General features: G+C 42.6%; 1 protein-coding gene across 1 annotated transcript; it reads left to right on the top strand.

Moving 5' to 3' along the window:
• Nucleotides 1–15,595: 15,595 nt before the first annotated feature.
• LOC139373274 (alpha-1,6-mannosylglycoprotein 6-beta-N-acetylglucosaminyltransferase A-like) lies at nt 15,596–121,609 on the top strand. The gene is made up of 18 exons (XM_071113603.1): nt 15,596–15,745; nt 30,715–30,783; nt 30,906–31,175; nt 38,016–38,180; nt 62,348–62,424; nt 64,287–64,376; nt 66,258–66,329; nt 68,007–68,168; nt 69,549–69,718; nt 72,843–72,977; nt 77,571–77,704; nt 93,095–93,228; nt 110,397–110,546; nt 114,477–114,623; nt 115,120–115,236; nt 116,318–116,392; nt 117,514–117,671; nt 118,357–121,609. The coding sequence occupies exons 3-18, from the start codon at nt 30,935–30,937 to the stop codon at nt 118,553–118,555; spliced, it is 2,226 nt and encodes a 741-aa protein (XP_070969704.1). The 5' UTR covers nt 15,596–15,745; nt 30,715–30,783; nt 30,906–30,934; the 3' UTR covers nt 118,556–121,609.
• Nucleotides 121,610–121,896: the final 287 nt, after the last annotated feature.

The raw sequence follows: 121,896 nt of genomic DNA on the forward strand, positions 1-121,896 counted from the left end.
TCAGGTCAAAGTCAAGGAGCCTCCGGTGTCAATAAAAAAAGAACCAGCCATTTATCTATCGTCATTTAAGAGAAACGGAACAATGACAACTTGGCGATGGTCACAAATAGGCGTTTTTTTTTTCAACGGTTACAGATCCAGTTGCAGGGTGTTCATACGAATCTTTTTAAAGTGTGCTGCGGAGCTCTGCGAGATTTCTGTGATTTTCTATGATTTTCTGAAATAACACACACATACTAAACCCTCCGTAAATAACTCAGTTGTTAACGTAAAGACTTAAAACTCAGGATTCTGTAACAGCATACCCCAATGAGGATATGTGGTGATTTATAGCTTCCTGTGCCAACCGGAAGTGCCATAATTGGTGTCTCAGGGGCTGTTTCAAAGGGTTAAAAAAGTCTGATCTGTCCAAAACTTCATATATGTGATTAGGCAACCCCCATGAACTGTAAATCAGTCATTTTTCCCCAAAAAATTCAAAGGAAAAAAAAATCACACTAAAACACAACTTGAATGGAGGGACGTATTGGGGTGCGTAGAGACAGACAGTGGCTGCAATAGTTAGCTTTGTTGGAGCTAAAAAAGAACCGTCAGACCTAGAGTTCCGAAACTTTAGAAACCTGTTCTAGACCTCCGGTCGATGGTGCGTGGTGAGTTACGTGGCTCTAGACGGTTCTCGGACCGAGAAACAGCCTCGTACATTTGCAATACCTTCAATTCATTTTGACCATTACGAAAATGACGACGTTTAGAAAAGTCTCAGAGACGCAAGGCTAGGTGCATTGAAACCGGCTCGGCCCATAGAGACAGACCCCAACGTTTCTGTCCGATAGCTCGTTCAAGGACCCCGTAGCAAGGCATGGAAAAAAGTGGATTTTCAGCACCAATTAGGGTTTTTCTCGGACACCAAATGACCTATCGAGCCGAAACTTGGGATTCGGGGTCGCCTCACATAGGACTTCACATAATGTCCGAACTGGACCCGCAGCTAGAACGTGACTATGTGTTTTACCTTTTTATTATGTTTTAAACTAAAGGCGCTGTGAATTATGGGACTGCTCTGACATATGTGATAGTTGGCAACTAAATGAGTAGTAAAAAGTGGGTTTGGTGTCATAATGACATCTAATTGACTGATGGACACTGACTTGCTAGTTGACTTTTGTGCATTTGCAATATGTTTAAACGGAGAGGGACCATCACCAAAATGGCATTCTGAAATCAACACAAAAAATGGCATCACCATAGTCTCCAGACTGTGCTGAGTTCAACGAGCTATCCCGCTTGACCGTAGCTCGCTCGGTCTAAGCGCAACGACCATTAGAAAAGTAGGCCCAAAATGAAGCCTGCCCCACAATGTCATTTGATTTTGAGTGACAGTGAGAGAACCGTTAGGGTGAGAAGAAAAATTCCACCACATGAATGTTCCTAAGGTCCTCCCGATCTGTACAAGCCTAACCTTGACCGTGTGGCATTAACCCTTAAGAGTAAAACAGTGTTTTTTGATCTCACAGATTACAGTGTCATCTCTCCCCATAGGAATACATTGCCTGCACCCCTAATTTCAACCTGAAGTCTATATGGGTTATGAATGCCGTATGAACCTGTCTTCGGTACCAGTCCATCAGGCCACTATGAGGTCTACCTGTGTTGATTCTGAGCTTCCTGGACCAACCGGAAGTGGTTAAAATGCCCCTAAAAGTGTTTACCCATACCCTGCCTGCAGTTTGACAGACATAGTGCATTCAACCCTGTGTAAATCAGTCAGTTCTTAACGTAAGGACTTAAAACTCAGGATTCTGTAACAGCATACCCCAATGGGGATATGTGTTGATTTATAGCTTCCTGTGCCAACCGGAAGTGCCATAACTGGTGTCTCAGGGGCTGTTTCGAGGGGTTAAAAAAGTCTGATCTTTCCAAAACTTCATATGTGTGATTAGGCAACCCCCATGAACTGTAAATCAGTCATTTTTCCCAAAAAAAATCAAAGGAAAAAAAAATCACACTAAAACACACCTTGGATGGAGGGACGTATTGGGGTGCGTAGAGACAGACAGTGGCTGCAATAGTTAGCTTTGTTGGAGCTAAAAATGAACCGTCAGACCTAGAGTTCCGAAACTTTAGAAACCTGTTCTAGACCTCCGGTTGATGGTGCGTGGTGAGTTACGTGGCTCTAGACGGTTCTCGGACCGAGAAACAGCCTCGTACATTTGCAATACCTTCAATTCATTTTGACCATTACGAAAATGACGACGTTTAGAAAAGTCTCAGAGACGCAAGGCTAGGTGCATTGAAACCGGCTCGGCCCATAGAGACGGACCCCGACGTGCCTGTCCGATAGCTCGTTCAAGGACCCCGTAGCAAGGCATGGAAAAAAGTGGATTTTCAGCACCAATTAGGGTTTTTCTCGGACACCAAATGACCTATCGAGCCGAAACTCGGGATTCGGGGTCGCCTCACATAGGCCTTCACATAATGTCCGAACTGGACCCGCAGCTAGAACGTAACTATGTGTTTTACCTTTTTATTATGTTTTAAACCGAAGGCGCTGTGAATTATGGGACTGCTCTGACATATGTGATAGTTGGCTACTAAATGAGTAGGAAAAAGTGGGTTTGGTGTCAATTGATATCCATTTGGTGTCATAATGACATCTAATTGACTGATGGACACTGACTTGCTAGTTGACTTTTGTACATTTGCAATATGTTTAAACGGAGAGGGACCATCACCAAAATGGCATTCTGAAATCAACACAAAAAATGGCATCACCATAGTCTCCAGACTGTGCCGAGTTCAAGGAGACGCCCCGCTTGACCGTAGCTCGTTCTGAGTGCAGCAAACTTGAAAAAAAGAAGGCCCAAAATGAAGCCTGCACCACAATGTCATTTGATTTTGGGTGGCAGTGAGAGAACCGTTAGGGTGAGAAGCACAATTCCACCACATGAATGTTCCTAAGGTCCTCCCGATCTGAACAAGCCTAACCTTGACCGTGTGGCATTAACCCTTCACAGTAAAACAGGGTTTTTTGATCTCACAGATTACAGTGACATCTCTCCCCATAGGAATACATAGCCTGCACCACAAAATTCAACCTGAAGCCTATATGGGTTATGAATGCCGTATGAACCTGTCTTCGGTACCAGTCCATCAGGCCACTATGAGATCTACCTGTGTCGAATCTAAGCTTCCTGGAGCAACCGGAAGTGGTTAAAATGCCCCTAAAAGTGTTTACCCATACACTGCCTGCAGTTTGATAGACATCGTGCATTCAACCCTGTGTAGATCAGTCAATTCTTAACGTAAAGACTTAAAACTCGGGATTCTGTAAGTGGCTATGTAAATCAAGACATGTGTTTACTTATAGCTTCCTGTGCCAACCGGAAGTGCCTTTAATTGGGTCACACTCTCTGTTTCGAAGGGTTAAAAAAGTCACATCTCTCCAAAACTTCATATGTGTGACTAGGTAACCCTTCTGAACTGTAAATCAGTCATTAATCCCAACAGATGTCAAAGAAAAGCTCCCTCACACACACACAGGAAGGATGGAGTGATAAAGTGCGGTGCTTAAAGACACAGAGAGCAGGAAATGGCATTACCATAATCCCTAGGCCGTACCGAGTTCAGCGAGATATCCCGCTTGACCGTAGCTCGCTCGGTCTAGGCGCAGCGAGCATTAGAATAGTAGGCCCAAAATGAAGCCTGCACCACAATGTCATTTGATTTTGAGTGACAGTGAGAGAACCGTTAGGGTGAGAAGAAAAATTCCACCACATGAATGTTCCTAAGGTCCTCCCGATCTGTACAAGCCTAACCTTGACCGTGTGGCATTAACCCTTAAGAGTAAAACAGTGTTTTTTGATCTCACAGATTACAGTGTCATCTCTCCCCATAGGAATACATTGCCTGCACCCCTAATTTCAACCTGAAGTCTATATGGGTTATGAATGCCGTATGAACCTGTCTTCGGTACCAGTCCATCAGGCCACTATGAGGTCTACCTGTGTTGATTCTGAGCTTCCTGGACCAACCGGAAGTGGTTAAAATGCCCCTAAAAGTGTTTACCCATACCCTGCCTGCAGTTTGACAGACATAGTGCATTCAACCCTGTGTAAATCAGTCAGTTCTTAACGTAAGGACTTAAAACTCAGGATTCTGTAACAGCATACCCCAATGGGGATATGTGTTGATTTATAGCTTCCTGTGCCAACCGGAAGTGCCATAACTGGTGTCTCAGGGGCTGTTTCGAGGGGTTAAAAAAGTCTGATCTTTCCAAAACTTCATATGTGTGATTAGGCAACCCCCATGAACTGTAAATCAGTCATTTTTCCCAAAAAAAATCAAAGGAAAAAAAAATCACACTAAAACACACCTTGGATGGAGGGACGTATTGGGGTGCGTAGAGACAGACAGTGGCTGCAATAGTTAGCTTTGTTGGAGCTAAAAATGAACCGTCAGACCTAGAGTTCCGAAACTTTAGAAACCTGTTCTAGACCTCCGGTTGATGGTGCGTGGTGAGTTACGTGGCTCTAGACGGTTCTCGGACCGAGAAACAGCCTCGTACATTTGCAATACCTTCAATTCATTTTGACCATTACGAAAATGACGACGTTTAGAAAAGTCTCAGAGACGCAAGGCTAGGTGCATTGAAACCGGCTCGGCCCATAGAGACGGACCCCGACGTGCCTGTCCGATAGCTCGTTCAAGGACCCCGTAGCAAGGCATGGAAAAAAGTGGATTTTCAGCACCAATTAGGGTTTTTCTCGGACACCAAATGACCTATCGAGCCGAAACTCGGGATTCGGGGTCGCCTCACATAGGCCTTCACATAATGTCCGAACTGGACCCGCAGCTAGAACGTAACTATGTGTTTTACCTTTTTATTATGTTTTAAACCGAAGGCGCTGTGAATTATGGGACTGCTCTGACATATGTGATAGTTGGCTACTAAATGAGTAGGAAAAAGTGGGTTTGGTGTCAATTGATATCCATTTGGTGTCATAATGACATCTAATTGACTGATGGACACTGACTTGCTAGTTGACTTTTGTACATTTGCAATATGTTTAAACGGAGAGGGACCATCACCAAAATGGCATTCTGAAATCAACACAAAAAATGGCATCACCATAGTCTCCAGACTGTGCCGAGTTCAAGGAGACGCCCCGCTTGACCGTAGCTCGTTCTGAGTGCAGCAAACTTGAAAAAAAGAAGGCCCAAAATGAAGCCTGCACCACAATGTCATTTGATTTTGGGTGGCAGTGAGAGAACCGTTAGGGTGAGAAGCACAATTCCACCACATGAATGTTCCTAAGGTCCTCCCGATCTGAACAAGCCTAACCTTGACCGTGTGGCATTAACCCTTCACAGTAAAACAGGGTTTTTTGATCTCACAGATTACAGTGACATCTCTCCCCATAGGAATACATAGCCTGCACCACAAAATTCAACCTGAAGCCTATATGGGTTATGAATGCCGTATGAACCTGTCTTCGGTACTAGTCCATCAGGCCACTATGAGATCTACCTGTGTCGAATCTAAGCTTCCTGGAGCAACCGGAAGTGGTTAAAATGCCCCTAAAAGTGTTTACCCATACACTGCCTGCAGTTTGATAGACATCGTGCATTCAACCCTGTGTAGATCAGTCAATTCTTAACGTAAAGACTTAAAACTCGGGATTCTGTAAGTGGCTATGTAAATCAAGACATGTGTTTACTTATAGCTTCCTGTGCCAACCGGAAGTGCCTTTAATTGGGTCACACTCTCTGTTTCGAAGGGTTAAAAAAGTCACATCTCTCCAAAACTTCATATGTGTGACTAGGTAACCCTTCTGAACTGTAAATCAGTCATTAATCCCAACAGATGTCAAAGAAAAGCTCCCTCACACACACACAGGAAGGATGGAGTGATAAAGTGCGGTGCTTAAAGACACAGAGAGCAGGAAATGGCATTACCATAATCCCTAGGCCGTACCGAGTTCAGCGAGATATCCCGCTTGACCGTAGCTCGCTCGGTCTAGGCGCAGCGAGCATTAGAATAGTAGGCCCAAAATGAAGCCTGCACCACAATGTCATTTGCTTTTGGGTGACAGTGAGAGAACCGTTAGAGTGAGAAGAAAAATTGCACCACATGAATGTTCCTAAGGTCCTCCCGATCTGAACAAGCCTAACCTTGACCGTGTGGCATTAACCCTTAACAGTAAAACAGTGTTTTTTGATCTCACAGATTACAGTGTCATCTCTCCCCATAGGAATACATTGCCTGCACCCCTAATTTCAACCTGAGGCCTATGTGGGTTATGAATGCCGTATGAACCTGTCTTCGGTACCAGTCCATCAGGCCACTATGAGGTCTACCTGTGTTGATTCTAAGCTTCCTGGACCAACCGGAAGTGGTTAAAATGCCCCTAAAAGTGTTTACCCATACACTGCATGCAGTTTTATAGACATAGTGCATTCAACCCTGTGTAGATCAGTCAATTCTTAACGTAAGGACTTAAAACTCAGGATTCTGTAACAGCATACCCCAATGAGGATATGTGTTGATTTATAACTTCCTGTGCCAACCGGAAGTGCCATAATTGGTGTCTCAGGGGCTGTTTCGAAGGGTTAAAAAAGTCTGATCTTTCCAAAACTTCATATGTGTGATTAGGCAACCCCCATGAACTGTAAATCAGTCATTTTTCCCAAAAAAATTCAAAGGAAAAAAAAATCACACTAAAACACAACTTGGAAGGAGGGACGTATTGGGGTGCGTAGAGACAGACAGTGGCTCCAATAGTTAGCTTTGTTGGAGCTAAAAAAGAACCGTCGGACCTAGAGTTCCGAAACTTTAGAAACCTGTTCTAGACCTCCCGTAGATGGTGCGTGGTGAGTTACGTGGCTCTAGAAGGTTCTCGGACCGAGAAACAGCCTCGTACATTTGAAATAACTTCAATTCATTTTTGCATCACGAAAATGACGACATTTAGAAATGTCCCAGAGTCGCAAGACTAGGTGCATTGCAAACGTCTCGGCCCATATAGACAGACCCCAACGTTTCTGTCCAATAGCTCATTCAAGGACCCCGTAGCAAGTCATGGAAAATAGTGGATTTTCAGCACCAATTAGGGTTTTTCTCGGACACCAAATGACCTATCGAGCCGAAACTTGGGATTCGGGGTCGCCTCAGCTAGGCCAACACATAACATAAGAAATGGACCCGCAGCTAGAACGTAACTACGTGTTTTATGGTTTTTTTATGGTTTGAACCGAAGGGGTTGTGAATTTTGGGCCAGCTCTGAAGTATGTAATAGTTGGCTACTAAACGAGTTGGAAAAAGTGGGTTTGGTGTCAGTTTGTATCAGTTTGGTGGTCAGAATGATATCTAATTGACTGATGGACTCTTGTCCACTTGACTCTTGTACATTTGCAATATGATCCTATAGTGAAAAAACATCACCAAAAGCGACATTCTGAAATCAACCCAAACGAGCGATTGAGATGACCCAGAATCACTGCAAAGCCATCCCGAGTTCATCGGGCCAGTCAATTTCACATTCCTGCAAGATTTTTATAGCATGACAAATTCGTGATGGTACCTGCCCTTTAAAACATATTGCAAATGCACAGTGACTTTGAAAAAGTAAGAAACAAAAAAAAATACATCTAAAAAATTTTGAGCATGACAAATTCGTGATGGTACCTGCCCATTGAAACATATTGCAAATGCACAGTGACTTTGAAAAAGTAAGGAAACATAAACAAAAAAAATCCAAAATTTTTATTTTTGGGTGACCAGTTGCACGTGCATTTGCAATATGATTCTATAGTGAAAAAACATATTGCAAATGCACAGTGACTTTGAAAAAGTAAGGAAACATAAACAAAAAAAATCTAAAATTTTTTGGGGGGGATGACCAGTTGCATGTGCATTTGCAATATGATTCTATAGTGAAAAAACATATTGCAAATGCACAGTGACTTTGAAAAAGTAAGGAAACATAAACAAAAAAAATCTAAATTTTTTTGGGGGGGATGACCAGTTGCACGTGCATTTGCAATATGATTCTATAGTGAAAAAACATATTGCAAATGCACAGTGACTTTGAAAAAGTAAGGAAACATAAACAAAAAAAATCCAAAATTTTTATTTTTGGGTGACCAGTTGCACGTGCATTTGCAATATGATTCTATAGTGAAAAAACATATTGCAAATGCACAGTGACTTTGAAAAAGTAAGGAAACATAAACAAAAAAAATCTAAAATTTTTGGGGGGGGGTGACCAGTTGCATGTGCATTTGCAATATGATTCTATAGTGAAAAAACATATTGCAAATGCACAGTGACTTTGAAAAAGTAAGGAAACATAAACAAAAAAAATCTAAAAATGTTTTGGGGGGATGACCAGTTGCATGTGCATTTGCAATATGATTCTATAGTGAAAAAACATATTGCAAATGCACAGTGACTTTGAAAAAGTAAGGAAACATAAACAAAAAAAATCCAAAATTTTTATTTTTGGGTGACCAGTTGCACGTGCATTTGCAATATGATTCTATAGTGAAAAAACATATTGCAAATGCACAGTGACTTTGAAAAAGTAAGGAAACATAAACAAAAAAAATCTAAATTTTTTTTTGGGGGATGACCAGTTGCACGTGCATTTGCAATATGATTCTATAGTGAAAAAACATATTGCAAATGCACAGTGACTTTGAAAAAGTAAGGAAACATAAACAAAAAAAATCTAAAAAATTTTTTGGGGGATGACCAGTTGCATGTGCATTTGCAATATGATTCTATAGTGAAAAAACATATTGCAAATGCACAGTGACTTTGAAAAAGTAAGGAAACATAAACAAAAAAAATCCAAAATTTTTATTTTTGGGTGACCAGTTGCACGTGCATTTGCAATATGATTCTATAGTGAAAAAACATATTGCAAATGCACAGTGACTTTGAAAAAGTAAGGAAACATAAACAAAAAAAATCCAAATTTTTTTGGGGGGGTGACCAGTTGAACGTGCATTTGCAATATGATTCTATAGTGAAAAAACATATTGCAAATGCACAGTGACTTTGAAAAAGTAAGGAAACATAAACAAAAAAAATCCAAAATTTTTTTTGGGGGGTGACCAGTTGTACGTGCATTTGCAATATGATTCTATAGTGAAAAAACATATTGCAAATGCACAGTGACTTTTGAAAAAGTAAGGAAACATAAACAAAAAAAATCTATTTTTTTTGGGGGGGGATGACCAGTTGCACGTGCATTTGCAATATGATTCTATAGTGAAAAAACATATTGCAAATGCACAGTGACTTTGAAAAAGTAAGGAAACATAAACAAAAAAAATCTAAATTTTTTTTGGGGGGATGACCAGTTGCATGTGCATTTGCAATATGATTCTATAGTGAAAAAACATATTGCAAATGCACAGTGACTTTGAAAAAGTAAGGAAACATAAACAAAAAAAATCTAAACATTTTTTTTTGGGGTGACCAGTTGCACGTGCATTTGCAATATGATTCTATAGTGAAAAAACATCACCAAAAGCGACATTCTGAAATCAACCCAAACGAGCGATTGAGATGACCCAGAATCACTGCAAAGCCATCCCGAGTTCATCGGGCCAGTCAATTTCACATTCCTGCAGGATTTTTATAGCATGACAAATTCGTGATGGTACCTGCCCATTAAAACATATTGCAAATGCACAGTGACTTTGAAAAAGTAAGGAAACATAGAATCAAATTATTTTTTTTGGGGTTACCAGTTGCACATTTCAGATCACCAGTTGCACATTTCAGATCACCAGTTGCACATTTCAGATCACCAGTTGCACGGAGGAAAATCGTTACTTTTGACTTTGACTTTTGACTTCCTATGAAATCATATTCCAAATGGAGAAAACATATGCCTTATGCACTAGTAAAAAAAAAAAAAAATGATAATAAAGTATGACTAAAGTATGTTGATAAAGTTCTTATACATGTGTAATTGACATAAAAATTGAAAGAATTTTGAAAAACGGTCCAGAAAGCACTTTTTTAAGGATGTGTGAAGTTTTTTACCAAATTTTGACATTTTTGACTTTTGACTTTTGACTTCCTATGAAATCATATTGCAAATGGACAAAACATATGCCTTATGCGCATGTAATTAAAAAAAAAAAAATTTGATATCAAAATTGGACAAAAGTATATTCACACAGTTCTTACACATGTGTAATTGACAAAAAAAGCGAAAGAAATTCGAAAAAAGGCCCAGAAAGCACTTTTTTAAGGGGTAAAAAGTTTTTGAAAAAAATATCATTTTTTCAAAATTTTTCTTTTGGATGTTGACTTGGGTTGCATTTCCAATATGAAAAACCCAGGTGGAGCGCACTCGCCCCCTGTTGGATTTTTGAGGTGTTACAATTGGCAATTGCCATATGGCATTTGCCATATACTTTGCACGAATCAACGCCGCTTTGGGTGGTATTGGACATCGTGTACATGGTTTGTCCAATGCCAATATTTTGACATTCATTTTTGTACAATTCAGGGGGGTATTCCCTTACAGTATACATTTCTCCTTGGCATATAACATCATTTATGCAGCAGCATTCAATACATTCTTGGACTCACCTTGTCGTACAGTGCTCACTTGAACAGGAAGGTGGCATGGGCAAATTTTGTCATCAAACTTTGTGATCATAGTCTGGGATTCTCTGGATTTATTGTGCTTTCAAGACAACTGGGAACTCGGGGGGAAAAAAACAAGGTTGAATCATGACGTCAGTGATCTTCAGGCCGGAGCTCTAGTAAGAGGCCTGAGTTCCCGACTTGGAATTCCAAGTTAGATGACCGTTCAAAATGTATTTTCCCAGTCGGAGCTAGTTTTTTTCCAAGTTCCCAGTTGTCTTGAACTCTGAAGTTTGAGATTTCCCAGTTCCCGTGTTTCCAGTTGTTTTGTACGCGGCAGAAGTCATGCTGAATTGACAGCATGGCCAATGTTGAATGTTTATCATTTTAAGCTTGGAAAAGAGACCCTTAAACCCAGACTTGGACCACACACCCACTCCACTGAATAGCCAGCCGGCTAGTGATTGCTTTGCAACGCTTGCAGTTAGCCACTGATTTCTTCCAAACCACTCATTGACTTCCAACTTGTTGTGTAATGTTTATGTCCAATGGCCGATGAGCACCGATATGTTTTATCCATATTTTCTCTTCATAATTTATCTTCATATGACAAGGATTGAAAATTATTTGCCAGTAAATTGTCAACTTGATTCATGATGATGACTGCTAGCTTGCTGTTGACGTGATCAGTCTAATCAAAGCTATGGTAGATATCATGGGATTTGACATAATTTTATCTGTGGCCAATGACCTTGAGCCTTCTTGGGTGTGCACTTCTAATGTAACTCTATGATATGGTATGGTATGGCTCGTAGTGTCCCCATGAGTGACAGAACACTGAGCCAATCACGGCGCAACTAGAGAACATTACCAACCCATGCTCTCTGTATTTTCTGTTGGCTGCCCCACCACCACAGAAAGCACTGAGCTAGGCTGAAACACCTGCATTTTGGAGCTGGCTTACTCAAGAAAGCAAAAAAGAGACCATGTTTGTATGCCGCTTTATTAACTCAATAATATATATATACAGTGCCTTGCGAAAGTATTCGGCCCCCTTGAACTTTGCGACCTTTTGCCACATTTCAGGCTTCAAACATAAAGATATAAAACTGTATTTTTTTGTGAAGAATCAACAACAAGTGGGACACAATCATGAAGTGGAACGACATTTATTGGATATTTCAAACTTTTTTAACAAATCAAAAACTGAAAAATTGGGCGTGCAAAATTATTCAGCCCCCTTAAGTTAATACTTTGTAGCGCCACCTTTTGCTGTGATTACAGCTGTAAGTCGCTTGGGGTATGTCTCTATCAGTTTTGCACATCGAGAGACTGACATTTTTTCCCATTCCTCCTTGCAAAACAGCTCGAGCTCAGTGAGGTTGGATGGAGAGCATTTGTGAACAGCAGTTTTCAGTTCTTTCCACAGATTCTCGATTGGATTCAGGTCTGGACTTTGACTTGGCCATTCTAACACCTGGATATGTTTATTTTTGAACCATTCCATTGTAGATTTTGCTTTATGTTTTGGATCATTGTCTTGTTGGAAGACAAATCTCCGTCCCAGTCTCAGGTCTTTGGCAGACTCCATCAGGTTTTCTTCCAGAATGGTCCTGTATTTGGCTCCATCCATCTTCCCATCAATTTTAACCATCTTCCCTGTCCCTGCTGAAGAAAAGCAGGCCCAAACCATGATGCTGCCACCACCATGTTTGACAGTGGGGATGGTGTGTTCAGCTGTGTTGCTTTTACGCCAAACATAACGTTTTGCATTATTGCCAAAAAGTTCAATTTTGGTTTCATCTGACCAGAGCACCTTCTTCCACATGTTTGGTGTGTCTCCCAGGTGGCTTGTGGCAAACTTTAAACGACACTTTTTATGGATATCTTTAAGAAATGGCTTTCTTCTTGCCACTCTTCCATAAAGGCCAGATTTGTGCAATATACGACTGATTGTTGTCCTATGGACAGAGTCTCCCACCTCAGCTGTAGATCTCTGCAGTTCATCCAGAGTGATCATGGGCCTCTTGGCTGCACCTCTGATCAGTCTTCTCCTTGTATGAGCTGAAAGTTTAGAGGGACGGCCAGGTCTTGGTAGATTTGCAGTGGTCTGATACTCCTTCCATTTCAATATTATCGCTTGCACAGTGCTCCTTGGGATGTTTAAAGCTTGGGAAATCTTTTTGTATCCAAATCCGGCTTTAAACTTCTTCACAACAGTATCTCGGACCTGCCTGGTGTGTTCCTTGTTCTTCATGATGCTCTCTGCGCTTTTGACGGACCTCTGAGACTATCACAGTGCAGGTGCATTTATACGGAGACTTGATTACACACAGGTGGATTGTATTTATCATCATTAGTCATTTAGGTCAACATTGGATCATTCAGAGATCCTCACTGAACTTCTGGAGAGAGTTTGCTGCACTGAAAGTAAAGGGGCTGAATAATTTTGCACGCCCAATTTTTCAGTTTTTGATTTGTTAAAAAAGTTTGAAATATCCAATAAATGTCGTTCCACTTCATGATTGTGTCCCACTTGTTGTTGATTCTTCACAAAAAAATACAGTTTTATATTTTTATGTTTGAAGCCTGAAATGTGGCAAAAGGTTGCAAAGTTCAAGGGGGCCGAATACTTTCGCAAGGCACTGTATATATATATATATATATTTTTTTACATTGTTTACAAACTGATACGTGACACGTATTAATTGGCAAAATAACATGCAAAACATGTAAAACACCTGCCATAAATGATGAGTTGCCACTGACTGTAACCTCTGTCTGATTATGTGTCAGTTACAAGATGTGTTACAGGATGATTAGGGTTATCCAAAGTTGTAAATTACCATAATTCCCTGGATATAATACAGTATATTTAGGCTGATGAAAAGTAAAACGGTCACAATCATGTCTGTGTCCCAAATGGCACCCAATTCCCTGCATAGTGCACTACTTTTGATCAGGGCTCTGGTGAAAAATAATGCACAAATAGGGACCATGTCCACTGCACAAAAGAAAGATGATCATAGTAGGCCTATCGTTTGCTTTTCTGAATTGACTCAATTCCGTTACAATTACAATCACCTCTGATATAGTCAATCAACTTCCCAACTGGCACAGAATGACTAGATAATAAGATCATGATTAGAAGATTAATAGATTATATTTCTATGCTGAGGAGCAACATGATTTACTCAGATTTCACAGAGGGCGGGTACTTACCATGACAAATTATTATGAGCCCTCTGCATGAATTGTTCAGTGAATGTGTCTGAGGCTCTGAGCCATGAGTCATTATTGCATTGAGGGGGAATATGCAGCAGAGATGGTTAGTGGCCATAGATAGTATCATTAACATTCCAATGGGACCCAGTTTCCTACAGGTTAACTTGCTGGTAGCTACCAATTGATGCAGTAGGTGCTCTACTTTACACTTAGTTTGGATTAGATTGAACTTTGGTAACACTTTACTTAAAGCATTTAATGCATTGTGATGCAGTTATAATGCAATGTAAGACTTGTCATAAAGAGCATGTATGACTTCCTAATAATGTCTTATCATAATCATCTCCTAATGATCCTGACTAAATGCTGTCCATTTTGAGTAAGGTGCACAAGGCCTACTACACCCGCAGGTTTTATTTGGTGCCTCTTTGGATTTCAATGGAAAGTACAAGACATTCTCCTCTCAAATTTGAGAGGGGCCTCTTCATAGAAGTATGTCTTTGAATCGAGAGGGGCAAAGACATTAAGAAATCCTCTGATACAATAATTCTGAGCTTTGGGAGGGGGCTTATCTGTAATTTATACTTCCTTTGAAGATGGAGTGCTTTCATAATGTGGTCCACAGCCTAACAATTAGAATATCAATGTGATATGGATGGGTTGCCAATGTCTGGGCCTGAAGGACTGTGGTTATGCTCCCCACATTTAAAAAAACAAAAACATCATCAAAATCAAAAATATTAAGCAAATCTAAAATAATCTTGTAATAAACTAGTTTGAATATCAATGTGTCACTTGCTATGGATTAGATAAGAGAGTAGGCCAGGAATGTTGCTGTATTTTGGCGGGAAAACATCAAATTTGTGTTTATTAATACAATATAATATATTGAACTCTTTTCACTGTTAATATTCTTAAGTGGGCAGAGCCAATCATGAATGTTGTTGTTTGTGATAGACTGCTATAAAATCATAATCATTCAAGTCAATGCACTAATTTAAAGGCTGGACAAGTAATCTACAAACCTATAGCCTATTATCAACCAGGTGAAGGTAAAGGAGGATTGGTGTGCCATTTCACATCCTGTTATTAAAAAACCTTTCCCTCACATGTTCTAATTCATGTCCCCATAATATTGGCATAATAAACTGTTCTGTGGATACCCTCTAGTGGGCCTCCCAGATCAACAGTTTTGATTTCTTTACACTCTATCAGCTAAAATAGATGATCATTTCTGAATCAAGTGACGCACCCAATGTAGCACCCAGTGTGTGACATAAGTGTGAAGTGAACGACGGTGACCATAACGCTTACTTTCAGTATACAAAAAGCCAGCAGATGGCAGCAATCCCTAAGCTTGTCTTTTAGTCTTTTGTTCACCTTTTCAAGGGAGAATGGTGATTTTGTTGTCCTACGACACTACGCAGCCTTGGGCTGATGTGTAGATTCAGCTACTTATAATGAACATATCATGAAAGCAAGAAAACTATATAAATAATATATCGTTTCAGTTATCATTGAATTATTGACCACATAAATAGTTTATGCATATCGTTTTCCCCTATTTGTGTATGGTGTATGCGAAATATAAAATAAACAAGGTTCTAAATATGAATAAAATTGCACCGATGTAACATGTAATTCAATGTATGCTTATCATTTTATCATAAAGGTAAATATTGCTCTCTTTTTTTCCCCAGGAGATGTCAACATTCAGAGGATCCCTAAATAGCCTTTGCGTTAGGACAAGGTGCTGGAAGTGGCAGAGCGATAGAAAAGGCTCGAGCGGAAAATCATAGCAAGCTACAGTAACTGTCCATTCATACGGAATCCTGTAGCATTTGTTATCATATCAGTATAACACAAAACCTGAGTCCTGAAGTCAATTTGGGGCACTCTACTATCCGAAAGGTAAGCTGTAATATGATTTCCACAACATAGCATTTTCATTGCAGAGACGCTGTATTATCCCAATCGTACTACGAGCGACTTGTTACTGCGGTTAGAAGTGCTGCTCAATGACGGAAGGATGACCAAAAAGCCAGACTCATACCTAGCTAGCTATTTCAGTTTGTTTGCGTTTCATGTCATATCTCTCGTTAACAGCCATTACAGTAATGTTATTGTTAGTTCCCTGAGATAGCTAACGTTAGTTGGCTAGCCGAGAAACTACTGCATGTGACAGCTAATGCGAGCTAGTAAAGCATCGCATACCGCAGCGCTAATAATCAATCTGACCTGTCATAACAATACAATGGTTCGCTTGTCAGCGAGTCAACTAACCTGGTTGTTTAAAACCGTTGAAATGCAAACATACTGGCTTCCTTGCTAGCCCTAAAAACATAGTGTCTAGTTATGAGCAGAGCTACTTCCTTTCTTGCTAAAATGGTCTGTTGTCGATTATATCAGTGCTATGTCAGACGAGAGTAGCTAGCTAGCCATGTTATAGCCTACCTGTCATTGACAGTTATTGCAGCAACAATAACAAACCAGCCAGTGCAGTTTTTGTTGTCAACAATGTATTTTTGTTTCATGATGATACAGAATTATAGCTCTGGTTGCATCGATTTAATAATAATAATAGCTAACATTCTTTTGAATTTGATCCATGGCTTGATATGATAGAAGGAACACTACCGGCTATGTCGCTAGAATTGCTGTTTAAAATGTTTCTAGCTAGCTAGCTAGAGGTGTTAACCTTTTCTTCCCCAAATCGAATGAGTATGGATAATCTGTACGAATCTAAAATGCATGGCTCCGGTTGACACTGCATGGTATTGCCTAGTTTTAGGAGTTGTAGCTCCCACCTGCCATTAAAAAAAAAATCAATATCTCAATTTGTTATGTACAGCCTATATCTTTTGATGGTCTTTTGACTATCTATATTTGGATAATTTGCAGTCTTTTTATATTTTTTATACATAAAGCAATGTTACATTTTCACATTTGTAGTTATATTGTATTATCAATGAAAATATTTTGTGGACATGTTAAGATGTGAAGAGTCCTTTGTGGATAAGCATGAAAACACTTTCCCCACACTTTCCACTGTGAGAGCTAGCTCACTATGCGTTCCTAACTTCCTATAGTTCAGTGATTGGGTTGCTCAATACTGCCTTGACTGCAATCCTCTGAGTAGATTTGAAAGAGTGCTTCTCTTACAACCCAGGAGATTTATTCAAACACCCAGAAATCCCCTTGGAAACAGTCCAGTGTACTCTGTAATTACAAACGTAGTCCACATTCTCTACAGTATACTCTAAGGAATTTGGCTCAGCTACAGGTAAAGTTATGGTTGGTGCCATGAAAACAAACATAAAGCATTCAGCTTTTGATGTTTAGTATCTTCTCTTGGAGGTTGGCTCTTTCTTATCCCCTTGGTAATGAAGACTTTTGATTAAGATGGAGGACAGACTGGCAGGTTTAATTGAGGTGATATTGGGTTTCTGTTTCTGTTCACCTCCCTGCTTAGCTTATTATCCTGACTATCAAACGGCCATTGGGACTGCAGTTAGCAGAGGTGAGCCGCTGGCTTCCTTGCCTTTTTATAAAGAGCTCTGTCAAGTGCCTTCGCTGCAGCTCTTGGGGAGTATAAATCTGCTTGAAAGGAGCTTTGCTCCAGTGGCATGCTTTGCTGCTGGCAAGATAAATCGTTGGGACCCCATCATCGGGCAAGGCTGTAGGGGATGGAGGGATGGGACGGAGGTGGGATTGTTGATGGTTTCGCCCAGAGCTGCGGAACACTAAGTCTCTCTGATTAAAGGGGTCCTGCTCCTCACGGCCTGTACATAATACACACACCACTGCCCCCCCCCCCTTTGTGCCACCAACTCACTGTGGTCGCTGTGTTCGGCTCGAACTGACTTAGGCTAACACCGCAGTATAGCCTAATACAACCATCTTCTGTTTAAATGGTTTGGAAAATCCAAAGCTTCAGATTTTTTTAAAGCCTTGTTTTCCTTGAAAAATGTCACATCACTAGAGAATTCTGTATTGAGACGTAGGCTAATATTCGCTTCGAACGTGTTAGTATTTTTTAGAGGGATTGAAGATTGCCTCACCTTGGTGCTTGTTTTTGTATCAAAGAGATGAGCTGTTAATGATTCCTTTGAAGTGCAAGGTAGAGCTTGTAATTAAGCCTTTCATCACTTGATTATGCTGTAGATTGAATCATATGTATCTCACTTTGTCAAGGCATATGGAAAAGCTTGGGCTTTTACAAATACAGCAGTCAGTATTTTAACACTGGCTTGTATACTACACAACTTTCTATTAAAAGCAAATAGTTGCTTTGTTCAGCTTAGCCATGGAGGAACACAAATGGGAGCTTTTAACTTGGGACTGGATTTAATGCCTTCATTAGTACTGTTTATATCATATAAATAACCTAGTCATTCTACGTGGTCTTTGTTTATACAACATTGCAGATATCGCTCCGTCATTTCCTGGTTGCAAAAATTCTAATAGTGCCCCTAATTTCAGTGTATGTGACAAAACAAGCAACTATAGTGTAGAGCCCTCAAACTCAACTCTGGCCCTCCAAGCCAGTTCCACTGCTTTCTTCCATTGTTCGCCTCTAATCAGGGACTGATTTTGACCTGGCACACCAGGTTGGTGCAATTAATTATCAGGTAGAACAGAACCAGCAGGTTTTGGACCTCGTAGGGTAAAAATACCCCTAGTGTAGAGAGTCATTGTACCATCTAAACCGCTGTGAAATATCTCTTCCCATAACTACAAATATAGCATTTTCTGCTGTTTTGAAAGTAAAAGACTCAAAAACTAGACTTAGTAACGGGATGCATTGATATAGCGCACATATAACAGATCTACCGCTTCTTAGACTTGCTTTCAATGACAATTACAGATTTGTAACTCACATTTCTACGTGAATTTGGTTAGGTCACACAAAAAGTGATATATTGCAGCTTTAAGGAAGTCTACCTCCTGTGTTACAGGATGTGCTGCAGGACGGTTCAGTACTTTATAGGTTTTCATGACATTCTGCTCCAGTCAAATGATTAATGTCCTAGCATCCATACTGAGATCTAATGACACCCAGGATCAAGTGCTCTTCTGTTTCTGCTCTGGTCGATTTCAAACATAATCAGCAGACCAGGATATTAGCTGCTTTCTGAATCTCTGGGGATGAGGGGGGGGATGTATTGCTATGATTTAGTTAAATGGTCACTTGTTGCTATGCTTGTCCTGATTTAGGTTATTCCTTACATGCAGACAAACAGTCGGCAGCTATTACAGATAATCTTTATATTTAATTTACCCATCTTTCCAACGGCTGTGTTGGTTAACTGATAGGCCTAACTTGTTGTAATCTGAAAGCCACAAGTCCACAAACGAAGGTTCCTCTGGGAAAAATAAAGTCAGTCTCTATTGTAACTATCATCTTAATACATAATGAATTCATGTTTCTGAGTATTGTTGTCTTCATCACTGTTGTTTTTGAGATGAGACACTTGTTTGGGAAAGCTTGACTGTGAAAGTGAGTGCTTTACTGTACCTACTAGTCCTGACTGTTTTACTGCTGCTTGACCTGAACGGGTTTGGGGTTAAGATGATCACTGTCTAATACAGTATCCCAATCAGTTTAACTGCTCGGCTCTCCATAGGCTTACAGGAGTGAGCAGCAGAGTCGGTTAAAAAAAACAGAGCCCGAGGGGTTGTCTGAAATGTGCCTGCCCTAGGAGAGCAGCCGAGAGGAAACCATGTTTGATTTACTGTGCGCTGCAGTGCAGTCAACTGCCTCTTTATTCAGAGGAGGTGAAGAGAACAGAAACGTTGGTCTGTACTCTGTTGGAACGCAACACACAGTAAGGGGTAAACAACCCACACAACTGTGTGTAGGGTTGAGGCGATGTCAACCTTTGTTCTATTGTGATTATGTGCCCATAAAACATTGTGATATACGATGCTATTGCCTCTAGTTTGAGGCAATAGCATCGTATATCAGAGTGTCTAGTTTGAGAAACACACACCTCACAAGTCCTCAACTGGCAGCTTCATTAAATAGTACCCGCAAACACCAGTCTCAACATCAACAGTGAAGAGGCGACTGCGATGCTGGCCTTCTAGGCAGAGTTGCAAAGAAAAAGCCATATCTCAGACGGGCCAATGAAAAGATAAGATGGGCAAAAGAACACACACTGGACCTCTGCCTAGAAGGCCAGCATCCCAGAGTTGCCTCTTCACTGTTAACATTGAGACTGGTAATTTGCAGGCACTATTTAATGACGCTGCCAGTTGAGGACTTGTGAGGCGTCTGTTTCTTAAACTAGACACTCTAATGTACTTGTCCTCTTGCTCAGTTGTTCACCGGGGCCTCCCACTCTTTCTATTCTGGTTAGAGCCAGTTTGTGCTGTTCTGTGAAGGAGATAGTACACAGCGTTGTACAATATGTTCAGTTTCTGGGCAATCTTTCGTATGGAATAGCCGTAATTTCTCAGAACAAGAATAGACTGACGAGTTTCAGAAGAAAGTTCTTTGTTTCTGGCCATTTAGAGCCTGTAATTGAACCCATTAATGCTGATGATCCAGATACTCAACTAGTCTAAAGAAGGCCAGTTTTATTGGTTCTTTAATCAGCACAACACTTTTCAGCTGTGCTAACATAATTGCAAAAGGGTTTTCTAATGATCAATTAGCCTTTTAAAATGATAAACTTGGATTAGCTAACAAAATGTGCCATTGGAACACAGGAGTGATGGTTGCTGATAATGGGCCTCCGTATGCCTATGTAGATATTCCATAAAAAAATAATCAGTTTCCAGCAACAATAGTCATTTACAACATTAACAATGTCTACACTGTATGTTGGATCAATTTGATGTTATTTTAATGGACAAAAAACAACAAGGACATTTCTAAGTGACCGCAAACTTTTGAAGAGTTGTGCGTGTGTTTTTGTTTGTTTGTTTGTTTCCCGGACTGTGGTGCTGTGTTGAGCCAGGCATGGGCAAGAGGCCGGTGGCTTCCCAGTGGCAGGATGGTGGTGCCCACTCCGCTGGCAGGCTGTGGCCAGCAGCCCTGCCTAACTGGTGAGGTGACCTTCACAGATTGGTCATGGTGCTGCGCCCGCCTGCGTCACGTGTGTGTGTGGTGCCAACCGCTTGAGAGCAGAGACTGCTGGGAAATGATAGCTCAGCCGATGAAGGGGAGGTCAGGTGGGAACTGGAGCTTATTCAGTGTGGTACAATGATAAGCCTAGCACTTCGCAGGTAGAAATGCAGACCTAATGACGAGAGCTGACAAATAGGCCTATGCCTTATTCTACATGACAGATACTCATGGCCGTTCTACACCAGTGCATTTCTATCTGAATGATCTGTAACTGCACTCTCCTCCTGAGGAAATGGTGATCTCTCTCACTCGCTCTTTCACTCAGCACCGCCGCTGTCATGTTAAGCTCAGCGTGGGTGTCTGGGAACAGCCTGTTTTGATTGTCTCACTGATCACGCTCAGTATTAAGTTACCCATCCCGTGCCTTAGTGTTGCTGTTTTGTCTACAAAGGACACAATGCCATTGCCTGGTTAAAACAGACTGAAGTTAAATAAGCAGTGGCTTTTCTGGTCGTAGGGTTGTTTGCTACAACACCTTGCTGAAACAAGAAGCTGAAAAGTTTCATAACTTTGTAAAAAGTTAACGTTACCGATGAAACAGACTCAACAGCACGTGTCATCTTTTTAAATAATAATAATTAATGACTGTCTATATCCATATTCGTCAATTACACTATTATACTAAAACTGTCACATCCCTAGGAAAACAGTGATAAGTTATATTTTGTCCAAAGAATAAACCGATTCAATTGATATAAAGACTAGAGCCTGACTGATGAATCGGTTCCACAGATTAAATTGTGATATTATGTACATAAAATACACATACAGTTGAAGTCGGAAGTTTACATACACCTTAGCCAAATACATTTTAAACTCAGTTTTTCACAATTCTTGACATTTAATTATAGTAAAAATTCCCTGTCAGTTAGGATCACCACTTTATTTTAAGAATGTGAAATGTCAGAATAATAGTAGAGTGATTTATTTCCGCTTTTATTTCTTTCATCACATTCCCAGTGGGTCAGACGTTTACATATACTCAACTAATTGTATTTGGTAACATTGCCTTTAAATTGTTTAACTTGGTTCAAATGTTTCGGGTAGCCTTCCACAAGCTTCCCACAATAAGTGGGGTGAATTTTGTCCCATTCCTCCTGACAGAGCTGGTGTAATTGAGTCAGGTTTGTAGGCCTTCTTGCTCGCACACTCTTTTTCAGTTCTGCCCACAAATTTTCTATAGGATTGAGGTCAGGGCTTTGTGATGGCCACTCCAATACCTTTACTTTGTTGTCCTCAAGCCATTTTGCCACAACTTTGGAAGTGTGCTTGGGTGTCATTGTCCATTTGGAAGACCCATTTGCGACCAAGCTGGAACTTCCTGAATGATTGATGTCTTGATGTTGCTTCAATATATCCACATAATTTTCCTCCCTCATGATGGCATCTATTTTGTGAAGTGCACCAGTCCCTCTTGCAGCAAAGCACCCCCACAACATGATGCTGCCACCCCGTGCTTCACGGTTGGTGTGATGTTCTACGGCCAAACAGTTCTATTTTTGTTTCATCAGACCAGAGGACATTTCTCCAAAAAGTAATTTTTTTTATCCCCATGTGCCGTGGCAAACCGTAGTCTGGCTTTTTTATGGCGGTTTTAGAGCCGTGGCTTCTCCCTTGCTGAGTGGCCTTTCAGGTAATGTCGAAATAGGACTTTTACTGTGACTGTAGATACTTTTGTACCTGTTTCCTCCAGCATCTTCACAAGGTCCTTTGCTGCTGTTCTGGGATTGATTTGCACTTTTTACACCTTCATCTCTAGGAGACAGAACGCGTCTCTTTCCTGAGCGGTATGACGGCTGTGTGGTCCCATGGTGTTTGTACAGATGAACGTGGTACCTTCATGCGTTTGGAAATTGTTCCCAAGGATGAACCAGGCTTGTGGAGGTCTATTTTTTTTTCTGAGGTCTTGGCTGATTTCTTTTGATTTTCCCATGATGTCAAGCAAAGAGTCACTGACTTTGAAGGTAGGCCTTGAAATACATCCACAGGTACACCTCCAATTGACTCAAATGATGTCAATAAGCCTATCAGAAGCTTCTAAAGCCGTGACATAATTTTCTGGAATTTTCCAAGCTGTTTAAAGGCACAGTCAACTTAGTATATGTAAATAATCTGTCTGTAAACAATTGTTGGAAAAATTACTTGTGTCATACACACAGTAGATGTCCTGACTGACTTCCCAAAACTAATGTGTTTACAAGAAATTTGTGGAGGGGTTGAAAAACAAGTTTTAATGACTCCGACCTAAGTGTATGTAAACTTCCGACTTCAACTGTACGTCTGCTCATTTGCAGTCATTTTTTTTTCTCCAGCATTTAGGCCTAGGTCACAACGTGAGAGATGGTAGTTATGATGGTTTGACAGTGAGTAGTTTTCCACAGCCAGCATATTTGAATAAGTAAATAATCTAAAGTACACTTCACCAAGCAAGCAGCCCTGTCCTCATCACATTCTTAACATTAGCTGGCTAGTTAGCCAGCATAGTAGTTAGCCAGCCAGCATGGTAGTTAGCCAGGTAGCCAGCAATGTATGCCAGCAAGGTAGCTAGCTGTCTGTGCCAATTATGTGCTAACACTGGACTGATGCCAAAGTGAACACTTGTCCTTGATACAAAAATAAGCCTGTTACTGTCTGGGTCTATTATGTTAGCTAGTGGGCTTATTTAGTTAGTTTTCTGCAATCTGTAAAAACAAGAGTTTGCACAGATCTGTCATTTAGGCCACGTGCCTGTATTTATGATGAGATAAGTAGCTAACGCTAGCTAGTAAGCATTTGCCTGCTTAAACGCTTTTAGTCATTAGCACATGCCATTTGCAGTTGAAATGTACAGCCAATACATGTTGTATTGAGAATCAGTGTAATGTACATATGGTTTCTGTAAGAACATATTGTTGTAAGGAACAGATAGCTTATGGTCAGTGGATATCCTGTAAACCAGTGGTTCCCAACCTATTTCAGTTATTGTACCACCAATTGCATTTTACTCTGCCCTGAGTACCTCTGAAGTATCCCCTCATGTGCATTTTACCAGTAGTCCTATGGTCTCATGAGTCTTCTCAAGTACCCCCTGTGGATAGGCCAAGTAACCCCAGGGGTCCTAGTACCCCTGGTTGGGAACCACTGCTGTAAACCACAGATAAAATGTACATTTTTATTTAGTTAATAAATCATAATTTAGAATATGTTTTAATCTTTTGGAGCACAATTTGTATAAAAAAATGTATTTTTCATTCCATTTCTAAAAATGATATATTGGCAGATTTATCAGTATAAATCGGTGACTTTTGCCTCCCTAAAATCGGTATCGGACCCAAAAATCCCATATAGGTAGATCTCTAATAAAGACCAGCAGAACTGCATTCTTGTGTAAAGAAATCTTCAGAATGACAATGCAAAATACAGTGTGTTAAAAGCCAATCCGAGGTGTTGTTGGGCAGACTATTGTGTGCCGTTCACACCAGTAAGGTATGGCCGTTTGTCTAGACCGGAGCTGGGAATTAATAACTGAATGGAGGCCCTGCTGAGTGTGAAGAAGTAGCCTATTAAGATGCACAGTCACACTCGTCTCCATGGCAGCATGGTCATCATCAGTTTCACGTATCCATTACCTCAGAATGCTGTCTGGACGCTTCAAGGGCTGTGTAAAGGGACATACCAGTGCCCACTTGAGGCTATAGTCCTACAGTTTAAAAGTGTTAGGGAATGTCATTCCTGTGTTTTTAGCTTTGGCTAAATGAAGAGTTTGCACCTGTAAATGTTGGATTGGACATTTTTTTTAAGTCACCTGATTCTGACTTATTTTTAGGTGGGAAATGCAGCCTAGGTTTTTAAAAATTCTGATCCATTATTGATTTAGCATATCTATTCACATCTCACTGCTTTTGTTCAGCTCCTGCAACATGAGGGGGAAAAGGCTCTTATTAAAGAACATTATTCCATTTCAGTAGGATGCTGTCTCTTTCAGACTCTGAGCAATGCGGTGGAATTAATCTAGAGATCCTCGGCCTGGTTTCCTGTATGGAATATTATATTTTCCAGCACTGCCTTAACCCTCTTGGGCATGGAGTTCACCAGAGCTTCACAGGTTGCCACTGGAGTCTTCTTCCACTCCTCCATGACGACATCACGGAGCTGGTGGATGTTAGAGACCTTGCACTCCTCCACCTTCCGTTTGAGGATGCCCCACAGATGCTCAATAGGGTTTAGGTCTTGAGACATGCTTGGCCAGTCCATCACCTTTACCCTCAGCAAGGCAGTGGTCGTCTTGGAGGTGTGTTTGGGGTCGTTATCATGTTGGAATACTGCCCTGCGGCCCAGTCTCCGAAGGGAGGGGATCATGCTCTGCTTCAGTATGTCACAGTACATGTTGGCATTCATGGTTCCCTCAATGAACTGTAGCTCCCCAGTGCTGGCAGCACTCATGCAGCCCCAGACCATGACACTCCCGCCACCATGCTTGACTGTAGGCAAGACACACTTGTCTTTGTACTCCTCACCTGGTTGCCGCCACACACACTTGAGACCATCTGAACCAAATAAGTTTATCTTGGTCTCATCAGACCACAGGACATGGTTCCAGTAATCCATTTCCTTAGTCTGCTTGTCTTCAGCGAACTGTTTGCGGGCTTTCTTGTGCATCATCTTTAGAAGAGGCTTCATTCTGGGACGACAGCCATGCATACCACTTTGATGCAGTGTACGGTGTATGGTCTGAGCACTGACAGGCTGACCCCCCACCCCTTCAATGTCTGCAGCAATGCTGGCAGCACTCATACGTCTATTTCCCAAAGACAACCTCTGGATATGACGCTGAGCACGTGCACTCAACTTCTTTGGTCGACCATGGTGAGGCCTGTTCTGAGTGGAACCTGTCCAGTTAAACCGCTGTATAGTCTTGGCCACCGTGCTGCAGCTCAGTTTCAGGGTCTTTGCAATCTTCTTGTACCCTATGCCATCATTATGTAGAGCAACAATTCTTTTTTTCAGATCCTCATAGAGTTCTTTGCCATGAGGTGCCATATTGAACTTCAAGTGACCAGTCAGTATGAGGGAGTGTGAGAGCGATGACACCAAATTTAACACACCTGCTCCCCATTCACACCTGAGACCTTGTATTTTCACTTAGGGGTGTACTCACTTTTGTTGCCAGCGGTTTAGACATTAATGGCTGTGTGTTGAGTTAGTTTTAGGGGACAGCAAATTTACACTGTTATACAAGCTGTACACTCACTACTTTACATTGTAGCAAAGTGTCATTTCTTCAGTGTTGTAACATTAAAATAGACTCAAATATTTACAAGAATGTGAGGGGTGTACTCACTTTTGTGATATACTGTACGCCTATCTATGTGAGCACACAGTATTTTGTGATCTGACAACTGTATAAGCCTAAAAATAATCACATCTGTTCGCAGCAGTTGGGATTCTCAGCCCTTCTAGAGATTAATTGAGTGTGTGTGGGTTCCAGCCATTAAAAAGACAATTCAGCAATTTGTATGTCACCCACTCCAACGGTTGTGGTGGTATTGTATTTAGTGAAACCGAAGCTGGCCGTCAGCACGCAGGGTTTCATAGGCGCTGTTGAGAGCCAGAAGGCACCCTGCCAGCCAAATGAAGGTCCTGAATTAGAAACCTGAGAAATCGGTCTGTATTCTGTAACGCTTCCCTTCTAAAGAACAAGGAGGCGTTGTGACAAAAGTCAACGAGCACTTTGGGGGTTTCTGTTAGAGTTTCAGGGTCTTATGCATTTAGGGCACAAGCACATCATAGAAAAACGTTTTGCAACAGAACACGAAAATGTCTTATTGGGCAAGTTCAGAAAGTAGCGACCGCTCCGTTTTGGGTCATCATGCCTATGATGAGCAAGAGCCAGTTCTATGTTGACACAGGGTCACGTTTGTAATGACCCCCAACCCTTCTCCTTTTCTCTCCTTGTGGCAACTCCTAACTCAGTCTCGCAGAACCCAGACCTGTGAGAGACAGTCAATGTTATCAGTGCAGCAGATTGCGGAGTGCTGAAGTAGGTTTGAGAATTTTAAAGCGCAGTGCAGAGATTTTGTTTTTCAAACCCGAAGGCTTAATTTATTTTGCACTGTATCACATTCGAGATGATCAAAGTGCAGCATAGGTGTTAGCAGAAGAAAAAGATTGACTTGGCTACATTTGAATTTAATTGAATAATTTAACTTTTTTCCCTTATTCCATCCTTCATGATTTGTTAAATGGTCTTGATAGTCTCAAAACAGGTGACAATGGCAACACGGACATAGAAGTTTTCAACAGAAAAAGCCCATATATTTGTTAGGGGTGGTATGCCTAAATATCCAAGGAACACTGGCACATAACGGTGTTGAGATTCTGTCAGAAGTATTGCGCAGACTGTGAAATTTCACTGCTGGAGGAAAGACTGCTCATGTATTGCAGCGCTGAACAATTTTCCCAGGGATAATTTGGAAGGGGAAGAGGGCCTTTTATTATCCTGCCTTTGTGTTGCATGTGACGGTGCCGTCAGTCAGTTCTCCACTGCCTCATCCCTGGGCCTGTATTCATAAAGCATCTCAGAAGTGCTGATTTAGTGTAGTTTTGCCTCTTTAATCACAATTAGTAAGAGATGCGTTGTGAATACCGGCCCTAAAGTTTATTTTCATTTTATAATATGTCTCGAGGAATTTATATCTTCAAATGTGCTTGCTAATGGAGAAAGACCTATTAGGAAAATGATCTCTAACTGCTTCTGAAATTCTTGAGGCCTATAACTATCTAATGCTCATCAAAGCGTTAAAATCTGATGCTTGTTAATTGACAAAGCTTTGTGGCAACTGATCTGAATAAAAAAATAAAAGCAATGTAAGTGTTCCATCATTTAGAATATCATCAAGCTTATTGGGTCTCTAAAGAAATTTGAAGCTGTTTCATGCATTATAAAGTCCACACTTATCATAGTGAGTGTGTTTGTCCCAACATTGAGGTTCAGAAACACATTATCATATATGTAGCTAGATTGATCTGTTGGAATATTTTTGGAACATGGTCGTGTCTGTCTCAGCTGGCAGCATCGCAGGGTGCAAGCAGTCATTACCGTGAGGTAATGTATCTCTGTGGCTGTGTGTGGCTACTCTGTGTTCACTTCCTATAGCTAGTAGGGGGGCTGCACATGCCTGCTGGTTTTGGTACCTTTTAACTAAACTTATTTCAGGAAGACGTGTTCGGTAGGGCATAACGTTGGGGAATGTTCTGATAGATTGAGGAATCATGTCAGCTCTATTCATGACATTTCTAGATCTGCAATGTTTAGCAGAGTGCATGTTGTGCTCTCCAGCAAATCAGTAACATCAATAGATCAAATGGCTTTCTGAGATAATGTTAATACACAGATCATGCAAAATGTTAGCTAGCGAGCCAGCCACCTAATGTCAGCTAGCTAGCTAACAGTAAGCTTTAACTTGCAATGAAAACAAATTAGAAACGTATTATATCTGAAACAACTGTAGCTTGACTCTTACCCATATACATGGATGACCACTTTACGGCAGACTACAACACCTTTCATTAAGTAAGACGACCTGTGTTGTTTCTGTTTTGTTTGTACAGCTTGCTTGGCCCGCTGTAAAGTTCATACTGACTGTGTGCAATGCCATAAGAATCATCAGATCTTTCTCCCTCTGTCACGATGCCATGGTTGCCCTTAGTTTGAAGATGTAATCCGGAGACAGGTGTTTTATACAACAGTCTTGTGTGTTCTCTTTTTGACTCCCTTTGCATTTGCAATCAAACACCAGAATTGTATTCATCTCCTTATCATACTTTGCTTCAACCAGACATTCCACTGATTTCAAATCTCGTTCAACTTCTTAAGTGACGACAACACTGTTGATCGCCGTTACACGGCAGACCAATCCGAACTCATCTCTCGGCATGTCCAGCCCATTCATTATCTCAGCCAATCATGGCTAGCATGAAGGTTCCTGTCTTTTTCTGTGGCTAAACCAACTAGGCTCATAATTTAACAACTTTATTTGTATTTACAGATGGAATACAAGTTATTTATTAAGGCAAATTAAAGCTCAAAGGTTCAAGAAGGCATTTCTGCCAAAAAACACATTTTGATAAAAAATACAAATAAATGTTCTAATGCCTCTCCTGTGAAGTCTTGACTTGCAACAAAAATCCACGTCACAATAAATTGACCGAATTATCACGATAACGAAGTTGAACGACAAATGTATAACATTTGGCCTATTGGCCTATTTATTGCCTTTACCTCCCTTATCCTACCTCATTTGCACATACTCTTTTTCTACTGTATTATTGACTGCATGTTTATTCCTAGTGTAACTCTGTGTTGTATGTGTCGAACTGCTTTGCTTTATCTTGGCCAGGTCGCAGTTGCAAATGAGAACTTGTTTTCAACTAGCCTACCTGGTTAAATAAAGGCGAAATAAATTTAAAAAATGTATGTGCATCAGTTACTTTTTTACATTACCCTTAATAAAACTACTACTACTTTGAATGTTGTAGCCATTCAATTATCCCATTTATAAAGTACCCTTATTCAATTTCAAACTTTCCATTTCTCTAGTGTAGATTACATGTAACTCCATATTAGCAGCCTTATTTCAAACTTTCCATTTCTGTAGTGTAGGCTTACTTATCATCGCTCTCTCTCTCTTCTCTCCTTTGCTCTCCCTCCATTTCTCTCTCCCTCAACACAGTGCTTTCATTGAAAGGCTTATGAAGGACTTTTTATGGTTAGCGAGACTTTTCGGGTACATTACGAAATAGCCTCACCTCTTGGCTGGAGATGATGGGCAAGAAGTATTGCCATTTCACCCAAGAGCGAAACATCCTGTTTTTCTCCATCCTTGAGTGGGCAGCATACTGTTTTTTCTAAACTGTATCACTGAAATATTTCCCAACTCCTCATACCTCCACTAAAGTTGACTTGCGGTATATTTGTGTCTCATGGATTTTTTTGGGGGGGGCCAGTAGTCCTAAGGGTAACCTGCCCACTCATACAGTTTCTTGTAGCAAAGCTATCAACATATTATTTTTGTGAAAATAATTACACAGTAGACCTTACATGTTTGAACATAGACAACATAAAATAACATTTAGCTTTCTTTAGGATGTTTAACATTGAAGTAGGCTTAACTCTGAAGAGAGACTGGGTTGGGTTATATTTCCCTGTGGAGACAATGTGATTATTCACCATTTTCACTTCGCTGACTGCATCTTTTTTTTGCATGAGAATCTTAGCAGCACGGATGTGTCAGCTTTGATACAGTTTGTTTGTCTCTCTCCGTATAGTTCTTGGCACACGTTTCAAGGCGCAGTTCTATCTCCGGCTGTTTAATCAAAACAAATTTAAATCAAAGTGGTCAAATTATAGCAGGTTGTTTGTAACGCATTGCGCAAGGAAAGGAGGTTGTCTATAGTTTGTGTGGTGTGCACTTGTGTTTTTGGATGCAGATGGCAGAGACAAAAAGGGTTATCCATGAGTTCATCTGACTCTGGGTAAGTAGAAAAAGGGCTTAGTTGCCAACATCTCGCACTATCCCTTTTAAAAGCTCATCTTGTCAGAAAGTGTGGCGCTATGCCACACTTATAGGGGAAACATTGGATGGCTATAGCTACAGTAGCTAACACCCGCCTTGGGAATGCCCATGTAAATACTACTCCTTTTTTGCTTCTGGAACTGCGGTGTGTGCCTCTAACAGCCTTTCTTATGTCTCCTCCTCTCTGGCAGAATGCAGCTTGGCCAGTCAACCCGGTGGGAGTGACCGATAAGGATGGGCCAAAGAAGTAGAGCCCACTGGTGAGGAGTGGTGGAGAGGCCAAACAGAACCATAGCAACTAAACTACGCCGAGCGCCACCATGCCCCGCCTCCCCTCCTAAACTCTCCTCCGACTCAGTCCCTTCCGCTCTCTCACACACAGATATAGTCGAGCTGCGGGTCGCACTCGCTATGGCCTCGGCCTACCTGTGGAAGCTGTCGTCCCAGAAGCTGGGCTTCTTCCTGGTGAGCTTTGGATTCATCTGGGGCATGATGCTGCTCCACTTCACTATCCAGCAGCGGGCCACGCACGAGAGCAGCACCATGCTGCGACAGCAGATCCTGGAGCTCAGCAAGCGCTACATCAAGGCCCTGGCCGAGGAGAACCAGAGCGTCATGGACGGGCCCTACGTGGGAACCATGACGGCTTATGGTGAATACCGAGCACTGCACAAGTAGTGTTCTCCGACCTTTGCGCTCTCTTCGAAATAGAATGTATCCACCTTGCAAAGCTGTGGTTGTGAGAACTCAGAATTTGTTAATGGTACACTGGGAATGTTCCATTCATTCACTTGGAATGTTTTATTGAATGGAATTCTGATTTGCCAGTTGGTAGTGCTGCAATATTTGATCAACCTCACTTAGAGAACACACTGTTATTGAATAAGGACAGACTGAATTGATTTACTATGTAGGCTAAGTAGAAGTGCCTTCAAAGTCAAAATAGCCAGCCCTATACATCCTCTGATATACAGATCATACAAAATGTATAATGTTGATTATTTATAAGTGTTTATATTGTATTGTGGTTGTAATGTAACCATAGACAACAGGGAAGACGAGAAGAAAAGAAACATTTACATTTAGTCTACAGCAGGGTGCTGCCTCATGTTGGAAAAAGGAAAGTAAAGTATTAGGGGGCTAGCCAGCCAGTAACTTGACTTGCGCTAACAGAAGTGAGTGTTATGCTGATGCAGCTGCTTTCCCGCCATAACCTATTAACGCCTCGCGAACAGCCATCAATAAGTTATTCATGCCGTTTAATATACCTGTTTGGGTCAATGAGAGGCTTCATTAGAAACATGAGATTGGAATTGATTACTCTGAATACATTCTAATGGACAGCGAAAAACAAGAAAATACTGTATAATGACCGGGTAACCAACCAACCGCCACTGGTCCTCTTCCAGGAAAGTAGCTCTCTGAAAAGGCCATGCCTAATATGATGTGTCTTTAAAACTCTCTTAGCCTGTAAAATTGAATTTATCTGGGTTTGTTAGGCAGGAAGCCTCCCGCCTATCAACCTCAGTTCTGCCACAGTCTGCTAATCGCCAGACCTCAAGAGTACTGACTGGCGAACACGGAGCATTTAGCTGCTCTTGTTCCCCTTAGGGTCTGTGTTAAAACATTGATGCAGAGTGTTGAAGCATCTGCCTTGGTGAAACCCTTGATCGTACATAGCCGGGATGCGTCCCATATGGCATCCTATTCCCTATTTAGTGCGCTACTCTGGGCCCTGTCAAAAGTATTGCACTAAATTAGGAATAGGATGCCATTTGTAATACAACCGAGAAGTCTGTTGTTCTAGCAGCCCAGTGCTCTCCGACCCGTGTTTAAATGACCTGGAGGAGGGTGTTGAAAGAAATCCTAAGCTTTATCCCAGACCTGTATAATGATATAATTGGCTCAATGTAATGGGCTAATTGCTTAATCATGTCATTAATTATCTCCAGAAAAGCATGAAATGAGTTGTTGCTGCAAACACTATTATTCGGGAGGCAATGAGACAAAAGATCTGTGATACGGTCTCATCTTATCAGAACAGATTCATAATATTCTGTCAGTAGCCTGAACTTTTAATTTAATTGAATAAACTTTATTAATGCATCAAATGAAGGAAACGTTTATATGATGTCTTGACCTAGGTCTAAAGAACCAGTCTGGAACCAGTTTAAAATGGACTGGATGAAACCAGTTTCCCTGTTTGAGACATGTTCAAATGAGAGAGAACGATTTTAATGTACTTCTTGAGACTTGAACACTGTTTACTCTCTGCCATAGAAATGTAATTATAAGATCTATCCTTTTTTATTCTTTTGATTAAATAAAAGTAGTAAGGAGAGAGATTTGCTTCATGCTACAGTATTTGTACTCCCTCTGCAGATCTAGGATTCATCTCTATATGACATTAATGCATTTAAAGGGAATTATGACTTCCTCTCTGCTCTCAGTAAATTACCCATAAAATCTGAGTGCACATTAATTAAATATTGTATCAAGACTGAATTGGTCTGGTGGTTTTATGTGGTGCATTGAACATTGTTTATTCGTTTGAGTAGATGGGAATTTGGACTGAAGAGAGAGAAGCGCTGAACTAAACCAAATTCCAGCTAACCTGTTTCCACACTTTCCTTTTATGAGAAGAGTTTGTTGGGTTTTCATCAAACCAGATATTTATAAACCTATCTTTCATAAAGCATGTTGATGAGCAAGTTAAGAATTAGAAGGAGCTTATTTTATAGGAATAGGTCATGCCTTTCATTAAAAAACAGAAAACAAATTATTTAGTCGACATTCATACCGTTTATGGACTATGACGTTATTGTATATCTGAATGCAGCTGCTACTCTATTGAAGGCGTTGGAGGCAGTTTATCATGGCACACTACGCTTTTATTACAGGCGATAGGTTCAGTACACATCTCTGCATTCTGTATCAAAAAGGCTCGTACATCGATGGATTTGACTCATTTTGTTTCTAAAGCCCTCATGCGTAAACTTCCACCATACCTTACTTCATTGTTAACTTACAGATGTACGAGATATCAGACCCGGTCTCAGGGAGGGCTAACTCTAGAGATCCCTTCCATCTCTACTGAGTTAGAACAACTAACTCCACTGAGTTAGAACAACTAACTCCACTGAGTTAGAACAACTAACTCCACTGAGTTAGAACAACTAACTCCACTGAGTTAGAACAACTAACTCCACTGAGTTAGAACAACTAACTCCACTGAGTTAGAACAACTAACTCAGTGGAGTTAGAACAACTATCTGCTTTTTTTGCACCTTGCTTGTGGAATGATATCCAAGGCTCTCTAAAATTGGATGAATTGGTACCTCTTGGGCAATTTCAGAAGGCTGATTGAGGACCTTTTTACTGAAGAATGTGTTTTATTTTCAATGATTGTTTAGCTTTTTGTGTATATCGATGTGTATACAGGGCTCATCTGTGAAAGAGACTTTGATCTCACCATGACTCCCTGTTAAAATAAATAAGAGAGAGAGCGAGGGAAGCCTTCTGTAACAGACTGGAATGAAGGTCGATTATGAGGAAGCTGCACTAACTGCATAGCTGAACGTAGCTTTGGGACACAACATCGGGAGTGTGTGTATTGGTTGGACTCCCTGAGTTTTGCATGGTGGCCATGAAAAAGCACCATAACACAGTGTAACTGGCTTCACCCCAAAAATAGCATATTTATAATCTCTAGGAACTCTCCTGAACAGACAAAAAAAAGTTCAGGCGTTTACTTGATAGGGAGGGACACATTTCACTCCATGTATGGTAAGTAGAGTTCCTAGAGATTCTAAAAACATTACATCACATGTGGTTACTTGGCAATGGTGATATAGTTATATGTAAGGTCACTATAATTACAAGATGCATGCATTTCTTACATCTGCCATCAGCTCACATCAGTGTTATGGGATTTGTGCATGTGGACTGTGATGTGATACTGTGTAATATCACTAGGCCGAGAGCGAGCACACAGCCTCATAGAAATATGGATTAGTCTCCCCGTCTGTCAGTCCGACTCCAAGTAAATAAATCTCTGGATTTGTACACCACATAATCAGAAAATGATGGGAAAGTAATTTAGTGCATTGTCTCCAATATAATGCATTTTCTTTGGAAGTATTGCTTTCATTTGAGTCTTTGTAATGTCAATGTTTTGCATAGTTTCAAAATACTGTACAGTATGTTTAAAACAATCATGTTTTATGGAGCTCCCATCATTCGAGTGGTTACATTTACCAAGCCCAATCTCTGTTTACCAAAAAAAGTGACAGGGTCAGGCTGTTGAAATTACAGATTGTGCCTTTAGGGGGGAAATAGGCCTATATATTTTTTTTTATCTTGATGTTGGCCTACTTTGTTAACTGAACCAAGTTTATTAAAGATCTGGGCTGGCTCCCCATTTTTACAACCTCACAAATTAGTCTGAATTTGAATATTATTTATTAACAGATAACGGCTCTCTTAGTTTGCTTGGTCTGCTATTGTCTGTTTTAGTCTACTCACTCAGTATGCAATTATTATTTTGTTGTGGGTCAGTCTCTTGAAAGATGGCACTTGGCTGACCGTGAGGGTCACTGAAATAATGAGCACCTTATTTCCTTAATAGTGCACTACATTTGACCAGAATCCTATCGGCCCTGGTCAAAAGCAGTGCACTATATAGGGAATAGGGAGCCATTTTAGGACACAGTCACAGTTTGTCTCCATGCTCATCACGTACCACGTATCGGCTCATGTAGACATTTGACATGAGTGAAGAACGTGACTCAACTAACACAGTTGGTATCTGTAAAGCGCTGTGACTGCAATGTAAGCTTTGCTCCCTCCCTATGGGTGCCTCTGCGGAGAATGAACGTGTCCGGCTTTCGCATGCATATTTCAGCTCTCATGTTTCATTTTGAAACGTATTGCTTTGTTTTGCTTTGGGAATGAAGACAGAGTCAAGTCATGAATTTTTTTAGCAGACAGGTGGTAACGATGAATGTGGAGTTGGGGACTATAAAACAACTATCACAACCGTATGTTGATTCAGTTCTGTAACAGTATCTGTTAATAAAAGTGGGTGTCTAGAAAGTGATCTGAACCAAAGAACTTGGATAAGTAACATACTGCTACCACCACTGTCTTCTTAAATCAACGTATCTATGTAATAGTAGTATTTTTACCACCGTTTTGGCCGAATACCCAATTCGGATTGGTTTGATGCTGTGAATTGTACTTTGCTTTTCTTACAGTAAGCCCATCTATCCCATGGATTTAGCAGGCCTGTTTTCACACCTACTGTATTACACTACTTGGCCACTTGAATGCAGGCTGTCCACACTCCGCCCTGAGCCACGCATTTATATTTCCCTTTGTTTTAAGCTGGCTTAATTATTTACAGCGTTCCGTGCCTGTCGGAAAGACTGAACATTTCATTTGTTAACGTAAACCTCATCGTGCTTTGGGCACTCCTTTGCAAACATGCCGAGGAATGTTTATTTCTGAGACTCAATTTGCTGCGACCTGTAAAACATTTAATTAGCTACACACACAGATCAGCCATGTGGGGAGATGGCCTACTCTACCTTGTCCAGGTTAGGTAGAGATGGATGGAATGGGCAGTGTGTTTGGACTGGGTGGCATTGTGTTTGGACTGGGTGGCAGTGTGTTTCTTTCTCTAGTGCTCGTTTCTCTGTCTGTGTTGATAGAGGTCAGGCCGGGCGGTTAATGCTCAGAGCAATGTGTTTTCCGAGGGCACAATCTAGTGTGTGTAATTATGTTCAGCCTGATGCCCTGGCAGTGGCAGCACCACTCTATTTCCGACAGTGCACTGCTTTTCACCAGAGTCATATGGGCCCTGGTCAAAAGTACTGCACTATATAGGGAATAGGGTGGCATTTGGGCCGTGGTCCAGCTTTCAGTTGATTTCTTCCTTGTCTGACGCAGCGACGCTCCCTCCCGGAATCTGCTTATCTCCGCCCTACCCAGCCATTCAGAGCAGACAAAACGCTGCAGCCTCCCTCTCTCCCTCACGCCTACTCTCCTCCCCTTCCACGCCGCGACGCGCGGCCAGAGAAATTGCACCGCAGTCGGCGCACTGACGTGTGACAGACTGGGTGCGATCGCTGTCTTCACAGCTCCACCGCCTCATGGAATGTTAATGAGGTTGACGACATTCCGGAATATTCTTGGGGCGGCGGGAGGAAAGGAAAACGTTTCAGGGGCAGAAGGGTCATGCCATATTTAATTTTCTCGGTAGCTACTAGTCAAAATTGATCAACTGTTTTGTGGCAAGATCTTAGGTCATTCCAATAAACAATATGTTAAGCATGTTGGATTTTGTTTTATCAGAGTTATATGCAAACTAATAAAATTGAAACCGAAGCCAAAATGTGTGTTGCATTTACAAGTCAACATTGATCAACTGTGAGATCTTACAACACCATAAACAATAATATGTAAATAATACAAAATAAAAAAATCGGACAGTTATAACAAATGGAATTGAAGCCACTCAATGTCCTCATGGCTGCTGGATGGTAAATATCAGATAAACACCATTAAGCCTTCGCACTGAAATGCCAAGCCCTGCATACCATTTCCTGAAATGCTACTGAAATTAACAGAGATGATGTCATTGTGAATGTCAGATCACTGTGTGTCCTTTCTATCCCACCCCACTTCTTATTGGCTAGCTACTGGGCTATGTCCCACTTATCGCTCCTTACTCCCTAAATATGCATTTGTTCACTACCTTTCACCGACTTGAAACGAGATGAGTGGTATAAGAAACATGGTGGTGAACAAATGCAATACACTTAGATTTGTGGGAAGTAGTGAACGAGGGCACACTTCAGGAAGGAGACGTTATTGGGACACAACTATTGTGAATGTCAGCTTACTTTTTTCAGTCCCATCGTCCATCCCACCTTTTGGCTAGCTACCGGAGTCAGGAGAAGACCATAGAAATCCACAGACCTAAATGAAGCAGCAAGGTCATTCTCAAAGATACCCGCAAGCGCAGTTAAACATTTAAATGAGTCCCTTAACGGACAGCATGAAATCCAATGATTTATTGGGGTCGCTGAAATAAGCTGATCCTCTCCTCTTGTTTTTCATTTTTCAGAGGAAGGCCAATAAGAACGGTCCGTCTCAGTATACAAGGCATACTCCGATTTACTCACACCATAACGATATATTGATTAGCCTAGTTATGAAGATGAAAATAGAAAATAATTTTCTCTGGGGGTGAGTGTGGAGAGATACTCACTGGCATTATATCACTATGCTGTAATTTTCTCCTTGTCCTTCGAGAAGTCAATCTGAGATTAGAATATGACTATTCATGAGATCAATAAAAATTATAAGAAAATGAAAGGGAAATATAGAAAACACTGTATATTTTAGCCTCAAGTTATGTTAGCTGGTTAGCAGTAAGACTGATATGAGGTATCTATGCTTCATGCTGTACTGTGTTTCCCTATGCCAGATCTGAAGAAGACTCTGGCGGTGCTCCTGGACAACATCATGGTACGGCTGGGCAAGCTGGAGTCCAAGGTGGAGAACATCTACAACGGCACAGGGGCTAACCTGACCAACGGCACCAGCACAGTCACGCCCAGCGCCTCCAATGCAGAGAAGGTCAACGTGGCAGGTGAGGCTCACTCTCTCCCTTACGAGTTTACCCCCCCCGAAGATGGCTAAATCTTCCTTTATTGAAGACATTCAAAACAAGACATTGCACCTTGAAAATCCCCAGTCCTAGTTCTGGAACATGTCAAAGTAATAAGACATAGGCCTATAGCAGGGGTGTCAAGCTCAATTCCTGGAGTTGCTGAGTGTCTGCGGGTTTTCAGTCCTCCCTTGTACTTGATTGACCAATTAAGTTAGTTAGGAACTCACCTGGTTTTCTAGGTCTGGACACTAATTGAAAGGAAATAACAAAAACAATTAACGGACACTCAGTTCTCCAGTGACTCCGATGTGAGCTTAGGTGAATAGTGCTATTTATGCTGATAAGAATAAAGCTGTGCTCTGAGCCTGCATTGAAATGGCTCTATTCACCTAAGTTACCCCTCTATCCTTAACCTACTGTAAGCAGTTGAATGCTCCAATATTCAAACCCATAGAAAACCTTTCTGCTTTCGCATACCTTTTCTGCGAGAACATAGAAAGCTCTCTTTATAGGCCGCGGCCTTGAACATAGCTTGAATAAGGCCTCTCATTCACACATGCGGCGGGCCCCATTTTATTAGCCTTCATTTATTTTTCTTTCAGTTTTAAGATGACATGTTTGCCGGCTGGGAAATACTGAGTGTTTGTTTGCTCGGGTGGGCCCTGGGATTGGCTCTCAGTAGTTAGTGAAGTATTTAGAGGTTTCAATGGGGACTTTGTGTGGCGACTGAATATGGTCGGAATTACATTATGACGATTGAGTTACAAACGGAGCGTTTTACTCTTGAGAGAGCTAGGCCCATTCCGTTCAGGCTTCAGAACGTTTCTTAAACAAAAGAAAGAATGTTCAACTCGGCCTCCTTTCTGTGTTAGGATGATTTTATATTTAAAAAAAATAAAAAAATAAGAATACTGCCTCCGTCTTGGGCTGCTTCAGTATCAGTGACAGTTCCCTGCTAGCTGTATCGGTCAGGACATTGTGGTCCTTCTGTACTGCAGCAACCGCTACTTCCTGTGCAACAGCGATAACAAGATGGAGGTTATCTCCTATAGCACATTAACGGTGCACTGATATCTCAATCCCACCCTTTGTCAACCAATGGAATACTCTGGCTTTGGACTAGTCTAGGGAAAGAGACCATACTGGTTGTCTTGACTTCTAACCTGTAAATAGACGCACGTATCATTTGGCCGTGTGGTTTGCCCCAACAGTCTGAGTCGTCCCTGAAACACCACTCTTCCTCTCCACCTCTGTCCTGTGTGGCAGACAGCCCTGCCAACCCATTAGCTGTTTTCCCCTGGGCCATGTCGGGCTGGGAAGGCAATTACCCAGATAAGATCTGGACAGTGATGGGTTCACGCATGTCTTCTGAGAGGCTGCTAGCTATCAAGGTGGAGCACCCAGGGCCCCAGGAAGAGGTGTCGTGCTCCCACACTGTGTCTCAGTCAGACAGTTTGGGCCCTGCTCAGCCATGGAGAGAGGCCTCTGTTCTGACTATCAGACTTAACTACCGCTAATGTACTGCTTAGACAAAATATGCTGCTTTAATCACTGTAAATATGCACATTTTGGTATAATCATGAAGTAAACATCTATCTCCCGAATTTGATTGTCGCAGCTAAATAGCTTTACACTGTGCTCATTTTAAAGCTATCCCAAACATGTCACTTCTGGCCAGTGCCTGACCCACCTCACAGCTGTGTATGGATGTGGCTGAGTCACCACAACCAGCCACACAGTCGGAACTCGGAGGGCAACGCCTAGTCCCTTCCTAACTGCTCTCGACTCTGAGAGAGCCCCCCCACCGCCACCCATTAGCAGCTGTTTGGGACGAAGGTATTTGACAATGCCTCCTCCGTGTGGACTAAATAAAAACGAAGTAAATACTTGTTAGGCTTATCTGTTTTTGCTGGCACTGGCATAGTTTGGATTTGAGACCTACTCTGCAATTGAATGGCCTAACTCATGGAGCCAACAGGCTTCTCAGACTGTTGGTGGAGGAGGACCCTTAAAAGCATCTGAAAGATGTTGTCAGGTCATGTGACCAGGGAGGGTCTGCAGTGGCCACTCTGCTTCCTTGCAGTGATGAGCAAATTTGAGGTCAGATAAGGAAGTTCATGCGAGGTATGTTGGGGTGTAACTATTTAAGTTACACATTGTATTGTGTAGGCCTAACTTGGAATAAAAGAACAGTCAGTTTTGTTTTAGTCTATTTTATGGGGTTGTGGGTGAAATAAGGAAGTGTTAATGAGAACAGGGCTTCACTGTCCTTTTGCGGACTTATTTACGCATGGTTTTATCTTTATGTTTTATGGTGTAGTGGCGATTTTGCATCCCTCATTTGATGACTACTCTTAGCCAATTGGGGTCTCTGTTAGATATGAGTCTACTTCTGCATATCAGTCCTCTATCTAATCTCCCCTTCCTAATGTCTACATTTCCTAATGTTTTCCTTGTTTGGGAGCACAGCACCGGTCAGGACTATTGGTGGTTTGCAGACTGCTGCACAAGCCTCCTCCAGACCCTAACATTATTCTGTGACCTATAACATTACCTGCAGATAAGCTGAAGTAGAAAAGCCACATGGCATTAATACCTTTTGAGTTTCATTACCAGGATTCTATACTATGACAATGGTATTTAGGCCTAGTTTAAAAAAAATGCTTGTCTTTAGTGTGGATGTCAATCTGCCATTTTTTCCCCTGTTGTCCTGTATTATTACTATATCTTCTAATCTAAAGAGCCTCTGTGTCTCTAGCCCAGCTGAGCTGAATGGTGGCAGCCAGGCAGTGTAGTGGATGTGCCAGGTATCAGAAGCTCAGACCAGGCGAGTGATAGCCTTTCCCTCAGAACTCACATCCAGTGGCTCTGGACGGAGAGGAGACCCAGGCACCCAATAAGGACCTCTCAGAATCACTTCTTAAAAGGTGACATTCTAGAGTTCAAGTGACAACAGATGGAAACTAGCCTGCTAGCTAAATCTGGCATATTTACTGAAATGTTGTGGAATGTGAATTGTCCCTGTCAAATAAATGTAATTTTAAACAGTGAAATGCTCTGATTCCCCCTAATGTAACATGGAGTAAGAAGATGTTCAGAACTTCTAGAAGCAAATATACTGAACACAAATATAAAACGCAACATGTAAAGTGTTGGTCCTATGTTTCATAAGCTGAAAAAACAATGTCTGATGTTTTGAGGGAGAGTGCAATTAGTATGCTGACTGCAGGAATGTCCACCAGAGCGATTGCCAGAGAACTGAATGTTCAATTCTCGACCATAAGCCGTCTCCAACGTCGTATTAGAGAATTTGACAGTACGTCCAACTAGCTGTACAACCTCAGACCACGTGTAACCACACCAAGCCCAGAACCTCCACATCCAGCTTCTTCACCTGCGGGATCGTCTGAGGGGTAGTGGACCTAATGCCTGCTAGCTAAATTGACTGATTTCCTTATTTAAACTGTAACAGTTACAGTTTAAATAAGGAAATCAGTCAATTGAAATAAATTCATTAGGTCCACTAAAACTTCAGACATTGTTTTTTCAGCTTATGAAACATAGGACCAACACTTTACATGTTGCGTTTTATATTTGTGTTCAGTATATTTGCTTCTATAAGTTCTGAACATCTTCTTACTCCATGTTACATTAGGGGGCATCAGAGCATTTCACTGTTTAAAATTACATTTATTTGACAGGGACAATTCACAAATATGCCAGATTTAGCTAGCAGGCTAGTTTCCATCTGTTGTCACTTGAACTCTAGAATGTCACCTTTTAAGAAGTGATTCTGAGAGGTCCTTATCGGGTGCCTGGGTCTCCTCTCCGTCCAGAGCCACTTGATGTGAGTTCTGAGGGAAAGGCTATCACTCGCCTGGTCTGAGCTTCTGATACCTGGCACATCCACTACACTGCCTGGCTGCCACCATTCAGCTCAGCTGGGCTAGAGACACAGAAGATCACAGAGGCTCTTAACAGCACAAGGATGGCTCAATCTGGATTTGGCTCAGCGGGAGAGGATTGATTCAGCCAAACTCAGAACGGCCTTGGTGTGGACAATTGTCTGCCTGCTTCATGTTGATGCAGCCAATCACCAAGCAGTGTTTTCCTCTGAATGTTGGCGTAGCGCGTTAGCTGTCCCTCTGCTGAAATGCAATCATGCTGGTAGATGGAAGGGGGGGGGGGGGGGGTGTGTAAGAGGATGAAAGGCCAGGTGCCGGGCTCCTGAGATCTGGCTGGCTCTCTTCTCGTCTCCACCTAGCTGGCTGCCGTTGAAAGGTGTGGATGTTGCTTTTGGCATTGGCCGCAAGCTGGGCCTTCTGTGTGATTTGTAGCGAGTAGGCTGTTGTTTTTGAGACGCTGCCGGCCGTAAGTGCGGACAGAAAAGCCCTTTTCTGCCTCAGAATGGCCCATCTCTTTTGTCTTCTTATCGATCGCATCACGCCCGACCTAGGACAGACGACTGCCGACAATGGACAGAGGGCTAAGGTTTCAGTGATGCCGCACGGGACAATGACACCGCTGCCTCCCTGTGCACGACAACCCTAATGCATCACGGCAGAGCTAAGGCAGGATTATAATAGCGCTTACAATTTCACCTTGCAGACTGCTGCTGTCACAGAGAGTGCTTTTCTCTCTGAGGAAGGGATACTACTCTCCCTGAACAGTTGACTATCAAAGACCCTCTGGGAATGTTGTCGTTCAACATAATGTAGCCTTTGACATAACATGGATGAGTCATGTCACTGAGGTTTTTGTGCCGAAATGTTGGGCCAACCGTCTAGCCCTGCTTTGGATTAGACATAATGCGCTGTGATCTGAGGTCTACTAGTGGTGAGTGCAGAGGCTGTGTGTTTTCCTCTCACCGAGTGCACCGCTCTGTGTTCTGGGAGATTCTGTCCCCTCCAGAAACACTCGTACATCACCCACCGACCGACGGACGCTATCCAATCCGATGTCTCTCTCTTAAACAAATCAAAGTCCAGTTCTCCGCCGCTCTCCGCCTCCCAAGAACATGGTGCCTGTTCCGGAGGCTATAGGGTTACGGAACATTCAGATAGAAACGTGTTGTGTAGAACATTAAATGGTTGTCTGTCAGATTTGTTGGCTCTATTCATTCTTATTCTATCTGCAAAGTTTAGAGCTTTTCACCTCCAGGACTACACCACAGCTTTCTGGGCGTGCTCCTATAGACTTTGACTAGGGACCTGCCAGTGCTAAGTATGTCTTGGCTCAGTAGTCAGGGGCAGGTAGGACAAATATGTTGACCACTAAAGACCTCTCGGTTCAATAGTAGTAATAAGATTTGCTTGACAAAGAACGTCTCTACTGGGACGCAGCTCTGAGGCCTGGCAATTACAGGATCTCCAATGCACTTTCTCTCAGGTTGGTAATGCTGTACTGTATTGGCAGTGTCGACTGCATTATGGCCTACACAGGTCCAAATATGAGTGAGTCCTATCGCATAAAAAAATGTGCATTCAAAGTTTTACATTTTCATTGGACCTTGACACAAAACCGCCCAGACACATTCTTCAAATATTTGTTTGAGTCCCAACCATTGATCATTTAAAAAAATTTTAAATGTCACCTTTATTTAACCAGGTAGGCAAGTTGAGAACAAGTTCTCATTTACAATTGCGACCTGGCCAAGATAAAGCAAAGCAGTTTGACACATACAACAACACAGAGTAAAACAAACATACAGTCAATAATACAGTAGAAAAATAAGTCTATATACAATGTGAGCAAGTGAGGTGAGATAATGGTGAGATAATAAAAAAAAGGCCATGGTGGCGAAGTAAATACAATATAGCAAGTAAAACACTGGAATGGTTGATTTGCAGTGGAAGAATGTGCAAAGTAGAGAGAGAAATAATGGGGTGCAAAGGAGCAAAATAAAGAAATAATAAACTAGGGAAAGAGGTAGTTGTTTGGGCTAAATTATAGATGGGTTATGTACAGGAGCAGTAATCTGTGAGCTGCTCTGACAGCTGGTGCTTAAAGCTAGTGAGGGAGATAAGTGTTTCCAGTTTCAGAAATTTTTGTAGTTCGTTCCAGTCATTGGCAGCAGAGAACTGGAAGGAGAGGCGGCCAAAGGAAGAATTGGTTTTGGGAGTGACCAGAGAGATATACCTGCTGGAGCGCGTGCTACAGGTGGGTGCTGCTATGGTGACCAGCGAGCTGAGATAAAGTGGGACTTTACCTAGCAGGGTCTTGTAGATGACCTGGAGCCAGTGGGTTTGGCGACGAGTATGAAGCGAGGGCCAGCCAACGAGAGCGTACAGGTCTCAGTGGTGGGTAGTATATGGGGCTTTGGTGACAAAACGGATGGCACTGTGATAGACTGCATCCAATTTATTGAGTAGGGTATTAGACTATTTTTTAAATGACATCGCCGAAGTCGAGGATTGGTAGGATGGTCAGTTTTACAAGGGTATGTTTGGCAGCATGAGTGAAGGATGCTTTGTTGCGAAATAGGAAGCCAATTCTAGATTTAACTTTGGATTGGAGATGTTTGATGTGAGTCTGGAAGGAGAGTTTACAGTCTAACCAGACACCTAGGTATTTGTAGTTGCCCACATATTCTAAGTCAGAGCCGTCCAGAGTAGTGATGTTGGACAAGCGGGCAGGTGCAGGCAGCGATCGGATGAAGAGCATGCATTTAGTTTTACTTGTATTTAAGAGCAATTGGAGGCCACGGAAGGAGAGTTGTATGGCATTGAAGCTTGCCTGGAGGGTTGTTAACAGTGTCCAAAGAAGGGCCAGAAGTATACAGAATGGTGTCGTCTGCGTAGAGGTGGACCAGAGACTCACCAGCAGCAAGAGCGACCTCATTGATGTATACAGAGAAGAGAGTCGGTCCAAGAATTGAACCCTGTGGCACCCCCATAGAGACTGCCAGAAGCCCGGACAACAGACCGTCCGATTTGACACACTGAACTCTATCAGAGAAGTAGTTGGTGAACCAGGCGAGGCAATCATTTGAGAAACCAAGGCTGTCGAGTCTGCCGATGAGGATGTGGTGATTGACAGAGTCGAAAGCCTTGGCCAGGTCAATGAATACGGCTGCACAGTATTGCTTCTTATCGATGGTGGTTAAGATATCGTTTAGGACCTTGAGCATGGCTGAGGTGCACCCATGACCAGCTCTGAAACCAGATTGCATAGCGGAGAAGGTATGGTGGGATTCGAAATGGTCAGTAATCTATTTGTTTGTTGACTTGGCTTTCGAAGACAGGGTAGGATAGATATAGGTCTGTAGCAGTTTGGATCAAGAGTGTTCCCCCCTTTGAAGAGGGGGATGACTGTAGCTGCTTTCCATTCTTTGGGAATGTCAGACAACACGAAAGAGAGGTTGAACAGGCTAGTAATAGGGGTGGCAACAATTTCGGCAGATAATTTTAGAAAGAAAGGGTCCAGATTGTCTAGCCCGGCTGATTTGTAGGGGTCCAGATTTTGCAGCTCTTTCAGAACATCAGCTGACTGGATTTGGGAGAAGGAGAAATGGGGAAGGCTTGGGCGAGTTGCTGTGGGGGGTGCAGTGCTGTTGACCGGGTTAGGGGTAGCCAGGTGGACAGCCTGTCCAGCCGTAGAAAAATGCTTATTGAAATTCTCAATTATAGTGGATTTATCGGTGGTGACAATGTTTCCTATCTTCAATGCAGTGGGCAGCTGGGAGGAGGTGTTCTTATTCTCCATGGACTTTACAGTGTCCCAGAACTTTTTTGAGTTTGTGTTGCAGGAAGCAAATTTCTTGTTGAAAAAGATAGCCTTGGCTTTTCTAACTGCCTGTGTATATTGGTTTCTAGCTTCCATGAAAAGTTGCATATCACGGGGGCTGTACGATGCTAATGCAGAACGCCATAGGATGTTTTTGTGTTGGTTAAGGGCAGTAAGGTCTGGAGAGAACCAAGGGCTATATCTGTTCCTGGTTCTACATTTCTTGAATGGGGAATGCTTATTTAAGATGGGTAGGAAGGCATTTAAAAAAAAATCAGGGATCCTCTACTGACGGGATGAGATCAATATCCTTCCAGGATACCCCGGCCAGGTCGATTAGAAAGGCCTGCGCTTGACAGTGATGAGTGGAGGTCGTTTGACTGCTGACCCATTACGGATGCAGGCAATGAGGCAGTGATCGCTGAGATCTTGGTTGTAAACAGCAGAGGTGTATTTAGAGGGCAAGTTGGTTAGGATGATATCTATGAGGATGCCTGTGTTTACAGCTTTGGGGTGGTACCTGGTAGGTTCATTGATAATTTGTGTGAGATTGAGGGCATCAAGCTTAGATTGTAGGATGGCTGGGGTGTTAAGCATGCTCCAGTGTAGGTCTGAAGGGCAATCAGTTCACATATGGTGTACAGAGCACAGCTGGGGGCAGAGGGTGGTCTATAGCAGGCAGCAACGGTGAGAGACTTGTTTTTAGAGAGGTGGATTTTTAAAAGTAGAAGTTCAAATTGTTTGGGTACAGACCTGGATAGTAGGACAGAACTCTTTGCAGTAGATTGCAACACTGCCCCCTTTGGCCGTTCTATCTTGTCTGAAAATGTTGTAGTTAGGGATGAAAATTTCAGAATTTTTGGTGGTCTTCCTAAGCCAGGATTCAGACACGGCTAGAACATCCGTGTTGGCAGAGTGTGCTAAAGCAGTGAATGAAACAAACTTAGGGAGGAGGCTTCTAATGTTAACATGCATGAAACCAAGGCTATTACAGTTACAGAAGTCATCAAAAGAGAGCGCCTGGGAGTGGAGCTAGGCACGGCAGGGCCTGAATTCACCTCTACATCAGGTAGAGTAGAGTCAGGTAGAGTAGGATAAGGGTACGGCTAAAAGCTATGAGAATTTGTCGTCTAGAACGTCTGGAACAGAGAGTAAACGGAGGTTTCTGGGGGCGATAAAATAGCTTCAAGGTATAATGTACAGACAAAGGTATGGTAGGATGTGAATACAGTGGAGGTAAACCTAGGTATTGAGTGATGATGAGAGAGATATTGTCTCTAGAAACATCATTGAAACCAGGTGATGTCATCGCATGTGTGGGTGGTGGAACTGAAAGGTTGGATAAGGTATAATGAGCAGGGCTAGAGGCTCTACAGTGAAATAAGCCAATACACACTACCCAGAACAGCAATGGACAAGGCATATTGACATTAAGGAGAGGCATGCTTAGTCGAGTGATCATAAGGGTCCAGTGAGTAGTGAGGTTGTTTGGGGTCATGGCGATTCAGACAGCTAGCCGGGCCATCGGTAGCAAGCTAGCATAGGATGGAGGTCTGTTTTTAGCCACCTTGTGCGTTTCCGTCAGTAGATTAGTGGGGTTCCGTGTGGTAGAGGGGATCAATCCAATTGGCAAAATAGATATAGTTATAGTGACACAAGAAAAATTGTCCGATAGACCTATTCAGATAGCAGCCCATAAGACGGCTAATGATTAGCGGGCCGCAGATGGGGGTTCAGGGAACGTCGCAACGGAGGGGCTAGTTGGATAACTCCCTCGGGCAGATAACATCGATAGTCTAGTCGTGAAAGCCCGGTGGGGCTCAGCATCGGCAGTAAAACGGGTCCGGATAGTTGATTGTAGCCCAGGAGAGGCTGATGGAACTCTTCAGCTGGCTAGCTCCGGAATAATTGATGTTTGCCCCGGGATCAGACGTAAGCCAATAGTCACACGGATATCAGCTAGCTAGCTGCGAGATCCAGGAGTAAATGTCCAGAGCTTGCGATTGAAATCCGGGGATATGGAGAGAGAAATAGGTCCGGTATGTTCTGGTCTGAGTCGCGTTGTAGAAAACTGCCGATAGATTTTTGAGCTAAAGGATAGCTGATGACCACAAACAGTGGTTAGCTGAATACTAACTTTAGCCAGTAAACTGGTTAGCTTCTGGTTAGCTTCTGGCTAGCTTCTGGTTAGTTTCTGGCTAACTTCTATTGTGGATTTCAAATTTGAGGTAAATAATATATACAGTGGGGCAAAAAGGTATTTAGTCAGCCACCAATTGTGCAAGTTCTCCCACTTAAAAAGATGAGAGGCCTGTAATTTTCATCATAGGTACACTTCAACTATGACAGACAAAATTAGAAAAAAAAATCCAGAAAATCACATTGTAGGATTTTTAATGAATTTATTTGCTAATTATGGTGGGAAATAAGTATTTGGTCACCTACAAACAAGCAAGATTTCTGGCTCTCACAGACCTGTAACTTCTTCTTCAAGAGGCTCCTCTGTCCTCCACTCGTTACCTGTATTAATGACGCCTGTTTGAACTTGTTATCAGTATAAAAGACACCTGTCCACAAGCTCAAACAGTCACACTCCAAACTCCTCTATGGCCAAGACCAAAGAGCTGTCAAAGGACACCAGAAACAAAATTGTAGACCTACACCAGGCTGGGAAGACTGAATCTGCAATAGGTAAGCAGCATTGTTTGAAGAAATCAACTGTGGGAGCAATTATTAGGAAATGGAAGACATACAAGACCACTGATAATCTCCCTCGATCTGGGGCTCCACGCAAGATCTCACCCCGTGGGGTCAAAATGATCACAAGAAAGGTGAGCAAAAATCCCAGAGCCACACGGGGGGACCTAGTGAATGACCTGCAGAGAGCTGGGACCAAAGTAACAAAGCCTATCATCAGTAACACACTATGCCGGCAGGGACTCAAATCCTGCAGTGCCAGACGTGTCCCCCTGCTTAAGCCAGTACATGTCCAGACCTGTCTGAAGTTTGCTAGAGAGCATTTGGATGATCCAGAAGAAGATTGGGAGAATGTCATATGGTCAGATGAAACCAAAATAGATCTATTTTGGTAAAAACTCATCTCGTCGTGTTTGGAGGACAAAGAATGCTGAGTTGCATCCACAGAACACCATACCTACTGTGAAGCATGGGGGTGGAAACATTATGCTTTGGGCTGTTTTTCTGCAAAGGGACCAGGACGACTGATCCGTGTAAAGGAAAGAATGAATGGGGCCATGTATCATGAGATTTTGAGTGAAAACTTCCTTCCATCAGCAAGGGCATTGAAGATGAAACGTGGCTGGGTCTTTCAGCATGACAATGATCCCAAACACTTTGGTCGGGCAATGAAGGAGTGGCTTCGTAAGAAGCATTTCAAGGTCCTGGAGTGGTCTAGCCAGTCTCCAGATCTCAACCCCATAGAAAATCTTTGGAGGGAGTTGAAAGTCTGTGTTGCCCAGCCACAGCCCCAAAACATCACTGCTCTAGAGGAGATCTGCATGGAGGAATGGGCCAAAATACCAGCAACAGTGTGTGAAAACCTTGTGAAGATTTACAGAAAACGTTTGACCTCTGTCATTGCCAACAAAGGGTATATAACAAAGTATTGAGAAACTTTTGTTATTGACCAAATACTTATTTTCCACCATAATTTGCAAATAAATTCATAAAAAATCCTACAATGTGATTTTCTCGATTTTTTTTTTTTTCTTCTCATTTTGTCTGTCATAGTTGAAGTGTACCTATGATGAAAATTACAGGCCTCACTCATCTTTTTAAGTGGGAGAACTTGCACAATTGGTGGCTGAGGCGGGTTGCAGGAGAGTGTTTTGAAGTTGAGTTTTTGTAAAAGAAAATATATAAAAGATATGCGGAGAAAGGTGTATGTATATGTATATATGTGTATATACTGGGCAAGATGAGGACAAAGGACGTCTGACTGCTATGCCAGCTTGGGAGAAAAAAAAGATCATGCGGATATGGATTGTTTATTATATGTTTTGAGTTCCTGTTTGAGACTCTGACCTCGTGCACATTTGAGCGTGTGTGTCGTGTGTGCATCAGAAAACACTTCATAGCTTGGCGCATTGACTACCTTGACAGCCTGACATTGTGAGAGGCACTTCTTCACTGTAACACCTGACCTCTTTTCCATTAATACACAGTACGACATGCTACACGGGCTGACATTTGGAGGATGTGGCAGGAACATGTCTGGCAAGCCGTGTTGAGAGGGTCAGGCTCAGGAACTGACTGGTGGGTGTGTGTCTGGTTGGGTTCAAACCCGGGTCTCCTGCAAACGTGTCATCTCTCTGAGGTAAAGCCTAGGCTTCCGTTCTCATCCAAATTGCAAACAAAGTTACTCATCACACCAGCGTGGTTCATCGAACCACCTCTGTTACATGCACCACCGCCCTCTCACCAGCTTGTGAATAAGGACGGATGCCTCTGTGCCATCACACCTCGTCTGCCACCCTGCTCAGGGCCACTCGCAGAGAACAGCACTGACATTTCCAAGCTTTCACTGCAGTTGGGTTTTAGTCAAATTGGTTTGGCAATTGCACAGTGAAATGTACAGGCATCGGTACTGGGTAACCGACACCACGCAGAGGTAGGCAAGAGAAAAGGCTTTTGAACAAGGAGTAGGCTAGATAGTCTTGCTTTTTGAATAAATTGCCCCACTACAAAGCAAGATTGCTATCTTAGGAGCCAGAAAGGACATTTGTATTCTGAATCGCTTCCATGAGCTTTTGAATTTCCTTATCTCCTCTGGAAGTGAGATAAAACCTGCTCTGTGTTCCACCTGCATGACAGCATAATGGAAAACATTCTAGCATGTTTTTGAGTGCACTGCTGAACGTTTCTAGGCTTTTCCTGGAACAGGCTGCTAACAGATCCAGTTGGAAACAACTCATGGGGGTGTGTCCCAAATGGCACCCTTTTCTCTACATAGTGCACTACTGCGGGCCCAGGTGAAAAATAGTGCACTATATAGGGAATAGGGTGACATTGGGGTTACGGCCCGGGAAGGCCTCTGCTTTGCATCAGTGCAGATTTAGCAAACCATTTGCAGTACAACATGCAATGTTTTCTTCCCCTGTCTAGCTCACTTTTTTAGAGCAATTATTGGAGGTCTCCCCATAGACACTTATTCATATGGAGTGCGGATGAGGATCTAAATGTAAACAAACTGCGAGAGGTTGAGAAATGTGGCCACTTGCATAGCTCACAAAGGAGGATAATGTATCATGCCTCGAAAACGTGTTCTGCAGTGCCCTGCCTGATCAAGGCCTGGATTGGATGGGATGGCTAGCTGGCTGGCTGGCTGGCTGGCTCCAGCAGCCAGGCCATGTGCGCCACTCAGTTTCACTCCTCTCCCTTTCTGTCTCTTTTTCTCTCCTCTGCTGGCTTGTGTTTGACTGTTTGAGCCGTACTGAACGAGGCAGCCGTATTCAGGGGGGCGGTAAACAGAGCGCTGCTCTGTATTAACTCCCCCCTTTCTAAAACAGATATTTGGGTTTTGTTAGAACTAACAGTGGCTCTGTATACGTTCAGAGAGGATCAACTTTAGCCTCATCTGGGGCCCTACACTTGTACAGCATGTGTTGTTGTTGAGGCGGTCGCATCTGTTTCTACTCTGGTTCGCGGTGGTAGATTTGACTATTTTTCTTAATTCATCAATGCACTCCAACAACCCTAGCTTGGTCCCAGATCTTGTGCTCTCAGTTGACGTGACAATGACCATAGGAATTGGCAAGACCACACAAACAGATCTGGGACCTGGCTAGTCTAACCTCGGTTTAGTGATTGAATCAGGTCTTAGAGAATGTGCTGATGTTTTTGTTGACAGGAATCATAATAGAGGATACACTTAAGATAGCCCGATCCCTCTACAGTCAGTAACAAGGCATGATTGTTTCATGCTGGCTGTACACACAGTAACATATTATCATGCAGCCTTGGGAAGGACCAATGTTTTCCTGCATGGATAATGCTATGCAAATATTGTAGCTGCAGTATGAGACATTTGACTACAGGCTAGTCATATTGGTGCTAGCTAGTGTTGCTGGGTGTAGGGTGAAGTTGCACTTAGATGCTGATCTTTTGTCAGTTTAGCATTTTCCCGCTAAAGGTTAAGGTTAGGATTGGGGGGAGGGAAGCTGATCCTTGATCTGTACCTAGGAGAGACATTTTATCCCATAGAAGTACAAACAGTCATGTGTTCTCCATCACAGTTCTGATATTTTATGGTCTATATACTTTAAACCAGTTTATGGTGTGAAGGCACAAAGTCGCCGCCAGCAAAACACTAGAGCTGTAAATGTAAAACCTCTCTTTTGCCTCTGTGCAAATCAGGTCGTTTATGGTGATTCTAGGGGAAAGGTAGTTTATGATGCTGATATTACAGAACGACCTTTGGAAACATAGGCCTAGGTTTAAATGAATGGGAGCGCGAATGGGTACACCTGTTCTTGCACATTGCACTCTGGCGTTTCCTCTATGTACAGATCTAGGATCAGCTTCTCCTCCCCCAATCCCAACCATCAGGGCATAAAATGTACTTTTTGGTCCACCAGCCACTGTGGCAAAAAAAGTACAACAAAACAACAAAACATACAAAAATTGATTAGCATGCTTTGTAATGTAATGCTTTGTAATGTTTCAAAAATAATAAATATATTACTAGTAAGACGTAACTAATATGGTGTATATTGTGTATATATATATATATATATATATATATATATACGTACATTCACACACACACAGTTGAAGTCGGAAGTTTACATACACCTTAGACAAATACATTTAAGCTCAGTTTTTCACAATTCCTGACATTTAATCCTAGTAAAAATTCCCTGTCTTAGGTCAGTTAGGATCACCATTTTATTTTAAGAATGTGAAATGTCAGAATAATAGTAGAGAGACTGGTTTCTTTCAGCTTTTATTTCTTTCATCACATTCTCAGTGGGTCAGAAGTTTACATTTCGGTAGTTTCGGGTAGCCTTCCACATCATCCCACAATAAGTTGGGTGAATTTTGGCCAATTCCTCCTGACAGAGCTGGTGTAACTGAGTCAGGTTTTGTAGGCCACCTTGCTCGCACACTCTTTTACAGTTCTGCCCACAAATGTTCTATAGGATTGAGGTCAGGGCTTTGTGATGGCAACTCCAATACCTTGACTTTGTTGTCCTTAAGCCTTTTTGCCACAACTTTGGAAGTATGCTTGGGGTCATTGTCCATTTGGAAGACCCATTTGCGACCAAGTTTTAACTTCCTGACTGATGTCTTGAGATGTTGCTTCAATATAGCCACATAATATTCCTCCCTCTATTTTGTAAAGTGCACCAGTTGTTCCTGCAGCAAAGCACCCCCACAACATGATGCTGCCACCCCCACAACATGATGCTGCCACCCCCATGCTTCACAGTTGGGATGGTGTTCTTCAGCTTGCAAGCCTCCCCATTTTCCTCCAAACATAATCATTATGGCCAAACAGTTCTATTTTTGTTTCATCAGACTACAGGACATTTCTCAAAAAAGTACAATCTTTGTCCCCATGTGCAGTTGCAAACCGTAGTCTGGCTTTTTTTATGGCAGTTTTGGAGCACTGGCTTCTTCCTTGCTGAGCGCCCTTTCAGGTTATGTCGATATAGGACTCGTTTTAACTGTGGATATAGATACTTTTGTACCGGTTTCCTCCAGCATCTTCACGAGGTCTTTTGCTGTTGTTCTGGGATTGATTTGCACTTTTCGCACCAAAGTACGTTCATCTCTAGGAGACAGAACGCGTCTCCTTCCTGAGCAGTATGATGGCTGCGTGGTTCCATGGAGTTTATAATTGCGTACTATTGTTTGTACAGATGAACGTGGTACCTTCAGGCGTTTGGAAATTGCTTCCAAGGATGAACCAGACTCATGGAGGTCTACAATGTTTTTTCTGGGGTCTTGGCTGGTTTCTTTAGATTTTCCCATGATGTCAAGCAAAGAGGCACTGAGTTTGAAGGTAGGCCTTGAAATACGTACACCACCAATTGACTCAAATGATGTCAATTAGCCTATCAGAAGCTTCTAAAGCCATGACATCATTTTCAGGAATTTTCCAAGCTGTTTAAAGGCACAGTCAACTTAGTGTATGTAAACTTCTGACCCACTGGAATTGTGATACAGTGAATTATAAGTGAAATAATCTGTCTGTAAACAATTGTTAGAAAAATTACTTGTCATGCATGAAGTAGATGTCCTAACCGACTTGCCAAAACTATAGTTTGTTAACAAGAAATTTGTGGAGTGGTTGAAAAATGAGTTTTAGTGACTCCAACCTAAGTGTATGTAAACCTCCGATTTCAACTGTATATATTTATTTTAATTTTTTTTTTTTTTACCTAAATACACTACATGACCAAAAGTATGTGGACACCTGCTCATTGAACATCTCATTCCAAAATCATGGGCATTAATATGGAGTTGGTCCCCCTTTGCTGCTATAACAGCCTCCAGTCTTCTGGGAAGACATTCCACTAGATGTTGGAACATTGTTGCGGAGACACTAATGCCACAAGCATTAGTGAGGTTTGGCACTGATGTTGGGCAATTAGGCCTAGCTCGCAGTCGCCATTCCAATTAATCCCAAAGGTGTTCAATGGGGTTGAGGTCCGGGCTCTTTGCAGGCCAGTTAAGTTCTTCCACACTGATCTCGACAAACCATTTCTGTGTGGACCTTTCTTTGTACACGGGGGCATTGTCATGTTGAAACAGGGAAGGGCCTTCCCCAAACTGTTCCACAAAGTTCAATGCACTGAATTTTCTGGAATGTCATTGTATGTTGTAGTGTTAAGATTTCCCCTTCACTGGAACTAAGGGGCCTAGCCCGAACCATGAAAAAAACATGAAAAAACAGCCCAGAACATTATTCCTACTCCACCAAACGTTACCGTAGGCACTATGCATTCGGGAAGGTAGGGTTCTCCTGGCATTCACCAAACCCAGATTCTGCCAGATGGTGAAGCGTGATTCATCACTCCAGAGAACGGCGTTTCTACTGCTCCAATGGCGGCGAGCTTTACACCACTCCAGCCGACACTTGGCATTGCGCATGGTGATCTTAGGTTTGCCTTGTGTGGGGCTGCTCATGAAGCTCCCGATGAACAATCAGCAACGGGTGTGGCAGAAATAGCTGAATCCACTACTTTTGTGTATATATAGTGTATCACAGAGGAGACAAACATGTCCACCTGCACTTTTAAGGTTACCGTTGTAGTGCAGACTTAAGTCCTGTTTGTGCCTTTTGAGATTTGATTCTGACTAGTAGAAGCGTTTTCTTCTCTTTCCTAGTAGTTGAAATTCCAACATAGAAAAACAACCTAGCTTGTGAACAAAACAATGTAAATAGCCAAGAAACCCAAGGACAAAGTCTCACTTCAGCAGACTTTAGTTTCAAGGAAATTAGACAGACTTTTATGGATGGGCGCAGTGCTTCAAAAAATTTATATTTCAATCAACACCCCAGCTAGGCGATGTTGTAGCGCAAAGTAGAGTAAGCTATATAGGATACATAGTTCTTTGACTTTGTGTGATTAATTTACCAGCTATGAAACGACAAGGCAGAAATACTTTGAAAACAGCTACTGCAGCATTTATTTGACTATAAATGTGATAATTCTTGACTATTTGTATTCACACATACGAGTAAAATGCTCGCCCTGACCACCCGTCAATGCCAAAATCTACCCGCAGGTGGATGGTGTTCATTTTAGGCCCTGTTAACCATTAGTGGAAGAAATGCAGCATCTAGAGGCGACTTTAACCCACACAGCACATTGAAGCCCTTTGAATGAGGAATGAACATTTAAAATCACATTTTATTTGTCACATACGCAGAATACAACAGGTTACAACACCTTACAGTGAAATGCTTACTTACAAGCTCTTAACCAACAATGCAGTTCAAGAAATATAGTTAAGAAAAAAGTAAAAGATAAAATAAAAAGTAACACAATAAAATAACAAGGATATATATATATATATATATATATATATATATATATATATATATATACATACATACATACATACATACATATACATATACACATATATATATATATATATATACACACACACACACACTGGGGGTGCCAGTACAGAGTCAATGTTATTCAAATGCTATTCAAAGCCCAGTCCCTGACTACCTGAATTCTCAGAAATATTACTCTCACGATGGTTTCTTCCCTCCGTTGCGGCTTTGTCTCATTAGTAAATATTACATAGCTCTTCTTAATTAATTTGGATCCGGGGAACATTAGTCATGCTTGGGAGATGATGAAATGATAAATCAAGGCTTTTGGCTGCCACAGGCACTCGGGGAACTGTTGTTATTTACGCTGCTGTGAGACTGAAGTTCTGGTCCTGGTTTCCCAAAATTATCTTAAGCCTAAGTTAATCATTAGAACCATTGAGCTCAAGGCTAAGTTCGTCGTTAGAACCATTGAGGTCACTGAACTTAGCCTTAAGATGCTTTTGGGAAACCAAGCCCTGGTGAGAGCCTGTAGCCGAGAACGGACACACACACACACGGACACAGACACACACACACCACACACCACACACACACACACACACTAGAACAGGCATGTTGTTATGTTCTTACACTGTTGTGAAGTCCTGTAGAGAATAAAGACTGTTCTGGATGACTTCTCTAGACTAGAGTCAATCAACAACAGCCACGCTGGCAGTTTCGCTCCAGGTTTGTCTGTGTGTATATTTTTCCTCCCTGGAAAATCACCCCTGATTATGGTCATCATCCAGCTTCTCCGCTTCCAAAACATCCCCTCAAAGTCCACACAGCCTTATTTTTGTGGAATTCCACTTTTTTCCCTCCTCACCCCTAGACCTAACTCTTACCTTAAACCCCCAAAACCCTAACCTTAACCCCAAAAACCTAAACCTAAACATTTAAATATAATTTGACCAAATTCAACAACAAAAAGAGTCCTACAATTGTCAAGGCATTATGTGAATTTTTAGGAGATTGGCGTCCTGATAATGTAGGAAAACAAGTGTGTACTCTCTCACTCACTCACTCTCTCACTCTCTCACTCACTCACTCACTCACTCACTCACTCACTCACTCACTCACTCACTCACACTCTCACGCTCTCACACTCTCACACTCACACTCACTCACACTCTCACACTCACTCTCACACTCACTCACTCACTCACTCACTCACTCACACTCACTCACACTCACTCACTCACTCTCACACACACACACAGCCCCTCTCCTCCTGTCACCCCACTGAGAGCCTATAGCTGTTCTGTGGCTGAGAGGGCACTCTCCATTATCTGCCTCTTGCTTAATTGATGAGGTGTTCAAAAATGTCTTTGCTCGTCACTCGCAGGGAAAAGTACACCCAAAGTTGGCCGAGGAGCTGTGGTCTTGATGGAACAGAAGCGGTGAGAGAGATGCAAAGCGCGGAAAATATATTTTTTATATCTTGCCATTATGGAGTTGGACCATGGTTGAGTCTGAAATTGCACCATATTTCCTTTATAGTGCACTACTTTTGACCAGGGCCCTTAGGGCTCTGGTCATAAGTAGTGCACTATATAGTGAATAGGGCACCCCATGTATCTCTCCCACTCTGTAACGGCACCTTTCATTGTTGAGTGGATTCCATGATGCTTCTTCCTTACGTAATGCGTCCAGAAAGCTAAAATGTCGGAAGGTGGGTGATGATGAGCGCAGGACTGTGAGGAAAGGATTGAGATTGAAGGGGGGCTGAGGAAGAGGAGAGGGTGTAACTTGAGCCTGATGTATTTAGTCCAAAGTACATTTCGGGTTAACCCAAGCTAAACCTGGGTTTAGCTTTATGATCAACTCAGAGAAGCAAAATGACAATGGAGAGAAAATGCCTCCTTCCTCTTTCTACCTTGGATATACAGCACTACTACTGCTAGTAGCTGCCTTCCTTTCTGATTTAGGCTTGTAAAATTCCAGAATTGTATTTTGTGATTGTCTGGATCTTATATCATCTGTTAATAGTTCCATCTGGATTTCGAGCAAGGGTATAATGGAATTAATTTTTGCAACTCTGATCGGATGACATTTTGTACTGGCAAACCATAGAACTCCTCCTCAAAGATCTCCAGTGGTACTGTGTCATTGAGTAGCACCCTCATGTTTCCTTCATTCAGTGGAAGTGGTCTTATGCAATGCTGCTAAATGTGTCATCTCTCCACCATCACCGCCTTAGTTCTCTCTACCTGTCAAGTAGAGGGTTGCTTAGGCTCTCGGAGGGCTTATTGGCTCGCATTATCAGAAGATTGCAGACGACACAACAGTGGTAGGCCTGATCACCGACAACGACGAGACAGCCTATAGGGAGGAGGTCAGAGACCTGGCCGGGTGGCACCAGAATAACAACCTATCCCTCAACGTAACCAATACTAAGGAGATGATTGTGGACTACTGGAAAAGGAGGACCGAGCACGCCCCCATTCTCATCGACGGGGCTGTAGTGGAGCAGGGTTGAGAGCTTCAAGTTCCTTGGTGTCCGCATCACCAACAAACTAGAATGGTCCAAACACACCAAGACAGTTGTAAAGAGGGCACGACAAAGCCTATTCCCCCTCAGGAGTCTGAAAAGATTTGGCATGGGTCCTCAGATCCTCTAAAGGTTCTACAGCTGCAACATCGAGAGCATCCTGGTTGCATCACTGCCTGGAACGGCAATTGCTCAGCCTCCGACCGCAAGGCACTACAGAGGGTAGTGCGCACGGCCCAGTACATCACTGGGGCTAAGCTGCCTACACCAGGCGGTGTCAGAGGAAGGCCCTAACAATTGTCAAAGACCCCAGCCCCCCAGTCATAGACTGTTCTCTCTACTACCGCATTGCAAGCGGTACCGGAGTGCCAAGTCTAAGACAAAAAGGCTTCTCAACAGTTTTTACCCCCAGGCCATAAGAATCCTGAACAGGTAATCAAATGGCTACCCGGACTATTTGCATTGTCTGGCGCCCCCCCCCCCCCCCCCTCTTTTATGCTGCATGTTCCACAGAGTACTATTATGCAAGCGTTGCAGTTGCCGTGACCACAGTGCAGCATGTCAATCTAAATCCTAAACACCCGTTGTGTGGTTCATCAGACTAAAGATGCTCATCGGGCTTAAAGATGCTCTGTGAAGAAGGCACAGCATGTGGAGAGCTCTCTTGTTAGGTTTAAATACCACCTCTCTGACATTTGATTATAATGCGGCTATATTTAGCCTGCCACTTGGCGACAGGCAGCTCTTTCTGCTTGATTAAAGCAGCAGCGACTTAAGAAGCCATGTTTTGATTCAGACACTCTGGCTGGTTAGATCTCAGCCAGTCTCAGCTCATATCAGCTGGTCTCATCTCGTCTTGTCCAGAGGAGGAGGGAGACGTGTGTGTGGGGGACACAGGCCGATGGGCTCAGCATGAGGTCCGCTACTCTCCCCTTCGTCCAGTGCGAGGCCTTTGTTCGAAAGGATATGATAGAAAATAGTTCAATAATAATCTGTCTGCCTCCCCCTATTGTTCTCCTGCTCCTGTTGCCCCGGGAAACCATGGCTAAACCAGAGGCCCTTTCGTCTCAGGCTAGCCGTCTCATGACCACATGACCGTTGTCCATATCTGCATTTATTTCACCTTTGTTTTAACAGGGAGTCATATTGATACCCTGGTCTCTTTTACAAATTAGCACTACAGAATACAGAAATACACGCATCCGATACGAAATGCAATCAATAAATGGGTGCATGCAAAAACGCATAGCCTCCAATGTCACACACACTGGCTCAGGTGTTGCATTGTGCATGTTGGATTCCATTGCAGTTGGACTGCGCAGAATCACTGCTCGGGCTTACTCATTATGTGATGATTGATTCAGCGCCTCCTTCAAACTGATCCCCTCAAACACGCTGATTGACTGTCTCATCTCGTTCAAAGGCTTCTTTTAGCAGATTATGACTGAAACAGGATCTCTCAAAGGCATCTTTAGGTGCTTGGACCCGCTGGAAGTTGGTGAATAGCAGTGAATGTCCCTCTTCTTATTTGGTTCTCATTGGTGTAGGTTGAAGTATCCGCTAGATGCTGATCTCGGGTCAGTTTGGCATTTACCACATAATGTTTAATGTTAAGTTTGAGGAAGCTCATCCTAGATCTGTACCTAGGTGGAACTTCACCCCGGAGCGTTCTCATTTGTCTATCACCATTGTTTACTGCATCCACCCCTATGCTGTGTATTATATATTCTGTACTTATGGCGAGTATGAAAATAACAAAGCTATTAAAATAGACAAGAGGGCAGCGTCGCAGCATGAGCTCTTACATCTAGGGTTATTAAGCCAAAGCGCTGTGTGCATTAAACACATTTTAATCTGTGATTTTTTTGGTTCTTCCTGGAGAAGAGATAACATACTCTGTTATCAGCCTGAGATCCCCTCAGTAACAGATACACACAAACACACTCCTGACGTGGTCGTATAGAATAGCTTTGCGTGCAGCGATCACATGACATTCTGTTTATTAGAATTCTGATACATTTTCTTCTCTCTCACTGAAATCTCTTTTGTTTCTTAGTGATTGCTACTCGGTGCAGAAGGAATAATTCTCATTGGTCTATGCGCTGTAGAGTTTTAGTCTAATCTTTAGCCCAAACACTGCGGGTCTTGTCAGAACTCAGAGTTTGAGGCGAGCCGGTCCTGAAGGTTTAATAATGAATCTGGGACTGCTCAATCGCTATAGAACAAAGGGATGTATTGTGTAATGTTTGGCTCTGTACAAGCCTTTTGGATGCAAGATTTTGTCACTCTGTCTGCGTCTTTGTTATTGGCAAGCTCACCATGGGTCGCAAATGGTAAAAAGCCTGCCTCTTGTTTTCTCTCCATTCTGTGCCGATGCTTTGCTTCTTACTTCAGAACAAATGATCACAGAACAGGTAGTGACTGTTAAGAGATTTTTAACAGGAACCTTGGGATTTTTGTCCAAAACACGTAGTCTGCAAAGGTTCTCTTATTGAAATCGAATTTGTTTAAATGCCAGTGCTGATACCGGTAATCCACTCGTGGCCAAGCCACAGACCCAATGGCAATATCGTCTTGTCAGTCCAAGCTAAGTTTCCCTCGGACTGTGAGAGAGTATCAGCCTTGAATTGATGACGGGGCAATCTGGTCCACCTCTCAGACAGGCCAGTCATTAAAGAGATACTTCTGGATTTTGGCAATGAGGCCCTAGATGCTAGTAGATACCCATAGACTTCCAGTCATTGTGCTATTGCTAGTTAGCATTGGCTCGAGAAACTGCCTCGAACTTCCTTCATACTGGACACAGATGGTATCCACAAGTTCATCTGTCTCTGTCTCCCAAAGTATCCCTTCAAGGTTACCTTCACACCGGCTGTCTCGTCTGGCCTCGTCTCTCTTCTCTCTCTCTCCCCCCCCCCCCCCCCCCACTATTCCTGTCCTCTCTCCAATCCTCCGTTCATGATGATGGGCATGGTGACAGCCTTTCAGACAGCCCCCTGAGAAAATAGAGCCCTGTCTGAGCCTCATCACCACCTCTGTCATGTAACAGCCATTTCTTAATGGGACACCTTCTCCCAACCTTGGTGTCTTCATCCTCACAGGAATATGAGGATAACATTTGTTGTTTTTGTGAAATCTAGACACATATGGAATAGCACCCAATCATTTTTGGACAAAAAACGATTGAAACGAGTCATCTTTTATTTATAGGAGATGCCATCACATTTTCTTTTTTGCAGTGTGACTATTCCCGGCACCCCATTCCATTGAAGCCTCTTAGTAGCCCTGGCATATCTAAACTCCACACGTCTGTTGTCGGTGTGAGGCGAGCTTATCTGAACCTGCGTCAGGTATGGAAATCACACCACCGTATGCTCGGCCAGGGGAACAGCATAGCCTCTGTGGCATCGTGTATCTGTTGCGGATGGATGTAACCATGTGGTCACACAAGTTACGCTACCTGTGCTCGTGCTATTGGGAGAGAGCACACATCACATGCGTACATATGTTGTTTCAATTCTGGGCCATGTTCAGTCTCTTTAAAATACCATCACTTCCCTGAGGATACATGGAATTACAGACCCAGTGAAGTCATTGGTTGTTCGGAGCTTTTTGATGTGTAAACCCAAAGTGTGTGTGTGTGTATTTTTGATGTGTCACACGCATACATGCCTGAAGCCGTGTGTATGTGCACAGGAGTGTGGTTCATTCATGCGTGTGTATTGATCTCTCCGTGTCGTCATTTTTTCTGTCAGTTCCACACCTGCGCGGTTTGCTCCCAACGCTGGTGCCTGACCTTATTGATCTCTCCTCTCTTTTTCTCTCCTCTCTCTCTCTCCTCTCTTTCCGCAGATCTGCTGAACGGCGCTCAGGAGAAATGTGAGCTTCCCCCCATGGACGGCTTCCCTCACTGTGAGGGCAAAGTCAAGGTGAGCGAGACGCACCCACGCACCCAATCAAACACACACGCGCCCAATCAAACACACACGCGGCCAATCAAACACACACGCGCCCAATCAAACACACACGCGCCCAATCAAACACACACGCGCCCAATCAAACACACACGCGCCCAATCAAACACACACGCGCCCAATCAAACACACACGCGCCCAATCAAACACACACGCGCCCAAGCAAACACGCACCCAAACAAACACGCACCCAAGCAAACACGCACCCAAACAAACACGCACCCAAGCAAACACGCACCCAAGCAAACACGCACCCAAGCAAACACGCACCCAAGCAAACACGCACCCAAGCAAACACGCACCCAAGCAAACACGCACCCAAGCAAACACGCACCCAAGCAAACACGCACCCAAGCAAACACGCACCCAAGCAAACACGCACCCAAGCAAACACGCACCCAAGCAAACACGCACACACACACATAGCAACCACCAGCAGCAGAAGTAATCACAGACCTACAGCCCCAGGCCGGAGTCTGCCCGGAGCAGATACCGTCATATCATAAAGACCATCTGCTCTGCGGGCTGCTCCCAAGCCTATACTGGCACTGGCACCAAGGAAAGGCAGGCATGGCTAGCCGATCACCATTTAAAAGAGCCAAAACAGGGCTCAAACAGGCTCCATAGCGGAAACAGATGAGTTCTTTTGTCCTATTTAGCCTCCGTTTGTCTCAAATCTCCTTTCTCTTTTTTTATGGGATTATTTCAACCACATTACATCTCAAGTGTTTTATTGAGGTTAAATCAGAATGCAGCTTTTCAATGTATTCTGTTGCGCGTTGCCTAAATGTTTCTGCTGATAAAACTGTCGGCTAGTAAAATAACTTCGGACAGTTTATTTTATTCCTCGGGCGCTTTTATGGGGTATGGTGGAAATCCCAGCTGTCACAGTGCTATATAATACTGTACATGGTACAAACTTCCTACTGGCAACCTTTTCCATCCTGTTATTGTGCTCTGATGGATAATAATTATTTGAAAAATCTTTCAGAAGGTTTTTAAGCAGGAACAAAAGACAAATTGAAGACTTCTTGCTCCTCCCGATTACAATATACTTCGGAATTCATAAACCCCTGTAGAATTCCTTTAAGTCAATTAGCTGCAAATGATGTTTTCAGCTGCCTGGCGTGACACATTCCAGGGGATTTACTTGGGTGGCTGTCAATCTCAGTGGAATTAGTTAGGGCAGTTTCATATAAACCTACACCCACTCTGCATAGCCATTCAGTCATTCAAAAACAATGGGATGGAAATCCGATTTATAAAATCAGATGGAAATTGCAGCGATGGAAAGAGGTAGGCTACTTCCCATATGGCAGCCTATTCCCTATGTAGGGCCCATAATGAATAGGGTGTCATTTGAGACTCAGCCTTAATGTGTCAGTGTTGGAGTGGAACACCATTATTCCTAACCCAGAGTGTGTAAGTGATTGCCATATTCCCCCGTAGCCTTGGCCAAGTCGTAGCCCCACTCTGCTCCTTCACTCTGCTCCTTCACTGGGCTTCAGCAGACTAGACTGTTTTGCACATCTCCATCTGTGAACATCTGAAAACACTGTATTTTGCGGTTGAGTCTCGAAAAAACATCAGCCCATTCAACAAAAACACTTTTTCACTTTCAATGCTGTTGACACTTTGCCCAGTCACATTTTTGTCACTGTTTCTTTGCTTATATTGCCTGGTTCTTTTCCTTGGATTGATGAGTCCTCACACACACACAGACATGGGATGGGAGGACTGGCCAAGATGTGGATTGATAGGCTATACTGGTATCTATTGTGTTCAGTCCTGATCAAGTCTCTCCTCCTCTTCCTCAGTGGATGAAGGACATGTGGCGGTCAGACTCATGCTACACTAACTACGGCGTGGACGGCTCCACCTGCTCCTTCTTCATATATCTCAGCGAGGTGAGTGTGTGTGTGTCCGTGTGTGTGTGTCCTTGGTTGTCCATTTATGTTTGTTATGGTATGATCTACTCGTTGACATTCAGTGTTAACAGCCTGGGGGATGTGGAACTCCCCAGCTCTTTACGTATTCATCCATTGCATCTCCACGCGCCCTTGACGACTGAACTATTTACTTGTGAATTATCCTACAGCGTTGCGTTTTTTTCTAGGCGTTAATATGGAAACATGTACTGTAGCTATCTGATGACCTTAGCGAGTAGGGTACGCACATGCAAACACTACACTTGAGATGTAAAGCCCATTTATACCATAGAATTCACAAATAAGGTTTGTCCTCTGGTGGTCAATGAGAAGCTCATTGCTAAGTAGCAATGACCCAACTGTAGTTTGTTTCAATCAAACTCAAGTCCCTGACTCTTTGTGCTGATTATTCTCTGTCAGATATGGGAGCTGGTCAGATATGGGAGCTTCTAATTGTTGTATCGGTTGAGAGCAGTGCTTGGGGGAAGAACCATGCAATGTACTTTTACTCTACTGAAAAAAACCTGTTTGGAAAGACATGCACCAGATTCATTAAAGGAAAACTCCACCCCAAATCTATATTCTGGTATTTGTTTCATTAGTCCATTGTTGACATAGTCCCAAAATGTTTTGCATGTCAGCAATCAAGATGTATACCTTTCATAAAAAGCCAGTATGATGCAGTTTGCATCATGATGCAACACTCAGCATCATATGACACGAAATGCATAACACCGGCTGTATTTCTGTATTTTTTAAAAGTGTATATATCTTGAGAACTTGATTGCTGACATATAAAACATTTTGGGACTGTGTGTGTGTGTGTGTGTGTGTGGGGGGGGGGGATTTTCCTTTAAGGGAGAGAGGGTGGCTGTGTACCAAATGCCATCCTATTCCCTATTTAGTACACCACTTTTGACTAGGGCCCACAGGGAACCCTTAGGTATGCAGCCAGTGAGAAGTCTGATCAGTGAGACAGTTCTCTATCACAGAGCATTTTGCACTCAAGTCATGTGACCATTTCACCATGGCGATATGCATGTATTTCCATATAGTATCAGCCTTGTTCTTTCCTTCTCTGCCTCTCTCACGCAATGCACCCTCCTCAGAGTGAGGAGGCATTTGGGATGTAGCCCAATTTCCCATGCTCAGAGTGGACAGCCAGACGGATGGACCCAACGTTGGGGCTGTCACAGCTAAAACCCCAGCCTCCATTTTAAGGGTCAGTTGTAGTGTATCAGGGTTCCACTGGTTGCCTCACTGGCTCAGTGAGTGAATGAAGTTGATTGAGGCTTAATTGATTAAGAGTTTATCCAAATGGCACCCTATCCCCAATGTAGTGAACTACTTTTGGCCAGAGCCCTACACCCTATCAGCCAGACACCCCCCAAAATAGTGCACTATATAGGGAATAGGATGTCATTACAGTACATGACTATCTCTGTATCTGCACTCAACAGTGAGGCTGGTCCCATCATAGCTAGTTGATGCATCAGAACTTCTGAAGTGAGAACAAAGCGAGCCAGGCCTCTGTCAGCATGACATCTGCTTTCACTGAAATAATTACCTGCCTAATGATTGCCTGATTTGCCCCCTAGGCTGCATCCCAAATGTTACCCTATTTCCTATATAGTGAATTACTTTTGACCAAGGCCTATTAGGCTCTGGTCATAAGTAGTGCACTATATAGAGAAGAGTGTGCCATTTTGGACACAACCCTAGTGTCCTTTCCTCCCTCCCTCGACACTGCGTCCTCTCCTCTCTCTCCTCTTCGTTGGTAGAGTTCACAGGCCCCATATGAATCACATTTTACATCTCAGTTCCTTCTGATGTTATGTTCTGATGTTAATGTAATTTTAGGTGGAGAACTGGTGCCCGCGCCTACCGTGGAGAACCAAGACATTGAATGAGGAGGCCGACCGGAGGGGCCAGGTGAGTGTCTGAACTGAAGGGCTTTCCACACTGCCAAGCCGAGTCAAACTGAGTATAGTTGCTAGAACAGCGCTGGAAAGAACAACAAGAAAATATAATATTACAGCCAACACAGTTTGGTTCAGGTTGACACCATGTGAAAATGACAGTGTGATAAGAAAATATCTTAAAACACAGTAGTGAAAAGGGCATAAGTGCCAGTCTCTGCACCCTGCTGAAAGACCAACAGTCTGGAGTCCTTTTCACTCTCACCCCTCTGGGGACTGGCCAGGGGGCAAAGAGTATTCAATTTGGACTTATCGCATTATCCATAACCGAGAGCGGAGTAATATTTAAAGCCAATAACGACGAATACCCGGCCTGAAGACAAATGCCAAGTCACGAGGGCATTGAATTGCTTTTATAATGTTATGACATCATGTGCTCTTTAGAAATGACCTCTTCCGCTTGTCTTTTAGCTCAAATGGTATCGACTAATGGATAAGCAATGTTAGTGCACATAGGCTAACACACACACACACACACACACACACACACACACACACACACACGCTGTCTGTAGAGTAACTCCAGTGATTCTGCTAGTAACTGACTATAGAGCGGGAGAGGATTTATACCATGATGCCTGTCGCCATGCCAATGGGCACTCGCTCAAATCTCCCTCCAGGGCCGTCTGAGCTCAGAGCTCCGGGCGTGGCTCGTCGTTATTGGCTTTAAATATTACTCCGCTCCCGGTTATGGATAATGCGATAAGTCCAAATTGAATACTCTTTGCCCCCCTTCGGATATGTCAACATGAGTGATCCTTTTGTCTTTGAGATCACCGTTGATGGTGGTTGTGATTTTTTTGTTGTTGTTGACCAGGGCCCATAACGCTATGGTCAAAAGTAGTGCACTATATAGGGAATAGGATGCCATTTGGGACAGAACCCCAGACCTGTCTCTCCCAGTGATTTCCTGTCCTGATGAGGGATGGTAATACACTGCCAGAGCGTTGTTAGTGTGTTGTTTCCCCAGCTTTAGCAGCTGTTAATGGCAGGCAGGGCTGCATCTCAACCAAGCCGGCTTTGTGAAAGCTTTCTTAAATATTGACCCGAGAGAAGCTGAGAAATGTGTAGATTGCTATCATTGCATTCCAGCATTCAATAAGGAGCCATATGTCTTTGTAATGCAAATAGCGCCTGGCAGAACTTGGCACTTTGTAGCTTAAGTGTTTAAGTTGATGAGAATCCTCTTTATATCCTGTATGTTGTGACCGATCCCTTCAAGTGAATCGATGGATTTCGATACCAATGTGCATGTTGGAGATTGACAGCATTACAGAATCACTGATCTACAAATGACCTCAAACCCTACATAACCACTCATTATGTAATGAAGATCAGCGATTCTCTGCCTCCTTGCTCAAACTGATCACGACAAACACAGTTGGGCGTGCTCGTTTGTCATCGTCCTGTGCCCCAGGTAGGTGGAGATTTCACTTTAGTCTAAAATGTGCACACTCCGCCCACCTGGGGCTTCTGCCGATCCAAAACAAAAGTGCCTACTGACTGTCTACCTACCCCCTTTCAGAGGCTAACATTCTCCTTCTATAGGGTAAACCTTGAAAGAGGTTAATGGGTTAAACCATAACGCCTAAAGAGTAGGGGTGTCTAAATTGTGTTGTCTTCTTCCTAGACGGAGATCCGAACAAGCTTCGAGGAGCTATATCGGGTCATGTCTCGGCGAGAGGAGTTCCGCTGGATGATGCTCCGGATCAAGCGCATGGAAGACCCCTGGATCAACGCCATCCGCGCCCTGGCTGCCAAGCAGAACCTGGCCAAGCGCAAGAGGAAGAAGGTAGGACACGGACACACTCACAAACACGTACTCATGTGCACGCACGCACACACATACTCATGCAAGCTTGCACTTACACACTTGCACGCACTCACACACACAAACACACCTCCGAAAATATATTATCTACTTGGACAAGAGAACAGAATCAGCCCATGCCTTTCTGAACTGAGAAAATTTAAACAAGGAAAGTCCATTGTGTTCTGGGTAGCTACCTGGCCCCAACAATTAATAATGGAGGTTTCAGTTCCCTAGTGATCTTCAGGACTGTAAATAATTCACCTCCTCTTTCTGACTACGGCTTCGAACAGTATGGATATGACATATGGGAGAGCCCTACTCCCTCTAGTTAGAGTGGAACAAAGTCTCTTGCACCTGAAACTCCAATTTTTCACTTTTTTCCAGAAGTGATTGGTGTAAGCCCAACCTCTATCATGCCAAAGGCTCAGAGCAGGAACAAAGTAGCCTGATCCCAGATCTCTTTGTGCTGTTTTGCCAACTTGGAGCCAACTTGGCAAGACCGCACAAACAGATCTTTTTATATTATTACAGTCATAATCCTCTCTCTACCCATGAATTCCTGGACAATTTTTTAAATTGAACCTTTATTTAACTAGGCAAGTAAGTTAAGAACAAATTCTTATTTACAATGATGGCCTAGCAAAAGGCCTCCTGCAGGAACGGGGGCCTGGGATAAAACATTTTTTATAAATACAACATAAATATAAGACAAACTGCAATGCACCTTAGTGATTGCGTCTCCGTCCCAAATTGCACCCTATCCCCTACATAGTTTACTATGGGAACTGGACAAAAGTAGTGCACTGTATAGGGAATAGGGTGCTGTTTGGGACGCATTATTGTGGCTGGCTAACACAGCAGCTGAAAGTGTGTTGAGACGTCCATAGAAAGCACAGAACATTGTAATGTCTGTGTGTTCCCTGGTGAATAGAAGGAGACTTGTGCGCTCTGATGTTAATAATGATACGTCTTCTGTGGAGTGCATCTTTGACGTACATTCTGCTACGTTTGAATAGGGAAAATGCCTTATTACATTTTTCCAACCCATTGATTTGTGTTTGGATTATTTCAAGAACTAAAGACGATTTGCGATTTGCCTAACATACTTGAAAAAGAAAACAGAAAGTTGCACACTATATTATACCCAGTGATTTTATTGGGTTCCAGTAATAGTGTATGAATTTTTTATATGTTGATGATGATATATCCCATTCCCATAAATCTTTATATTGATAGCCCCGTTGGGAATCAAACTCTCAACCCTGTCATTGCTAGCACCATGCTCTAACCAACTGAGCCACAATGAGAAACAATAGATTTAAACTGAACTGACACTCTATACCCCTCTCTCTACATCAGATCCTGGTGCACCTGGGCCTGTTGACCAAGGAGTCGGGCTTCAAGATTGCAGAGAACGCCTTCAGTGGGGGCCCCCTGGGGGAGCTGGTGCAATGGAGTGACCTCATCACCACCCTCTACCTGCTGGGCCACGACGTACGCATCTCCGCCTCCCTGGCCGAGCTCAAAGAGTGAGTCCGTTGAGTGTGTGTGTGCACCCCTCGGACACATCTGGGTGGTGTTCAGTGCGGAGTACCGTAGCAAAACGGTTAAAATGTTTTCCAACGTAAAATTATAAAGACCGTTTCTTATTGAACAATTCTAGGATCATAATGAATAAAATGATATGGACAGGTTAGGACTTCATCCCAGATCATCAGCACTCCTACTCTGAGACGCTTTATGGATACAGGCCCAGGTTTCCCCTGTCCATGTAGTCTTATTCATTGTGACCTAATAGGCGAAACTGATCCTAAATCAGCAGCACTCCTACTCTGAGATGCTTAATACATACAGCCCCAGGTATTACCTCCCCGAAGTCACCTATGGAATGAGCAGAAGTATAACTTCACACTACAGCTAAAGCTAGTGTAATGTGAGGTGGTTGCAACCCACCTGCAAAAACTACATGTTTTTTGTGTACTCTAGTCCTGCTTTGTTAGGTAAAACCTGTCACAAATTACTTCCTACTTGAATAATCAAATCAAACTTTATTTGCCACATGCGCCGACAACTGCGCCGACAACAACAACTGTAGACTTTACCGTGAAATACTTACTTACAAGCCCTTAACCAACAGTGCAGTTCAAAATATTTACCAAGTAGGCTAAAATAAAAAGTTATAATAAAAAGTAACACAATAAGAATAACAATAACGAGGCTAAATACAGGGCGCTCCGGTACCGCTTGCTGTGTGGTAGCAGAGAAAACTGTCTATAACTTGGGTGACTGGAGTCTCTGACAATTTTATGGGCTTTCCTCTGACACCACCTATTATGTAGGTCCTGGATGGCAGGAAGCTTGACCCCAGTGATGTACTGGGCTGTTCACACTACCCTCTGTACCGCGTTACGATCAGATGCCGAGCAGTTGCCATACCAGGCAGTGATGAAACCGGTCAGGATGCTCTCGATGGTGCAGCTGTAGAACCTTTTGAGGATTCTGGGAGCCCATGCCAAATCTTTTCAGTCTCCTGAGGGGGAAAAAAAGGTTTTGTTGTGCCCTCTTCACGACTGTCTTGGTATGTTTGGACCATGATAGTTTGTTGGTGATGTGGACACCAAGGAACTCGACCTGCTCCAATACAGCCACGTCGATGTTAATGGGGGCCTGTTCGGCCCACCTTTTCCTGTAGTCCACGATCAGCTCCTTTGTCTTGCTCACATTGAGGGAGAGGTTGTTGTCCTGGCACAACACTGCACTGCCTTCTCTGACCTCCCTATAGGCCGTTCCATCGTTGTCGGTGATCAGGCCTACCACTGTTGTGTCTTCAGCAGCAGGTAGCCTAGTAGTTAGAACATTGGGCCAGTAACCGAAAGGTTGCTCGTTCAAATCCTCAAGCTGACAAGGTAAAAATCTGTCATTCTGCCCCTGGACAAGGCAGTTAACCCACTGTTCATAGGCCATCATTGTAAATTTGTTCTTAACTGATTTGCCTAGTTAAATAAAGGTAAAAAAAACCAAAACGTGATGATGGTGTTGGAGTCATGTTTGGCCACGAAGTCGTGGGTGAACAGGGAATACAGGAGGGGACTAAGTACACACCCCTGAGGGGCCCCAGTGTTAAGGATCAGCGTGGCAGACGTATTGTTGCCTACTCTTACCACCTAGGGGTGGCCCGTCAAGAAGTCCAGGATCCAGTTGCAGAGGGAGGCATTTAGTCCCAGAGTCCTTAGTTTAGTGATGAGCTTCATGGGCACTATGGTTTTGAATGCTGAGCTGTAGACTATGAACAGCATTCTCACATAGGTGTTATTTTTGCCCAGGTGAGAAAGGGCGATGTGGAGTGCAATTGAGATTGCTTCATCTGTGGATCTGTTGGGGCTGTATGCGAATTGGAGTGGGTCTAGGGTGTCCAGGAGAATGCTGTTGATGTAAGCCATGACCAGCCTTTCAAAGCACTTCATGGCTATCGATGTGAGTGCCACGGGGCGGTAATCATTTAGGCAGGTTACCTTCGCTTCCTTGGGCACAGGGACTATGGTGGTCTGCTTGAAACAGACTCAGTCAGGGAGAGGTTGAAAATGCACATGTGATATGCTGGTAAACATTTGGTAAAACTGATTTAAGTTTGCCTGCGTTAAAGTCCCCGGTCACTAGGAGCGCCATTTCTGTGTGATCATTTTCTTCTTTGCTTATGGCCAGAAAGAGTTAGTTGAGAGCGGTCTTAGTGCCAGCTTCGCTTTGTGGTGGTAAATAGATGGCTACGAATAATACAGTTGAGAAGTCTCTTGGTAGATAGTGTGGTCGACAGCTTCATAAGGTACTCTACCTCAGGTGAGCAATACCTCGAGACTTCTTTAATATTAGACATCGTGCACCAGCTGTTATTGACAAAAAGACACCAGAGGTAGCATCCCTGTTCTGCCGGTGCATGGAAAATTCTGCCAGCTCAGTGAAACATAAGATGTTACAGTTTTTAATGTCTCGTTGGTAGGATAATCTTAATAGCAGGTCATCAATTTTATTTTCTAACGATTACTCGTTAGCAAGGAGAATGTAAGGCATTGGGAGTTTACTCGCTCGCCTCCGGATTCTCAGAAGGATCCCTGATCTGCGTCCCCTTTTCTGGCGTCTTTTCTTCACGCAAAAGGCGTGGCTCTGGGCCTGTTCCAGTGAAAGAAGGATATCCTTCTCGTCAGACTCGTTAAAGGAAAACAAGTCATTTTCTTCCAGTGGTGAGTAATCGATTTTCCGAAAACGTATTTTCGGTCGTAAGAGACGGTAGCAGTAACATTATGTACACAATAAGTTTTAAAAAATAAGTTACGCAAAAAAAGAAAAATATTGCACAATTGGTTGGGAGAATGTAAAACGTCAGCTATGTTCTGTGGCGCCACTTTAATAAGAGGGGTTTACTATGTGTAAACAATCCATAGCTTTCTTCTCTTTGTTTGTTGTGTGTTTACATGTTGTTGCTCTCTTTAAAAAGTATATATATTACAATACAACATTATTGTACATGTTACAGTGAATTTAAAACTGTTCTCAACCCCAGAGCCCTGGTCAAAAGTAGTGAACTATATAGGGGAATATGGTGCCATTTCAGATACACCCTGTGGGTCCTAACTAAGCCCACTCCCTCTCTTTGTGCAGGATCATGAGGAGAGTGATGGGGAACAAGTCCAGCTGCCCCACCCAGGGGGACAAGGTGGTGGAGCTCATCTACATTGACATTGTGGGCCTGACCCAGTTCAAGAAGACACTGGGGCCCTCCTGGGTCCACTATCAGTAAGTACTCCATATCTTCAACTGTGTGTGTGTGTGTGATATTTTCTTTATTTCTTTTTTAAATTTAACCTTAATTTAACTAGACAAGTCAGTTAAGAACACATTTTTATTTACAATGACGGCCTAACCCGGCCAAACCCTAACCCGGACAACGCTGGGCCAATAGTGCGCTGCCCTATGGGACTCTCAATCACGGCCGGTTGTGATACAGCCTGGAATCTAACCAGGGTCTGTAGTGACGCCTCTAGCACTGAGATGCAGTACCTTAGACCGCTGCGCCACTCGGGAGCGTGTGTGATGATGTTGTTAATTTAGGCAGATTGAGATCTAACAGAGTTGTCATAAAATGTCTTAGTTCAAATATGAACATCCTAGTTTTTGTATCCAATGAGTTTCCTAGTATCCTCATTTACGTCTGTCACGTGATGAGGTCTCTTTGGAATCCGCATCCTCCTTGCTGCTTTGACTAATCGGGAAGTGGTAACATTGTCAGGCTCTTTGTCTGTGTCCCTCTGAGTCTCCCGAGGCTGTGTCCCTCCCTGTAGGATGCCAAACCTTGCTGAGGCACATTGTCAGAGGGTTCGCCCACTACTCATTTACTGATTGGAGAGCAACGGAGAGAGAGGTTGGCAGGATGAAAAGAGGCCTATTTTTTTGCAGCTCATTTGATACTTGATGGGGTAGCTATTCAGGTGACAAAGATCCAGGCACAGAGGGGGGGACCAGATGTGATTTACACACTCATTAGCATCTGAATGAGAAGGCTGAAACCCAGGCTGGATTTACATTTGAGTAATTTAGCAGATGCTCTTATCCAGAGAAACTTAGAGTAGTGGGTACATACATTTTCATACTTTTTTCTCATACTGGTCCCTTGTGGGAATCGGACCCACAACCCTGGTGTTGCAAGCGCCATGCTCTACCAATTGAGTCACACGGGACCGCAGATCAGATTCGGGGGGCCATGCAGACCAGACCGAGGTGGGCCAGCTCCTCCTGCCTGTATGGGTGGATGGGTTTTTCTTCTGTAAGCCCCTATTTTTTTGAAGCTAACACAAGTCTTCAGGTCTCATGCAAGGTTAGTCATCAAGCAAGCTCACTATCATGAGAACCACCTCTGTTTCAGTGGCTGTCATCAAACTGTTCTCTCTCACTGGGCTGAAATTGCATTGTGTCAGATATAAATGGTTTGACGTCCTCATGTAGGTAGGCCGTTTCCATAGGAACATCAGGTCAAGGTCTTAACTCTTAATGGAGCCGTGGTCATGGTTGTGTCTGTTTTCTGTCCTCTCTCTATTGTGCGTGTGCACGTGAGCGCTCCACTGGTAGGACTGTCTGAACCGGCGCCTTGTGGGTATTGTTCCTCTGATGTAGCCCATTGGTGTGGTTGGAGGTTGTTACGAGAACCGCCTTGTGAGAACAATAAGTCAGGTTCGCTAATAGCCCCAAGATTTCCTTTCTCGTGTCAACACTTTTTTGTTGGTTTCGGGTTTGCATCCTGTTTCATCTTGCTCTGAGGAAATTGACTGGGACTGCATCCCAAACGGCTCTCTATTCCCTATAATATGCATTTGTTTTGACCAAGGCCCCTGGTCAAAAGTAATGTGCCATTTAGGGAATAGGGAGCCGTTTGGGACACAGAATCAACCTTTATACAGACGGTGTGGTCGTAATGCAGGATCCAGCTGGCATTTTCATGAGTGCATTGATGAATTCCTCGTTAAACATATTGGTGAAGACATTTACATTTGGCCACTTCATTCAGTGTTGATTTTGTGACGTGCACTTCCAGGAAGGTTATCAGATGCCACTGTTTTACTGTAACTTCAGACAAAACTTCTGTTGAATGTCCATTTTAGATTTTTAAGCTGACTAGTCACGTCGTGGAACTGTTTTGGTCTCGCCCATAGTTGTCTAACCCTGTCTTGTTTATGTTCTTCTTGCATATGTCCTCTCCTTCCTCCTCCTTGTCTATCCAGCTCTTTCCCTCCCCCTTAAAGTAATGCTTCAGAACATTTTGTATAATTTCAGCAAGTAGTTTTGAAAGGGGTGCTCACGAGCCAAAATGGGTCCCTATATTTTTTTTGTGTGCTACGTCATCCAATTGTGTACTATGTGATTCATTACGTATGTTATGTCATTTTTTGCAATTCCTATAATATGTTACAAATCCAATTCGTACAATATGTTACAAATTTGTCGTGCTTAAGATCCTGGACTGTATCATTAAGTGTCTTTCATTTTCCAGCCTCTCCAGAACAGCTTCTAATATAGAACAATTCTACATTGTGGATGCTACCATGATTACGGATAGTCCTGAATGAATCGTGAATAATGATGAGTGAGAAAGTTAGACGCACAAATATCATACCCCCAAGACATTCTAACCTCTCACCATTACAATAACAGAGGAGGTTAGCATCGTTGGGGAGTATGATATTTATGCGTCTAACTTTTCCACTCATCATTATTCACGATTTATTCAGGACTATGCGTAATCATGGTAGCATCCACATTCATGTAGAAGTGTTTAAAAACATATTATATTCTTATTTACAATAAAAAGTGACTCCAAAATGACACATACATTATTTACCATTAATTTCTATTGGGCACAAAATAATCATGGTAGCATCCACATGAATGTAGAAGTGTAAAAAATGTATTCTATTCTTATTTACAATAAAACCTCATAGTCATTGTATAATTTCAAATCCAAAGTGCTGGAGTACAGAGCCAAAACAACAGCACATGTATCACTGTCCCAATACTTTTGGAGCTCACTGTAGTGCACTAGTTTTGACCAAAGCCCTGTGGGACTCTTGTCAAAAGTAGTGCACTGCACTATATAGGGAATAGGGTGCCATTAGGGAGCAGTCTGAGTCTCAAGAGGGAAGAGAATTTGAGAGCGAGGATTGTGTTCCAAGGCCAAAGTGGAAGTGAGTGTGGTTGTTCAGGGCAGTGAAAGGACTGTAGGGAGAATCTCAGTGATCGGCTCAGCAGTATTAGTGTTTTTTTTTTAATGAGGGCAGCCGCCTCTCCTGTCCTGTCACTCTTCTTCCCTCTCGCGCGCACACACACACACACACACACACACACACACACACACACACACACACACACACACATTCACTCTGTCTTTCTCTCTCTTTCTGTATCGATCTATGTATTGGTCTATCACTCTCACTGCAGAAAACCAATGCTTGCTTCAGTCATCATATCAACTATAATCATTATTTGCTGGCTATAATACGCTATCATTTCAGTTTGTCTAACTCTCAATTCTACATGGAAATCATTATAAAGACACGACTGATATCGTAAATGTGACAGTTTTGTACTCCTTGCCACTGATCTGAACAACCGTAGTCTCCAGTCTACAACAATCTAATTTGAAAGAGTATTTCACCTGAATCTTTTTCTCTCGCATCATCTCTTAAGAATGTTGTACTGCGTCTGACTATACCCAAGTGTCTCAAAAACGAAGAGATTTGCATGCTGTGGCTTTAGTCTGGGGCGGCAGGGTAGCCTAGTGGTTAGAGCGTTGGACTGGTAACCGGAAGGTTGCAAGTTCAAACCCCTGAGCTGACCCTGAACAGGCAGTTAACTAGGTCGTCATTGAAAATAAGAATTTGTTCTTAACTGACTTGCCTAGTTAAATAAAGGTAAAATAAAGTCTCACTAGTCTTAAGTTTCCTCATTGTGAATCCATTTCCCATATTTCCTGAGCATCTTGAGAAGACACACACAGTCTCACACACACACTGTCTCTCTCTGTCTCTCTCTCTCTTTCTCACGCATGCACACACACCCACCCACCATCTGCGAAACATCTGCGTGGTCAGGAGTGGCCTTGCCCGGGCTGCCAGACTGAGCTTAGCCGACCCCTCTGGTACTCCTGGCCCCTCATCAATTTGATTAATACTCATTATTACACCTCCACCCCGCCAGGGGTCAATCAGATGAGTATGTTGGGCTCTGTCCAGAAGGATTAAAAATGGAAAGGAATAGTGGTGAAGCATAGCCAGGTGTTTATTTTTAGGCTTTGGACATTTTTTGGGGGTCTGGGGGTATTATCTGAAAAAGCATGTGTCAGGGAGACTGAAAGATGGGGACTCTGAGAGTGGGTGACTGAAAGAGAGAGAGCTAGATAGATGGAGAGAGAGAAAGCTAAAGACAGAGAGGGTGACTGAAAAAGAGAGAGCTAGATAGATGGAGAGAGAGCGAGAGGGAGGGTGACTGAAAAAGAGAGAAAGCTAAAGACTGAGAGGGGGGGGGCTGACAGAGAGGGACTGAGAGAAAGCGAGAGAGAAAAGGTCAGGAATGTGTCATTCCATTCCACATAACATCCTTTCTCTGGTCCTCTAATTAGTCATGATGTGTAACCTTTACTGTTCCCGTCTGATCAGTAGGAAGCTCTCTCTGTGCTTTGTACACTATCTGTGACCATGAAGGTATGGAAAATATAGGCATCATGTAATTCATTAACCATTTATTAGTGGTTGAGACACCGCTGTAAGTGTGTATTAATGCTATAATGCGTATAATGTGTATTACAGATGTATGCTAACACTATAATGTGGTGTGTGACAGGTGTATGCTGCGGGTTTTGGATTCCTTCGGCACAGAGCCCGAGTTCAACCACGCCCACTATGCTCAGTCCAAGGGCCACAAGACCCCCTGGGGCAAGTGGAACCTCAACCCCCAGCAGTTCAACACCATGTTCCGTAAGTACCACCTCATGGTTCTGGGGTACAGATCTAGGATCAGCTTCTCCTCCCTAATCCTAACCTTAAACATTAGTGGGGATTGGGATTGTTCATAAGGCACCAAATGGAAGCAAATGGTCTAAAACAGTGAGGGGCAACCTGTACTCATCCAAGAAAAAGAAAAAGTTTTTACATTTAATCTTTATTTAACTAGGCAAGTCAGTTAAGAACAAATTCTTCTTTACAATGACTGCCTACACCGGCCAAACCCGGTGGGCCAATTGTGCCCTGCCCTATGGGACTCCCAGTCATTGCTGGTTGAGATACAACCTGGATTCGAACCAGGGTGTCTGTAGTGATGCCTCAAGCACTGAGATGCAGTGCCTTAGATCGCTGCGCGACTCGGGAGCCCAATAAGACACACACATTTTTGTTTTCCGTTGCAAAACACGTTAAGTTTTCTGTTATGTGCCCTAATGAACATGACCCAGGGGTGGGGAGGGAGATTCCACCACCCCAGGGGGTTTTAACCTTTTCCCCATGGCTGACGGAAAGTAAAATGTTACCCAGAATGAATGAATACCTCTCTCCGGTCTCAGTTTCAGTGGTTTGGCCCACGTCAGGCTGGAATAGCAGACCAGCCTCAATAGACCCTTTGTGTTGCGGATAGAGTATGCCATTCTCATACGACACAGGTCTTTTCATGTCATCCAGTTTACTAGCTGCAAGGGTTAGATGATATCTGTAACTAATCAAACGCACATCGGTTACACCATGGGTCGAAATGAAACACAGATTTGTTCCGGTGCATCGAGCATGTTGGATTTGTGTCCCCTTCTCTTGCCTATGGAGAAACATTCACCTTATGACCAGTGTATTGTTTTATATCCTGTCATCACTGCTCTGTGTCCAGGCTTAGGGGAAGCCACTGTATCTCACACTTGCAGTTGTGTAACAACAACAATGGGGCTTGAATAAACAAAACTTGTATTTTCAATATGTTAACTCTGAGGGTTGGATTTCCTTCCATCCTAAGACTAAGATGTAACAGAGGACATTAAGACAAAGAAGGCGCCACGGGAAATCAATCCTAGCCTTGGGTTCCATTCATTACCATTAAGTAGTCTTGCATAAATCACTGGATAAAGGGTGCAGACGAGGGAAAGCGATGAGACAGGAGAAAGCGCCCTGGCCAATGAGACAGGAGAGGGAAAGGGCTCTGGCCAATGAGACAGAAGAGGGAAAGGGCTCTGCCAATGTGACACGAGAGAGAAAGGGCTCTGGCCAATGAGGCAGGAGAGGGAAAGGGCTCTGATCGCCCAGATCTGTTTGTGCTGCCTTGTCTCGCCTGACAGGAGATGACACGACAGCACAAACAGATCTTTTAGGGACCAGGCTAGCCATGGAACATTTCCAATGTCGTTCTTCTCACCACTGTTCTCCTCTCCAAAACCATAACAACATGTTCACATCTAGAATTGTTTCTCTGCTTCCGGCTAGGTACAGACTCTAGTCCCAGGCTTTTACTGAACAGTTACTATAGCCTACTATATAACTTGTTCTTCATCCTCTGGTGTTGTTGTTGTACACAATAAAACAAAAGGAAAGTCCTTTATTCTCTGTCTCAGGAAAGAGACTTTCTGATAACCTTATAAGTTACTATTGTCTTTGTTTCGTTCCCATGTATATAATAGTAAGATTAAATCAGTTCATAGTAGTGCTGAGCGATTAGTGCTTTTTGAGGTCTGTTCGGTTTCGGTTCGATAATTCAAAAATAATCACTGTTTTTCGATTTCAGTTTCAATATAATTTATTTGACATTAAATGTACTATGCATTATGTGGGCTGAATGCTGTAACAACACAGGATAAAACGATGAAAGTCCCATTATAGTAGTGACTGCCCATCACTTATTAGCTATCATTTATTAACATTACTTTAATAAAATATTTCAGTTTTGTATATTATATTTGCTATATTTGATGACTTTATTATTTCATTCCAAGTCGCCTCTATAAAGCTGCTGCTAATCAGCATTTCACTACACCTGCAATAACATCTGCTAAACATATGTATGTGATAAATAAAATTAGATTTTTTATTTAAGTCGAGAGTTGAGTCTGGAGGAGCTAAACAATGTAGAATATTGGCCTGTTGGAAACTACAACTCCCTACTACATCGCACAGTTCAGGTTGGATCTGATTTATCTCTAGAGAAACTGTGCAATGTTGCATTGAGCTCACAAAAAAACAAAAACAATGGAATTCAAATAACTGTACCTGCTGTCTGTAGTTCATAGTCAGCTATGTGATCTGGTGGTGTGGCTGTATCGTTGTAGGGTGTGAGGTCAACATGCTCTTTCGATGTGTCACTTCATTATGGTTTTCCTTCAACAGTGTAGTTTGACCTTCTTACTATAGCTCTTTGACACACTTCCTGTGTGTTCTGTTTACAATATCAATGCATTGAATGTTTTTGAAAGATGTTTCAATAAAAATGTTCAGTATTCAATATGTATAATTAAGTATTTGTGTCGTAATAAAAGTAGGCTAATGTTCTGCTTGATGTAGTTAGCTATTTCATAAAGGACGCAAATGTCCATAAGCAATGGTCTCAAGATGGTCTGCTTACCAAACACATACCAATGTTACATTATGTTGCGTAATGCATATTAACTCTACATAGGATATGTAATCCCCTGTATAGGGTAATGATCCACTTGAACAAAAATATAAACGCAACATGTAAAGTGTTGGTCCCATGTTTCATGAGCTGACATGGGATCCCAGAAATGTTCCATATGCGCATAAAGCTTATTTCGCTCAAATTTTTGCACACATTTCTTTACATCCCTTTTAGTGAGCATTTCTCCTTTGCCAAGATAATCCAGCCACCTGACAGGTGTGTAGGGTTGCAAAAATCCAGGAATTTTCAATAAATTCCAGGGAAAACCAGGGAATTTATTGAAAGTTCCCGGAATTTTTTACAACCCTACAGGTATGTCATATCAAGACGCTAAATAAACAGCATGATCGTTACACAGGTGCCCCTTTATGCTGGGGACAATAAAAGGCCACTCCAAAATGTGCAGTTTTGGTACACAACACAATGCCAAAGATGTCTGAAGTTTTGAGGGAGTGTGCAATTGGCATGCTCACTGCAGGAATGTCCACCAGACCTGTTGCCAGAGAAATGAATGTTAAATTCTCTACCATAATTTGGGTAGAGAATTTGCCAGTATGTCTAACCGGCCTCACAACTGCAGACCATGTGTAACCATGCCATCCCAGGACTGCCACATCCAGCTTCTTCACCTGCGGGATCGCTGATAAAACTGTGGGTTTGCACAACCAAAGTTTTTCTGCACAAACTGTCAGAAACCGTTTCACGAAAGCTTATCTGCGTGCTCGTCGTCCTCACCAGGGTCTTGGCCTAACTGCAGTTTGGCGTCGTAATTGACTTCAGTGGGCAAATGCTCACCTTCGATGGCCACTGGCACACTGGAGAAGTGTGCTCTTCATGGATGAATCCTGGTTTCACCTGTACCGGACAGATGGCAGACCGCGTGTAGGGTGTTGTGTGGGTGAGCGGTTTGCTGATGTCCGGTTGTGAACACAGTGCTCCATGGTGGTGGGGTTATGGTTGGGCAGGCAAAAGCTACAGACAGCAAACACATTTGCATTTTACTGATGGCAATTTTAGTGCACAGAGATGCCTCCATCACCTCATGTTTTAGCATGATAATGCACAGCCCCATGTTCAGCTTCCAGGAATTGTGTACAGACATGTCCCAGTTCTTCCATGGCCTGCATAATCACCAGACATGTCACCCATTGAGCATTTTTGGGATTCTCAGGATCGACGTGTACGTCAGTGTTCCAGTTTCCGACAATATACAGCAACTTCGCACAGCCATTGAAGAGGAGGGGTACAACACTCCACAGCCACAATCAACAGCCTGGTCAACTTTATGCGAAAGAGATGTCGCACTGCATGAGGCAAATGGTCACCCCAGATACTGACTGGTTTTCTGATCCACTCCCCTACCTTTTTTTCAAGGTATCTGTGACCAACAGATTCATGTCTGTATTCCCAGTCATGTGAATTCCATCTATTTTTATTTAGCCATTTATTTAACTCGGAAAATCCGTTAATTAAGAACAAATTCTTATTTACAATGACGGTCTAATGAATTGACTTCAATTGACTGATTTCCTTATTTGAACTGCAACTCAGTAAAATTGTTAATTGTTGCATGTTGCGTTTATATTTTTGTTCAGTGTACATATCTGCCAAACTTTTTCTATCATGCAAATGAAGCCAGCTGGTACATACAGGTTATTCATTGTCTGTAGTGAGATTTGATGATTGGTTTGGAACCAGTCACACTCCCTGTTCACACGGGCAATAGATTCTTTCTGCACGATGCCCTCCCAGTTGGTGAATGTGTGAGCAGGCCCTTCAAGGGTCATGTTTCACTGGCCTGAATAGTGTGTGTGTGTGTTTGAGGGGTCTGCTGGAACACTCTCCTACATCCATCCCCGGCCATCCATCTGTACAGTTATAAACAGGCAAAGGGATTAACACACCCCCTTCAGTGAGCAAATGTTTCCCCTGCTCTTGCTCCAGCTGGTACATGACTTAGCCTGGCTGTTCTGTTACTCTGGCTCTTGGCTTCCATCACCTGGCCAGGGCTGGCGTACACAAACACATGCAAGTCCATTTCCAAGTGGACTAAAGTATAGGCCCGTCCCATATGGCACCCTATTCCCTATATAATGCACTACTTTTGACCAGAGCCTTGTCAGACATAGTGCACTATATAGGAAATAGGATGCCATTTGGGACGGATATGTGCGTTCTGGGAGTGAGCACTTCATATGGTTTAAAGTTCTAAGAACAAACCAAAACTATTGTAAGTTTAAAGTGTTATTAGTTGTATGTAAGGTATACGCATGGTGTACATTGTTGTGTCTTTGGCTATGCCAGATTAAGTGATATGACATGCTATTCTATAAAATCATTTTGCCGTAATTAATATTACCTGATAGAGCTAATCATATAAATGTAATTAACTAGAGTTGGGGCACCACAAAATAATATTTATAGAGCTGTTATCTTCCGAATAAACTCTTAAAGACCTAGTAATATTTTACATCAATAGCAGTCAATATTAATCGTCACCTTAATTCAGTCTCATCTGAAAGTTGTACATTCTTGGTTATCTTCACAAACCCTGGCTAAAAAGTTGAATCAGCAATACAAAATTGGGTTTAATTATTTATTTACTAAATACCTAACTAATCACACAGAATTACATCTACAAAGAATGAATTTTACCTTTATTACAAATTATGTCATAAAGGAAAACGTCCCTAGCGGGCAGAACAGATATGACAGCTGGTTACACAAAAGAAAAGGGCTGGGTTTGAGTGAAAGAGCGGGAAGACTGAGGACCAAAGGAAGAAGCTGTGCTATCGTAAATACAGTATTTTATGCATTCTAAATTACCGCCCATTTGGAAAAGGAAAATGAAATAAATATTTACTCTTATGTTGGTGGTAGATGGAAGGCCGTGTTGCCAAACCGAGTCCTTTGTCCTTTGACAAAGGTGGTCAAATTGGATACGTTGTAGTAACATCGTTGTGCGATAGACGGGATACTCTGTCTGTTCCTTCCTAACCCTCGTTTGCAGCTGCTGTTGCTAACTCAACGGCTAGGAGGTATCACTTCTGTAGTGAATAAGAGTTCAAAGTTCATACCATTCGCAACCAAAGCTCACGCTGATGTTGGCTTCGTTCTGTAGTTATCTGAACCATTCTGACATCGGACCGTCGTCCTCACATCCTCGGAACAGGAGGTTATATTTTCGTCAAGGGCTTATATAGTGGAGGGAGAAAAAGGGTCTGTTTCATAGGTTGTAAACTATGTCTCTTCACGTGGGCGGGCCACTGAGTCGGGCCTAATTCACTCATGAAAACCCAATTCTCACATTTTAGAAGCTAAAATCACATTTCATCCCATCACGAATAATTTCATATTCAAACATTTAAATTGAACAACAATTCCTATTGAATCCGATAACTCTGATGTGTAGACTTTACACTGTAGAGTTTGTCATCTTATTATTGATGAGAATGTCTCAGATGACAACCGAACTGACATCATATCCATTAAGTACCACTGCATATGTTCAATTGGTCGGATTACCAGAATATGGTTAATTTCCCCCCACCTTCTGATGTTCCCAGAATCTCTATGTTAACCAAGGGTTTTGCAAATGTAACATCAGTAGGGTAGAGAGAGGAAAAGGGGGGGAGAGGTATTTATGACTGTCATAAACCTACCCCCAGGCCAATGTCATGACAACATCGTCCAGCAAAATGCTTACTGGCAGGTTCCTTCTCGACAATGTAACAACAAGAAATAATAAAAGATAAGAATACAAACTCAAATCGCAGTAGAATAGAATACAATTTTAGCATAAGTATAATACAGGAATGCACAATTTATTGTCCAATATTTACACGTGTATTGGGGATGGGGGGAAAGTGTTTAAATTGAGCAGTATAATAAGAGTCTGGAAGCAGCGTTTGGGATGTGTGTGCATGAGTGAGCGTCCGTGCGTGCATGAGTGAGTGAGTGCATGTATGGTAAGGTGGAGAGAATTCGAGCAGAACCCTTTGATGTGGGAAATGCATTGACTTGCATACACCAACCACTGTCCATGGTTTGATGTTTTCCATACCCAACTCCTGAGATGACACTGCAGTATTCTGGAGATTTAACTTAAGTTAGTGGAAATTCCCAACTCTACTTTGTCTGTCTCATCTGTCAGAGTTCACAAGGACAGGTATCAGGGGCTGTATGCATCAAGCATTTCAGAGTAGGACTGCTGATCTAGAATCAGTTTTTTTTATAAGATTTCATGGAAACAGAGGACCTGATCCTAGATCAGTGCTCATACTCTGAGAGGCTTGGTGAATATGGGCCCAGGAGCACAGCGCAATGGAGCATTTAGAGGTCTTCAGCCAAGGTCGTCTAGTCTAGTCTTCTCTGTTTGTGTTTGGAAGACCAGCCCTGGGTCGGGTTTACCAGGTGCCAAACAGAAGAAAACGAACTAAAACAAGGACTGCTATTCCTGGACTTGTCCAACAAGAAACCTTAATTTCCATTTTCCGTTGCAAAGCGTAAATTCAAATATTTGTTGCGTGCCCTAATGAACACATCCCGGCTGTTGTCAGAGGGAAACTCCCCCCTGTAAAATGCTGAAGTTGATTACAGTGATGTTTATCTCTTCCTAGCCTCTGCCGAGTCCCCAACAACCCGGATGTTCCGTTTTCTGGGGAAATGTCAAGAGAGCCTGTGACGCGACTTCCGCTTTTGGACATTAACAAGGAGGCACTCCATCTTAACTCCTCCACATTTACTGGATTGAACAGTGCCGAAGAGAACCTCCCCCGACCAGTATTTGTTTTCCTTCTTGTCAAGACCAGTATGTAGGGGATGTAGTTTCAGGTGTGTCTTTTACGCCTGCTACGTTAGGTTAATCTACTCTAGACTAAATGCACGCCCCTTCAAATCTCTGCTTCTGCATTTCCCCTGCTTGTTTGTTTTCATTTAGGTCATTTCACTTCAGTGTTTATAATCTTAATAATGTTCCACAAGTTCTGAATAGGGAAACTAAATGTCAAACTGAAATTGTCTTGGTACAGCAAAAGCTGTCTCTGTATGTCCAGCCAATTGTATTTTTAATATATTTTCACGTTAAGGCCTATCAAAACTTATGCAGAATAGAATTTCACGCTAGAATTTGTCCTTCAATTTCAACATCTTTCAATTTAACATTCATTAAACCCTACAGAAAAGGACCATGCCTCAGTGCACTCTTAAATTTCTTATCAAGCAGGTGGTTATTTCCTTTTTTGCCTTTGCTACTTTTCCCCTTTTCGTTTTAAATCCGCTCTTCCACCTCAGGAAAAACACTGAACTGAATTTACCTAAATGAAAACAAACAAGCAGGGGAAATGCAGAAGCAGAGAGCATTTAGTCTAGAGTAGATTAACCTAACGTAGCAGAAGATACCTGCTAAATAATGTGAGTGCTCATCTCTAAGAACAACAGGTTCAGCCTTATCCTTTGTGCCAGTGCGGCTCTGGGCCTGGCCTGCTTTGCTGTTTGCATTAATTTAGCATTTTCTCAGCTCGAAGAGTGAGGGAGAGATGGAGGGAGATAATGAAAGAATGGGATACAAAGTGCTGAGTGCTCATCTCTAAGAACAACAGGTTCAGCCTTATCCTTTGTGCCAGTGCGGCTCTGGGCCTCTCTTTCTGTTTCTGTCCTCAATGGGATCGCTCTCTCTTTCTTTCTCTCTCGCGCTGTCTCTGAGTGTGTGTCTCTCTCTCTCTCGATACACTGGTGATAACTTAACTGAGCCTTGTGCATTCCATCTCCTTTACACCCCTCCCTGACAACGCTAATGAATGGACAACATGCTGGCTTCCTGAGAGTGTGCGTGTGGTGGGGCCGTGTGTGTGTGTGTACGACAACCCTATGGTAGTTAGTGAGGGTTGTTCATTAAGCAGGATCTTTTCTTTTTTTTTCTTCTTCTTTCTGTCCCTTATGCAAGGTATGGAGGCAACCAGTGTGGAGTGACAGCTCATAATCAGAAGGTGCTTAAGATTAATTCATTTGTGGAGTGGTTGAAAAACGAGTTTTAATGACTCCAACCTAAGTGTATGTAAACTTCTGACTTAAACTGTACACTAAATGACCAAAAGTGGTCTGCTCGTCGAACATTTCATTCCAAAATCATGGACATTAATATAGAGTCCCCCCTTTGCTTCTATACATTATTTATGTTCATAGAATTGTCAATCACTTTTCAAACAAAGTTTTAATTGTCCTATGTTCTCCAGTAACAACACTTGGCCGTCCTCATTCGCTGCTGCTGCTGCTGCCTTTCTGTCTTTTTAGTGGCCAACTTTATTTGTATTTTTAAAAAAATCCAGAGAGGTGGTTACACGTACATTTTTTTGGGAGAAATGCCTACAATGATAACCCCAACCCATTTCCCCCCTCAGTCCCCGTCCTCCAGCCCCACCCGGAAGCCATGTTTCCCACCTGCCAGAAGGGGATCCATGGGAAGCATTGAGACAATAGATATTCTGCCAGTTAATTCAACCGGTATAATATTCCATCTAGTAGAGGTTGGATTGATTTGAGCATTCTGTTAAAGTTTCTGGCAGTGGTTTTATCTAAGGTAGGAAATATAGTATATTTACTCCCAAATATTTAAAATTGAAAAACAAATGAGGTTTCCATAAGTAGAGTGAGTCCTCCATCGGGGTCTTGAGAGGCAGTAGGGATGATTTGGTTAGGTATAACTTGAGATTAAGCTGAATTTATCTATGATCTTCTCTTTTAAATATTGCTGAGGGATAGGTATATAGTATTTTAATGATATTAATGAAATTGGAGCCAATTTCCATATGTTCCTAGCACAGGAGGCTGCTGAGGGGAAGGACGGCTCATAATAATGGCTGGAATGGAGTACATGGAAACTATGTGATTGATGTGTTCGATACCATTCCATTTATTCCGTTCCAGCCATTACTGTGAACCCGTCTTCCCCAATTAAGGTGCCACCGACCACCTGTGGATAATACAGCCCAATAAGCTGTTGTTTATGATGAAACATCTAAGATATGTAATAGTCTATGGTTATCCGAGGATAAACATTTTAATATACCTGCTTTATAGGGCTGCACGATTTGGACAAAATATCGAATTGCCTTTTTTTTTTGCCAGATATTGGAATTGAGATTATGATTTGCGATTTTCAAACACTTGGTTGAAAACTTGGTTAACATAGTTAAAACAAGTGTCAGGGTAGAGAACATCCCTTCTTAAAATGAGATCATATGAATGAATACATACTGCACTGAATACAAAACCAAATTAAACAATTTTTTTCCAACATTGTTATAGGCTACATATGTTAATCGATAGGATAGTTGTTAACAAACATATATTTATAACATGATCATAAAATATAGTGTGCTATAAGCGCAGCACTAATTAATTAATTAATTAATAACATTATGATTTCCTATTTTACTATTATGAGTTCTTAAATAACCTAAGTTAATTAATTATTCAGGCTGCATTCATAGGCTGCAAATGGAATGCCGACTTCAGTGGGCAGGATCATGTCGCAAGGATCTGGTACACAATTCCTGTAAGCTGAAAATATCCCAGTTCTTCCATGGTCTGCATACTCAACAGACATGTCACCGATTGAGCCTGTTTGGGATGCTCTGGATCAATCTGTACGACAGTGTTTCGTTTCCTGCAAAAATCCAGTAACTTCGCACAACCATTTCAAGAGGCGTGGTACAACATTCCACAGGTCACAATCAATAGCCTGATCAACTCTATGACCAACAGCCTATGACCAACTCTGTGACCAACAGTCTGTATTCCCAGTCATGTAAAATCCATAGATTAGGGCCTAATGAATATAAGGAAATAAGTCAATTGAAATACAGTCGTGGCCAAAGGTTGAGAATGACACCAATATAAATTTTCAAAGTTTGCTGCTTCAGTGTCTTTAGATATTTTTACTTTGGAATTCTGAAGTATAATTACAAATATTTCATAAGTGTCAAAGGCTTTTATTGACAATTACATTAAGTTGATGCAAAGAGTCAATATTTGCAGTGTTGACCCTTCTTTTTCAAGACCTCTGCAATCCTGGCATGCTGTCAATTAACTTCTGGGCCACATCCTGACTGATGGCAGCCCATTCTTGCATAATCAATGCTTGGAATTTGTCAGAATTTGTGGGATTTTGTTTGTCCACCCACCTCTTGAGGATTGACCACAAGTTCTCAATGGGATTAAGATCTGGGGAGTTTCCTGGCCATGAACCCAAAATATCAATATTTTGTTCCCCGAGCCACTTAGTTATCACTTTTTCCTTATGGCAAGGTGCTCCATCATGCTGGAAAAGGCATTGTTCGTCACCAAACTGTTCCTGGATGGTTGGGAGAAGTTGCTCTCGGAGGATGTGTTTGTACCATTTTTTTTATTCCTGGCTGTGTTCTTAGGCAAAATTGTGAGGGAGCCCACTCCCTTGGCTGAGAAGCAAACCCACACATGAATGGTCTCAGGATGCTTTACTGTTGGCATGACACAGGACTGATAGTAGCTCTCACCTTGTCTTCTCCGGACAAGCTTTTTTCCGGATGCCCCAGACAATCGGAAAGGGGATTCATCAGAGAAATAACTTTACCCCAGTCCTCAGCAGTCCAATCCCTTTACCTTTTGCAGAATATCAGTCTGTCCCTGATGTTTTTCCTGGAGAGAAGTGGCTTCTTTGCTGCCCTTCTTGACACCAAGCCATCCTCCAAAAGTCTTCGCCTCACTGTGCGTGCAGATGCACTCACACCTGCCTGCTGCCATTCCTGAGCAAGCTCTGTACTGGTGGTGCCCGGATCCCGCAGCTGAATCAACTTTAGGAGACGGACCTGGCGCTTGCTGGACTTTCTTGGGCGCCCTGAAGCCTCCTTCACAACAATTGAACCGCTCTCCTTGAAGTTCTTGATGATCCGATAATGGATGATTTAGGTGCAATTTTACTGGCAGCAATATCCTTGCCTGTGAAGCCCCTTTTGTGCCATGCAATGATGACGGCACGTGTTTCCTTGCAGGTAACCATGGTTGACAGAGGAAGAACAATGATTCCAAGCACCACCCTCCGTTTGAAGCTTCCAGTCTGTTATTCGAACTCAATCAGCATGACAGAATGATCTCCAGCCTTGTCCTCATCAAAACTCACACCTGTGTTAACGAGAGAATCACTGACATGATGTCAACTGGTCCTTTTGTGGCAGGGCTGAAATGCAGTGGATACGTTTTTGGGGGATTCAGTTCATTTGCATGGCAAAGAGGGACTTTGCAAGTAATTTCAATTCATCTGATCACTCTTCTTACCGTTCTGGAGTATATACAAATTATCGTCATACAAACTGAGGCAGCAGACTGTGAAAATTCATATTTGTGTCATTCTCAAAACTTTTGGCCACGACTGTACATGAACTGTAAATCAGTAAAATCGTTGAAATTGGTGCATGTCACATTTTTTGTTCAGTGTATATATGGGGATAGTTTAATGGCAACAAATAAGCGGTCAAATGCATGTCCCAAAAAAATGTGGTTCCTGATCTTTGTTATATCTCTCAGATATAGGACGGACACTTCTGAACAAACTGCCTTTAGATTTTTTGGTGACTGTGGTTCCATTTAGTGAATGCTATTCAATGCATTTCTATGGGCTAATAGCAGTAAAGCCAAATTACAATGTTTTTTTATACTTCAGGGGGTCTTAAGATTCCCAATAAAATAGCAAAATGACACTTGGTATGACTTTCTTAAAGCAATTCCATATAGCTTAGTAGAACCCCCCCCCCCCCCCCCCCCCCCCCCCCCAGTTATTTTTTTTAGAAAACCTTTGGTGGCATCCCTTAATCCGGGGGTCATCAAATTATTTGGAAAATAAATCTGTTAATTCAGTTATTTTGCAACGCATTTCAATGCATGCCAACGGAACCGGAACAAAGTCTCCTGCTGCGTTTCTGACCGTATCCAGTCAGCTTGAGTGCAAGACGTTTTCCAATTACTTTTTATGACTTCCACAAAATTACCCAAATTACATTATGCATGGTTTGCCTGCTATGAAGTGCCGAGCCCGGGTGTGTGTCTTGTTTTGGCCGGCTGATTGAAGTCGACTGGCCTGGCGTCTTGGCATAGTCCAGCTGGGCCCACAAACCTTTTCTGCAGACTGTCACGTCCACTTATACACTAAGTGATGACAGAGGCCTCCCTTCTCCCCAGCGCTATTATTATTTGGAAAAATGACATGTAACAGTAAAGGAAGGTTTTGGAATAGGTATTTTACTACAGGGGGGTTGATGCCCTATTCCCTTTAGCTATTCCCTTTAGTGCACTAGTGCCCCCCCCCCCCCCCCCCCCCAGACCTCTAATCAAAAGTTGTGCACTATATAGGAAATAGGGTGCCAAAAGTAATGCACAACATCTTTAATAGGGGGCCATTTGACGCACGCTACGTTTTTATAAAAAAATATATTTACAACTGCAACCTAGCCAAGATAAAGCAAAGAAGTGCGACACAAACAACAACACAGAGTTACACATGGGATAAACAAGCGTACATTCAATAACAATAGGGGGGAAAAGTCTATATACAGTGTGTGCAAATGGCGTGAGGAGGAAGGCAATAAATAGGCCATGGTAGCAAAGTAATTACAATTTAGCAGATTGACACTGGAGTGATAAATGAGCAGATGATGATGTGCAGGTAGAGATACTGGTGTGCAAAAGAGCAGAAAGTAAATAAAAACAGTATGGGGATGAGGTAGGTAGATTGGGTGGGTTATTTACAGGTGGACCAAATACAGCTGCAGCGATCGGTTAGCTGCTCAGATAGCTGATGTTTAAAGTAAGTCTCCAGCAATTTTTATTTTTTTTTGCAATTCGTTCCAGTCACTGGGAGCAGAGAACTGGAAGGAAAGGCGGCCAAAGGAGGTGTTGACTTTGGGGATGACCAGTGAGATATACCTGCTGGAGCGCGTGCTACGGGTGGGTGGTGTTATCGTGACCAGTGAGCTGAGATAAGGCGGAGCTTTACTATCATAGACTTAAGTAATGAGGGGCAGCCGACTAGAGCATACAGGTCGCAGTGGTGGGTGGTATAAGGGGCTTTGGTAACAAAACGGATGGCACTATGATAGACTGCATCCAGTTTGCTGAGTAGAGTATTGGAAGCTATTTTGTAGATGACATCGCCGTCTTCCCTACATGGCAATCGGGGGGAGCATGCAGTGCACATCCCATACCCGCTTGTCTTGAGGAATGCTCTCTGTTGTGTTGAAAGATTTAACTCATGTTGTCCTAACACATCCCTTTCCCACCTGGGCCGTAGAAACTGACGGCATCTCCCTCTCTCACCCACTTTTCCACCTTCTCAGTCGGCTCGGAGGGAGGCCAGCCTCCATTATCACCACATTGCGTGGCGGCCGTGAATTTCTCCCCCAACACGTCGTCTCTGCACATGATTTACTGGCGCTCTGCAATGGCTCTAAAATAGCAGTAAACTCCCTCGAGGAGCGTATATTAAATCACTTCCACAAACGGCTTCATGTAACAACTTAACAGGCCCGGTGGAGAAGGAACAGGATGCTACATGTAGCCTAAAACCCTCCCTCCCCTTTCTTGAAGCAGAGAATGTAGTGTAGGTCTGTAAGAGGGTACAAGTCCATCAACAAGCAAAGCCCAGAGAGTCAGGATGAGAAGCATCCCAAATAGCACCCCTCCCCCTATATAGTGCACTACTTTTGACCAGGCCCCATAGGACCAGCAAAAAGTGTACTGCCATGTGGACTTTGGGACCCAACCTAGTTTTATTTCAATTAGATTTCTGTTGGCTTTTTTGGGGGGGGTCACGGAAGCCCCCATTTAAAAAAAATTATTTACATTGTCTTAATTTTCAAATCTCTGTATGTGCCGTTGCCCATTTCTGACCTGTTGCCAAGCTCATTTCCATAGTTACAGTACCACCATCCATTTCGCAACGAAAAAACGGAATACTAAGGCTCTAATCATAGAACGTTAAATCATCAATTCACATTTAATTAACACATTACATTTTCTTCTCTTTTATTCTGGAGATCCCCTTACATAATTGTATTGTTTTATGATGGGACAGATGTGGATACAGATAAGGAGGGAGAGCGAGAGGGGCACAGAAATGATTTAAGGAATAGACAGTTGGCCGAGCCGGGACTCAAACACCCGTCTCCATGGGGGCACGTGTGGTCCGGATTTGGGAGCGTTACCGCTGCGCCAGACTCCGGCGCACCACTTCACATTTCTATGTGGAACTGTGTTCATTGGTTAACATAAGCCTCATATTTACTTTCCACTTCTAGGCATGAGTCAGACGACTACTTCGCTAACACAACAGATAGCCAACTCATAGGCCTAATCATTAGGCCTATTGTCATGCTATCCACTCGTTTCTGTACAGCATATGCATGAATAAATCAACTAATGTAGAGAAAAATAGTTGTTGTCCTATGCAGATCTCATAGCGATATGGTGCTGGCAATTGAATTGCTTTTTTAAAATGAACTAACATCACCCACCTATAATCATCATTGTGTTCCCCATTAACTGTACAATGACAGCCTGTGTTTGTGGCTTGTTTTCCTTTTCCTGTATATAAATGGATGAATGTGAACTAACTAGCTTCAGTACTATAATCATTGTGATCCCAGTTGAGCTGTGTAATGACAGTTATATTGTGTGGTTTATTTCCCCTGCAGCCCACACGCCAGACAACAGCTTCCTGGGCTTTGTGGTGGAGCAACACCTGAACGCCAGCGACATCCGCCACATTGACGAAGTCAAGCGGCAGAACCAGTCACTGGTCTACGGCAAGGTGGACAACTTCTGGAAGGTACGGCGCTTCAGCTTGTGTATCCCGTGTGGCTGGCATGGCCAAGGTTTTGCGTTAAACTCCGGCAGTGTTCAAATTAAACATTCACTCTTGGGGGTGCCTAATGTGTCTTGGTGTTGTCTGACGTTGAAATCGGATCACCCTCATACCTAAAATGTATGTATGCACTCACTGTTGCTTTGGGAAAATGTGTCTGCTACATAGCATTTATTATAATGTTATTTACATTGTGTACAAACTCTGCTCAGCTCTTAGTTATTTGGGAGCAGTGGTAACGTTTTGTCGTGGACAAAAAAATATGCTTTTGTCTACATCAGCATTGAGGGTGAAGCTGAATATGGTAAAGTAGTGTTCTTCAGTTGGAATTTTGAATATCATGTCACCAACTGGAGACTCTCCTTGTTTAGAACAACAAATGATAAGTGATCTAGTTCCCAGACATCAACACTACTAGAATAGAGCTCAAAGAGAAGGAAGTGCTGCTCAGTTGAGTTCAATAGGAAACTGGTCCCATCCCTTGATCACAGGGAAATAGACAACACTGTGGATGCTTTTAAGGAGACTGTAGTGACTGAAGTGACAGTGTCCACTGAGCCTTGCTTTGCACAGAATGCCTTTCAAGATGAAAGCACCAGACACGCTACACCATAAGTTCTTGGGACCCGGTGTATGGAATCTATTGTAACCCAGTTCCTTAACTCTTGAAAGAAAGTCACTGGAACACTTTGAAAACCTTGGGCAAAGTTTTTTGGGAGATTTAATGGAGACTAGTAGTATTCCTTTAGAAACCATATTCCTGAGTTTCTTATTATTATGTTGATAAATAGTTGATTTCAGCTCTACTCACTGATTAGTTGTAATATATTCCAACTCAGACTCTGTTGTGCAGAGGCATTGTCGCAGGGATTATTTCATCTAAGACATAAAGGGTTTAGAGATTGTAGCTACACCAGCCACAAGCGTTTTGCGTGCGATTCGCTCGTTGGCACATTACACATTGTTGGATTACTGCCTACTCTGTATGTCTTGGTGAGATTTGATAAGGGCTGCGATGATGACAAACATTGTAAAGGTGCCGGTTGGAACATTTTAAGCCAGCCATCTTTCGGAGGTCTAACACACAGTGTGCATCCCAAATGGGCCCTGGCCAAAAGTACTGCATTATAAAGGGAATAGGGTGCCATTTTGGACGCAACCAGCGTAACTCAGGCGGAAGCAGATTCTACAAACAAAAAAGCAGAGGTAATTTCAGATCTGTGGCGAACAACGCCTAGCTTTTATCATAATCAGCAGACACATAGTCGGCAGATGAGAGTTGTGAGATACCAGTCATGCCACCCACAACCCAACCTGGTCATCCCGGTTAAGGGACCTGGGTTCAAATAGTATTTATTTTCTCTCAAAGGTGTATTAGATTGAGCCTGGTGTACCAGATGCGCAGGGTTTGCACTTTTGGGACTATTCGATTGGTGCCATTGCGCCAGGTCATTCAACAACAAATGCTATTTGAACTCAGGTCTGTGACCACACAAAGAAATGACCATGTCTTGCAGAACCAGCATCCACAACCAACACTTATTTGTCTAACACAACAGGCCTATATTAACCATGTAGTGCGGCTTGCCACACACCCTCTCAAACCCGCATGCGGCACAGCACAGTGGGCCATTTAGTCTCTCTTAAAGGGCAGAGTGCCAAACTCCCATCACTTCTCCTTGAAAAACATTAGCAGCTAATCAGACACCCCGTCGTGTTCATTACCTCAGTTTTTAATTAAACAGCCATTTCAGAGGAGTCTGGTAATGAATGAACATGAGAAGAAAAGGCCTCCCTCGCACTTTCCCTCCCTGAATCTGCGGGGGCTGGCTGCAGTGCCTTGTGAGGGACTACTGTGATGATGTCACGAGACCTGATCGGCTATTTGCTTTTCATCAAGGAAACCAGGAAACAGCCTTTCAACTCCCTCATATCTTGGGATTGTGGTATTTACTGCTCCCTACAAGGCTAGAACATGATGAGGGGTGGGTGTACAAAAATAAGAGGTCAGAGATCCTGTGTAGTGAGACATCTAGTACCAAGTACCTTTGCGACTTTAACAACATTCAGGGACCAAACAAACATCATTGCCTCCAATCACTTTGTCTCTGATGGTCATTTGTTTTTCCCATGTAATGTCACACAGAACCCAGAAGCTCTTCACTAAGGGGAATATTCCCTGTCTCTTATCAGTATGCTGAAGTGCACCGCTAGCTTCTCTCTTCCCCTCTCTGCAGGTGTGTGAATGGAGCCGTTTGCGTCCCAAATGGCACCCTGGTCCAAATTAGTGCGCTATGTAGGGAATAGGGTGCCGTTTGTGGTGCAGCAATTGTGTGCGGAGGTCTGATTTATAACGGGTACAGAATGGACGGTAATTGCTGTATCCATATAGGAGAGATTTATCGGCTTTATGAGTGGCTTTAAATGTAATTAGGCACAGCAGAGGAGGCATCTGTCTGCCGTCACTGTGTGGTCTACATACTCAAGCACAACTTTCAGATCATTTCACCGGCAAACTCTAATGAGAATAATCCACTATTCTTGCTGTCTGGAGTGCCTCCATGCGTATCGCTGCTCTCGTGCTAGTAAATGTGTTGCCGATGTATTAAATCTCAATTAGAGCAAAATGTATAATTTATTACTTAGGCTACACAATGGTTTTGATTTGAGTTAATGAATTTAAAAAAAGGTCTGGTATGATTTGGTAGTAGTTAATTGCAATGGAAGATGAAGTAAAGGTAGGCTGTTAAGTTCCTGTATTGGAGTTATCATAGTTATCAAGGTGCCATTTCCATAACATCAACCTTCAGTCCTACTTTTCCCTATGAACGTACAGTTGAAGTCTGAAGTTTACCTTAGACAAATACATTTAAACTCAGTTTTTCACAATTCCTGACATTTAATCCTAGTAAAAATTACCTGTTTTAGGTCAGTTAGGATCACCACTTTTTTTTTAAGAATGTGAAATGTCAGAATAATAGTAGAGAGAATTATTTATTTCAACTTTTATTTATTTCATCACATTCCCAGTTGGTCAGAAGTTTACATACACTCAATTATTATTTGGTAGCATTGCCTTTAAATTGTTTAACTTGGGTCACATTTTTCGGGTAGCCTTCCACAAGCTTGGGTGAATTTTGTCCCATTCCTCCTTACAGAGCTGGTGTAACTGAGTCAGGTTTGTAGGCCTCCTTGCTCGCACACACTTTCAGTTCTGCCCACAAATTTTCTATAGGGTTGAGGTCAGGGCTTTGTGATGGCCATTCCAATACCTTTACTTTGTTTTCCACAAGCCATTTTGCCACAACTTTGGAAGTATGCTTGGGGTCATAATCCATTTGGAAGACCCATTTGCGGCCAAGCTTTAACTTCCTTACTGATATCTTGAGATGTTGCTTCAATATATCCACATAATTCTCCTACCTCATGATGCCATCTATTTTGTGAAGTGCACCAGATCCTTCTGCAGCAAAGCACCCACACACATGATTCTGCCACCCTGTGCTTCAAGGTTGGTATGGTGTTCTTCAGCTTTTAAGCCTCCCCCTTTTTCCTACAAACGTAACGATGGTCATTATGGCCAAACAGTTCTATTTTTGTTTCATCAGACCAGAGGACATTTCTCCAAAAAGTACGATCTTTGTCCCCATGTGCAGTTGAAAACCGTAGTCTGGCTTTTTAATGGCGGTCTTGGAGCAGTGGCTTCTTCCTTGCTGAGAGGCCTTTTAGGTTATGTCGATATGGGACTCGTTTTACTGTGGATATAGATACTTTTGTACCTGTTTCCTCCAGCATCATCACAAGGTCCTTTGCTGTTGTTCTGGGATTGATTTGCACTTTTCGCACCAAAGTAGGTTCATCTCCAGGAGACAGATCGCGTCACCTTCCTGAGCAGTATGATGGCTGCGTGGTCCCATGGTGTTTATACTTGCATACTTGATAAAGGAATTTATATGTTTAAAGTAATGACTAAATAATTCCACCCTGAAACGTATTTAACGGTGTGAAATGTATTAGAATTATAAGACTATGTCTAATTCTCTTGACAACTTGGTCCTTCGAGCCGGATCTCAATACCTGTTTCTGTCGTCCCATGGGAGTGCCGAAAACCGTGCACGGGCAGATCAGAGATCTGTAGATTAAAGACCTGGCCCCATTCTGAGGGTTACAGGCCGATGGCGAACTGGTACACGACAGAAACGGTGACGAGATCCAACCAAAATTTGAATCTCAGCTGCAAGGATAAGGTCAGTAATCTTTATTCATTAGTTTGGGGGTTAACCTCTCTAGGGTACATGGGACGGTAGCGTTCCACCTCGTCAACAGCCAATGAACATGCAGGGTGCCAAATTCAAATCCCATAATTAAAATTCCGCAAACATACATGTACAGTGGGGCAAAAAAGCATTTAGTCAGCCACCAATTGTGCAAGTTCTCCCACTTAAAAAGAGAGCCAGAAATCTTGCTTGTTTGTAGGTGACCAAATACTTATTTTCCACCATAATTTGCAAATAAATTCATTAAAAATCCTACAATGTGATTTTCTGGATTTTTTTTTCTTTCTCATTTTGTCTGTCATAGTGGAAGTGTACCTATGATGAAAATTACAGGCCTCTCTCATCTTTTTAAGTGGGAGTACTTGCACAATTGGTGGCTGACTAAATACTTTTTTGCCCCACTGTATTTTACACCATTTTAAAGATACACTTGTTGTAAATCCAGCCACAGTGTACGATTTCAAAAAGGCTTTACGACTAAAGTAAACCAAAAGATTGTTAGGTCAGAGCCAAGTCACAGAAAAACACAGCCATTTTTCCAGCCAAAGAGAGGAGTCACAAAAAGCAGAAATATAGATCAAATGAATCATTAACCTTTGATGATCTTCATCAGATGACATTCATAGGACTTCATGTTACACAATACATGTATGTTTTGTTCGGTAAAGTTCATATTTATATCCAAAAATCTGAGTTTACATTGGCGCGTTATGTTCAGTAGTTCCAAAACATCCGTTGATTTTGCAGAGAGCCACATCAATTTACAGAAATACTCATAATAAACATTGATAAAAGATACAACTGTTATGCATGGAATTTTAGATCCACTTCTCCTTAATGCAACCGCTGTGTCAGATTTTTTTTTTTACTTTACGGAAAAAGCACACCATGCAATAATCTGAGTACGGCACTCAGAGACCAAAACAAGCCATACAGATATCCGCCATGTTGTGTAGTCAACAGAAGTCAGAAATAGCATTATAAATATTCACTTACCTTTGATGATCTTCATCAGTATGCACTCCCAGGTATCTCAGTTCCACAATAAATGTTTGTTTTGTTCGATATGTTCGAATGTCCATCATTTATGTCCAAATACCTGTTGTTCGCGCTTTCAGTACACAATCCAAACTCATGCAAGTCCAGCGGAAAGTACAGAAGAAAAGTCCAAAAAGTTCCGTTACAGTCCGTAGAAACATGTCAAACGAAGTATAGAATCAATCTTTAGGATGTTTAACATAAATCTTCAATAATGTTCCAACCGGAGAATTCCGTTGTCTGTAGAATTGCAATGGAACTCATTCCCCTCTCATTTGCCCCCACTTCACAGTAGAAGCATCAAACAAAGTTCTAAAGACTGTTGACATCTAGTGGAAGCTTTAGGAAGTGCAATATGACCCCATAGACACTGTGTTTTCGATAGGCCAAGAGTTGAAAAACTACAAACCTCAGATTTCCCACTTCCTGGTTGGATTTCTTCTCAGGTTTTTGCCTGCCATATGAGTTATGTTATACTCACAGACATCATTCAAACGGTTTTAGAAACTTCAGAGTGGTTTTTATCCAAATGTACTAATTATATGCATATTCTAGGCAGTTTAATTTGGGCATGCTTTTCATCCAAAATTCCCAATGCTGCCCCCTACCCTAGAGAAGTTAAGTTTAAAAACTAAAAAGTTCAAAATACCAAAGTAAAAAAAGTGTGTGTGTCATTGTATTTCTAAAGCCAATCCTACAGGATTGTACATATAAAAATACATACAAGATCACTAAATTGTGCCCAAAGCTGCAAAAGATTGCTGCCATGGTTCAGTTAGACATTTTGGCAGGATGTCTCATGTAAAAAAATTTAAAAATAAAATAAAAAAAAGTGCTTAAAATGTACTTTAATGGACTGAATTAAATTCCTCTAGTGCATTAGTCAAAATAGTGGGAAAGGGTTGATTCTTAAAACTAACAGTATTGATTTGTATCGGGTATACCGTCCATATAATCTAATGTAGAGAAAGTTTAAATAGAAAATATCTATTTTAGTGTTGAAATGTATATTATGGCCCAAAATGGAGAAAGGGGTACGGGTTCACTGGATGTTTAGACACAGATCAGTTAGAAGCCATGATCATACAAATGCATAAGAATTGCAGGGATAATGAGGGAAAACAGCAGGTAGAAGGATTAGACACAGCCAGGGTGCGGCTAGCTGAAGCTAAAAAGAGAACGGAGGGAGCAAAGAAAAAGGAAGTAACTAAGAAAGAAGAAGTAACTAGCCAAGAGTATCTAATGGCCACTCTAGGAGAGATAGCCGAGAAGGGTGGAGGTGAGAAAAGACAAAGAACTTTGAAGAGAGAAGACAGAGAGGGACCTAAATGTTACAACTGTAGCAAGCCAGGACATTTGGCCAAGGAGTGTGAGGAACCATGCATGCACTGCGATAAGGTGGGCCACAATCACAGAGACTGTATAAAGAATAAGGACAGGGGACAAAGGCAAGAACAGAGAGAAAAAGGTCAGGCGTCCACAACCAGACTCAGAAGAGGAAAAGAACAGAAAGGAGCAGAGTATCTAATAGTAACTATTGTGGTAATTGTAGATAAACATAAAGGAGGCTTTAAAGGGGAAGAGACCCAAGAGACAAGGGAAAAAATGGACAGGGTCAGACGATAGAAAGTGTTTCAATTGCGATAAGACAGGACATCTCGCCCGGGAGTGTAAGGATCCCTGTAAACATTGTGACCGAGTAGAACTCTACCACCGAAACTGCAAACATAAGGGGAAGGACAGGCGCGACAATAGAGTTAGAAAGAGAGAGACAGAGACAACGAGAGTGAGAGCAGAGAGATATGGATATGAGACAGCACCAACTTTTTATTAAATATCACTGATTCCTTACGCTGAGAAATGTATTACATTTGCTACAGGAAAAAAAAGGTTATTGACAGTGCTATTGTTTGTACAGATGAATGTGGTACCTTCAGGCATTTGTAAATTGCTTCCAAGGATGAACCAGACTCGTGGAGGTCTACAATGTTTTTTCTGAGGGCTTGGCTGATTTATTTTGATTTTCCCATGATGTCAAGCAAAGAGGCACTGAGTTTGAAGGTAGGCCTTGAAATACATCCACAGGTACACCTCCAATTGATTCTCAAACGATGTCAATTAGCCTATCAGAAGCTTCTAAAGCCATGACATAATTTTCTGGAATTTTCCAAGCTGTTTAAAGGCACAGTCAACTTAGTGTACGTAAACTTCTGACCCACTGGAATTGTGATACAGTGAATTATAAGTGAAATAATCTGTCTGTAAACAATTTTTGAAAGAATGACTTGTGTCATGCACAAGTAGATGTCCTAACCGACTTGCCAAAACCATAGTTTGTTAACAAGAAATTGGTGGAGTGGTTGAAAAATGGGTTTTAATGATTTCAACCTAAGTGTATGTAAACTTCCGACTTCAGCTGTAGGTGTCATTTGAGACGGGGGTGTACTACATTATACAACGGGGTGGTTCTAATCGTCAATGCTAATTGGTTAAAACCGTGTTCTAGCCGGTGTCTATTCCACAAGTTAACTCCTGCCAAGGCTATGATGTTGAAATGCCTATTTACTGTTCCATCTCACTGACCAATCCACTGTCTCATCAGCCCAACCAGAGAATTTATAAACTTGATCTCTACTGTAAAAAAAAACATCTTGACATCATCTCCCCTTCCTTTTCGACTAGCCTTTGGTTTTCAACAGCAGATATTTGTATAAACCTTGCTGTCTGTCTCCGACCTTTGCAACATGGTTTCAATATTGAAAGTCAATCTCCACTGTCCCATTGAGAATTAACGTGAAAGAACAAGACATACCGCTTCATGAAATCATGAATCGGCATAATTTTATGGATATATATACAAAGAAATGTCAATAGGTCAAACGAAATGAAATTGTCCTGCTGAAAATTGAATTAATCTCCCAGTGTCTGCTAGAAAGCAGACTGAACCAGGATTTCTTTTAGGATTTTACCCGTGCTTAGCTCAATTCCGTTTATTTTTTATCCTGAAAACCACCCCACCCAGTGCTTAACAATTACAAGCATGCCCATAACATGATATAGCCACCACTATGCTTGAAAATATAGAGAGTGGTACTCCGTAATGTGTTGTATTGAATTTGCACCGAAGTTAACACTTTGTATTCAGGACAAAAAGTGAATTGCTTTGCCACATTCTTTGCAGTATTACTTTAGTGCCTTGTTGCCAACAGGATGCATGTTTTGAAATGTATAGACTTACTTTTTTCACTCTGTTAAGTTAGTATTGTGTAGTAGCTAAACTGAGGATGGATCAACATCACTTTTCTCCTATCACAGCCATTAAACTCTGTTACTGTTTTAAAGGATCTGTATCTTTGTAGTGACTGGGTATATTAATACACCATCCAAAGTGTAATTAATATCTTCATCATGCTGAAAGGGATTCAATGTCTGCTATTTTTTTTTACGTATCTACCAACAGGTGCCCTTTGTGAGGCATTGGAAAACAGCCCTGGTCTTTGTGGTTGAATCTGTGTTTGTATGTGTGGGGTACAGAGAGGAGGTAGTCATTCAAAAACCATGTTAAACACTATTATTGCACACAGTGAGTCCATGCAACTTATTATGTGACTTGTTAAGCAAATGTTTACCCCTGAAATTATTTAGGCTTGCCATAACAAAGGGTTGAATACTTATTGACTCAAAACATTTCAGCTTTTCATTTTTAATGAATTTGTTTTAAATATATTGGCACGGTTAACCGGCCCTCGACTTTAACTTGGGCCTAACAACACTCGTGCCAATATATCCTCAACACTGGCTTCTCTGGCATTATCACTTAAATATCTTACTCCTCAAGTGCACAATGGCAGTAGGTAGCACGTGGAATACTGATGCCTTTGGCTGCTGGCTCACTTCCTTTTACATTGTCCAGGTCAGCCATGGGATGTGAACCAGCAACCCTCAGGTTAATAGCCCTAAACAACCCCAACAACAGTGTCCAAGAGCTGCAATGCAAACTGGTTGAATCTACCAGGTAATCTCGAACAGTCACAGACATGTTTGAAGTGGGAGAGGGAAGGTGATAACCGAGCAGCCAAAAAGCAGGCCTCACAAGGAGCCGTTGCCACGGCAACCCGGCTTGAGCCGAGCACACTCACCGAGGCAGAATGAAGGGTGACTGTTGGTTGCGGCTCTGCGCACTCTGAAACAGCAGTTGTTTGAGTCTTGTTGTTGTGAGATTAGGCGGTTGAGGCTGTGTGAGTTTTGGAGGTCCTGGGCTGGCGTGATTACACGTGGTCTGCTGATTCTCTAAAACGACGTGCCACACCTGTCAGATGGATGGATTAATTTGGCAAATGAGAAATACTCATTAACAGTTTGAAACAATTTTGTGCACAAAATTTTAGAGAAATATGCTTTGTGCATATGGAACATTTCTGTGATCTTTTATTTCAGCTCATGAATCATGCGACCAATACTTTACATGTTGCGTTTATATTTTTATTCAGAATAGAAAGTGCGGTGAGAATATAGACAGCGAGAGGGTGGGTGAGAAAAAGAGAGGAAGAGAGAAAGATGGAGAGTTAGGGAAGGAGAGACGACGGGAGGGTGTGAACATGGAGATGGAGAGAGAAAGTTAGACACAGACAGAGAGAGAGGGAGGGAGAGATATAAAAAAGAAACACCGGTCCCCCTGGCCTTAGATCAGGGGAGGATGACACTGGTGTTTGAAATGCTAATGTTGGCTGACAGACAGCGCCCACAGTCCTCCCAGTGCACAAAGATCCATCAATGTAACCCTGACATGTTTTTCCTCACTGAGCCACTCACAGACACGCTAGGGCGCATACACTAGCGTGAGCACTCGCACACATACAAATACTCAGGCTTACAAACAAACCCACACATATTCTTCTAGCTGTACAGAAAAACTCACTGAAATATAGGCTACATCCAGGCTGTATCACCACCGGCCGTGATTGGGAGTCCCATAGGGCGGCGCACAATTGGCCCAGCGTCGTCCGGGTTTGGCCGATGTAGGCCGTCATTGTAAAACAAGAATTCCTTCTTAACTGACTTGCCTAGTTAAATAAAAAGAACACACGACTGATGAATCAGGAACAGACTTACAAACGTACCAAGATACGGTATCTGGAGATTCCAAGGGCCGTGATTCTCTACAACTGAATGCAGTTATATTTTATTGAACAAAAAAATGCTGGATAGTGAACAATGCCGGAAAAGCCTTTGTGCAAACAAACTTCCAATCAAATATTTTACATTGTTTACTATCCAGCATCAACTTATTTTTGTTCTATAGTATTTCATCCCATGATCAAAGAGCAACTCATGGATGAACTATAAACCAAAGAAGTGCTCCTTTGCGGTTCTATTTTAATTGGATTCAATGAAGCTCATAACCCATTACAAATGATTTAGCGTAAGGTCATATTGCCCCTGTGAGAGTACATGGGTTGTATTCACACTTGGTAGGTTCTCTCCACTGCCAGAATAATCTGCTCCAGTATCCCAACACATGCTGGTGAGCCCTGCATAACACGAGGGCCTCTTCAGCTTAGCTCAATGGGCTAACGCAGTCTTGTCAAACAATACAAAACCTCAGAAAGGGAAAGAGGGATACCTAGTCAGTTCTACAACTGAATGCATTCAACTGAAATGTGTCTTCCGCATTTAACCCAACTCCAGAAACATTCACACACACATACTTTTCCAGGTGATTTACAATGTAATAAAAGGCTATCCTCTCTCGTTTTGATCATCTGCCCCAAGCTGATGTACTGGTTTGATTATTTCCCTAATACTACTCCCCATAAAGGCTAAGGAAGGCAGTGAATCAGCTTCCTCACCAAAGTCAGCCTGACATCATGTTGTCTTCATTATCTTGGTCCTCGGGTCAATGTCCCTCAGTTTTCATTTACAGGTGGGAGGCACACAAGTGCTTGCGCGCACACACATACTCGCATTTGCACACTAGCGTAGACACTCTCACACAAACACACATTCTGAGAGGATTTCTCTGAACAACACAGAAGGTATGAGTTACTTACAATAAACCAGCGTGTCCTCATTCCAGAAACACACTGAACTGGAATAATGTTCTTTAAGAACCTTTTATGGAGTGAGATTAGACTCTTAATTTGGTAAATATACAGTACCAGTCAGAAGTTTGGACACACCTACTCATTCAAGGGTTTTTCTTTATTTTTACTGTTTTCTACGTTTGTAGAATAATAGTAAAGACATCAACACTAACACATATAGAATAATGGAGTTACCAGAAAAGTGATATATTTTAGATTCTTCAAAGTAGCCACCCTTTGCCTGGATGACAGTTTTGCACACTCTTGGCAATTGGAGGGTGTGTCAATGCACCCAGTCACTACAAAGATACAGGTGTCCTTCCTAACTCAGTTGCCGGAGAGGAAGGAAACTACTCAGGGATTTCACCATTACGCCAATGGTGACTTTAAAACATTTACAGAGTTTAATGGCTGTGATGGGAGAAAACTGAGGATGGATCAACAACATTGTAGTTACTCCACAATACTACCCTAATTGACATAGTAAAAGAAGGAAGCATGTACTGTATACAAATATTCCAAAACATACATCCTGTTTGCAACAAGGCACTAAAGTAGTACTGTAAAAAAATGGCAAGCAAATCACTTTTTATCCTGAATATAAAGTGTTATGTTTGGGGCCAATACAATACAACACATTACTGAGTACCACTCTCCATATTTTCCAGCATAGTGGTGGCTGCATCATGTTATGGGTATGCTTGTAATGATTAAAATAAACTGAATGGAGCTAAGCACAGGCAAACTCCAGACACTGGGAGATGAATTCACCTTTCAGCAGGACAATTTACAACTATTGGATGTGCAATTACACGTTCAAATTTGCTTGTGGATCTGTATTTGTTGTTTACAGAATTTTCAGACTCTCTTTCTACTGGTTTTATGTTGTACAATCCACAAATGTGGCTATAGTGTCCATATTAGGACACCCTCAGTCTATGCAGGAGATGACTGTCCTTTCCTAGATCCCTTTCCTCATTTTCTTTCCTAGATCCCTTTCCTCCTATGATATCTCCCTTTTCTTTCCTCCTTTCCTCCCCTCCTTTGCTTTTCAGTTTTTTCTAGTGAATGATCCTGAGTGGCCGATTTTACAGTTTTGACTTAAATCTGCTTGAAAATCTATGGCAAGACAACCAACTTGATAGAGCTTGAAGAATTTTGATTAAAAAATAATGGGCAAATGTTGCACAATCCACAGTCTTAGACACGTACCCCAAAAGACTAAAGGTGTTTCTAACATGCATTGGCTCAAGGGGGTAAATACTTATTTTATCAAGATATAGCAATGTTTTATTTTTCTTCATCTTTGACTATATAGAGTATTTTGTGTAGATCATTGACAAGAAATAACTGAATCCATCCAAGACTATAGATCAAGACCAACTAGAAAGCATGCACACACATTTATCACAAACATTTGTCGTAAGAAAATAGTTACGCTAATCAAAAATGAAGATGTATCAAAAACCGTATCCATCTTGAGAAAATAGGCCTAGCTGTATGATATCTTCACATATACATAGCGAATGCCTTTTTTGTGATGACCATCCTCAACCAACGCTTTACATGTTTCAACTGACTGGAGTTCTCAGAAAAACAGCACAGAAGGTATGAGTGACCCTCCAGTCATTAATAAACCAAACCAGTTAAGCGAGTGTAAGCTATAGTGTTGCTATAGCAAACACCTCATTCCAGTCCTCACATACCGACAGCAGACCTGCGGACATGACCCCTCGTCCCTAGAGAAAGTTCCGCTCCGGTTCAAGTACATGTGTATTTGTATTTGAAATACTTATTGTCTGTGTATTTGAGTATTTTTCAAATGTGGCCAAATTATTATTTTTTAAATGATTTCCTATATATAGCCTACTATTTTAAACTATTTTGAAATACTTGTTTCCAAATACGTTACTTAAAATACCCCTATGACCAAACAGACCTGGGTTCAAATTCATGGAGTATTTAAATATTTGTATTTAAAAATGCACAGACAAATATATGCCAATACTTTCAAAGTGTATTTCCAAATGCATTCCAATACGACTTACTTCAAATACAAAAATATCCAAAATACTTACTTCGAAATGTCTTTGAAAATAATTGGGCTAGACTACAAACAGCCGAGCCATAGCCTGTAGGCATACTAATGGCCTAAACAGCCCTCACCCCCTTATAGGCATGGCACAGAGAATGAACAATCAGTCTGCACTGCGGTAACTTTGTGGGATTCACTGTTGTAATCATATATCATCATCATAATTTCCATACTTTTGCCATTCTAGTGTGTGTACATACATATGCACGTATGCGTGTGTGTACACAATCCACTCCTTCCTACTCTCTACTCTTCTACCGTAACCTTCCTCTAACCCTCCACCCAAGCCCCAGCTCTCTGGGGTACACATATTAGAGAGTAGACATTTCACCATCTAATTACAGGTAGTCACCTCCACCCTGCCTGGATCTCTGCTCTCTCTAAGTCTGAGAACCAAACGGCAACCTGTTCCCTTTATAGTGCACTACTGTTGACCAAGGCCTATTGGGCTTTGGTCGAAAGTAGTGCACTATATAGGGAATAGGGTGCCATTTGGGACTCAGACTCTAAGGCTCCCATTACAACGGGCTGCCAGGAGGCATCTGATAGGGCATCCCTAGGGGCCGGGCGACTGGCCTGTGTAAGACACACTCAAAGGAGAGCCTGATGTACTGTAGTCACTCCACTGTTCTCCTTCCTGTTCCTAAAGCTAACAAAGGATGCTGTGTGCGCTGGAGATCAGCCTGCTTTGCACAGAAAGAATTAGCTTGTAGGCAGGTTGATTTGTTTTTGGAATGTTTAGAATATGGATTTTCATAGAAGGTCGAATTTTGGGGGGAACGTTGTCTAAGTTATTGATTTGTTAACTGTTTATAATATTGATTTGTGTTGGACTTAGGTCAAACGATGCTGGAGACATAGCTACTACTCTGTGCTAGAGGTCTTCACGGATCTACCCGACCCGATTACCCTTGATCCGACCCTGGATCCAGAATGTTGTAGTTCAACCTCAGATCCCTGTGTGAAAATATGTGAAATACTGACCGGATCCTAAATTATATTTGAAGAGTTTAGTTCCTAAACAACAAATGCACATTTCATACATTTAAGTTTTATTATCTTAAATGATTGTTAGTGGGTCCCCTTTCATCAAACCAAATATGTCAGAATATAATTTGGTGTCAACTGCATTTTCGCTTCATGAAAACGAGCCACTGCGGGAAAAATAGGCTACTGTTGTGGGAGAGGAGAAGGACGCAGTGGAAAATAGTGATTAGCCTTATAGGGAAAGGGTTGAATGCCTTCAACTAAAAGGTGTCTTCCACGTTTAACCCAACCCCTCTGAATCAAGGCTGCGGGGTGCTACCTTAATCGGCATCCACGTCTGCGGCACCCGGGGAACAGTGGGTTAACTGCCTTGCTCAGGGGCAGAACAACAGATTTTTACCTTGTCAGCTCGGGGATTCGAGCAAGCAACCTTTCGGTTACTGGCCCAACACCACTAGGCTACCTGCCGCCCCAAAGGCTATATGGAGTGAGTTTCTGAAACATGGAGTTGTTTTTTGCTGATGTGAAGCTGAATGAAAGTGAGTACAGGGAGTAAAAACCTCATTTATGCACATTATGGATACAGAGGAAAAAGGGGTTACCCATATTTTTAAGACCTGAGCGATAAACATTTAAAAAATGTGGGCTCTCCTATTTAGTTGGCTATTTTGTTATTTTATTTTCTTTAAGTTTGCTAACTAATATTAATTGACTCGAGTGATAAGCTATTTGTCAGCGTACCCTAGCTTCAGCGCTTTCGCTCAAAATAGGTTAAACTATAATGAAGAGTTACCGACACATTATTTCTGATAGTCTTTTAATAAAGAAACATTTTGACCAAGTTAATCTGCTCATGTTGTGAGCGTGTGTGTGCTTGTGTATTACACTGATAGCCTATGCCTATAGACAGAAAATATTGTAGCCTTATGTTGAAAGGCTGCCAATTTATTGATTGTGTAAGGCATGGTATAAGAAACATCAGGAGAACTTCTCTCTTCAATTATGAATCTTTAATTAACTCTCCGGACGGTAGGCCGACATGTTCTCTTAAATCGCAATTGTTGGAAAGGAAGTGGGAATGCAGGAGACTCCATCCTTCCGTAGCCTATTTGAATTGTAAGCTTCCTGGTCAAACAGGCTATAAACCTGCCTTTAGTTTAAAATATTAAACTGTACACCACAAGTAAATTATATTAGAAGGGCCTACAACCAAAAATGCATGTTTACTGCCAGATAAGTCAAAAAAAATTGCTGACTTGCAGGGCAAGATCTGGTCCAGACGTATTCTAAACTGATTTTTTTGTTAAATGATCAGATCCTGTCGGGTTGGAAATGACTTGCTAATGTGTGGTGCCAGCGCAGTTTGCCACTACCTGAGCACACCTGGGGGCTGCTTGGAAGGATGTACGTGCGTGGGTGAGAGGAAAGCAGCTGTTCCAGTCTCTTGTTCCTTGCTTCAGTTTAAACGGCAGCCCCGCCGCAGCCTACCATTAGGGGTTTCTCCGGGGAGGATGTCGCAATCGATGCTTGATCAAACTGGTTATCCCCTCCCACTGTCTGCTGTCGCCTGAATCCTATCCTTCACTATTGCATTTTTCTTTCTGTGAGCAGTGCAGTGAAAAATATGCCTGACGAGTACTAGCCAATTTTATGGACTAGTTTAGGAGTGTTCTGCATTCAAAGTATTTAGGTGTGACAGCTCAGGAAATTGTTGCAAACATTAGACCTACCTAAAGTGTTATAATCAAGATTTCTCAAATCGTATGAACAAATCTCTTATTTGATTTGATGTGGGGTTTTTTTACTGTAAATTGCCACCAACCCAATGAATATCCATGATTACAGTTTTGATAATGAGATGGAAATGAAGGCATGAGTCATCTTTCATCTCTCAGTGGATACTAGTTTCCATCATCAATCTCCCTGAAACTTATTTTTGTGTCCCCTTTTCCCTACTGCATAGTGCGCTACTTTTGACCAGAGCCCTATGCGCCCTAGTCAAAAGGAGTGCACTTTATAGGGAATAGGGTGCCATTTGGGACGCAGAGCTCTGCTTATCTCCCTTTTGTTTGCGAGAGAGATCATGTTGATCCAACAGTACTCTCTCCGTTTGTTTTGCTCGAAAGTGTTTTGAGTCAGTTTACTCCAGCGAGGAGCCATCTCTTATCAGCAATGAGCTCCTTGCCTGACATAATTTCCTGTGTTAGTCTCAGCTATAATAGTCTAGTCATTTCCAATTGTTATAAGCTTGTACGAACCTTTATGATGTCTTATAGTAGGCCTCATAATAGGTTATGGCTGTTATTTAATCCAAATCATTTTAAGGAGATGGTAATAAGCGTATAATGCGTTATAACCACATCATAATGCATTGCCTGTCAGCATTTAAGTTAAGTGTTACCAGATATTGTTTTCATGTTGTCTGTGTGTCATCCACTTTTAAGAGTACATTGCAGATTAGAGGCAGAGTTCCAGATACAATAACAATATAATACTTTGTTTCCTTTAACCCTGTTTTGAGAATCTCAACATCAACGTAGAGCTCTATAATGAGGCCAGGTTATGTACTGTGTACAAAACACAGTGTGAACTACAAAATGTACAGTAGTAGGGTCTCACTGACTGGTAACCACCACTTACTGTGTGTTTCAGAACAAGAAGACCTACCTTGACATCATCCACACCTACACAGAGGTGCATGCCACCGTGCACGGTACCAGCACTGTGCACTTGCCCAGCTATGTGAGAAACTACGGCATCCTGAGCGGCCGTGACCTGCAGTTCCTCCTCAGGGAGACCAAGGTGAGAGCAACACGCATGCACACAAACACACCGGGTGAGAGCTTGCAAACACACACACACACACACACACACACACACATATATATACAATAAACACACATACACCAGAGTTGAAGAATCCTGCCCTAGAGAGAGGAACCACACTTGCCACACTGTAGGACTCGGGGGCATAGGTACCAAATCATTGCTAAGAGTGATGTGATTGCTCATTAAAAAAGCCTTGGTTCCTGATAAGATAAGAAATACTTTATTTATCCCCGATGGAAAGTTGGTTTGTCAATCAACAGCATGTACACAACATCAACAATAGGTGTTCTAAGACGTTCATACAGACACTCTGTTTGTTGGGAGTGCGACACCCCCCCGTGACTTCACTATGCATCGCAGTGAGTAGATTGTGCATGATGTCACTGCCATAATGACGTCGCTCAAAGTGTCAAGGCGAGTGTCAGGATCTCTCAGCACTTCATTAGTCATAGTGATCTCGCCCAGAGTGCCTCAGCAGGGCCTCCATTCATGTCATGCCCAGGCCTGCCACTGCTCGTGACACAATGCAACTGCTCAAGGTTCACTTCTTCTGAAGCACCTCCAACCACACTGCCTGTTTTCAAGCCACACAACTGGTCTGTTTGTTCTGTATAGCCCACTCATATGCTGGTGCACTCAAATAGATCTGGGGCCAGGATATACCGGTCCTAAATAGTCTGAAAAGAGGCTGTGATTATGTGCAAGCCTGTCGGGAGAAACTGTGGAAAAATCCGGAAATCAAACTATAGCAAGATTCAGGCTTGAAAAGAGAGTGATCAAAGATCTTTGGAAGGAGAGGGAGAGAACGTGGAGGAGATCTTTGGAAGGAGAGGGAGAGAGCGTGGAGGAGATCTTTGGAAGGAGAGGGAGAGAGCGTGGGGGAGATCTTTGGAAGGAGAGGGAGAGAGCGTGGAGGAGATCTTTGGAGGGAGAGAGAGAGTGGAGGAGATCTTCAAGATCTTCTCATTAACCTGGTGTTTGGAAGCCCGGAGGGAGCGCTAATGAATCACCATAAATCCAGACCTGTTTAGCAGCAGCATTGTGTTGGGATAACAAGAAGAAGGAGGCAAGGTGTTTTCCAGCCACGCTCCACTTTATGAATAAAGCATTTACCTGCTAACAGATTGCCTGTGTTAATTGCTCCCACGAGATTTTTTGGCAATACGACATGGAATACATAGATACAGTATAAAACAGGGCAGGGGTGGAAGGCACTGTATTGAGTTGGCAATGAACCAGCATTATACTGCCCTAGTATAATATTATATGGCATTGGTACTAAGACAAGCATTTCGCTACACTCACATTAACATATGCTAAACACGTGTATGTGACCAATAACATTTGATTTGATTTTAATGCTTTGGCTGTAGCTAATGGGAATTCTAATTAAATACTAAATCTCCTGAAACGTACACTAACTTGCGTTTACAACCGTATTGAAGACGGGGCCCATGTTGTTCCCGCTTTCATTGGATCTAAGGTCCTAATTATCTCTTTATGACTTGAGAGACAGAATTTTGTACCTAGAATGAAGTACAGTAGGCTACAATTATTGTCCTCCCGCTCTACATGCAATTTGCGTCTTCCCTGTGTGGTATGAGGTTTGACCATGGGTTGTTTGCATAGCCAGCCTATCCCTCAGACCAGTCGAACGGGTTCATCTCATCTCCTCTGTCATGCTATGCCAAAGGGCCCTTCTATTGAAATAACAGTCCAAGATGAAGCATTGGTCTGGAGTAGGGTGACGTTGCCCCTACACTCTGATCTTGGGTCAGTTTAGCATTTTCCCCACTAATGGTTATGGTTAAGATTCAGGGAGGGTAAGCTGACCCTAGAACAATATCAAATCAGAGTTTATTTGTCCAGTGCACAGCACAGTACAGTAACATGCTTGCAAGCATCTATTCTGTTATTAGGGGAAACTTCACTCCAGATCCATGCTATTGCAAAAGGGCCCTTCTGTGGAAATAACAGTCCAATGTGACACATTAGTCTGCAGTATTTAGTGCTGGATCACTGGCTTTTCTCTCCTAGGTCTCGGCCTTCTTTATACTGGCATATGACCACATTCTTCTTCTGAAGTTGTTCAAGTACTGTATTTCATTGAAGGTATTTACTACTTTTCCCTTTCACATCGCTAGCTACCTGTTTCTAAGTGATATCTGAAGCACTCAACTTCTCACCTCCCCCTATATAGATTCCTTCTCACAATTTCCATTTAGCATATGCTACGCTATGCTTTTGTATGCTGTGCAATTCTATGCTGTGCTATGCTACACTACACTGTCTGAGAGGAGTTTGCTCTATAAATAGCAGCTGTTTGTCAGGCCTGTGGGCTCACTGGGCTGCAGTCTTGCCTGGGAGGAAGCACCACCAGTCAGCCTCTGCTGCCACCTGTTGACAAAACGCTGAAAGCTGCAGTCAATCCTATCTACTGTCTGTCCCACTGCTGTTCAGTGGGGTTCTCCAACTCCGGTTCTGGGGAGCTACTCTCCTGGGACTGCAGGCTTTTTCTCCAGCTCGTCACTAACACACCTGATTTTAAATAATCATGATAAGGATTTCACTCTGGACCATGATTAGATTAATTAGATGTGGTACTGCAGGGCTGGAACAAAACCCTGCACACCCAGTAGCTCTTAAGGAGAGTAGTGCGGTACAGTGGCAGAGGAGAAGGATGATATGGGTATAGGCTGAAGAGAAAGGAATGGTATGGGAGAGTCCATGTACAGCAGTGTTGCCAACAGTGGGCCGAACTGAAGAGACCCTCTGTCTTCCCAGGCAGGGCCGGCACTGACCCGGTGGGATCTGGCCCTCGCCGACTCACAGACCAGCCATTGTGGCCGTCGCTGACCCTCCGCTATAACAACCCCAGCTCCAATGGCTCTCTCTTTACTAATGGGGCCTCAGACAAACACATTATTGTGGCACGCTTCACGGGCTAGTCACCTCTGGTTCCAGCATGTTAGAAGAGCCTCTCAGATATTTGCTTTGGTCATCCAGCTCAATGGGTTTTCTATTATCCTCTGTGTGTGTGTGTGGAGTCTTTGTTGGGGTGATTGGCATGGCCTCTTCTCTCCAATGACAGGACCGTATTTGTGCGATGAGCGTTTTTTTTCACGAGAAGTGCGAGTAATACAAGTGCTGTAGCTGCTGTACTTGTATCAGTGCCGAGTAGTGCGTGAACGAGATGGCTTCAATGTTAAGTACATAAAACCCACTTATGCCATATATATATATATTTATATATTTATTATTATTTCTTTATTTTTATATTTAAAATAAATAAATAATAATATTCACCACTCACTAATTCAGTCATTAACATTTTATCCCTGGCATGCATGTGTTTTTTCCCCAAGTAAAAACAGGTCAGGGGTTTCAAACCCGTGAGTCTCATATCCAGAGACCAACCCTAACAACACCCCTTACTTCCTCCTCTGGTCATTGTTTGTCTCTGTGTGTGCACGTTTTCATTCTACCATGTGTGTGAACTCCTCGTTAGCCCCTCCTTGGGCCGACACACACACAGACCACACAAAAGCAAGACAGGAGAAGCCCTCTTTTACGACCCAGTTTTATAGCAAAACACTTAGGGATGGTTAAAAAACAATAAAAGCTGTTACTGGTGCAGAGGAAACAAACGGACACGGCTGTGGGAATTCCAGGAAGTAAGAGGTGTCTCCTCTTATTTCTCAGAAGAGGAAAATATTTCTCGAACTCACACCTGCAATAGTTTTTTTCATCCTGGCACTGATTCTGCTGATGGGGTCTTGCAATAACTGTGCTATGTAGTTGTTGTTTCCCACTTAACTTAGTTGAATGCATTGATTGTAAGTTGCTCTGGACAATAGCATCTGCTAAATGTCAATGTAAATGTAATGCTCTTTTTCTCCATAGCTGTTTGTCGGCCTGTCCTTCCCCTACGAAGGCCCCGCCCCCCTAGAGGCCATAGCCAATGGCTGTGCCTTCCTCAACCCCAAGTTCACCCCTCCCAAGAGCAGCAAGAACACAGACTTCTTCAAGGGCAAGCCCACCCTGAGAGAGGTGAGGCGCCACTCTGTCCAGGGACCCCAGTCAAAGGGCGTGTGTGTGTGAGGGAGAGAGACAACCTAGTCCTCTATTCCCTTCTGTGCTGCTACCTCTCCTTTCTTTTATTCATGACAGGTCCTCCGTAATAAGTCAGTCTGGTGTTTGTTGAAGGATAGGGTCTAGTTTGTTGAGCGTGTGTGCACGATAGTTCTTCTGTGATGTGGCTCTCCTATTGAAGTGAACTACTGTGTCGTGTGTTTGATCCTGTTTTTAGCCTGCCAAGGGACTGTCTATTTATTAGCTGACTAGCTTATTCAGCCAATGTGACTTCAGTATTGTCTGAGGTCGATGATTGATAGTGCACAATCATCTCTGGATAAGAGCATCTGCCAAACCTGCTAAATGACTCAAATATAAACGTGAATAAATAATAAAACATAGCACTATATATCTTGTCAAAAATATTTTTATATCAGTTGAAGAAATTGAATAAAAATGTGTTCTCATGCAGTTGACCTCCCAGCACCCATATGCTGAGGTGTATATTGGCCAGCCCCACGTGTGGACGGTGAACATCGACAACCCTGCGGAGGTGGAGAGAGCCATCCGCTCAATCCTCAGTCAGAAGGTACCCTTAAAACACACACACACACACACAAGCATAATACATGTTTTCCTGCTCACATTCTCTCTTTTCTATTCTTTTAGCACAGTCTGAAATGAAAACTCTCCCAGTCTCATTTCCTAAAGCCTCACATACACAAACGATTGTACCAGTCAGGGAAGCAGAGAGCATGATCACAAATTCCAAGGGGGCCCGAATAGAAGAATAAGAGTAATTCACAGAGAGATGAATTGAGAATAGCAAAGTGAGAGCTTTTCTATCTCTCTCCCCCCTCACTGGTCCCGTGCTTATTTAAGTCCAGGGGCAAGCAGACCTCGTGGCTGTGTCCCCAATGGCACCCTATTCCCTATATAGTGCACTCCTCTATGGGCTCTGATCAAAAGTAGTGCGTGCGCTATGTAAGGATTAGGGAATGTGGTGCCATTGGGAACACTGACCTCGTGTTATTCTGCAGGGGTGCCCGAACAATGGGTATGTTCATTAGAGAAGTCTCATGGTTTCTGTGTCTCATATGGTGTCCAGACCAACAGCCCTCAGCTTAATTTTTCTCTCTGGAGAAAATAGTGCACTACTTTTGACCCAGGTCCCTGGTTCTGGTCAAAAGTAGTGCATCATGTAGGGAATAGGGTGACATTTACCATGCACCCTCTGTCTCCTCTCTCTACGGCCGAGAGCGTAGAATGTTATTCCACCAATCACAAAGGTTTATTCACCAATTACAGAGTTTCACAGCACCTTATCTGAAGTTGTTTCGATGGAACAAGGATGCAGCTCAGTAGTTTGTCTCATTGAGTTTTGCTCTGTTGACTACAGAATGTAATGACTATAGTGGGTGGAGTTCTCGCTGATATCCTTGGCGCTACTGTAGGTAGTTGGTTGTGTATATATATTTCAGGAGTGTGTCCGTCTAGAAGGCCTCGGTCAGGGTTGGAGAGTTCTGACGCGCGTGTGCACACATACTGTACACACACTTGCGCTCTCTCTCTCTCTTCAGCCCTTCTTTTCTCAATGACCCACTACAGTACCTGTCCCACTATAGTGCTTATGTCCAGCTCTAGCCTGACTCTGTGTTTTCTATCCTCAGATCGAGCCCTACCTGCCCTATGAGTTCACCTGTGAGGGGATGCTGCAAAGAGTCAACGCTTTCATTGAGAATCAGGTACGACCTCGCTATAACTGTCCTCTCCATTGTCCGGTACAGCAGTCAGACCCCAACTGTCATTTTTCAGTAAGTGCAGATCGGGAACAAGATCAGCATAGTTTTGTTACACACTGCTTCTTTCTATCATGGTTTAGGCAGGGAAAGGCTAGCTAACTATGCCTCTCTGATTTGCTTCGGCAGACTGGCGCCAAGGCCCATATTAACAAAGTAGTAGGAGTGCTAGGATCAGTTTGATGTTTTACGTCGTCATAAATAAGAGGGGTGACCTGATCCTAGATCAGTATTCCTACTCCGAGACGCTTCTTGATTACAGGCCCAGATACGTTAACAGGCCAGCTTGGCTCCCTTTTAACGGCCTGAGCCTCACTAAAATGGACATTATTGAAAGAAAGAAAGTATCAGAGCCTCTGAAGTATTCTACAGTGCATTTTCACTGAAAAAAAAGGACCGCCGTCCTGTTTCAGGTTAGAGCACAACTGGCCTCTCCTCTATTTGTCATGCCCTTGCATATAATATTTCTGTCTTGTAGGGTATATCATCTTTCTATGAGGTTTCTTATCTTGGTGTTGACTTTGTAGCTGCTGATGACAGCACGCAGCTGCTTTTCTCTTCATCGACTGTGGACAGATTGGGTTCTGACTGTATCTTTTTTTGCAGTGTTTTTAAAGTTTGAGTCGTGACACACTTGGCTCTGTGCCCGTTGCTTTCTCGGTGTCTCCCTCCCTCTGCATCTGTCCTGCCGCACTTTGTGAGAACTGCTGATGCAAAAAGGGCTTTATAAAATACATTTGATTGAGCCTGTCTGAACGAAGAGACGTCCCTATGCGCACTTGTCATTTGCCGAAAGGGTCCTATGCCAGCCCTGGGGAAATGTCACTTTACACACTGAACAAACAAGCAGTCAGTGTGCTGTCTGTCCTATCGATGGATATGAGCTGTTGCCATTTTTTTATGAACTGTTCCACGTTTCATTCTTGTATTTTGACTATTCAATACAGAATGTGAAATTATTTTACTATAAAACTCTCCAGTGTTCTCTCTCCCTGCCTCTCTCGCTCTCTTTCCCTTTCTCTCCCCCACCCCCATTCACCCTTTACTGTCTCTCCTTTTCTCTCTAGGATTTCTGCCATGGCCAGGTGATGTGGCCTCCCCTCAGTGCTCTGCAGGTGAAGCTGGCTGAGCCGGGGTGCTCCTGTAAGAAGGTGTGTCAGGAGGAGCAGCTCATCTGCGAGCCCTCCTTCTTCCAGCACCTCAACAAGGACAAGGACCTGGCCCGGTTAGTGTGTGCACATATAGTACATCTTAACATGCATTTTGCTTTCTACCCAACAGGTGGCAGTATAGCATACATTTATATTCAATACCTGTCCGCTGCTGTGCTGAATTTGCATCACTAGAGGTCACACACAAGCTATTCCCTTTATAAAGTTTCAGAGAAAAAGTGAGACAGATCTGAGGGAAACATCATTTATTGCAGATGTCAAATGTCAACTTAAGCAATTTCAAATTAAACTCAGTCGTCAGTGTGAGTGGTTATTGAGACGTCAGGACTCAATGTAATGGCTGTATCCAGACTGTATCACATCCGGACGTGATTGGGAGTCCCATAGGGTGGCGCACAATTGACCCAGTCGTTCGGGTTTGGCCGGGGTAGGCCGTCAATGTAAATAAGAATTTGTTCTTAACTGACTTGCCTAGTTAAATAAAGGTTCAATATAAAAATAAAAAAATGGGGATCAAGTAAAGGAATTTTCTCTTTGAGCTGCAGTGCATCGTAGCAGACACAGTGATGCTCAATCTGTCTGTCTGTCCAGACTGATATCCCAGATGTTTAAGTACAGATACATTTTTACTTGTGTGTCTTTGTTCTGTGTATTGTGTCTTATGTACTCCAGCAGCATAATTCATTTCCCTGTGTGGACAATAAAGTAGAACTTCATATTTACCATTTTCTGTCTCAGGTTCGGCATGGACTGCCAGACGGTGGAGTCGTCGGGCGACACGGTGGTGCCTGCGTACAGTGACGCACGTCACCACTGCGTCTTCCAGTCGGACCTGCTGCTGTTCAGCTGCGCCGGCGCCCACCCCTCCCTCAAACGCGTCTGCCCCTGCCGGGACTACATGAAGGGCCAGGTGGCGCTGTGCAAAGGCTGCCTATAGCCCCTGTCTGTCTGGGTGTGTGGAGAGGATCGAACTGGAGTGGATTGGACCCCGTACCCTTCCAGAGCGCTGCAGGGAAAAGGGGGGTTGGGGACCTCTAGCTCTGACCACTCAGATGGCTTGACTCCTCCCCCTAGCTCCACACCTGCAGCCTAACTCCTCCCACAGCCAGTCCTCTGGAGGGAGGAAGAGCCGCCTGGGAACTAGACAACCATGAGATATTTGTATTATTTATGTCTGTTTTTAATCTCCTGAACTTTGACCTTTTTAAGGCATTTTGATCAGCTTGTCAGACAGACACAGAATCGGCAGAGAACTGGAAATTCAAACGGTGGACAGAGAGCTATATACATATTCTGGGAACTAGGAATGTTAATGAAACAGTTTCCAGTAAGGCACGGGGCAGGAGGAAAGGAGGGTACAGAAAAGAGACATTGAGCATCAGCCTGAATTACTTGAATCAATGAGAGTCGCTGTATATTTGAGGCGGAGCGCATGGCAACAGAGCTCCCTACTGCCCCTAGGCTGTGTGGCAGTGGGTGGTACTCTCTCTCTCCAAGCTTGTAGTCGCATCGTGGGACCAACGAGCTGGTGTGTCGCCACACTCGGCATGCTTTCCTTTCTGCCCCTGTCCCCTTTGAACTATGTCTGTTTGCACTGGAGACCCATAAGGGGCCGTCCCAGGCAATAAGGCTCAATGTCCACACTAGCATACTACTTAGGATGAAACAATGCACAGGGCATGTATTCTGAATGGTATACTCCAATGGAAAGTTGCCCATAGATCCTGATCTATGGTCAGTTTTTTAATTTTCCCTTATTTATGGTTAAGGGGGGAGTGGAAGCTAATCCTAGATCTGTACCTAAGGGAAACTTCACCAAAAAGAATGCAAGTGTGAAGAAGAAGCAGAGCCAGTTTTACACTGTAACTGTACCGCTCCCCATAGTAGCGTCTAGACGGGAGTGGTCAGATGTAGATATGTTGATGTTCCAAATCACAAATCACTTTTAATCCTGAGGAATTGTCCCTCGTGGTCATTCCCAACAACAGCTCACATACACACAGTACACCATAGCTCCTCTGTAGCCCTGCATGGTAGATTGACCCTCCTCATGTTCCCAATGTGCAGACTAGACACATTCACTGCCACAGACACCTGACTGACCAGTTGGGATGTGCTGAGGAGAAGAGGTGTGAGCAAAATAATTGCCAGTAGCCAATGAAAATCATAATTTTTAATTAATCAATTTCAATCAAATGTTTCAAGAAATTATTATCAGATCAGTCACATGCAATAGCTACTTGATGGGAGTCTGTGTGTGGATGATATAGTGTGGTGCTGTAGTGGGAAAGGTCACACATGCCCATTGCCTTGACCACAATAGATTTATCTGAAAAATATTCTAAATTATTTAAGATATATATTGATCAAGAATATTTGTATTCTAGATAAGTATTTATGTATACACTAGACTGAAAGATCACATACAGTACATCCATAGAAATAACTTTGTAAGTTATAGCTCTTGACAGAGCAACACACACACCTGCAACTTTAGTTTACTTGTTTCCTTCATTTGGAGATCGTTTAGGATCCTAATTTGCTTGCCAAGTTTATATTCTTTAAGTGACAATAAAAGTTTGAATTAGTAGTCCTTGTTGTGAATGGAAATAATGCACTACTTTAACAAAATATATTACTAATACTGTATGTTCTTCATATGGGGTTTAATTTGTTTTATTTATTTTGTATAGATGTTTGCTGAATTGTTTCTTTTTATTTATAGAAAAGTTCTTTTTACAGAGGCTAATTGTATTTATCGAAAAATAATATAACGTGTACATTTAAGTGGATGGATGAGACGGGAGTTGTTTGTCCAATCTGACTCCACCCTCCAGCAACAGTGATGAGAGAGAATGAGGAATTAAAGATAATATCCAAATGCTTTGGAAACTTGGCAGCAAAAAAAATCAACTTAAACTCATCAAAAGTAGTACACTATATAGGGAATAGGGTGTCATTTCAGACGCACCTTGAGACCGTCCACAAAGACTGATGAAATGTGTTGGACTGGACAGTAGTGACAGATGTCGCTCTCCTCTCATCACTGTGCTTTCGGGGTGATGATGATGATTTTTTTATTGTAAATGCCAGCAAGAACCTCGTGACATTTTTATTTTCAGATCTTAATGCAAACCATTTGCACATGTGTAAATATAGATACGTTGTCTTTTAGATGGTCACTTACATTTTATGACTTGCTATTTTTCCCGTTCTGTCCAGATCAGTTTTTATTAAGTTTGTGTATACGATCTGCAGCCAAGCTACCGTTATAAAAAGTACATGACGTGCCTTTTGATGGTTATTACTAGACTTATCGTACCTGCCCAATAGATCTACCAGAGAAAATTGTGCCAGAGAAAATTGTTAGTTGAGTTCACATAGTTTGCTAGAAGGATAATGTTTCTTATAACATTAACTGTAAAGGTAAACAGTAATTGTATGTGTTGGACTTTGATGGTTAAAACAAATGTCTTAATGCTGTTGTGGACATGTTTACCGAAGGCTTGTAGTGGGGTAAAATACAGCATATGAAAGCATCTGCTTTTTTTTGTGGCAGTGGCCTTGTTCTACTTGTATTAGAGTCAGACTTAGTCTTAGAGTCAACTATTTCTTTCCTTTCATTGGTTATTTATAAATGAGTGATCTTGAGAACCAATATAAATAGCCTCCATAATTGTCTATTTGAAATTGGTTTGTCCTAAAATGATAGCTGAAAGGAAGATGTTATGGACATGAGAAGAGTTCCTTCAGTCTCTTTAACCCAACATTTGAAATGTCTTCGTTGTCAAATCTGCATTTGCCTTCATACATATTCATTGACTTTTTTTCCCACAATCTCAACCTTGTTTTAAGCTATCATGGAAAAGCTAAAGCAACGATTGTTCTGGGACTAAATTACGACTGTACAAAAAAAAACACATTTTGTTTTCAGTTTGGCGAATAAGTGGGATATAACTTTATTTTTCAATAAACCTTTTTCTGTGACAAATGGGTCTGTCAGGTGTGTTCTATAGAAATGTACATTGTTTAACACTACACACCTCATCTGTGTTAGCAAACAGGAGTAGTCTGCCTTTCTGCTGTTTTACTGACAGTTGATTGTGTAAAGCCTAAGCAAATCTTAACTGCTGCTATCAAAAACGGACCACTGAACCACATTGTGCAGAGTTTACAATCGTTTGAGGGTTAGATACAATCCGTAGCGCTAAAGTTCCACATTGTAGCCTGTGACATTAAAGGCAATCGTTGCTTTAGCCGTGTTAGCGGTGACTGCAT

Source organism: Oncorhynchus clarkii, chromosome 18 (assembly GCF_045791955.1).
Source record: "Oncorhynchus clarkii lewisi isolate Uvic-CL-2024 chromosome 18, UVic_Ocla_1.0, whole genome shotgun sequence".
NCBI classification, from domain to species: domain Eukaryota; kingdom Metazoa; phylum Chordata; class Actinopteri; order Salmoniformes; family Salmonidae; genus Oncorhynchus; species Oncorhynchus clarkii.

Excerpts from the sequence above, each read along its gene's own strand:
- LOC139373274 (XM_071113603.1), top strand. The coding sequence starts at position 30,935 with ATGGCCTCGGCCTACCTGTGGAAGCTGTCGTCCCAGAAGCTGGGCTTC. Across the intron at positions 72,978-77,570 it reads CCCTCCTGGGTCCACTATCA|GTGTATGCTGCGGGTTTTGG; the intron begins GTAAGTACTCCA and ends GGTGTGTGACAG. Across the intron at positions 116,393-117,513 it reads ACGCTTTCATTGAGAATCAG|GATTTCTGCCATGGCCAGGT; the intron begins GTACGACCTCGC and ends TTTTCTCTCTAG.